Below are 144,179 nucleotides of genomic sequence, written 5' to 3'. Positions count from 1 at the left end.
TCACCTCCTCTAACACAGATTGATCAGACTTCCTGTCTAGTTATTTTCTGTTGAGTGGGCATTTCTTTGGAATGACAGGTCAGCTGCTTTCAGGCAAAGCTGTGTTTTTTTTTCCTTCTCGCTGCAGCAAAATATAAATCAAGTACAAGTCATTCTCACTCCATGTTCTCCTCTCGCCTACGGCCATCCAGAAGAACGAACAAAGAGTCCATCTAAGATCAAATCTAACGCTGGCGAATATAAACAAACATCTCCTCAGTCAACACATCACTAAAAGTAGGTTCCAGAGATGTACATAAATATTTGGAGAACTGTGGTGTTGCCCACCATTTTCTCCGAAAATTAGATATAACGAGACAAACAATGCACTTCAGGAATAAGTGAGAATAGTGAGAATCTGATTGGGCAAAGAAAATCAATGATGAGAATGCAGCAGGCACTCTCCAAGGACTAGCCCAGCCTCCCCAAAGACACAGAATCCGGCTTCAATTAACTGACGGGCAGGCCGTATTAGAATTTCTATCACGAGCTTTGGCGGCATCGTGAAATGCGGCACGACAATGCTTTGAAAACTGCTGTGGTTTCCCCATCAAAAACGTCCTCCGGGTCCCTTGATCTGATGGGTGGTATGTGTCCTTGGAGATACATGTCTACTTCCTCAAAGCTCTTTGTCGCCTCCATCTCATTTTGCCGGTTTTTACTTTTACTGTTACAGCAGGTGCTGCATTCACAGTGTATACAAACAATCAGCTCGCATAAACAATGTAGCAGACCTACTTGGCTTGCCATGAGTGTACTGGGGCCAACTCGCTTTAATGCGAGGTGGTCAGTTTTTCATGACTAAATTGGACTTAGCCATTATAGGAAACTGATCGAGCGCGGTATTTTAAAAGAATACTGAAAAAGTCACAGAACACAAATATTTGGGCATTTGGATAGACCAACATCTAAACCCTGTGTAGATGCTCTACACTTAAGTAAACTAAAGCGGAAAAAAAAAGACATTTATGCACGTCAGATTTTTTTTTCCCCATTTGGGATCTGGATATTTAAAGGTATCTTTGTTTTAGTTTTGGAAGATAGTGGCAGTATCGATAGACATGCCCCATACTTTACACCAAAACCACTAGCCTCTGCTTTTCACTTCATTAATAGCAAGAGCTACTACATCCACCATTGTACTGTACATAGATATAAAACTATACATACACACACACACATTTGGAACTATGTGGTAAAGTACTGATCTAATTATAATGTAAAGAATGGGCGACTTCTATTTTACCTATTTTTTTCAAGTTTATCATGATTTGGGATTGACAAAAAGATACAGTAAATATAAAAGTCAGTCAGTTTTGATTCCACCACTTTGACTGATGTTTAGAATTTTGCCATGGTATCGTTTTTAGTACCAGTTTTGAGGTACTTTAATGCAGGGATATTTTGGTGCAGGGAATTTTGGTGTCATGACATCAGTACACCATACGTCAGCAATTTGTTTCATGGTTTATTAATGACTCAAGATGTTCAAGAGACCGTTTGCTGCTCAAAGCTTTCTGGACTTGGTAATACCACCTTCGTTTTTTTTTTTTTTTTTTTTTCTGCACCTTCCTGGAATACTTTGAAAAAGTTAGTCAAATTTAACACAATTGTAGGCTACCATTTCAATACGACAACTATTTTGTTTCTTGTTGTCACTTTATTTGTTTACTCCGTTGTTGTTCTGTATGAGTTCTGTGTCCTCTTGACATAACTAATGACAAAATTTGGGCATGCCCTCATGATCTTTTAAGATTTTTTTTTTAAAGGCTTAAGTGGAATATGCCTAAAAATGCATTAGTTACATAGAAACTATAGCCAATCAGGAAGCAACATCAAACTCATGCTTGTGCTAGGAAAGGTTTGTGTTTGCATAACATATCATATAATTTACCACAAGTAAAATGACAAGAAAAATGTTGATATTAGGAATGTAGTTAGCAGGTATGCAAACCATGAGGCACGCCTCAAAACCTGACCCTGTTATCCAGGTGAGGCGTTTAATAACTAATACTCATCTGCAATGCTGCCCTGGCTACAGACTTTTCTTTGAGGGAGGGAGATTTATTACGTATATACAGGTGCATTTCAATACATTTGAATATTTTTCCATTTTATTTAGCTGACATACCCAAATCGATTGTGCAACAGAAGTTTACAGATGAATATAGATGTCATTTATCAGATGGAAAATTTAGTTGGCCCAAGAGCCTGAAGTGCCCATCAGCCAGGCTCACACAAGTGTTTGTTTTCTCAGGCGTACCAGAGGAAGACGCACGCGGCAGCTTAGTTTCGGTTCACCATTCCTTAGGGGGACTGAGTTGGGTAGTGATGGACCTTGATGCCAGGGTGGCGGCTGTTCTCAGAGCTTGTGGCAGCGGTGGACCCCGAGGCGGTGAACTTGGGACTTGAGCCGAAGCCAGATCGGCGAGCACTGGGTTTGCTCAGCCTTCTCTTTGTCCACCAAGTATGGCTTGAGGGGAAAATGAAAATCTCAGTGTTTGAAAGTTTTGCTTTTTAATGTGTTTTAAACCTCTTGTTTCTAGCCTTGCGTAACACTGCATAATGGGAGCTAAGTGGATTTCGTTCCATGGTAATTTTTTACGTTGGGGACACAGGGAGAACTCGAGCTACCATGGAGGTTAGGGAAGCTCCTGCAAAGGGTCCTGCAGTGTGAAAGGCCCTTGCTACAGGTTAGGTCCTGCCACTATACGCAAAAATGGTCCATGTTGGCGCTAAGCTTCTTCATAAAGTTTTGTTCAAGTTACATTCCTCCTAGCTAAAACCTATTGACCCCACTATACACAGCAGATCTGTAAACTATTTACACTTCACTTTCCATGCCTGGAAATGAGCCAAGGCAAATCTTGAAAAGGGAACCGACAGATAAGACCTTAGGCATTTGTGTCTTGGAATGGAATATTGGCTCACCAGGACCACTGCCCACATTTTGAATTCTCTGACACTACAAGAGCTTTGATCTGGACCTATCCTAAAATTTCAGAGAACTTGGCTGCACCACAAAACTAAGAGCAGTCTCAGTAGTCCATCCATCCATCTATTTTCCATGTCATTTATCTTTACTAGTGTTGCAGGTGAGCTGGAACCTATCCCATGGCCCAGAGGCACATAAAGACAACCCTTCATACTCACATTTGCAGCTAAGGCCAATTTAGAGTCTTTAATGAACCTAACAGGCATATTTTTGGAATGTGGGCGGAAGTCCAAGTGTTCAGAGACAACCCAGACAAGGACTGGGGGGCACATGAAAACTCCACACACAATTTCAACCCCTGAACTGTATGGCAAATCAGCCAACCACTCAGTCATCCCATCTCATTTATCATGTCTCCTTAACATGAAGTCTTCTCAGAAACCGATCAAAGATGACTCATCAAATGCCCCAAACCTTTACAATTTGGTGTTCTTAATAAGCTTATTTGATGCTGTATTTACCCCCCCCCCTCCTCATTGAGAAAAGGGATTCCTTGTCCAGATAAAGTCCCGATAACACCGCAGATGTTCATTCATACAACAGTTTCAGAGTCCGACCAAGAACATCACAGTATACTTGGGCAATGTATACTAATTTTCGTAGTGCATGCCGCACCTACTCTATGGAAAGAAACCTGAAAGGTTGAGGCAGAACACACTTGTGTTTTCCGTATGAAATAAATGTAACATCCACCAATTCTGATGAAAAGGAACAGGGGATTTCAGAGAAAGCAAAGAAAACCACATTTGTTTTTTTTTTGTGTATTTCAGACAAGGTTTCTCAATGTGCTTTTCATGATTAAAAGGATTTGAAAAAGAAAAAAAATAACATGAAAAAATCAAGGGCAAATACAATAAATACAAGTAGAAATACAAAATGAAATAAAGTCAAATCAAAACAGTGCACAGCATAACAGCATATAGTACAAGAAATTTCTAAAGATGGAAATTCTCTAAAAAGCACGAGTAAAGAGGAGTTTTTAACCTAGATTTAAAAACATTCACACTTGGGGCTGACGTCACCTCTGAAGGTAACTTATTCCATTTGTGTGCAGCATAAAAGCTAACTGCTGCTTCACCATGTTTGCTTTGAACTCTGCGCTCCACTATTTGACCTTCTGTTGATTTCAGAGCCCTACTGGGTTTGGATTCCATAAGCATTTCTTTCATGTATTGAAGACCTAAACATTTTAGTGATTTATAGACCAGTAGGAGAACTTTAAAATCTATTTTAAAGATAACTGGGAGCCAGGGTAATGACTTAAGAATTGGAATTATATGCTCTGATATCTTTGTTTTTGTCAGAACCTAAACTCAAGCATTCTGAATTACTGTACCTGCAGCACTTTCATGCTCTTTTTAGGGAGTCCAGTCAGAAGACCATTACAATAGTCAAGTCTACCTGAGATAAAACCATGGATGAGCTTCTCCTGGTCTGTTTGGCACATGGAAACATTCACTCTGGATATGTTCTTCAAATAGGAAAAGCCAGTTTTAGTAATTGATGTGACGTGACTGCAAGGACCATTCCATTTAGTCCGAGCCATGATTCCAATGTGTTCAGCAATATTTTATGATCTAAAGTATCAAAAGTCACACAGATTCAACAAGACCAGAATTAACACCGTTCCTAAATCAGGATTCAACCATATACCATTTACTACTTTGAGAAGAGCAGAGAGGACACCCATGCACACGATAATCTGAAAAGATGATGAGCACATATACACGTAATATTTGATGCAATCGAGATCTACTTCGGTGTTTTTGTAATAAGGTCATCCTTAATCAAATTAATGATCTTTAAAGAAATATCACATTTTCAACTGCTTGACCCCCAAAATAGTGTCAACACACTTTTAGTGTAGCCCCTGCTGATTAATTTCCAGAGAGTCCAATTTACTGCTTTCGCTGTGTGTTATACTCTCAAAGAAAGACATTTCCTAAGGCTGAAATAAGGGGAGAGCTTGCGAGAGAGCAACAAATAGAGACATAGTAAAACTTTAGTCCCAAACAAGCATGTCCTGCAGTGACATGTATATTGAATACCAATCAGAGGCATGGGGTTTGCCAGCCCCAGTGCAGCACTCATTTCCAATGCACATGCTGTAACTCAATCAGAAGGGCCCTGGTGGATAAAAAGAGATCACTTGCCTGGCTCTCTGAATTTTAGCTAATACCACATTTGCAAGTCTTCAAGTGCAAAGGGGGGTTTGGCGAAGGGGGTGAGGGGCAAAGAGATGAAGGCGATAGAAAGGCACCAAGAAACAGAAGAATGTCAGAAGGGGCTGGATAAAGATAGAAACAGAAAGTAAGTGGATGAGGAGCGAAACATCGAAATTGGGCTCTGCTTGGGAGAGTGCAAAATGGGATTATTTATTGCAATAAATAAAACTGAATGGCTTTGTAGGGCACAAATGATGGCAGTGATGCCTGGATGGGGATTATGCTCTTTTCATCATAAAGCCCCATCTGGTATACTAGCAAGACCACGTCTGTCCAGGCCTCTTGCCTTTTAAAGTGCTGGTTTGGGTTACACATCAATCCAGTCTCTGTGCAGCTGTGCCGGGGAAAATAAAGCACACCAATCCCGCAATTGCATGGAAAAGCGTGCACTGACGTGTGCTCAGAAATATACACGGCGATGCTCATCAGTTACAAAACTATGCGCGCGTTTGAACAATTTCACATTGAACCTCCACGCACATGCGGCCCCTCCCCGATGTGCAAAGGACCACAGAAACAATGGTCAAACACAAAACAGTTTGAAGTATATTTGATTTTAAGTTGAACGAGCCAGCCATAATTAAAACCAATCGGCAGTCATGCGAGATAAATGAATTGCAGTGTTCCTCATCTTTCAAGTAAACCACTGGCCTGCTGTCTGACACATGTTCTAGATCCAATTAGTGTGTCTGTAGATGTATATGTGTTTGTGTGTGTGTGTTAGAAATTGCCATTTCCTATTATCTGATCTTTAGTATTTTTTTTTATTGAAAGCAATACAACGGATTTTTAAAGAGGCCGCATATATCGTGCTGTAGAGCGCAAAGTGACATAAGCTCCATAAAAAAGTTTATCTGACCATTGAACATTTTTGTTTACATTCACAGCAAACACTGTCCTTTTACATTTACTTCACTTACTTTATTCAATGGGTACCAGTAAATATAAAATCCCCAATGAAACAATAAATTACGCTAAATTTGATGTGATTATGTGGTTTGTAAAAAAAAAAAAAATACTTTGCTTTATATTGAGTTGTTCTCAGCTTAAAAGTATCAACTGGAAGCCATTCATGTATTGGACAAAACCCACTCAACAAATATATTACAGTACTCCACTTGCCGTAAATATTATCCAGCATCAGAAACTGGACACTTCAGGCTTAATTCACATTTTATACTGCCTCACCTGACTTTTATCTGAGAAGACAGACATTAGCAAAGCTTAACTTTCAACCAGAGAAACATGTTAATTGATTGACCATGACAGAAAGACTGTCTGGTGGTGGGCTATATAAACCGAATAGACACAAACATTCCCAGATAAGTGACAAGTTCACTTTCAAAATATGTAAATGTGATAACACAGTGAATTTAGATGGACAAACTGACTGTAATATCATAAGACATTTGGCCAAAACTCGGGCAGTGGGTGGTAAATTTCTCTCACCGAAACAACAGAGTGTGGAAGTCAACTAAATAGTAATTTTTGGATGAAAATAAAGTTGCACTCGTTAACGTCTTTCTCCATTACTTTCTAACATATTTAAATTCTTCAAGGCACAAGAGATTTCCTCTCCTGCAAAGTATAATTACCTTTCACTGAGGAAACTGCCTTTAAGCCACAAATGATATTTGATGTCTCACATTAACTTCAAGGACACAATTCACTTTGGAGCTATGTTAGACCTTTAATTCTCCTGTCTAAATTAGCTGGGGAGGATGCCTCTTCATCTTTGGACCGTGTCATCCTCACTCTGGGCCTCATCATAGGAAGAAAGACCCACAATCATTATCTCATGATCTGCCTGCAGTTGTTCCAAGACCAGTAGGATAAAGAACACAGAGGATAATAATTACAGTTTCACAAAGAACTCAATCTTACCGGAATGACAACAGCTTTTGAATAATTTGAAAACCAAATTATATCAAGGAATTTAATTTCATTAGTTTGGCATTAGAACGAGAGTCCGCTGCTTCCATCAAACATTTTAAAGACGAAAATAATGCTGCTTATCCTTTGTGCCTGGATGGCATGGAGGGGAAATGTTATGACTCTATTGGAAATTGTGCTGTTAACAAATTGGTGGGTCTCAGCTGTTTCTCGAGTCTTCAGCCTCTAGCTGCATTTGTCTGCCAGTCTCTTTATCATTGTACTTCTGTCAAAGCAAGACCTTCACTTGAATCTGGACAGCTCAAATGACAACGCTGCTGGCGATAGAAAGGTAGCTGATGGGAGACGTGTGAATAAAAGGAGCCCAAATCATTGCTTCCCCCATCCCCCACCAGTCAGTCTGGACAGCCCCGAGGAGATCAAACCTGTTTGTAATCCTGCGCTTTTATTTCATGTCTGTGTTTACAACCTGACCACACCGCTGCTGTGTACTTTCTTACGGGGCTGTCTGGGCTCCTCGTCTCTCTTTATTAAATCAGACGGAAGATGGGGATGAAATGGGAATCCATTCGTTGTCCTTGGCTGACAGTCTCTCAGACAACAGTGCTACTTTTGATGCACTTCTCTGACAAGTGAGGGGCAACTCATAGTGCCAACCCCAAGATATATCATCATACTAGCCATTTCCTGCCAGGGTTTGGATGGATACTCAAGTTGGTGGTAATGACGATTGTTTAGATGGTTTCTTCTATGTGGTTCTTTCATTTTAGAGGAATGTCTTAGAATATCTTCTGGAGTCATCTTAGAGCTTTGTTTCTCATTGTCCATGTTTGGTTTCTGTTCAAATACAATAATTTATCAAAGGCAAACCCACTTATAGACCACAAACTCTAAAAGGTCCCATGCCATTGTTTTTTTTTAATTTGATTTATTTTTAATAAACTGATGTCCTTGTACAGATTTTGCAAGATAATTTCGGTTAACAATGCCCAGCCGGAGCTTTTTTCATGTTCTTCTAGTTGGATTGCTGATCTTCTTAATTGAAATACGGAAAATAGCTTCCCTCTGGTTGGCTTTTGGCAGGCAAGATCTCAGCGTAAAGCAGGAATTCACCAAGCATTCAATTGTTCACTCACTAATAGGGAGGGTGAGTGGAAATGACATTTGAGACTCACAACCCAATAGAAGAGGGGAACCGGGTAGAAATAAAAGACGATATTTTAAGTGGCTAGACCGCTTTCATCCAATCACCTCAATGTAACCGCTACATGGCATAAATACAGTTAAGAATTGTTCAATACCACAACACAGTTATGCCTTTACTGTATATACTTTATTTGCATGGCTTGTGGCAAACCCTCCAGCTGTGCATGTGAAAGCTTGTGATTACAAACTCATCCTCCACAAAATGGGCTTGAACACAACGGGCGAAAGACCAAATCACCAGCCAAAGGGTCAAATACGATTTGATCATTTTGCATTCAATCAACAAACGGCGTAGATGTCAAACCTAAATCAGGTTACAGAATAATTTGGATGCATCTTATGCATAAAACAGGGGGAAAAGTTTGATCTAGGTGGAAGGCAGTGACAGATCGAGTGTGTGTGAGACTAAAGAGTGCACTCATGATGGGCCAGGACTTTAGTAGCATCCGTATAAATGATTATGTCTCTTACTGGTTCCCACTAACTCATCCTTCAGGACATTTAAGTGCATCATCACTTCATAATACAACACTCCTGGTTTTTTTTTTTTTTTTTTTTTACTTCAGAGATTCTTTTGAGTAGTTTTGGTTACAAATTGTCAATTGCATTTTATTGTGCCATTTGTGGCCAGAGCCGTGGCTTCACAGTTGTGAGGAATAGGGTTCAAATTCCGGTCCTACATGTGTGGAGTTTGCATGTTCTCCCCGTGCTTGTGTGGGTTTTCCCTGGGAACTCCAGTTTCCTCCCACATCCCAAAGACATGCATTAATTGGGAACTCTAAATTGCCCTTAGGTGTGATTGCGAGTACAACTGTTGTCTGTCTCCATGTGCCCTTCAACTGGCTGACAATCAGTTCAGGGTGTACCCCGGCTCTTGCACAATGATAACTGGGATAGGCTCCAGCACTCCCCCGACCCTTGTAAAGATAAGTGGCTTGGAAAATGAATGGATGGATGGATGGATCTGCCAGGTAGATGTGTAATAATTATAGAAGACGTCTAGGTTGTTCCCACATGCATCTTTCTGAACAATTACGCTGTACTCAATCCCACTTCGACCAACAGTGCTGGGTCTATGAAAGTCTATCAAGACATACAAATCTCACATGAGTGAAACAAACTGGGCTGTAGGTGTCAAGTAAACCCAGGCAAGAAACAAATTGCTCCAAGAATGCATCATTTCCTACAATACATAAAGCAGGCCCACGATCAAAACAAGAGCAAACAAAAACAAATTGAGTCAAAGCTTTGCTCCATGTGGTATAGCCATCTGCTTTCACTATTGTTGTGCAAGATGAAAGGGCATTAAGCATTGGTAGTTTACCCAATTACGCCAGGATTGATCAGATTATGACACTAAATGCTGAATAATTTATTTAGCATCCATATACATCGTGCTGAGCTGTCCTGTTTCTGAAAGTTATCATTAATGGTCACCATCTCAATTTTCAGTGTCGTGATATTTCAACTCACAAAGTTGGTTGTGATGGGTGTTTTCCTCTTACTGCTTTGATGATTAAAATATTACTGAATGAATCAGATAATACACATACCCCAATTTCTTTCTGGCATACGTGATTTTCATTTTTCATTTATTAAAAAATATGTAGCTTAATATTGTAACAATAAGCCTGTGATGAGTATTTTTGTTATCCTGTCCCAAATCCATTTTATCTATACAAAGCAATGAAATAGGTGTCACAGTTTGGGCTTGATGATACAAAAGGCAAGGCAGAAAACATGGACCCAAGTACAGTGAAGCAGGGAGGCAAGGTAGGAGTCTGGGAATCGCAAAAAAAAAAAAAAAAAAAAAACCAAAACATCTTATTTGAAAAAAAAAAAAGGCAAACTACACAAAGTCCATCAACTAATAACCAAAGTAAAAAAAGACAACCTCAAATCTGAAAAAAAAAAAATAAAGTGACAACTTTGACAGGACATGGACAATAGCAGGGGCAGAGAGACAACAACAAATAACGACATCTCCAAACAATGGCCCAAACAGAAGTGAAACAAACAAGGGAGTTAAATACACACACATTGATGAGACAATGAGGAAAACTTGGACAAGACATGATTGGTTGGAGGGAGCTGATTGGGCTCTTACTAATACTGTCCATTATGAACTACATTGTGTTGGTTATTTTGAACATTAGTCTAAATGTGTTTTGCTTTAAATCCCGCCTAATGTATTTCTCTTCAGATCCAGCTAAAGAGTAAACTGCCATATCTCCCCAGTAAATTTTGAAACTTGACATGGACACATCAGCCAAACAACCGCTGAATGCTAACATAATGTGAAACAGAGGTGAGGAATACAATTCACTTGTGGTTTACCATTCCTTTCCCAGTACAAGACCCAAACCAGCCACAAAACTAGTGATTGTTTCTTTCCAGAGAACATATATTTTTGAAGTTTTGAGTCTCCCACAGAGAACCAGTGATGGAGTTCAGCAAGGAAGGGGTTAAAAGACTCAAACGTGAAGTGCACAATGAAAAGCTAGAAATTACTTGACAACAAAATTTGTTTAGTTTAGTTTTTAAATATATTATTCCAATGGAGCATTATTTGTAAAGACATTCAGTTTGACGGAACGCAATAATAAGCTTAAGAGGACGATGACCGTAACTGCTACCTGCAGTGTACTGGGGGGAAGAAAAAAAAGAATGCACCCCCACCAAGCTCTCCATCTTTCACATAGCAAAGACTTCTCCTCTGGTCAGCTTCGGGAAAATGAATAGAAAAATCCTCCCCGCAGTTTGCGATAAAAGGCCTGACTCATAATAACACCAGGAGAGTTTTTAGCTCACTTTGCACTTTTGGAACAGTCGCCTTTCTTACTCTGGCTCGATATCCGGCAAAGAAGTGAATGCCATATGACATTACATTCAATTACATGACTTAGATTTGACTTCAGATTCATGACACTTGCACACTTTGGGTGTATTGTTGCTGATGGCAATTTGCAAAAACCACCTGCAGGAGTGTTTTAGTATTTTAGCAAAGTGCTCAAAGAAGATGGATCGCTTCAATTCCTGTATGCTAACGCGATATAAGCCACGTTAACACAAATGTTTATATTTTTCCCCACTATAATCACAATAAATATCGGGCTAACACTAATAACAGGAAAGAAATACGACTTTAACTGCATAATAATGGAGACCCCCTACCTGGCAGCCCCTTGATCCAAGACCCCCGCTGATTTCGTTTTGTCGTACCATGGCATTCCATTGACAACATCCCATAAATTGCCAGTTTTCCGTTGGTGGTCACGGATTTCGTCAGTCCTTTCTTGGAATTGTGCAACCGGAATAGGTGCGTCCTGAGCTCTTCACGCTGCAGTGGTAGTTTCACGATGTGATTGGACAACGTTAAGCGAGACTTCATCAGCAGAACATCCCTGTCGTCATGACAACTTGCCAATATCCCAACAGGGGTGTGTTTGTGGGAGGCTGGACTGGCGAGCCGTGGTTGCTTTCTTGCCTCCGACTGGATTACGAATTGTTTTGTATCACGGTTACCTCACCGCTTGCTTCCCCCCTCTCGGTCGTAGCAAGCTATGCTAATCTTTTTAAGAGTGTCTTAGCGGGGAATAGATGGACTACGATCCAAGTGTACGACCAGCTGTCCCATCCCGGTTTAATAGCTCAGTGTCTTGCACCACAGGATGCCAAATCAGCTTAAAACTATTCAGGATTGTGATAGAAGTCCACGGAGCAACGGTAAAAACTGAATGCTTTGTCCAGCACACAAGAAAATGTAGAGCGTTTCTTTTGGGACCGTGAAAGATATTTCACTTCGTTTGCCCATAATGCCCTCGTAATAATTCCCCATCATCTCACAACCGTATCCCGCACAAGAATATCTGAAAACAACTTAGGTATAATGAAAGGAAAATGAAAAAAGAACCAGTTTTTCCATCTATTGTATAACTTGGCATACATTTTACTTCAAACAACAAACTAATCTGACAGACTGGAACAGAGGAAAAAGTGCGAGGCTGGCAAAAGCCATTATTATCATGGTGTCAGCCATGCTAACTCTGGTACAAACAAATGAATGTTTTTGGGCTGAGATGCCTGCTGTGCTGCTAGCCTACTAGCACACAATTAGCAAGGCACAGACGGCCAGTTCCCAGAGTCTTTCCCAATTACCTCCTGCCGAGCAGCAGACTGTGACCTTGGCCGCCGCTGGAGCGCTTCTCACCAGCTAGAAGAGAATGGCCGGATGAGGCACAAGGCCCTAGCCTCCGCACTCCTTTGATTGTTAATCCCCTAAACATTGTGCACCACTCGGCTCCCTACCTGGCCTTCAAGCCAGAGGCAGCTTGGCGGTGGCCATTGAAAGCAGGTAATGAATGGAGCGGAGCTGCTGGAAGCCAGACTCCCTGGGTAGCAGATGAGCTCTGTTGGGCCTCAAAGCTGTTTACAACAGTCCAGTGTGGTTATCATCAGTTTTGGTGGATTTTAAAAGAAGTCTGTCATGGCAATTTAGGTAATTTGCAGCTACGATCATATTAAATGTGCCATCACGCTGAGTGAGTGCCATAATAAAAGCGCCACACACTAAAAATGTCAACGAAGCCTATCAGGACATGGACATTTAAATATATATACAGCATACGATTACACAAAAAAATGTATTCTTTGGTTTAAGAATGACCAGGTGAAATATATATGGAGTGAGGCACTGTGCAAAAATGATGATGGGACGCAATCTGGTCGATTCAGAGTTTTGGCTGGTGACAAGGAATACCAAAATGTTTCCATATACATTTATGTGATGGTTGCGGTACAAAAAAGAGGGGAAATAAGTGGATGAAGTATATCATTGAGTCTGGAAGGAAGAAAAAAAAAGAAACATAAAACCTTTGGTAACGTTAGCAGCATGTTCAGAAATGGCAGCTGCATGCCAAGTTCTTAAGGAGACCGGAGCGGAATTCAATGCCTCTTGTCAGGGGAGCTTGATGTGATTATTGCCCCCTGCTAGGCCAGGGATAGTGAAGTTGTCTGGCGCTGCCAAGGACGCTCCAGCAGCACTGCGGGATGCCCCTTTCACTGTCCCAACTCAAGGAAGATCGCTCTGGAAGCAACAGGGGGTGGGACGCATCCACCATCTTTACCGGGGAAGTCTGGGTATGTGCATGCACGCTTGTGTGAGGCGCTTGCAAGCTCCTCAGCATCCATTCTGCTGATGCTACAGAAAAAAAAAATCGGGAGGGGGCGCTTGTCAAGAAAAGATGAGACTTAGCTCACCGGCCTGAGATTTGGTCGAAGGTTAATATGACGATGATTAACGCCAGTCCTTATATTCCAGATTATTATATATCACAAAAAGAAGCTGTTTTAAGGTGCAGTAGTCGTGTGTGTACAAATATTTGTCTTTGCCTCTAAGTGAATAGAAAGCACTGTTTGATCTGGTTAAAGAATATCCCCATCCCTCCTGTGAGGAGTCCTTTGCTCAAGGCTCATATTGACAGACTCTCTGCTGACTATTGATTGTACAATATGAGAATAACAATGCCCTTTTCACTGGCATTGCGATGACCCGATTCTTCTTTTCCCCTTTTGGTTTATCTTTGTTTTACCTCCTTAACACAGTTCTTAAGTGAACAATTTTGCCGTCACCAAATAAGAAACACACAAAATGTCACAACATTTTGGGGTAATTATGCATACAGAATGAAATAATTCATTCCAACAACAGTTACTCCTAGAACCCTATTGGGCTCATCCAATGTGCTGCAAACTCACATACATATCAAATTCAATTGGAACTACATTTCTACTCTGACCACCCAAGAACAAGATTAGGAGAGCAGAGATCAGTGCCTTTTGGGATATGAGGGCAGATTTCCCCAAATCGTACCGCACAACCACTCCAACGGCCCCCTACTTTCGGCACCACCCCCCAGAAGGCAAACGGGGTAAAATAAGACTTCAAAGCATCTCCAAAATAGTCCTGACACAAACTCATTTCCTCGTGATACATGAAGGGGGCTGGCAAGCTTACCAAACAGCTCCGAATGTGACGGGCTTCAGTCAGATTCCCAGTGTTGCTGAACCTTGCGGCATACGGTGGTGACGTGATGCCATCTTGACAGATCCATTATTTACATTCTGACAAAGATGTAAAAGAAGCCCAAAGGGGAGAGTTTTTATGAGGAAATCAGATCAGATTTAAGAGGCTCCTATTAGGAACGAGGAAACACAAATGACTGAAAATTGTACCATGACGAGGTAGTAAAGATTGGGTTAGTCTGTACATTCAGTGGATAAAACTGTTCTTTTGGTGTGTTTAAAAAAAAAAAAAAAAAAAAAAACTATGAAAGGAATCAACATCACATTGCTTTTGAGGCCTATTAAATAAAATATATCCCAAAACCAAATGGTTCCCCTCATTGGCATGCAGATTCACAAAATGGTTTACTTTTTACAATGCTTGCCAATGTTTGATTTTTCCCAACTAAATGCCAGCAGATGGGATTTTATTTGTGTTTGGAGAGGTGGTTTCAATACTGTGCGACTTCTTGATTTGCAAGAATTCACTGGAACAGATTTTATCTTTGCACAAAACAGCACAAAGGATCAAGAAAGTAGCACACAATACTATACATACCATGCTACTATTTGGATGTTTTTACAGCTTCATTTCCACAAAAGGGAGTCTCATTAAAATAGTTTGCGTTTACACAAAATAGGGCCAGGAAGTTGTTTGAAGTGAGAAGCGACGATTTGAATGTGGTGAAATGCAGACAAATGTCTCATACATATCTGAGATATAATTAGGATTTGAGTTTTGAGAGTAATGGCATGGCACCGAAGTACTTGGTGATACTGAACAAAGGTTCTGGCACACCCTGAAGGCTTAAGGAATTACAAGAACATTACTTGATGATAGGTGACCTGAACTTTCTCCAAAGATTTAGTCGAGTTCTAAATTCTTTGACCTTTGGGGAATTCAAATATTAACACTTTTCTGTAATTACATGAAAGCAGATGCCAAATTAAAATGAACACAACATGTGAAATAATTTGGAAAATGTAACTTTGTTTACTTCATTACAGACGTTGTATTTCAGCCTTGTGCTTGTTTTATAGATTTAATGTCCAACGCAGCTATTGAACATTGGCCTCACAGTTCTGAAGACCGGGGTTAGAATCCCAACCCTGTGTGGATTTTGCTTGTTCTCCCCGTGCCTGCGTTGGGTTTCTCCAGGCAGTCTGGTTTCCTCGCACATTTCCAAAACATGCAATAATGGAGAATCTAAATTGCTCCTAGGTGTGATTGTGAGTGCGACTGTTGTCCGTCTCGCTTGTCTCGATGTGCCCTGCGATTGGCTGGAACCAGTTTCTAGCCTTCAATTAAACTACCAGACATGTTTTGGAGCTGTAGGAGGAAACGGGAATTCCTGGGGAAAACCAACACAAGCAGGGGGAAAACATGCCAACTCCACACAGACGAGACTGGATTTGAGCCCACGTCATCCACTGTGCCACTCTATGTTCAAAACTGTATTTTAAAAAAAAAGCAAAAAAAGAATGCAAGATGTGTCTGCAAAAATGGGCCAAAATCTGCACTGAATTACACGACTCCAAATTGAAACTGGATTAAGTTCAAACATTTAATTTGACTCACCTCTCATTGGAAAGATTATAAACTGGCTTTTGATCACAGAATTTATTTGGAAGCAACCAACAATGTGTGAACTCTTTCCCTTCTAGGATGTACCTAATTTGACTTATTCATTTTCACAAGTCTATTGGTATATTTTGATAAACTGAAATGAATAATGTTTCATTTGAAGGATACAGATTATTGCAAAAGATTGTAAATGTACCCTGTAGCAAACAGGTATATTGTTGTTGCTGGAGGACAGGGGGGTCGCTCCAGCTACATAAAAAAAAAGATAGTGATTGCTTAATACAGTTTATTCAGTCAGGGTGGGGGTGGTGTTTTGAATACATGTTCACCCACACTGGCTCTGAGCTTGTGCTTCATATAGAATTTTAAAAAGGAGCCTCTACCTAAGAAACCATTTACCAGAAAGCAATGTAGTTCTTCCTGCATAATGTTACTTTTTTTTTTGGGGGGGGGGGGGGTCATCTGCGCATCATCTATTCAATCAATGGGAAATAGGGTAAGATTTATAATCACGATTGGGTGAAACTACCACTGGGCAAGTCCAGGATGTAATATGTCTTGGATAATGAAAATAGGGAGCAGCCTGATTACATTTATATATTTGTAATTGATACAAGCTTTCAGTCTACGTAAAAATTGGTCCCTTCACATTACTGCCAGCACCCACCCCGACCTCTGCATAAAGAAGTCTGTATTGCTTCACGTACAATACATGCTTGTGGAAAGGAAAATAGTAAATACAGTAGCGTCCAGTGAGTTATGAAGTTTCAGTTCAACAAATAATTAACAAGCTATTGCTAAGACAATTTATGGATTGGGAGCAACTTAAAACCAGCCATTGCGTCTTCTGCACCACTATGAATAGCTTCTAAGAAAGCTATTGACTTTTTCTTTGCTTGAGGACACAGTGCATTGATTTTTATTTTTTTTTTTTGTTCTTCCTGATTGTTCTTTATACATACGATGTACAACAGAAGGTAGCTTCAGTATGAGGTTGAGAACATAAAAATAATCCACATTATATCACATACCTGAAAGTGCCCTTGACACAACTGTTTCAGGCCAGAAATAATGTGTTGTCCCCTTCTCGGCTGTAAACTGTGTAAAGATGAAGTTGGTAACACCGCAGCTTATTTAAAATATTGTGGATGAACAATTGTAACATTTGTTAAAAAAAAAAAATAAATCAACCCTAACTGCGAACACCAGTTAGGAATTTGTTGCAAACATCAAATTCTAAATCGGGAGAATATTTCCCCTCAAAATTATGTAAATCAGTTTGAATGTGAAACATCTTGTCTTTGTAGGGTATTCAAATTTTGAAATCATTGTATTCTGTTTTTATTTGTTTTACACAACGTCCTAACTTCACTGGAATTGGGGTCGAACGAGAAAGTAAACAGACAAATGGTATTTTCAAATTAAATTAATTAGAAAAAAATCCATTTTTACATTGGCATTGAGGAAACAGGAAAAGCGGAGTTTTATTGCGTCATTTTTGCACAGTTCACATGCTTTGTGAAGGGTGAGCAGAACACAGATTCTCAAACTGCTTCTCAAACAAGATTCCCCAGAGAAAGTGTTGGTCAGGAAAGAGAACATCTCTTCACCCATAAAAAAAGAACCTGGCATGAGAAAAAACCCTTTATTGAAATGCAAAATTTACACACACACCACACACACACACACACACACAACACACACACACACACACACACACACACACACACACACACACACGTATATGTATATATTTACTTTATATTCTTAGCTTTTTTGCATGGTCGTCTTGAGAATTCTCTGTGCTGTGCACGGATTTAAATGTAGCAAAGCAACCCAGAGCAGAGTTCTGACTCCTGGTGTATTTTTCATTTTTTTCCCCCTCTGTAAACATAGACCTGATGTGACTTGTCAAAAATCTCTACTTTTGATTTATCTTTTCAAAGGACATTGTACCAGAAGCTTTGTGGCTTGTTGATATTTGTCTTGGCAATTTTGACTCTTATTGGTTTCTAGCTAGCTTAGGGACTGTTGTGGGTTTTTATTTCTATAAATGGAAGGGGTGCGAACAATTTTGCCCGTGCCATGTTTACAAAGAAAAGAACACTGTACATATTATATTATACATAGGTCTTTTTTTGTCCGGCCCAGTTTCATTCACTTTTTCAAATTTATTTTCTAATTAATAATAATAATAATTGTCAAACAACAAAAATAAAGCAATGCCTGGTTTTTGAAGTACATTTCAGGCATATATAATTTTTCCCAGTTTCTCACTGTGTACCAGCACATGTGTACGAGCAATCAACCATTTACACTCACATTCACACTTCAGGGAAAATTTGTCTTCTGTGTATTTTTTTGAATAGGGCAAGCTGGAGAGGTCTTGATGCATAATAACGGATAAAAACCACTACTCAATTGAACAAATGTTTACTTTTCAGTTTAATAACACATTTTCCCCCAACTAACAAGATTACTTTGGATCATTATCATTTTAATGAACTTGAACTACAATTGCTTGCTATAATAACATCAAATATATTGTCTATCAATTATCCATATAGTAAAAGGGGAATATTTAGTAAAAAATTAAAAACATTAAGCGACGGCTGAAGAGCTGCCACTTCCCATCATGCTTGATGGTGCCCTCTGTAAATAGTAGTTGTTAATCAAGCTAAATTGCGCTTTTCTTGCCTTTGTTACTCACGAATTCTGATGAGTGTGGGTGTTACTGACATGTCGGGCTTGAAGGTGTGCGGGCAGTTTTATTTTATGAAACCCCGACTGTGTGTTGTGTGGTGAACAATCACCTTACGGTCATATTTGAGCTATTCCAAAGAGTTTCCTGGCAACTATGTTGCTCAATAAAGCTTCTTGTTCCTGTTTTTCTTCCTCCTCTTCTTTAAATCACAATATGTTCTGGTTCATCATCTTTATCCAGATTATCAATAAAATGTAGTGACTTCTTCATTATGTCCTCTGTTTCATTGAGATTTGAATTTTTCAGTGACTTGACAAAAAAAAAAAAAACCTGACTAACCAACAAAACAGTATGTCATGTCTTCACAAAAATATAATAGCACACCATTAGAACTCTGGAGCACGAGTTTTACAATTTTGGCTGATAGTACCGAACGACCATTTCAATCACAAAGTTATAAAGCTCCTTTGTTTTGACTGTTGATTTTATCCTCCATCCACAACCAACTCCTTACCTTGACGAATGTGAAGTGAAAGCACTGCTTTGATGTAAGAATGTAAGACGGGAGACTGCAGAGAGTTCAAAGTGCATGTCAAGCAACAGAAAAACAGAGGGAATGAGCAGAAGGTTCGATGGGGGGTGGGATGACACGGGAGGGCTCTTAGCGGGCACCTCCGGGGAATAGCAGAGGCTCTTCATCAGGATACAAGCTAATGAGGTCCAGGGACATTTAGTACACTGCAATTGCATATTTTATGATAACCTGTCCACCTAAGTAAAAGTTATAAATGAAGTATTTTCTTGTGATAACCAGATTAGGAGGGAGAAACAACCCCATGTATGAAACAAGATACCACCTATATACAGTAGCACTTTTTAAAGGTCTAGTGTCATCCTATAAACATTCTAAAATAGATATTGAAATGAAAAATACATATAAGATTATTCACTTCAATGTCTACGCGAAAAAATTAATATGAGCGGAGAGCGCGTCATCCATGCGCAAAGTTGCGGAAGTCTCATTTGACTATCCAAGTGGTCGCCATATTGGCTGCGTTTACTGTCCGTGACTTCACCCCAGACATTCGCCATAGAAAACATGCTGTGGCCCCTCCTGTAGAACACCCCTTCAGACACGGAAGCTCTTTTCAAAGAAAACATCTCACAACCGAGTGAAGTGTCTGGGGCAATATTACCCTATTGTTTCGAGCCATATTTAAATGAAATGTGGATCACAGCCAAACCACCTCCCCGCCCTATCCACCTCCGTGCGGCGATGATAAGCGCCCACTTCCGCGGCAGACATGAGCGACTGCAGCGACGAGCCACCCTGGCTGACAAGGCGGAGTCGCCGCCGGCTCGGCCTTGTCGACAAAGGCCAGTTAGCGATCCACAAGGCCTGCGGAGGCTGTCCTTCGGCGGCTTCCACGCAGGAAGCCTTTCGATACGCACATCGACACATTTAGCGACCCTGATTTATGGATTATGCCCCCCCTCCAACTATTATTTTATTTAGTAGCTGTATACACACCTAACTGTCATGTGGAACCCACGAAGCGCTCGTCCTTTGCACCCGTGCAATCCATTTTTCATGACAAGCCGGGTCTCTTGCAAACATATGCAGGGTAAATCCATCCTCTCAAGTGTTCAAGCAATGTCCACCAATGCAGCGAGCCGGCATTTTGGCTAACACGAAGGAACAACGAGCAACCTTCCCGGAGGTAAAACTAATAGAAACAAACGAGTCCACTTGAGGACGGTCCTGCCATGTACATCACTTCCAGCTTCTTCTCGAAAACAAATCCCTTGAGAGGATTTTCATGGCGGGAGTTACAAAAAGCTATATACGTCAAAATCATGTTTTGTGGTGAAAAAACGCATGTGTCCATGTCAGCTGCCGTTTTTTCATTAATAACATACTAAAAATCATGCATTTCATGACAGTGGCACTTTAAAGCAGGCTGAAAAACAACTGTGCCTACATTGCAAAGGAACACCATTTGACGGGCAACTCATTGAGAAAGGTTGAGATGTCAGGAAATTTGTTTTTGTAAACAACTACAAGCTTTGGCTGTGAAATAGAAGAGTAGATTTTTTAAAAACTTGGTCATTCTATTAGTGATAAATATCACATGACTAAATATGTTCCAGATTCTACATTTGGCACACCTCACAAATGAAATGATCACATTTATTTCTTATTATCATTCTAAAATGAAAAGTATGTAGTCTGAGAACTGACATACCAACATTTGGTCCATATGTACGCTAAGTGCAGAGGGAAAACTGGTTTCAATTCATGAACATTCCCATACTGGGCTCTCTCGGTGCATCTCGAAAGACCTTGTGATAGAAGCAGCATGCAACAGGAAATTGAATGCAGCTGCATCCCTCTTGCTTGTTTCAAAGCATTTTCTTCCCTGTTTGTGCTTTCTGCTCCCACACACTTTAAATTGAGGCAAGGTCAAAGCATCAAGACTTGACTCTATAGCCGGAAACATCACAAGCATCATGTAAAGATTGTCTGCCTTTACAGTAACTCTCGTGACATTTTGATGGCTTTGATTCCGTGGCGTCATTTCCCCCCACCTTGAGGAATGTCTTGGTCAGCCATTGCTGGGAAAGTGGGAATTTCACAAGCATAGCCGCTGCCTGTGGAAGTGGACAGTGGTTCCTGGAAGTCAGTCGGTGGTTTCTCAGAGTGACGTTCTGAGGCAGTTTGCAGGGGTGTATTTCATTATTTCTGTCATTACATTCTCACGTGGCGTTTGCCTCGGTATTACTTACGGAACTATTACACTCAGTCTGTGGTTTGGCAGTACGATTAGACAGAGAAATTATAAAGCAAGCAACTAAACAATATAAAGTATTTGTGCGTACATCGTAATGTAGTTAGTCTTTTTATGTTTACATCATAAAACTGTGTGGGTTTTTTTTTTATATATATATATCTCCTGTGATGTATGACATTCAGTTCAGCATGGTGGCTCAGCTGAAAAGCCTTGGCCCCACAGTTCTGAGGTCCAGAGTTCAATCTCGGCCCCCGCCTGTGTGGAGTTTCCATGCTCTCCCCGTGCCTGCGTTGGTTTTCACTGGGCACTCTTGTTTCCTCCCACATCCTAAAAACATGCAACATTAATTGCACACTCCCATTCCCCCCTATGTGCGATTATGAGTGTGGCTGTTTGTCCGTATGTGCCCTGCGATTGGCTGGGGTATGCTTTAGCACTACCCGCAACCCTCGTGAGGATAAGCGGCTAAGAAATGGATGGATGGATATAACATTCAAAATGTGATATTAAGTTCATTTGTAGAGTATTATTTTTACACAGTTTTATAAGAGGTTAAAGCCCAAGCATTTATGACTATTACTGTAGACGCCCTGAAATTAAAGATTTCACATTTATTGAGGCACCATAGAGCCAATATTACACCTCAAATACTAGACAAAGTAGGCTTAGCAATATACAGGACTGTTTGACATCTTCTTATGGGGACCTGATTTTCAGTCCCTGCTCAACAAGAGCTCCCCATGAGTAATAGTCGAAAATGATAATTGTCAACAAGATGTCATGATTACAAATGCACACACACGTGGACGCAACCATGTGCACAGATGCACACACACACACTACTACTCTGTGTGGCCTCACTGCTGAACCTACCTGCTGAGTTAAAAGCTGCCTACACCACCTACAGTAGTGTTCAAAATAATAGCAGTCCAATGTGAATAACCAGATTAATGCACATTTTCAGTATATTGTTTTATTGGTACATGTCGAACTTTTTGTTACCAGTAGGTTCAGTAGTTCCTCAGAAAACCAACAAGACCCAACATTCATGATATACACACACTGTTAAGGCTGTGGAATCAGGCAATTTGCTGATAGGGATGCGTTAAAAAAATTGCAGTGTGGCATTCAATAAGTGAGGTCATCAATTTCGTGAAAAACAGATGTGAAATCAGGTGGCCCCTATTTAAGGATGAAGCCTGCACCTGTTGAATATGCATTTCTCCTTGAAAGCCTGAGGAAAGTGTGTTATTAAAGACATTGTTCAGAAGAACAGCATACTTTGACAAAAGTTTGATTGGCTAGGGGTAACCTTACAAAAAAGTGCAAATTACCGCTGAAATGATCAGAAAATGCCTTAAAATGGAGAGCAAAACCAAAAAGACGTGGCAGAAAATGGAAGAAAACCATCAGAATGGATTGCAGATTAACCAGAACGGCAAAGGCTCAGCCAATGATCAAGTCCAGGATGATTACACACAGTCTAGAATTACCTGTAAGCACTGTGGCAGTGAAAGGACATCTGTGTAGATCTAATCAATTTATAACAATCCCCCGCAAAGTCCCTCTATTAAAAAAAGCATGTGCAGAAGAGGCTATAATTCGCCAAATAACCCATCAACTGACCCAATGAGAGATGGAGGAACATTTTCTGGACTGATGAGAGTGAAATTGCTCTTTTTGGGTCCAGGGGCCGCAGACAGTTTGTGAGATGACCCACAAATACTGAATTCAAGCCACAGTACACAGTGAAGTATGGTGGTGCAAGCATCGTGATATGGGCATGTTTCTCCTACTGTGGTGTTGGGCCTATTTATCGCATACCCTTGATCATTAATGGATTTGTTCGTGTCAAAATACTTGAAGAGGTCATGTTGCCTTCTGATGAAGAGGGCATGCCCTTGAAATGGGTGTTTCAACAAGACAATGACCCCATTCATGCACACTCGTAAACATGCAAAGTCTTGGTTCCAAACCGACAAAGTTAATTTCATGGAATGCCAGGCCAATCCCCAGACATTAATCCAATCGAAAACTTGTGGGGTGACATCCAAAATGCTGTTTCTGAAGCAAAACCAAGAAATGTAAATGAATTGTGGAATGTCGTTAAGGAACCTTGGAGTTTAATAACAGCTGAAAGGTGCCAAAAGTCAGTTGACTCCATGCCACACAGATATGAAGCAGTTAAAAACTGTGGTCATACAACTAAATATTAGTTCAGGGTATCAAAGGTAGGCAGCATCGTAAAGCGACATGTTGGCCTCACAGTTCTGAGGAACGGGGTTCAAATCCCAGCCCCGCCTGTGTGGACTTTGCATGTTCTCCCCACCACGTGGGTATTCTCCAGGCACTCCGGTTTCCTCGCACATTCCAAAAACATGCATTAACTGGCGACTCTAAATTGCCCCTAGGTGATTGTGAGTGCGACTGTTGTCCGTCTCTATGTACTCTACGATAGGCTGGCAACCAGTTCAAGGTGTACCCTGCCTCCTGCCCAATGAGAGCTGGGATAGGCTCCAGCTCAGAAAATGGGTGGATGGATTCAAACGATCTGTAAATCCTACAAAGAAAAAAAGTTTGTACAAAATAGTTTGGAGTTTGTACAGTCCACGACAGACTGCTATTTTTGAACACACCCCCTTCAACATATTGCTCAATTCCACAGCCTTAAGAGTATGTTTATATCATGAATGTTGAGTCTTGTTGGTTTTCTGAGAAACTGCTCCACCTACTAGTAACTTGTTTGACATGTGGCAATAAAAAATATACTGAAAAAGTGGATTAATCTGGTTAGTCACATTGGACTGCTATTATTTACCAGTCACTTTTTCTACCTCATGTCAGCTTGAGACAGAGGGTCTCATCATACCAAGACTGCCTTCCATCATTTATTTGAATGAGGATCCACGTGACTTATTTTGACTTCAGAATGGAAATAGGTACTTTTTTTTTTTTTTTACAATTGTTTTGCTGAATAATGTGAATAATGCAAATAACACGTAGCTTACGTGAATGTGCAAGGCCGGTGTACCACGGTGGAACGCTAATACTCTGGCGTGGATTTGCAGGATCTGGCAGGCTTTTATCTTGGCAGAGATGATGACGGCTGATTGAAAACAGGTGCATGGTCAAGGTGGTGCTGATTACAGGGAAGGGAGTGGGGGTGCGTGGGGTTGGGGGAGACGGGGGGGGGGGGGGGGGGGAGAGAGAGCGAGAGAGGAGAACATGGTGCCACCCAATCTCCAAAATAGGAACCACAAGGATGGCTCATATAGCAATGTTGGAAGATGTTTGTCAGCTTTTGAAATGGTATTTGTAATTAAGTGTTTGGGTATAGCCACTATATCATTTTGGCAGAACATGTATATTGTTTTCGAAATAACTCCTTTCAGGTTCAGATGATCAGTAAAAACCCCTTCTACGTGGCCTGGTACCAGCTAGGACATAAAAGCTTCCATTTAATGATTCCCACATTTCTCCTTTTGCTGATTTGAGCACCTTTTCGTGTTTGCCTCAAAGTCAGATGGGTTTACATAACTCCACTGACATAAGAGTCAGATGAGTTGCTGCTTAACTCTTCCAACCAGGCAGTGGCGGATTCTCTGTTGGCGCTGTATCGCCACTGCCTGTGAATCGCTGTAACGAAAGCAGCATTATGATGCGGTGAATGCGTTGTGCCATTCACAGTCAATTTGTCGGCATGCAAAATGAGCAGTTTCACCTTGCTTGACTGTGCTGAGTGAGACGGAGGAGGGTGAGCTGACATGGTCGCTACACTGAAATCCTGATAGTGAAATCCCATTAGCTGCTCTCCCACGAATGCCATGTGAACACAAACGAGAACAGCCAGAGCGGGTGGGTGGTCTGTCACTTTCACTGTGCTCACTGGTAGGTGCAGCCTTCCTGTCTACCCACACGTGTACACACACTGAGCTGTGGAAGCACTGGCGAATCCCTACAATATGTGATTGTGTGCGTATCTGTCTGTGTGCATGCATGCGTGTGTGTGAGAAGTCTGATTTTGGTCATTTATTGTATGATTATGCGCAGCCAAAAAAATTCAAATTGCATCATGCAGAGAACAGTTGCATTGGCCAACTATCTTTAGCGGAAAATGACGTGGAAAGACAGAGAGGAAGAAAAAAATGGCAAGATGGCAACAAATCATTAAAAAGGATAAAAGAGCATTGCCTGCTCCGATGTGGTCATAAATTTGAAATGGTTTTTGGTTCGAGGAAGTGGCACAAGCATATGCCCAAATTAGAGAGCTCTCAGTTAGGTTTTAGGAAGCAGCTATCCTCACTGTACCAGCATTCCCAAGAGCAAGGACCATGGAACAGAAACCACCCAGACAATTTTTGGTTCAGACAAGATGGGAGGACCCGGCTTCGTGGTGGATTTGCAGAACCCCAGAAGCCGCAGGACATTTGGAAAGATGGTGGCTAGGAAGGTATTGATCACAGTCTGGACCGCATGTTGTCAAACATGACAAGGCTAACAACAATGAAACATTACTACGATTCCCAGACATGAACGCATCCTGCACATTTACAATGTGACAGTCAAGTAATCAGATTTAGATTTAAAATGTTTAATTTCATAATTGAACAGGCACTTCAGAAGGAAGTTCGCAAAAAGAATTACTTCTGTCTGGGGAGACTAAATCAAATCACACACACTGATTTACCACATTTATCAAGTATATAAGGTTAAATTACCACTCAGACAAAAAAAAAAAAAAAATCCGTTAAAAGGTTTGTCATTGATAGACATTCATTGGATTGTAACAAACTACCTCAACCGAAAGTATAAATGATCAAATAGATGCATTTCTTGTGTACATTATTTTACTTTTCCAAATAAAAAAATCTGCAATACCTAGATGTAACTATGCATACTGTATGTACTGTAAATAAGTGTCTCTTTAATAATTGCAAGCTTATGTTTGAGCTCAATGCTGCTAATTGTTACGTGCTTTATATTCCTTGTTTCTTCAACAGTGATAGTTATTTTCCATTTGATTCTGTTTGAGATATACTTTTATCGCTGTATTTTAAATTAAAAGTGTTGAACATATTACATGTATTATTATTATCATTCTTCTTCTTCTTTTCCTTTCGCCTTGTCCCGATTCGGGCTCGCCACAGCGTGTCATCACCACCCACTGTCCTCACATCTTCCCTCACAACATCCATCAACCTTCTCTTTGGTCTTCCTCTCACTCTTTTGCATGGCAGCTCCATCCTCAGCACCCTTCCACCATGTGCCCAAAACATCCAACCTTGGCTGTCCCTCTAATGAACTCATTTCTAATCCTATTCAACCTGGTCACTCCAAGTGAGAACCTCAACATCTTCATTTCTGCTACCTCCAGTTCTGCTTCCTGTTGTTTCTTCAGTGCCACCGTCTCTAATCTGCACATCATGGCCCACCTCACCATTGTTTTATAAACTTTGCCCTTCATCCTCGCGGAGACTCTTCTGTCACACAGAACACCAGACACCTTCCGCCAACTGTTCCATCCCGCTTGTACCCGTTTCTTCACTTCCATACCACACTCCCCATCGCTCTGTATTGTTGACCCCAAGTATTTGAAGTCATCCTCCCTCGCTATCTCTTCTCCTTGAAGCTTCACTCTTCCTCCTCCGTCACTCTCATTCACACACACGTATTCTGTTTTACTTTGGCTAATCTTCATCCCTCTCCTTTCCAGTGTGTGCCTCCATCTTTCTAATTGTTCCTCTGCCTGGTCCCTGCTTTCACTGCAGATCACAATATCATCTACGAACATTATGGTCCAAGGGGATTCCAGTCTAACCTCATCTGTCAGCCTATCCATTACTACCGCAAACGGGAAGGAGTTCAGAGCGGATCCCTGATGCAGTCCCACCTCCACCTTAAATTCCTCTGTCACACCTAAGGCACACCTCACCATTGTTCTGCTGCCCTCATACATGTTCTGTACTATTCTAACATATTTCTCCGCCACACCGGACTTGCGCATACCCTAGTTCCTCTCTTGGTACTCCGTAATAGGCTTTCTCTAGATCTACAAAGACACAATGTAGCTCCTACCTACCATCATCATCATTATTAGTATTAATTCATCCATTCTGCGTACTGCTTACAAGGCCTACATTAAATCAGTGGGAAATGAACACACACTGGGTGCCTGGAAGACAGAAAAGTGAACCAAATAACTGGGAACTCAAATAATCCCCTCCCCTAAAAAAACCCACCAACTTGTAATCATTTTGTTTTATGCAGTTACAAATGTGTATAAGTATACTGTTATTGTCATTACTATGCTGCAGTGAAATGACGGGGTTTAGCACACGCACATGCTGTGTATATTAGTGAAAAATGCCTTTATTTGTGCAGCGAGAGTGAGCTCATCCAGATGGGATGAGATTTAAAGCAAAGCCAGATCAAAGGAACAATAGAATGTGAGAAAAGGCGGACAACTCTTGAAAAAGAAAACACAAAAAAATTATATATTCATCACAATCAAAACAGGCTTCTTTCTTTCACCCCAAGAGACTCGAGACTACTGTCAGCTTCGCATAGGTTTCCCGTCAAGGTTCATGTGTATAGACGCATACGTATACATTTGCCAAATGACGATCGCAGCTTTAAAAAAGGAGATGAGAGCAAAAGCCAACACAACTGCCTCTCATGATGGGTCTGACAATGAAGGTCATTGGAGTCAAGCATGAAACAATGAGACAAACTCGCCACAGATATTACATCTAGCTAGCCACAGAAAACAGCTCCCCCCATAATCAACCAAACTGTCTTCTTGTTTACAGAAGGGAATGGGGGTGGGGGGTGGTCTTCAGGAGGGAGGGGCATGCTCATGTTATCTGTTGGCTTTGCCTGTCCAGCGTATTACAAGTCTCACATCACTCATTTCATGGCAAGCGTGCTGGAACAGATTATAGATGGCCGCTGAAAAAGAAAATGGACAAGAAGTGGCAGTGGCTCGGTTGGAATTTGCAGCCAGAAGATGAGCAGCCAAGTGAGCACATTGCAAATCCCCAATTTTGCACACCCTGACAATTGCCCAACATTATCCAGACATGTATTTACTAATTTATTTAGCCTGGTGTTTATGTTTCACATCCTTGCCAAAACTTTCTCCTATTCCCCAAAAAATCAATCAATCAATCAATCAATCAACAGACTTTCTTTTTACAGCCTTTTTCATATATAAAATGCAACTCAAAGTGCTTCACATTGAATGAAATCAACACCACCTGCCGCGACACCTGCCACAAGGAGACAGACACATGCACGCACACACACACACACACACACTCAAATTAAAAAAATCTAACATGATGACCTAATGACCTGAGGCAAGGTGAAGAGCATGCAGGTGATGAAACACAACTCAAGGAGCCATCTGGAGCAGGAACAGATCACAGGCCACCGCCACAGGGCAGCAGTGCAGTGGTGAAACATGTGACACACGCGCCGTGTGAGGACCCCATGAGGCAAGGCCATGGCCCATCACAGCTCCCAGTGCAGAGCGCTCCATCCGAGGATAATGAACCGATACCGAAAATATTCAACGGAAAATCAATGCGAACTGCTACGACTTTTCTAAAAACGTACAGTAACCGAGATTAAACTAGGGTATATAGACTACCGTATTTTCCGCACTATAAGGCGCGCCGCATTTTCAGGTGCATCTTCAATGAATGGTCTATTTAAAAACTTTTTCCATATATAAGGCGCACCGCATCATAAGGCGCATAGAATAGATGCTACAATAGAGGCTACAATAGAGGCTTGGGTTACATTATGCATCCATTAGATGGAGCTGCACTAAGGACTCAATATTGATCCATATATAAGGCGCACCAGATTATAAGGCGCACCGTCGGCTTTTGAGAAAATTAAAGGCTTTTGGGCACGCTGTACAGTGCGGAAAATATGGTAATTTAAAATTTAAAAACTTCAATGTCAGATCTAAAAATACAGCAACAGCGTAGAGATATAATCAAATAAGAATGAAAAGACAGACGAGCCAACATGGTGGGCGAGTGGTCAGCACATCCATCTCACTGATCTGAGGTCCCTGGTTCCGATCAATGTTTTTCCTGTGCCTGTGTGGGATTTCTTCCGGTACTCCAGTTTCCACACAGAGTCCAAAAACATGCATGGTAAGTTAATTGAAAACTCTAATTTGAATGTAGTTATGAATCTGAGTGCAAATGGTTCTGTGCCCTGCGATTCGCTGACGACCAGTTCAGCGTGTACCATGTCTCTGACCCAAAGGCAACTGGGATCGGTGCCGGCACATCCATTACCCAAGTGAGGATAAGTGATTCATAGAACGGATGGATGGCTGGTTGGATCTAAAATAATAATAGCAAATTAAATAGTGATATGGTAGTGGTAAAATTTGTTAAAAGGCTACATTCAGCAGGTGGAAATAATGATTTGTATCTATCTTGGTGATGACTGTTTTAGGTCATCAAAATGTAAAAGTTCCCCTTTTTGTTCATGTCAGTGGAGCAACCTTCAAAACTCAGTAATATTCTGCTGTGTTTTAGAATCACAAGGACACATGACTAGCTCGGGGGGAAGCCATTTTGCGGTTTTGCCCTGCATCTGTTGATGCCTGTGGACACTTCCTGTCTCTTATGTTCTTGGAAAGACGAGATGAGAGCAGACCACCCGGGTGAGAACGGAATGCTAGTACCCCAGGGGAAGCAACAACTGAAGTTATCTGGTGGCTTTAACTTGGCCCAGAGAGTGACACAGTTTCAACATGTCTTTTACTATTAAGTAAGCAGGAAAATATAAAAATATACAGAAAATATTCCATTCATACAGAACATGACTTCCAGAAGTTGAGTTGCGAGTGACCCGACTTTGGCTGTTTTTTTTTTTTTGTTGTTGTTTTTTTTTTTTTTATTTTGACTTCCAAGTGGAAATTTAAGATACATTATGGGCGCTGTAGGATGGCAGCGGGCTCAGTTCAAATCACTTAATTAGCAGCAGTTTGGCAAATAGTTAATAATTACTAAAAAAGAACACTTCAAGATGTTTAATTCCACTTCCTGTTGATGTTTACTGTCAAAAAAAAAAACCAAGAAAAACATTACAAGATGTTAATTTCAAACTACAAAACAACATTGCCTGAAGAATGGCCCCTAACTTCATGCTAACATACAATGGAAACTGCCACTGACATACCAATGGATAGCACCGATAGCTGCGGTTTGAGAACCCTTTTACGGATCTTTGAACACAACACATTTAGACAGAGAAGACAGATTTCTGAGCTATTTCAGAACGTAGCACTTTCAGACAGTCATAAATCATCAATATTCCAACTTCGTTCATTTAAACTCATGTAACTTATCAATTTAGTCACGTAGTCCGTCGGCAATATGAGTTCCCGGTAACCCAGACGAATGGACCTTTCCAACCTGTCAATCACTCATGCCTAATAGCCAATCAGATGGTCTTAACCCCTGGTTTGAAACGCCCCTCTCGCGGTATTGTCCCAGAACCAATGCTGGTTGTCAGTAGCGTGCGCTTGGAAAAGTTAATTTTTCTGAAGAAAATGGCCCTCAGATGCGCTTGGGGAACGCGCAGTTCTGATGAAAGATATCCTGCTAGGTTATAAGAGGCATGGTTGATTCATTTTCCAAAGCCTAAAATACAGTTGACGAAGTGTCTACGATGTATTAAGGCTCTCGGAAGATCCCACATACAACTAAATGTGGACAATATCAACAAACACAAGGCTGTATGTTCGAAGGTAAGTGAGGGAGAAGTATCTTCTCTGATTTTGATTTAACTATTATCAGTGCTTTATATATTGCAGAACAACTTTCACTTTGTTAGTGTATCACTGACCTGCTGAATGAAGTGTGTCATGTTTTATGCCGAAGAATCGGGTTAGTGATACGTAAATGCGCCAATGCGTGCAAGAGAAATGACCATATGCGGCATGTCATGCAAGAGAAACGTCTATTTGCCCATTTGTATCACATCAGACTTTTAATACAGAGCACTGGGTTCCATTACGAGCCAAGTCAAATGAATACACCCACTCACTTCTAAAGACTACAATGATATTACTCGTGATTTTTCCAAGTAAAAAGTACACCCCGCTTTACATGTGTAGTACGATTCCACTATTTTATCCAGTTTGATTTCAATATGAACTTTGTGAGGCATCAAACGTTTTTGCATTGATTGCCAACGTTTCGCTGTAACTCTGACATTGCGTCCTGCTCCGTCCAAAATCTTAATTCCGTGCACGTATCCTTGTGTGAAATAGTTGAGACCTCTCTGTAGAACTCTCTTGGACAAGTCTGACGCATTTGGCAAAAAACGTACCCCAATATTATCTGGAATACACAATAAAGAGTCCACTTCAAACATGTTCTGTTCAATCGTCATTTTGTAAGCTTGTGGGACACGGCTAAGGGGTGGAGCTTAAGATGGCCATCGGAAAGGTCCATTATACAGTCGTAGGGAGTCCCACGGTCACCTCTACTGTCGTGGTTTATTGTGCTTTGTTATGCCCTTTACATTTCCGTAGTGGATTAATGTCATTGTGATGTGGTGTTTGAATTTATTGCGGCGTTTGCAATTATTGTGACCTGTCTTGGCCACTCTCTGTCTAGCGTAACAGTTATTTCTCTCTTTGTCTCTGCTACTATTACAATGAAGCACAGGATGTGATTTGTCTTCTTCGTTTGTTTCCGTTTTGTTTTGGTCAGAAGACAAAGCTAAGAAGACTAAAGGTTCTTGGATCCAGGCCCAGGGAGCTTTGAGGTTACTCAGGCTGCCAGCTCCCTTCTCGGACTTGGCCTCTTCCTCCTTTTAGTGTTCCTGAGGGGAATGCACAGTGGGCAACATATTTGTGTTGCCATGTGCCCACTTTATACTGTACACCCATGCTGAGAGAGGCTACAGCACAAAGTGAAAGGCCACGCTGGAATGCCTATAATGCGATGTGGAAACTGTGACTGCTTTTGATTTAAATGGTTTCAGATGCGCATTTTAGAGGTTCACGGTGAGAAACAGCTGGCTGCTGTGCCTATTGATGTGAATGTTCAGGCTGCATGGTGAACAGAGGATAATGCAAAAGCGTGCTTGATAGCAGGCATTCAAATTAAAAGTTTTGGAACACGTGAAAAGTTTGTCAGTGGGGTGCTTAAACCGTGTTTGTGAATTGAGGGATTTTTGTGAATCACTGAACTTCAGTGTAATTCCCCTAAATCTCTATTTATTCAGTGTGTATTCAGCCCAATGCTCTGATAGTACTTTGTTCACAGTTTTGTTTTGTTCACACCTTTTTACCTCAGATTATGCACTCTGCTTGCAAAACAGCAGTCTTTTAAAGAAGCCATGCGTGCTGGAAATTTTTCAGATGCAGAGTCAATTTTGGATCAATTAGTGATGGGCTTCAAAAGCGAAAGGCTGCAACAACACAATATACTGTGTGTGTGTTTGGGGGGGTTTAGAGCAAAAGTATTCATTGTAGATAAATGCCTGTGCAATATCCTTATTGTTGGGCCAACAACAAAAAGCTAGATGTGTGTGAAAAGCGGACATGATTTATCCTAAATTATCCAGTCTGCTCAGACTCATTTCTGACTCTGTTACATGCTTTTTTTCGTCTTATTTTCTCCGATTGTTTAAATTTACGTGGCAAATCCAAGTCATTTCCACATGAAGAGGTTCTATTGCTATGAAATCACACCAGACAAATGTTGAATATATACAGGCACGCATACACCGACAAATGCACATACAAAACTCCCTTCCCTCCACCTGCTGCCTGTGTTGAGAAGAGATAAGGCTGCATCAAATGTACAACGCGGTATTGATTTCCATGCCAACCAATCTCACCCAATCAAAAAAGGTCACACTGTGTAGAAATCAAAAGCAAGTCTCTTTGTTTTGGAATTGCATACAGGGTAGCTTTAGGCACATCGACTCAGTTTGAAGTGTAGCGTTTTTCATCTGCGGCTAACCACCTTTTGAGGCAGACAAAATTGGAAAACAATATTGCTATATGACCAATATAATGGTGCAGATACCACTGTGAGAAAAGATATCTTTTTTATCTCATTTGAGAAAAGTTGTCCAGGCTATCGTTCTTGTGCACAAAATATGCCAAGTGCACTCATTACATGGTGGCATTGGAGAGAATCTTATTTTGATAGCCCAGTGTCATGGTTCCCGAACTCAATCTGCAGGTTTTCTCTATCTCTGCAGCTCAGTGAAACAATTCAAATCATTGGATTAGTGGGAGGATTTCACAGCCAAATAATGTTATGACGGTCAAGATGCCGATTTTGATGTGTTGGCGTTGTTCGTGCAGCGTCCGAGTTACCCCCGCATTCATTAATGAACCGATGCGGCATTTGATGCGGGCCTTCAACTATCCCTTCGAGCTTGACGCCTCACCCCCTCTCAAACAAATACTCTCTTTCCAGACATTATCAGCTTTTGCAACCAGATAGTCATTTACATCAAAAGTGGGAAACATCTTGAATAACTTTTGCTGTTGCAATGGATTTGGATGAGGTTTTCCTTCCAGCTATTATTTGTTGACAGCCAACCCCTCCCCCCCCTCTCCTCCTCAGTTCAGCACCCCTGCATACCTGTATATAATGACTGCGTTGCTCAACAGCGTACTTGTGCAGTGCCAAGAGCAGTGTGAAAATACCTTAAAAGTGTGATGTAGAGCAGTACAGGTCTACACCACTACAAACTAACACCACATTGACATGGATAAAATTATATTGTCCAAGTAATCACAATGCTTGCTAGTCTGTGTCTCTACGGGCTTTTTACATGTGTAATCTTTTTTAAACCTTTGGTCAAGATGTTTGTTCACCCTCTGATGTCAAACAGCTTTTATTCTATTCTAATTGAAGATCACAAATCTTGACAGAGAAAAGCGTGCACAGTTTCTACAGTGCTTATCGGGTTCGGGGTTACAAGAAGCTGGAGTCTATCCCAGCTGAACCTGACAAGGTAGACTCGGCACTGGATGTTCGCCAGTCCATCACAGGGTAAACATAGAGAAAGAGGACCTTCTTATCCTCACATTCAAACCCTCACTGAGTAAGAAATGAAATGGGGGAGTGAACTGGTGCAGGAGACGTGTATCTTCTCAAAAGTTTCTTCATGCAATTCGTCCAAACAGTGAAAATAAAACTGCAATTAATCTTCACAAAATGTTGTCAAGCTTAAACTTTGAGCTCTCGAAGCAGGTTTTATATTTCGTTTGATTTCTTCAGTGTGGCCAGTTGAGTTCAACGTACGCATCGAATTGCCCAATATTACTCTTGGACATTGTCACAGAGACAGGAATATCGATTGTGGCCACCCCTGACATGGATCAGTCCCATTTATCATTCTAAAATCCTTTTAGCGGGCAGGGCATAGCCACTACTTCTACTACTACTATTGTAGGTTGAGGAATAGTATCCTTCTCTCTGATATAGATATATATTTTTTTCAGCCATTCTGACTTTACCGGCAACAGTGTATAAACTGTTAAGGATAGTAACAAGGGATGACATCATGTCACTAGTTGTCTTATGGATGCCGAGATATGTAGGCAGAAAAACCACATCAACAACAATAAGAAACCCAAAATGAGATGCAATCAAATCAACAAATCTTAAAAGCTGTTTTCTCTGTTCTTTTTCTTAGTTTTTCCTGTCCATTGCCAAGTTTCCCCAACCCCCAACCTCCACTTTCTTCAGGCAGCCAGCGCAGCCTTCCAAACGCACAATTGCTTTCCTCTGTGTGTTCTCCTGTTTCCTGGTATGCTAATTCCTTGTGTTCATCAGAGGGGCACTGGGATAAAAGTGTTGCGCTTGAAGCACTGTGTCGTTTTTTTTATGTTGTTGCCATAGTAACATAAAACTATGGTTTCTCTTATTTGCACGGGGAAATAGAAGCCTAAAACATAGCCAAAGGAAAAGAGAAAGAGGAAAAAGGAAAACAATGAAAACTGCTCAAATGGCTTTGTTAACCCTTCTTCTCCAACCAGCCAATAAATTATTGAAGTGTCAACTCTTTTACCTTATTTAGAATGTGTAGCTGGTCTCTAACACCCCCATGTTGACCTTCCATTCTGCACCATTCACTTGAAATGCACTGAGCATACTGATGACTCTACTTTGAAGTTTACATGGTTATGGAAGCAAGATTCTGCTATTCAAGTTACCTGCAGAGGTGTTAGCGCTCCAGCGCAACACGTTTCCCACTAATCAGACTCACAGCCCCATTTGCCCCATTTGTTTCTAATTACCCTCAGCAGCGAAGTAGGACATGGTACTGCCTTTTCCTTTGAGGGTGCCCCGGTCAATGCCAGTAGTACCAAGATACGGCCTGTCCTGAAAATGGGTAGGGAGGGTATTGGGTTTAAACCCTGCCGCAAATAAATCATGTGTGAATCGCTGTGGGGACCCCTAACAGGACAAATAGAAGGTCACACACAGTTGCCTTGGCACCCTCATATTCATCTCCATCAGGCTTTCAAGATAGGCCACCGGTGAAAGGATGATCCTATTTATTTAGCTCTGTCTTTTTGTCCTCACAATGCAGCCCTGAGTACACATAAGATATCCATCCATTCATTTTACAGAATGCTTATCGTCACTAGGGGCGCGGGTGTGCTGGAGCCTAGCCCATCCTACACCCATCCCATGCCTACACGTTGAACTGGTCCCCAGCCAATCGCAGGCCACACATACACCAACAACCATTCACACTCACATTCATATAATAATTTATAGTAGAGTAATATAGTAATTTAGAGTCTACAATTAACATGCATGTTTTTGGGATGAGGGACGAAACCGGAGTAGCCAGAGAAAACCCACTGAGCCACGTGGAGAACATGCAAATTCCACACAGGCGAGGCTGGATTTTAACCCTGTGAGGCTGATGTAGCCAGTCGGTCACCGTGCCACCCTCATCAGAAATTATGAATAAACTAATTTTGTGGTATCAAAGTATCATACACATCCCTGTAGATGTCAGGCGATGCTAGGTTTGGACAAGAGGTGGAGACAGGTGAAATATTTTGAACAAGAGGGTTTTTTTTTTAGCTGATGAGAACACAGGCAAGCCAATAAGTCACATGATGTGATATGATAATAACCACGAGATCATGCAATTCAGAAATTGAACAAGATTCTCAGAAAATAAACAGCTTTACAATTTTTGGTATGTGAAGATCTTAAAGTTAGAAAAATAATGTGGACTACAAGTATGATGATTTCACAGAATATTCCAGCGTTGCCATTTACGTGGTCCCTGCTCTCCAATTCATGTGTTTTGTGATGATATTTTGCAGTGATCAACTTCTTTTGACACTTGTGAGACAAGGAAGGTTGTTAAAAAGTAAACTACCCAAAAGGTGATTGCGCCACTCAGGTCATCTTTGCAGCATTGAATTGACTTGTATTTAACAGTGGTTACTTATTTTTACATGTTCAGTAGAGGAGCGTGACCATGAGTGAGTTTTAATATTCAAACAATTGTCAACATAGGTTAATCAGACAGTTCGACAGTATTATTTTCATTTGCAACATTTCATAACAAAAATTGTTTGTGTTCGAACAAATCTGTGGCCCATCAACTTTTATTGTCTTAGAAATTCCCTCTTGAGGCCCAACCACATGTGATAGATTGGTGTGATATCTATTAGGCAGAGGTTGAGCAAATAAAGTAAACCCTGACCTCCTTCTGGGAACTGATTGAATGTTATGTCACCAAGGAGCATTCAAGAACTGCCTCATTTCAAATGGAACATGTGGTAAATTCCGGAACTGGAGCCAATTTGATTGAGAATTTTATTTCAAAAACGTTCTCAGAAATTATCTGTAAACATTGGGAATTCCTGGTACACATCAAAGTGAAAGCAAGTTGTTTAAACTTTCCCTTGTTGCAATGACATTCAGTAAGTCGTTTGACGTTTGGTGTAATCAAGAGTTCAGCTGGTTTAGTGTCTGCTCAAAATTAGCTCGCTCATTAACAGCTACATATTTCTCCATCCATCCCTTTATCGAAACCACTTGTCTGCAAGCTCCCGCAGCCTTCACTACAAACAATGGGCTCCATTCACTAATAAATACTTAGAAATGTATATTCAGCGTATATGCAAAATCATGACAGGTGTGCACCAGCTAATTTTCTTCTTTCCACAGTGTCTATGCTAGTGAATTAGAATGCATGCTAATTGGCCGGCTTGTGGCTGTGAGGTACAATTTACATAAACCATGCCCCTATTTCCTATGAAAAGAAACGTGAAGGGAATGAGTGTGAAAGTGATGACATTCATTTGTCACTTACAGGTTATTAATTATTTGCTCCGATTGGTAATTCTGAATATCTTGCAAAGAACAAGCGACAATGAGTATGTTGTTTCACCAAAGTGTTTGTATTTTGTAATGTACATCAAGTGTTAAATTGAACGTTCAAGGCAGAGATGTGGCTGTTATATAGACATTTGATTAACTCGATAGCAAATTCCTCGCTTCATTTGTTATCGTCAAGGTATTTATTCATTACTCACTTTCAATACGATATGCATATTGGGTTAAAGATGTAGTTCAAGTATTTTCAAAAACTGATCATTATTCGTACATATGAATGGTCTGAGGAGGTTCTAAATTTATCCCCAGAGTAATGACAAATTCAAACTGAGAATATATTGATGACTCACAAATGTGTTTGTTCATATGATTTAAGCACAAATGTGTGCGTACAGACAGTTTGTGAATGAGCCAAAAAGAGTTAATGCTGCAACAACCGAAAGAAATGTCATATTCTTCAATTTCCAAATTAGGGAATCGATCTCAATTCAATTGAGCAAGCGTTTCAATCACTGCGGACAAAAGTTAAGGTAATAAAGTGATAATTCAGTTCTGGTAAAGCATTTTCATTGACATTCATGCCTGCCACACTTCAAGCAGTTGTTGACTGGAAAACAAAAAGAGCTACATTTGTTTGTAGGCTGATAGCACTGACAGGCTGCTGACCGGGCACTTCTGAATGCTTAATCAAACATTCATAAATCTACCAAGAAGTTTAGTTCCCCGGTTGTTACCAATTCAGATTGCCTTTTCTTCCAATCCAATAAAGACCCAACCCAGAGTCCCGAGCGAGAAAAAAACAAAATTGCATACAAGTGGGTCTTGGCAAATATCATATCATTCATATAATATCATCGCATAGAATTGCTCTAATTATGAGCTCAAGTTGCTGTGCTGGTGTTTTCTTTGCGGGCAAGCAAACACACTTCCACACAAACTTTTTAGTTACAGCATAATTGACACTGCATCCCTGGTCATTGACCAGGTGTTACCTTTATACTGTTCACATACCTGTCTCCTCGAAGCTACCTGACTGCAGAGAAAGAGGTCCAATTAATATGGGCTGTAGCTTCTTTTCTTTTTTTTTTTTTCTCCCCCAAACCAGTTCGGTGCCTACTTTGATCCTTTTCACTGTATTTGATCTTTAGTGAAGCTGTTAACAGCACCTTTGAATTAGACCATTGGCCTCAGATGAAGTGTGTCTAATTATCGTTCCCTCTACCTGAAATAAGGCCCCAGGCCTACATAGTTGGCAGTCACAAAAGGACACACACACATGCACACACACACACACATTACAAATAAATCCTCCAAAGATGTAGAAACAAAAACGTGTGGTCAGAAATGTATCTTATCACGCATCAGTAATGATTCTTTTGTCCATGCGCATCACTGAAAGTGCCCAAACCGATGCCATCATATGCTGACCTATCTATATGTGCTCTCGCTACATGCTCCTTCCGTTTTTCATGGTGTATTGTCTATGTGCGTGTTTAAAGATACCCACCTTGGCACAACAGAAGAAACAGCGTAGAACTCGCCTGTGCAATTCACTGATATGTTATACTGCAGTCTCACATACACCTGACTTTGGTGCAGCGTGGGTTCCGTTCCCACTCAGTGATGCTGTAAACTCTTAAGAGGGATGCAAATCCTCCATTCTGCTCAATCTAAGAGACGAACGGGACACACACACAAAAGTGATGGCGTAAATGTTCGAGTGAATGGTTGTCTATCTCAATATTTGCACAGTTGCGACCGACTAGCAACCATTCCAGGTTGTAATCCGCCTTTTCGTCCATAGTCAGTTGGGATAGGCGCCAGCTCATCCGTGACCATGAAGAGGACAAGAGGGATGCATACAAAATAAATGGATGAGCCAAGCACCAAGTGCTGTTGTCAGTGATCCCTTCTTGAAACTGTATTTGACAATCATGCACGTACTGTAGTTCGTTCATGCTGCAAGAGACCTGAATGTTATTAGTTGAACTCAGGGTGCCAGATTCCCCACCGCCAAAAGTCGCAATAATTTAACTGCAGAAGACTACAAACCACACCACTTAAAATAATCACATCTAGTTAGGATAATATAAGACATTAGAGGCATGACAGCACAGTCAAACATGATAAGTATGACTACAGCAAAGCATGCGAGGAAATTCTTGCTCTTCTCATTCTCTTTCATGCCACAATATCTTCTCAAACCGTGCAATATGTACATTTTCTACCCATGAGGCTTCCATAGCTTTATTTACAAACATTCAAATGCAGTGAGTCTCTCTCTTTGTCCCCTCACGGATCAACACTTGCAGTCCATCTTGAGAATGTCGACAACACAGAGCTTTCCCACAAACACAAACAAACTTGTTGCCCAATAGCAAGCAGAGTATCCAGCTCTGCCAAAATCCAGTAAAAGTACAGAAATATGAAAGTTTGGATTTATTTATGTATTATTTATTTTTTTGGATATTATTTTACTGAAAAGCCCATATATATATTTTTTTTGTAAGCATGTCAATATTTTCAACTTATATCATTTTGACAGATGTTTTAAGCAAACATTTCTTTAATCAGTAGTATTATGTATTGTTATGATTGCATCCTGTATGTTGGAGTAGAATGCTTATTATTGTAATTTGATATTTTCAGGGGCTTTCAAACTTTATCCTTTGAGAGCCACAATTCTAAAAAAAAAAAAAAAAATCCAAAACATTTTCCAACTTTAATTGAATAAAGATATTACTATATACAAAGGAAGACTGACAGAGATATGTCACAATAATAAATAATACATTCATATAAATGAAGTACTTTACCAATGACTAAAAGCAAATACAGGTACAGTTGATGAAAGGTAAAAATATTTTTAAAAAATTGTAAACAAAAAGCAATCTATTGGGAGCTGACATTCTTTAAATAAGTATTTACTTAACAGGGATCATTAGCGTGATATGTTTCACAAATCAGACCTCAGCAGGGAGCACACAGTGAAATAAACTATTGCAATTCACTGAATTATCTTTAATCACAGAGGCTTTACATTGTTACTTCAGTTGTCAATGGATTCTTTGCATCATAAAATTTCTTACAATGTTCTATATCAAAATTATTAGCAATATTAGCAGTAGACACAGAAGGACAATCCAACCAATTGACACGAGCTACATAAAAAAAGGGAATTTATTGTGTGGAGGTGTGAGCTAACTGAACAGCGTGATATGAAGTTCTGTCAGAACAGCAATAGTAACCATTATGTTGCATACAAACGTGGAAGAGAGATGAAAAACGCTTTAGTGGTGGTAATTACCAGTGCATTATGTCTTATTTGTCTCCTGTGATGTGTGCTTTTAATGGTTTTAAGCAATTATATCATTCAGACGTATGTTACATACATTGCTGGGATGATATATTATTTATGTATATGCACCTATGTATACAACTCATACTATTATTCCATTGAAATGTAAATTTCCACTGGGCTGCCCAGAGTGAATCCATTTGGGACTTTTCATATGGAAAACGTACCATTTTACCCAGAGGTGCATTTTTTTCTCTCCATTTGTTGATGTAAGCAAAAGGATTATTCAGACATGAACCATAAAATAACTAAATGTAGAATGAACATGGTGGGATATATTTGTAAAAAAAATTATTTACATGTATGCATGGTACTTAAAGTATCAAAATGCTGACCTGATTTACTTATTTGGAGCTCTGCAAGTCAAATGAAATGTGTTGTGTTTTATGAGTTGTCAGGTAAGGGGATCAAAATATTTTCTAAAGCCTTAAGATTTGGGCCACCTTCAATGTAAAAGAATATTATTTGACTTTTCATGACATTCATTCCTGTTTTCACAAGTCACTTTCAAGTGAATGGCAAACAGGGCGTCAGGTCACAATGAAAGGGTGCACGATTAGACCTTCTTGTAAATTTTAGTTATTTACCACATTACTAGACATAACAATACTTTAAAGTGATGATACAGTAATTAACTACATTTTACACACAGTCACGCGATTTTTGTTGACGTCACAAAGAGAGTTACTGTATTTTTTAAACAGCGTGGTTCCCAGCATGCATTGCCCCATGAAATGTAGAACTCTTCTCGGTAATAAAGACGTTAACTTAAACGGTCAGGATGAATGTAACACTGATCATGTGATGTGTGTTTTTGTGACCCGTAGTCCGCTGAATGCATGTCTTGTTTAACTCTTCCCTTGCGTTTATTTTATGGGCACTTTTTTTGTTCATGAAACCGTTTGCGCAATGAGTGACTCGCTTCAGCTGTATGCTAAGTGAAACTAAGATAATAATTCTCTGGTGATTTACCAGCTGCAATAAAAAAAAAAAAATGTAAGCAAGTCGTTCTACATTAGCATAAAACTTCAATTTTGCATCAGGAGTCTGTACATTTTGTCTAGGAGCAATTAAATTCTGTATAAATTCCATGTACTGCTCTCCTTTTTTTTTTTCCACTGTGAAGCTTCTATAGATGCGCTTTTAAGTCTTCATCAGCCATGTGACAGATATCATTGGTATACACATGCATACTTTTGTTGTGTTTCCCCTCCCACTCTTTAATTCACAGCCGCACGAGATAAGAGGAGCTGATGGCATAGCAGCCCGCCAGAAGAATGCCGGATTAAAGTGCAACGCAAATGCAAAATAAACAGATTTCAAAGCAATTTTATATCAAGACATCAAATGTTCCAAGTGATGAAACAACATGGAGCAGCTCACATTAATTGACACACTGACAACCTCAAACTTATGCTAAGAAGAGTCAGACAGCCTCACTGTGATAGAAGACAAGGGGGAGGGGGACTGAGATAAGAAACATAGATCAGCCTAAACTAACAATAATATTGTCGTGACAGAAGAGCTTAATTTGGGCTGACAGACGGCGCTCTCATCAAATTGTGTGCCTTGAACTACACCTTGATTAATTATTTAATGAGGCGGCCTGTTCTTCAGCTCTGGCCGTCATCTGATGCATTTGGAAATGTGGTTCTGCTGACAGATGGATGAAGACGACTGGCCCGTGTTTATATGGACCAAAAGCAGGGCGAAATTTGTTTTACAGCTTTCCTTTTAGTGAGTAATTTTCAAATTCAGTCAAGATGTATTACATTTTAGAGTAGGCTTTATATTTGTATTTTTTGGAATGTATAGTTTCCCTGAGTATTTATATTCTTTTTAAAATAAAGGTTAGATCAGTCAGATTTTTTTTCATTATTTATTTTTTCAACACTTTTATATACAAACAGAAAAAGAAAAAAAAGAGAAAAGATGCAAGATTAAAAAAGAACCCCAAGACAAGATGCTATTTTAAAGATGTATGAACTCACTAAAAACATCCACAACCCCCGACAGTCCATACAACATGAAGTGCAAAAAGAGCAGTGCATAATTTTTCAGTTTCAACAAAATAAAAGGATTGTATCTCCTGTAACTCTCATGAACCATCCATCCATCCATCCATTTTCTTTGCCGCTTATCCTCACGAGGGTCACCGGAGTGCTGAAGCCTATCCCAGCTGTCAACGGGCAGGAGGCGGGGTACACCTTGAACTGGTTGGCAGCCAATCGCAGGGCACATTGAGACCAACAGCCGCACTCACGATCACACCAAGGGCCAATTTAAAGTGTCCAATTAATGTTGCATGTTTTGGGGATGTGGGAGGAAACCGGAGTGCCTGGAGGAAACCCACGCAGGCATGAGGAGAACATGCAAACTCAACACAGGCTGGTCGGGGATTGGACCCGGGAACTCAGAACTGTGAGGCCAATGCTTTACCAGCTGAGCCGCCCTCTCATGAAACATTACCACTAAATAAAGTGATGATAATTAGGCTTGTGAAGTAACATAACACAGTACATGTGTTACGTAATCAGGATGCAAAATAGCCAACCATCCGCCAGATGCAAAATAATAATAATTATAGGACTGGCTGCAGCAATCGGTACATGATATCGTGACTGTGCATAAATCAGACTATTGATTAGAATCTGTCTGGTTTTCTCCTCACCTTCTTTTGAGCAGTGAGTCCTCCGTCGATAGAAAAAAAAAGCAGGGATGGATGGATGGTTAATTAATGAGACAATATTAATGTGGTCAATGCATCAACTCCACCTCCACACAATATACACGTTACACTGTAGACTTTATCCTCGGCCAAACTGTCTTCCTTTTTTAGGTTACATGTATTTAAAATGACGTCCCCTTCCCATTAACTTCACTTTACTTGTGCCACAAAATGAGATAAAATACAAGTGAGACAAACTAGTCATCTCTCGTGCAATAAAAGACGATGCAACCAACTAGACTTTTTTTTTTTTTTCGTGGGGGGATTCCAATTTAAGGCTGCCTCTCAAAATAATAGTTCATTGTGAAGAGAACTGGAGATGATCTAATCAGTGCTCTCTCAGAAGACTGACTGAGATGATGAAGCAGAAACATAGCAGGAAAAATCCGTCACTTTTGATGTCAAAACGCGTGCAGGCTGTGGCTTATCTGATTCATTGTCCAAATTAGTCCGACCAAATGAAATGAAGCAGATCAAACAAGATGACTATAATTTTTTTTAATTGCATTACACACACCCCACTCCACTTTGTTCTAGAAGCGGACCGCTAACGTTTGTTCAAATAGACATTTTGAGGAATACAGAAGACAAGAAGACTGAGCCTCAGTTCCCAACAACCTTGAGTACCCACTTTTCAAGAAAAATACAGTATTCATCGATCTAGTTTTGTTATTCTTGCCGAAAATCAGTTGGCTCCAGCTGAACTATGATTTAAACGAGGACTAGTGATACAGAAAATGTATTATTTTTATGTATTATTTAAATTTTGGGGCAAACAATCAAGACCAGTCCAGTCATGTGCTGTCCATTATACACAATTGTGTAGAGAGACTTTTAACATTAAACTTAGCCGGGTAAGGAAGAAATTCAGCGGTTTTTTTTCCATCAGCAATTCTGCAAAACGTGCTGTGCTCTGGTAAGAGTTCAGATGGCAGCTGTGCGGTTAAAGACAATGCCGTGTGCAAATACCGACTCATGACATCTTTCTACAGTATCTATGACATTATAAAAAAGGGAAGCTTCTCAAATGTTACTCTGTGACTTTTTGAAACGAACTAATCTATTCTATTTAATGTAGTTCAGAGGGGCCCCAGCTGCACAGTTGAAGACGCGAGGCCGGATTAGTCCTCATATAGCGGTGGAAAGATGAAAGCAGATAAACCACTTAGCTTGGTTCTTGGATGACTTTATATATTTATTTCGCACGTCTTTTCCCAATTGTTGAAAAGGGATTTAACAGAAAAGACACTTAAGACTCTGGAAGTTAATCTTTTTTTCCCTCTTTTAAATCATTGTTTTCTTTGTGGACTTTTATAAACTTTTAACATTAGCTTGGGAAGGGAAAAAAAATGAACTACCAATGCTAAAGTACATTTTATTTCATTTGTTGATTTTTTTTGTGTGTTTTTTGTCTTTGCATTTTTAAAAACCTTTACATAGAGTGAACATTGTCAAGGATAACGCCGCTTTCATACAGAGCTCTACAAATGACTGCTAACAATTTCAGGGCACAAAAAAAACAACATAAAACAAATAACAAAAAACACTTGCAGTCTAAGTCACACCTCATGACAATTTAGACACTAGAACAAAACTAAGAGCTGTTCTGACCATTTTTCAAAGAGTCACGTTGTTCGCTGTTTAAACAGGAACAATAGCATGATTGTGTTTAAAAAATCATCAACTTGAGAAGATTTTTCCAAACTTAACATGTAAATGAAGTTTTGTTTTTTTTTTTTTTTATCAGTTATTGGTTAAAACTGTGCTGAGTAAACTGCTTCCGTGTCACATAACCTTCAAGTGAGTCTGAGAATCTGACCCGTCTCCTCTGGAGTATCTTCCGACTCCTCTATTGACTCAGTAGACCGTGTGCTCCCAGCCAAGTCCACTGAGGGGGGGTGACCCTGGGCTTTGCCCTCTGCACTTCAAAGACTCCTTACGGAGGATGTTAATATTTGCTCAGGTGCATCTTGTGGGTTTCCCTCTAGGAGCAGAGGCTGCTGCAGCATATAAATATATCAGAGGCCAATGGGGTGTCTGGTCCTGCTGTCCTTGTGCATGTGCGTGCATATGTTTCCAAGTGAGAGGGTGAGAGAGAATCTGGGAAGGAAGGGGCAGGACAGTGTTTTCAGTCGTAAGACACATTCACACACAGACTCCACCCATTTTCAATTCTCTCGCCTGAATTTGAACCTCCTCAACTTCTTCTTCCCTTTCTTCTATGTGGTTGTGGTTGACCTGGTGCTAACCTTGGTCAGTGGGTGGGGATGACAAGCAGAGGACAGCTGGGGACAACAGGACCGCTATCCTTGGCAAGTCGTCCCCTGACTCCTCACTTTTCTATCCCATGACCCCGCTATCGCCTTTGAACTTCTGCTGCTTGACATTAAGGGACGAGATCGCTCCTGAGATGCAGACTGTTTACTCAAAGAACGAGTAACAACACAGTGGCAACACTGGATACAACTTTCTCCAATCCTTTGTGTACAGCCAAAGACCTGCATACCTTGTCTCTGTTGATTCCATCTTGGTATCACTGATTACAAAAGCTTATAGAGCCTTGGATTCAACCCTTGTATGTTTCATACCCTCTTGTTGCTCGGATGTCAGGTTGACTTGGCTCACCGCGACTGGCTTGTTTACGCCGAGCTCTGCAAATGAGGTCTAACCCTCAGCAGTCTCTGTTGTCAGCCAACGCAGATAGACAGACATGGAATCTTGAAATTCCAGCATCACATCAAAGAGAAAGCAAGGCAGTCAACCACACATCTTTAGAACAATCTGACTGAGATGGATAGGTTTCAAAACAGGCTCACTGACAACACATAGATAGATGAGTCTGCAGAACTGCTCCTGCTGCTGATGGAACACCATCTAAAATATCATGCAGCTGGGTATTTGGACGATTTGCCACAGACGTCTGGCTGCAGTCTTCTGCGTGAACTGCACTACTGTAGTTAAAGCCACAAATATTTGGAGGGTAGATTTTATTGAATTTGCCTTGATACAGTATCACACTGCATTTGAAATCAAATGAACAGGTTGTGCCTGAAGTTCAGAACATTTTCCTTGATGAAGAAAAATTTCACATCACGGCAAGGCAAGAGTTGCTTCAGCAAGCCAAGCATTTCATTGTCAAAATGTGCAATCATAAAAAATAATAAGATCTGATTTCAATTTAATCTAATTGCAACTTGTTTTTAACTTGCTGATATTACCCAGTCATAATGATGTAGGCAATAATGTCTTCAATTTTATTTTTATTGTTTTTCACTTCCCAGGGCACTTACACAATCTCTCCAGCATGTCACGCATCTTCCCAGGGCCCTCCTCCTGGTGGGACATGCCTGGAACACCTCACTGGGGAGGTGTCCATGAGGCATCCTAATCAGTTGCCTGAGCTACCTCATCTGGTTCCCCGCAATCTAAAGGTGCACCGGCTCGACTCTGATCCCCTCCTGCATGACAGAGCCTGGACACGTTGTGAAGGAAACTCATTTCGGGGTATCCGGGATCTTCTTCTCTCGGTCACGATCCACAGTTTAAGACCCACCATTGACAGCTACGCCGTTCAGCTTAGCTCCATTTTTACCATGACGCAACGGTATAAAATCTGCATCACTGCACACACCACCAATTGATCTCCCACTCCATTCTTCCTTCATTTTATGAACAAGACCATGCGATAGTTGAACTCCTCCGCTTGGGGCAGCAGAACATCCTCGAAGCAGAGAGGACACTTCACACTATTTCGGCTAAGGACCATGGTCTCAGATATGGAGGTGCTGATTTTCATCCCAACTGCTTCACACTCGGCTGCGAAATGCTCCCACCAGAATTGAAGATCGCAGCTTGATGAAACCATCAGAACCATGTAATGTAGGTTTCATTGCTGCTTGTTTGAGTATAGATTGGTAATCTTCCTACTTGTTGATAGGGTTTTGTTTGTTAGTCTTTTCTTTTACACATTTTATTAATTTTTCCTTGTCAGTAGAACTTTTTGCTTGTCTTCAGATTTTGTGCTTTGATTTCCCATCACTGATGGTGTAGTGGTATACACACCTGACTTTAGTGCGGTGCAGCGTGGTATCAATTCCTGCTCAGTGATGGTGTTGACATCTGACCTGTGAGTGACTGGTGACCAGTTCAAGTTGCATTTCCATTACCCTAAAAATTGAGGTACTTTACATATTGGTGAAGTATATTATAATAGTGGGTAAATATATTTTAGATTATATAGATATATATATATTATATATAATGTGCATATTATTTTACAGTATTATCTTTGTTGTTTTTGTTTCTATTATGAGCGTTCGATCTAATATTTTGCCAATACCAGCCCCCCCCAAAAAAAAAAAATCAGATGCTGTGACTCTCCCTTCATTATCAATGAGAAAATGCTGAAAAAAATCTATTTCAATTACTTTGTCTATCAATCGAAACCCAGCCTAAGCCCAAAGACGTGTGTAAAAGGAAATGGCATTCTTCGATACGAGACTACTCTGCTCCCTGTAAACAATGACAACATTGCCAAACCAAATCAAACCAGGAATGTTAAACGGTTACTATTGAGCGTCTGTTCTTATCAGTACATCCTGAATCATATTTCAATCTTGTCATAAATGCAGATAAGTGAAGATAAGTGATGAATCAATAGTGGCTCTTGAATAGGGAAGTTGAATCTGTTTTATGTTCACCTTCCTTGTTCATTAGAAAATGTCAACCGGGGTGTGCTTTCCATCTTGAGCCACTGAAATGTGGTTAATTGTTGATGACGAATGTGAAGCTCACATTTCTTCCTGTAAATTATATCACACAAAACTGACAACATGGGCAGCATGAAGGTTTTTATCTGTTCTATTTATTTCATATATATGTATATAGAAATTCCCATTGTGTTAAACGTACAGTAAGTAAAAGAGTACAATGATTTGAAAATCTTTTTCTAACTAGATTCATTTGAATACTCTACAAACACAAAACGTTTAATGTTCAAACTGATAAACATTGTTTTTTTTGGTAAGTATTCTCTCATTTTGAATTTGATGCCTCCCAACGTGTTCCCCCAAAAATCTGGTACAGGTTCAACAAAAGACCGGGAAAGTTGAGGAATGCTCAAAATCCACCTGTATGGAACATTCCAGGGGTTAACAGGTGAAGTGAAAACAGAGAAGTGTCATGATTGGTTATAAAAGTAGCACTGTCAAAATTCTCCATTTTTTAACAAGCAACAATGGGGTTAGGTTCATCAATTCGTGAACAACTGTGCGATGAAATCGTCTAATATCTTCAGAACAAAATTTCTCAATGTTCAATTGCAATGGATTTAGGGATTGCTTCATCTATGGTCCATAATATAATCAAAAGATATTGAGAATCTGTATAAATCCCAAGCGGCAACGCAGAAAACTAATATTGCTTGCCCGTAACCTCTGATCCCTCAGGTGGCACTGCATTAAAAAAAAAAACACCATCTTTGTGTCTAGGACATTGCCGCATTGGCTCAGGAACACTTCAGAAACCGGTTTTCAATTATCACAGTGTGTAGTTACTGTAAATCTACAAATACAAGGTAACATTCAAGCATATAAAGCGAAAGTCATTGATCACGAACACCAAGAGCAGCCACTGGCTTCTGCACTACTGCCAAGTAGAAAAGTGTGCTGTGATCTGACAAGTTCATATTTCAAATTGATTTGGGAAATCATGGATGTTGTGTTGTCACCATCAAATAGTAAAAGGACCATGTGGACTGTGAATTAGCACAATGTTCAAAAGCCAGCATCTGTGATGGTATAGGGATGTGTTAGTGCCCACGTTACCCTCATGGGTAACTTGCATATTTGTAAAGGCACTATTAACGGACCATCATGTGGTGCCATTCAAGCAATGGCTTTGTTTGGGACATCGCTGTTTATTTCCGCAAGACAATAGGAAGCCACATTCTGCATGTTACAACAGCGTGGCTTTGTTGTAAGAGTGCAAGGACTGGCCTGCCAGCATTCCAGACCTGTCACCTCACTGAAAAAAACACGGTGCATTATAAAGCACAAAATATGACAGCAAGGACTCTGGACTGTTGAGCAACTGAAGTAAGAGCAAGCAAGAATGGAAAAGAATTCCGCCTACAAATCTTCAGCAATTAGTCTGCTCAGTCGCCAACACTTAATGTGTTATTTTAAGGAAAGGTGATGTAGCACAGTGGTTAACGTGCTCCTGTCCCAGCTTTGCAGGCATCAAATTCAAAATGAATGAATATCTGCAACAAAAATAAAAAATCAATTATCAGTTTGAATATTAAATATTTATATTGTATTCAACTGAATTTACTGTAAGTTGAAAATAATTTGTAAAACATTAGATTCTGTATTTATGTTTTGCACAACACCCCATCTGGCATTAGGGTTTGTACAAACAGTATGAGTATAAGAGTATAATCATGTATGAAATAGTGATGGACATGTCAGTTCTTTTGAGTGTACTAAATCACTAGAATCAAATGTTCACCGATTAGTTCAGATCTTTTTCACAGATTCATTCAAGTGCTTAGTCTTTCAGTTCATGATTCAGCCTTGGGGTTCACGTTCACTCAAAACATTCACCGAAGGACGGGTGCGTTGTTGTTGTCACGTATTGTAAACTAGAAAAGGCGGGGAGGGGGGAGGGGGGGGAACTCAAGCTAAATTATCGCATACCTATCTAAGCAAGCTGTCGAACACCCGGCCTCAGTTGTGACTCGTGAACAAGTGAGCTCACCTACTGCACATATCCTTTCGTGAACCCTCTACATCCGCACAGGGTCCCGCAGGCCGGCGAGACTTGTCTGCATTCCACAGCCGTGGATAGCGTCATTGACACCAGCACGCGGGTTTCCTGCTCACTCACCTTGCTGTTATTGTCATCTGATTAGTGTAAAGGGTCTTTGAGTGTTTTGAGATGTGCTCTATACAAATAAATTTAGTATCCATCCTTCCATTCATTTTCTTTACTGCTTATCCTGACGAGGGTCGCGGGGAGTGCTGGAGCCTATCCCAGCTGTCATTACAGCCTGAATCAGTTGCCAGCCAATTGCAGGGTACATGGAGACAGACAACAGTCACACTCGCAATCACACCTAGGGGCAATTTAGAGTCTCCAATTAAAGCATTTTTTGGAATGTGTGACGAAACCGGAGTGCCCGGAGAAAACCCACGCAGGCGCGGGGATATCATGCAAACTTCACACAGGCGGGGCCAGGATTCAACCCCAGTCCTCAGAACTGTGAGGCCAATGCTCTAACCAGTTCTGCCACAGTCTCACCGCTGGAATAACCCCTAATGATAAAGTAGGGAAAGGAAATGCTAACCGTTCATTATTGTGATTGAAGCCAGAGATTAATATATAAATAATTAAAAAAAATACCTTACTGATATACTACATGTGATAAAACATCAAATAATGATCACTTCCCCCTTTTCCTCCGTGTTTAATTCAAGATTCCAGAGCAATAAATACATTAGTGAATAAAAGGAAAATCCAACAGGCTCCTGGGGATGTATGTATGTAAAAGCTTGGCAAACTTCGTGCGTTTGAACTTGGAAAGAATCAATTAAAATATGCAGCTGTCATATTTATTATTTAAATACATATCTTTTTAAATTCCTCAATGGAATCTGTCAGGTAGGTTACTACTTTAGGAAAGAGGGAGGAGAGATATCCCTTCTTGCCTGCAGCATTTTTAAACCATTACAGTTCACTAAAGTTGGAATCAGTTTATGTAAGTGGTTCCCAAACTTTTTTAGCACCGGTGCTAGCTCATGGTAGCTACGCACCCCCAACCACCGTGCAACAAAGTTTGGGACAAAAAAAAAAATCTTTGTTTTGTGGGTGAATCCGTCTTATTTAAGTCCAGAGTATGGCTTTCATGAAGATAACTCCAGGGCCAATGAACCAAAGGCTATTTGGGAGCTGCCAACTGACTTGGTCGCAATATTTAGCGACTTTTCCACCCCCTCGAGCGACTACTGATTTTGCTTGTATTTTGTTTAGAGGGGCCACGAGTAGACCTACACAGATGCAACTGAAGCGAGTCAAGTCAATCTGAGATCACTGAGTGTTGCTCAGTAATTCACACGTGGGTGTTTCGTCTTCTTACATACAAGAATGTTCAGAAGTGCTTTTAAAAGTTTCTTGCCAAGCACATTGCTAAAGGCAGACTTATACGAAGACCTGCCAAGTAACACAAACCCTTTATGTTTCACCTGCATGAAAATGCTCTCCTTTCGTCTTCCACAACTTATCACAATTGTTATTAAAACATCAATCTGCGCGTCATTTTTCAGACATCTGTTCGAGGGAAAATTGTGGAGCCTTATAGGAGATCAGTCGAAGGTTATTACTCATACGCCGTCAGAGGGGTGAAAAGTATAGTCGAGCAGATGTTTCATTCAAAGAGTATATTTGTGTGAAGCAACGTTTCTGGATGTGTGTGTGGTGATGCAGTATATTACGGATTCCAGATGGAACACTCTTCCCTCAGTTCCTTCAGGCAGAAAGTTTCGAAGGAATTGCTGTTCCATCGAACCTTTATAATTACAAGTTTTAAAACACCATTGACTGATAGACAGCAGTGTTAAGTCCTTAGAGGTTGGATTGCTATCAAGTCTTTGACGAGTCCATATCACAGCCCATCTGCAATACTGTATGAATGTGACTTTTATCTGTGAGATGTGTTTTAATGATCCCAAACCAAGAGTGAAGGGTGAAGAATATCAAAAATCTTATGCATTCATCCTCTTCAACTGTGGTAGCAGCTGCTAATGTTTAGACTTTATACCCTTAGAGGGCGTAGGCTCAAAAAAAGGCTCTTTTTTTTTGTGGCTGACTTACTTACCTTCACAACTCAGGATTATCAGTTTTCACTGTAGCAGAATAGAAAAGGTAAAGAATATATTTTTTCTTTTTTATTCATCAATAGGAAGAAAATGGTACAAAAGATGATCCGAAATCTCAGCAGCAGTAACATGATGGCGACATGGCTGCAGGAAAAACCAAACACCTGACCTGCTGAAGCATCTTTCTGACAATTCGTTCTGGCTCTTTGCCACACATTTCTTGCTTCTTTTCACTTTTATTTATTTCGGTTCTGGCAGTAGAACACAGAAGTTTTTTGAAGGCTGGTGATACGAAGGGTTACTGTAAACACACACACACACACACACACACACACACACATAATAAGAAGAGCTTTATCTGGTATGTTAAAAGCACATCCCAGACACAGGTGGGATAACTTCAATGTTTCTAAAGGCAGTGTTTTACAGAGATAGCAGGAAAGGTATGAGAAGGAAAAAAAAACACGTGGCCTTCGACCTTGAAAGGATTGATTTATGCGAGTTACCCGGGAGGATTAGGAAACCAGCATTGAAAATTAAGGCCCTATACAGTGATCAGAAGGATTATTTCTATAACTCAAATTACTGTATCTACACAAACATGCCAAAAGTCATCCAATTAGAAGTTAAACCAACAATGTGTGGAACTAAATATTCCTCAAAAAACTCATGAAAAATGGATGAACAGTGAGATGTAATCCAATCTTGTGAGACTTAAGCAAAGTAAGCATCATTCTAAAAGATTGACTTTTACCATCTGTGTTCTGAATTTTGTTTGGCTGCTTTGTGTTTTATTTCACCACAGAACTGTAAGATCAAATCGATCCATCAGTCATACATGATCCATCCATTTTCTACTGTGTGCTTTGTTCATTGCAGATGAGCTGGAGCCTATCCCAGCTGACTACGGATGAGCGGCCGATACACTAGACCTCTCATTCATTAATCACCGGGCACATTTAGACAACCATATACACTCGCATCGGTGGGCAATTTAGTCTCTAATTAACCTAATGTGCGTGTTTTTTGGAACGTGGGAGGCAAATCGTCGACACAAGTACTCCCACACTCACACGAGAGCACGCGCGCACCCACGCATCCCAAAGCCATTACACTAGTATTTAGGAAATTGTGCCCTCTTTGCCTTGTTTTCTTTTAATAGTATCACTCAAAGACAGTAAAGCTGAGAAAGGCCAACTTTCTCTCTCATTTTGCCGTCCGTATCATTCTGTGTGTCCTGCCCTTGACAAAGACAAGGACGGCTCAGACAGCCTGGGAACGGCTAACTACTAAAGGATCCGAGCAACAGAACTTCAAAGGCCAACCCTTTTGCACAGCAGCTTAAACACACCCACACATACACAAACAGCGGCTTACATATTTGGGGTTACTTCCTCTGAAGTTCATTACGAGTGACAGAACTATTAATCTCTTTGACGGCATGCATTTGAGTCAACTACAAAGGGGAGAGATCCGTTCCATAAACAGTTACCCAACAAGTTAAAAAAAAAAAAAAAAAGAGTATTTCCTTTTCTGCATTATCAGTAGTTGAGTTCTAATTGGAGGACATGAACATGTTTGAAGACTTTGAACACAAAAAGGGGGGAATTTTTTTTTTTTGGACTAGTGATTTTGTGGTTGGTGGAACAAAATAGTAAGACGGGATGGATTAGTAGACGTTTTCTCCCACTTCCTCTGATCTTTCACAGCAGTCTCATGAGAAGAACGCCTTCCTCCACCGTCATCCAGTACGCTTAATCTTAAGTGGCAATATTAGAAGCCTGACCTGGTGCCAAAACAAATGTGCCTTGCACACACACAACTGGCTGTTCTCAAAGGGTTAGAAAGTAATGACACAGATCTCACGAGCAAATGGTGAGAAGAGACTGCAAACGAGTGAGGCCAAACTGGAAGATTAACGTGAGAACAGAGGAGGAGAGTATCATGTGTGGGAGGGACAAATGATGGATACAAGATGTGTGAAGATCCTGCCACATGATGAAAGCGTTAGAGAAGTCATATTTTGAGTTATTGGAGCAAGACCTGGAGCAACGTGATAATCACAGCTTTAGTAAGACAGCGTAGGTCAGTGTGACATTATAAAAATGGGGATACATGTGACATTAAACCTTAAATGTGATGGTAGAAAATGGACTTTAAGATTCCTGTGGCACTTACGATGATGAGTCCAGTTTTGGTTTGAAACGCAATATTTTAGTACTGATTGGTCAGCATCCCGGCTGTGATGGTTTAACTGTGGAGTTGTATTCCTCGATCCACTGGTCACTGATCATCGTAAAAACACTTTGGAATTGTTAGAAGATTTCATGGTGGGTTGGCCCCCCTCACCATCTCCATGCTATGGCTTGAGTTGAGTCTCAATGATGTTTTTTCTGATAAAACCAAGAAAGGTACTTTGTTAAAATACAAACTCAAGACTCAATCAAGATTTCAATGTCGCAGTTGTAATCATTTCTGTACGCACTTAATCACATGTGCTTTGTGTTACTTTGGTTAACTATTGATGTTTGATTTGACTGGCCCTCTATACAGCTGTCTTTGTAGGATATCCTATTATATATATTTTTTTATCTTACCTACACACATCCATCCATCCATTTACTTAGCCACTTATCCTCACAAGGGTCACGGGAGTGCTGGAGCCTATCCCAGCTGTCATCAGCCACGAGGCAGGATACACCCTGAACTGGTTGCCAGCCAATCGCGTGGCACATGAAGACATACAACAGTCACACTCGCAATCACATCGAGGGGCAATTTAGAGTCCCCAAATAATGCATGTTTTGGGGATTTGTGAGGAAACTGGAATGCCCGGAGAATACCAACGCAGGCACGGGGAGAACATGGAAAATCCACAGAGATGGGGGGCGAGACTGAACCCGCGTCCTCAGAACTGTGAGGCCAACACTTTACAGCTGAAATATGTGCAAAAATAATGTAAACTGGTCCAAAGTACGCATTGAGTGCAATGAGAAAATTTTGGCACTCTAAATGCATCCATACCAGACCAACTAATTCAAACAACAGAATACGGTTATTCAGCTGCCCACAGGTTTTTCAGTGAAATAGTACTTGGGAACTGTAATGACATACTCTTGGAACTAGTAATAACATTTAGGGATGTGCATGATAACGTACATGATGTTTAAGACCCTTTAAAGTCAGAGGTTTGTTGCGCAATACAATATATATATGTTTGAAAAGAATTGCTGAAAATGTGCAAAGACTGGCAACGATGTACTAGTGAATAGTGGCGATAGAACATAGACAATGTTTTATTTTTTTGATTTATGTTTTTATTTTGTGTGGAAAGCATGCAAAATGGACACAGTCAGATTCTCCACTGACTGATTCTGATTCTTCACTGCCTCCACTGATGTTTTTCCCCTTTGTTTTTCAGAGTTTGGCATTGGAAGATGTTTTCTTCATAGTATGGAAATATTATGAAACACATATCCTGACTATGTGTAAAGTACACAGTGAGAGATACTCAATTTCTCATTTTAGAAAGGGTAGAAATTAAGTGAAGGGTGGATGTGAATTATTTCGCAAAGAAAATGAAGAGGTGAAGTCAAAACAACCACCCATGTTTGTTTGGGTTATTTTTTGTTGTTGTTGTTTTTATCCCGTGCGGCACTGGAATTTCTACTGAGAGATGTGAAGTGGGGGCCCGGTGTGTCAACCCGTGTCCTGTGACTCCCCTGTGACATAAAACTATTCAAGTACAGAGAGCACTTGTCATGAGCCATCATGCAGTTCTACAGTGGAAGTCCTGGTGGCGATTTCCAACTTTCTGCTTTCTCTCTCCTCTTTCCAGCACATTCTTTACCCATGGACCTGTCACCACTCAGCACCTGCATTTAAATCTGTCTGATCCTCAAAAACCTTGCCAGATTATTACAGCTTCTCCAGCGGTACAAACGGCTTTTCATTCTCCACGTAAACTACTCAATCCCTCGTCTCCTTCACCAACATGTCCATTTAAACTCTGCACCAATCATGACTCTCCCTCTGCTCGGGATGCTCAGAACTACTTCGTCCAGCTCCTTTCAGAATTTCTCTTTCACCTTGAGGTCACATCCTCCCTTTCGGGCATAGCCACTAATTACATTCATTTCAGGTTTCGGTCTAATCACTTGATCTGATACACTTTTCACCTCCAAAACATTCTTAGCTAACTTCCTTTAAAATCACCCCTACTCAATTTCTCTTCTCAGCTACACCATAATAAAATAAATGCTCCTAAACTTACTTACTCCCTTTCCACGTGGTCTCCTGGACAAACATTATATCAACTTTTCTCCAAGTCATAATATCAACCAACTCCTGAGCTTTTCCCTTCATTGTTCCAACAATCAAAGTCCCCACACTCAATTCTAGGATCTGTGTTTTCCGCTTTCTTTCTTCTGAAGAACTAGATCAGTGATTCCCAAACAGTGTGCCGGGGTACATTAGTGTGCCGTGAGCGCTCTTCAGGTGTGCCGTGGGAAGTTATCCAATTTTATGTAATTGCGAAAAAAAAAAAAAAAAAAAACATTTATTCCAAGAAATAATGTATCTTTATTCATCTATTTATGCCAGAGAGGCACAATGACAGACAGAACAAAAAAATCCTCTTCTATTAGATGGCAGGAAGTACATACAGTAATCAATCGATCCATTTTTGGTGACATTTGCCTTTGTTGGTGTGCCGTGGGATTTTTCAATTGTAAAATATGTGCCTTGGCTCTATAAAGGTTGGAAATCACTGTTCTAGATATCCTTTGTGTAGTGATTTCATTTGATGATCGTTATTAATTACTTTGAAGTTCACTTACTTGTCTTCATTTGGTTCTTATTTCTGAAATGCTCTACATATTTCCTTCTTTATTGTAGTTCTTTGTCTTTAAAAAGAAAATTGTTCTTTTTTGTATTTAAGTACTCCTTTTGGACTGGCACAGCATCACCACAACATGCCAGAATGATGACACCATCACAGGAGAAGCGACCAATCTGGCTAGCTAACACGCTTGGCATGTTCCATCCCTCATACACAAACAAGAAATAAATGTTACATTGACAGTTCTTTATATGAAAGTCATGATACAATTAATCAAGCATCGGGGAACAGGTGCCAACTCCAGTGGAGAGTGACGCTTTTACAATTTGTCTCCGTCCTGAACTGTCATTGGTTGTTTACATGACAAAATGAAACAATACATTGTGAATAATGAAAGCTATGCGGCAGTTGTTGGGGACAGGTGTGAAAGTATCTCAATGCTTGAGCACAATATGTCAAAGAACAGAAAGAGCAGTACATACACTATGTCATGGAAAGATTATCAAGACATACTACGAGGGCAAGAAGGAGCAGGGTGGCACTACATGAACAACCACTCCCAGCAAAAGTCCTGTCACAGGTTTTTTAGTAACCCAAGTTCTTATTCAGGGTACAGTATGCCTGGTCATAGAGCCCCGCGCACAGATTAAAAGCCTAGCAACATTAAAGGATTTGACCACCTGTCTCAGGCCTCTCTCAGGCCCGAATGGGACCACAGGGAGATCCTCTTCCTCATGTACACCACCTGCTCCAAGTACTTCCTCTTTAATGTTGCACAACTCTTTAAGGGTCCAACAATGGCACTTTGGAAGACTAGCCAATTTGCAGTAAAAGCTATGAGTAAAATCACAAACAATGAGCTCACGCGTTCATTTCAGTTATGAGTTAATTTATATAAAAAGCAGACAAAGAAAATCTAAGCATCCAATGAAATAAAGTTCCCCCTGATTTTCTCAAATATTAAAGTTTAATAGGTAGGGGTGTCACTAGGTTCTATGAGGCGTATGTGGGGTCGGTGGGGGGAACTGCAGCATGTGAGCACAAGATATCACAAATAGCCAACAAAGACTGAGCAATTGCTTATATCTGTCGGGGGGGGGGGGAGAAAGAGGAGAAAAAGGGGCCACCCAATGTCAGCATCCCCTACACCGACAGAATGATTCTAGTCAGTGTTGGGCAAGCTACTTGGAAAATTTAGTGAGCTAAGCTGCAAGCTATTCTACATTAAGTGTGGCTTAACAATGTTGTTCAGCATTCCATCCTCAATTGATTAGGTGAGGTCCTTCGCCTCCGAGTTGCGGACACAGCAATTATAGGACATTTCTGTCTGTCTTTTTGCATGCACAATGGTGTGAATTCATTTGCATGTGTCCGTAGGCAAACACCCTTGGGATTCTTTCAATGGGTGTGGGGCTACTTATTGCAAGAAAAAAACTCATGTGCACACGAAGTGCTTGTACATCACCTCACTTATATTCTCGTTCTATAGACTTCTTAATTTACTTATTCAGTCCCACCACATTCCAGTTGTATAACCGGGTTCACCATCCGTGTCTTGCATGCCTTGTCTCCTGTCCTTGTCCAGTCCTATCTTGTCCTGTTCTTGCTTCACAGGGTGTATAACACTATAGTCTCATGCAACATCCATTTTGAAAGGTCTACTAGGTATCCCTATATACATTGTAAAATTGATATTGTTATGAAAATTACATATAATAATATTGACTTCAGGCGGCACGGTAGCTCAGCTGGTAAAAGCGCTGGCCTCACAGTTCTGAGGTCCCGGGTTCTGTCCTAGACCTGCCTGTGTGGAGTTTGCATGGTCTCCCCGTGCTCGCGTGGGTTTTTTCCAGGCACTCCGGTTCCTCCCACATTCCAAAAATATGAAACATTAATTGGACACTCTAAATTGCCCCGAGGTGTGATTGTGAGTGCAGCTGTTTGTCTCGATGTGCCCTTCAATTGACTGGTAACCAGTTGAGCGTGTACCCTGCCTCCAGCCCGTTGACAGCTGGGATAGGCTCCAAGCACTCCCTGCGACTCTTGTGAGGATAAGATATATTTTATATTATTTTATTTATTATTTATACTATATTATATTATATAATGTTTTTTCAATTGGCAAATAAGAATTACAAGGGGGTCCTTGCACAATGCATGCGCAAAGTTGTGGAAGTCTCACTCGACATCCCAGTGGCAACCATATTACCTGCAACGTCATTTACAGCTGTCATACTGGGACAGTCGCCATTGAGAAGACGCTGTGCTGCCTGCTATGGGATACGAACAACAGAGATTTTCAGATTTTTCCGACGCCCTTTCTGACACGGAAGATCTTTTCGAAGAAAAGAACATCTCACAATCAAGTGACCAGGGCAATATTACCGTTTCAAGCCATATTTAGATGAAAAGTGGATGACTTCTAACCAACAACAGACTCTCCGACAGTATGTAGCGTCTCAAGAGGACCCATACCGGGCAAAATAACTGGCCGGTGGGGGGGCTCCTTTTTCCTCCCGCACACGGCCAAACCATCTCCCCGCCCGATCTACATCCGCGGCGGCGATGAACTACGCCTCCGGTGACAAGAGATGACAATGCCGTGGCTGCGCATATACACATTAAGCATCCCTGACTGATGACTATGATTTGTATTTTATTACAATAAGTTATTATGATGCGGCTCTTTTGTTACTTCTGAGAGGATTACGTCGTCCCCCCAAACTATTACTTTTTTTTAAATAGCTCTATAAACAGCTACCTGTCTTTTGGAACCCATGAAGCTCTCGTACTTTGCACCAGTGAAATCCATTTTTCACGACGAACCGGGTCTTTTGGAAACGTGTGAAGATCCTCCCAAGTGTTCGAGCAATATCCAGCAATACGACGAGAAGGCATTTTGGCTGACAAACGGGAAAAAACAGCTACTTTCCTGCCGGTAAAACAGGTATAAATACACGAATCTTCCAGTGTGGGCGTCTGGAAAAAAACGTTACTTCCTGCTTTTTCTTCAAAGGCTGGAGAGGGTTTACATGGCGGGAGATACAAAAATCCATATATGACAACACCATGACATGTGGTGAAAAAAGAAGATGGCTCCATTGTGGCTGCCTTTTTTTAATTAGACATACTAAAAATCATGCCATACATGTCAGTAGACCTTTAATGTTTATTAGTTGTAGATATGGAATGATTTGCTTTTCTCATTCTGTTTACATTTAGCGCATTGTGTTTGTCTTTTTTTCTCTTACCCCTCGAAAAATTCTGTTCTGTATGACTGATCGACTCTGATCTTCAATAAAACTTCAATTAAAATACAAAGAGATCATAGAGGAAGCTCAAAAGCTCCACTGTGACACAGTATAACTGTTCCAGCAAATAGGGGATGCAGATTCTCCATTCTGCTTGATCAAATAGCCAAACAGGATACAAAAAAAAAAAAAAAAAATGGTATAATACAGTACATGGCAAAGCAGAATTTGCCCATTGAAACCACCACACAGTGTTAATAAGAAACAGAGGGGAAAACAGTTTTATGCCAAGTTGTACTCTTTGTTGAATTTCAAAATACAAATCAGAAGCCTTGACAACATTAAAGGCCACTTTTTGACACTCTATCAAACGACAAACTGCCAACATTATCATCAAAGTTGGTCATATAGTCTTTTGTCTGATTTGTATAAATGTAAAAATATTCCAGACTGCTCTCTGGCATGTTTGTCAGTGTCAGTGAATCAGATGTAACATATAGTAAGGTGAACAAATACAAAGCTGTAGCCAGACAGAGACTGGCCATCTGGCTCCTCTGGCAGACAATTGGAGACCCAGTCTATTTTATAAAAGACACTGATGAAAAGTATTTGTCAAACAGTCCAGAAAGACCATGAGCATCACATACTGTACTTGTGCCAACCTTCTGCCAAAGTTAGAAACAAAGCCCAGAAAGAGTTTTCTTCCACTTCAGTTAGATTGTTCATTGGCTCTTAGTACTGTATATAGTCTTCAAACAGTGGCCTCTCCTCTAAACAGGGGACAGTTGGGCTTGGTATTGACTCTTCAATCTGGTTTGGTTAGCAGTGATTTGTAGTTGATGTCGGATCAGCAGAGCAACAAGAGCTCTGTAGATACTGCTTGACCGTCTATCCTGTTTAGGGTTGTGTTTAGCTGTTTGGCAAAGTACATACATCCTAGACTGGTCGATACTCGATAAAAGGCCGTAGGCTGTAGACAGAGATACAGCTATTCAGATTCACACCATCATTTGTAACTTGAACTTAACTCACCTGCTCAGAAGTCAGGCGAGTTAACCACTATACCGTCAGTCGCTTAATTGAAATATGGTATGTGATGGTTATAACTGTAAATGCAACTTGATGACAATGTATGGGAACCACAGTGCCAATCAAAACTCTGACCTATTAGAGGTCTCCCATATTGTACATTTGTCAGTCCACACAAGCTTGCATCAATCATTTTGCCAGCCACCCAGAGGGGCATTCAGCTTGCTAGCTCATCAGCTACAAATTTAAATCTGTCCATATCATCTTGTAATTTAAAAACCTCAACCAGATAACCTATAACATATGTTGCAATTTAACACTAATGTGGTGTGACTTTTACCCATTTTTTATTTTTAAATTGTGAAAAAATATATTGGGCGGCACAGTTAAACATACCTTGTTCTTTTTGTCAAAGTCACGAGCGCAACCAAAAGCTATTCCTGATTCTCAAGGACTTGGGCCCACAAATTCCGTATTTTAAACACCATGCTCATACTTAAAGGAGACAGAGGACACTTCAAACATTAGAGTCCATGTGTCATGCGAAATATTACCTGTGCTGAACATAAAACTTAGTTTGTTCTCTGATGTTCTGTTCAAATTATCAAAGGTTATTTGATCGTTTTTAGACTCTCTGCTGCTGAGATTAATCACTGACATGAACGCTAATGACTAAGACGTGCAAAACCATTGATCCAGTGCTGCCAGAAATTTGACACAAACAACGTGACTGGCGTTTTCAAATTTCACTCTCCTTTTAATGTGGTTGATGTGTCCAGCCAGCTTCTCTCGGAAGACGCCAGCTTGACACCATGGCCTGATTAGAGCTGCAAGCAAACTATTCCAGGGCCGAGTTCCAACTCCAGCTGCTCCCTCTCCTTCATGACCCTCATCAAAATGGATTGTGCTGGGTTTGAGAATGTCACTTTATGTATTCTTATGATCACTTTTATGAAAAGAAAATAAATTGTCTCACTTTGGGTAGAAAGGTGTTATGTTGATTTGCTGCTCAGGTCAGTGTGCAACCATAAGGATGTGTGGGCGTTTTCGCAGAAGTACGAACGAGTTTAAGGTTAAACTAGAAAAACTGGATGACATCTAAAGACACACGGAGCCCTCTATACCCTATTTATCTCAATCCTATTGTTAAATGCAACTGTGTCTGCATTTCCTCCAAAACATGGCCATATCCCATGCAAAGCCCTGCGGGGAATGGCAAAGCCTCACGTCTGCAGCCGATTAGAGAGCGAGATAAATGCCTGCCAGGAGAAACCGGGCCATGGTGGAGGTGTGGGTACTGGGAAGTGATGGAATGAATAAAAGACAAGTTCAAACCAAATTAGAGCTGCTGAGCTTATCCACCATCTACTGCACAGTAGATGGAGTTCCCTGAAAGAGACACAAGGAACCATGTCAAGTTAAAATCGGTTTTAATGCCCACCTGGTATCCAAATATCATCCAAGAGTTTCCCTGCCCCTTTTAATTCTCATCTTCAATGTGACGGGCCCAATGATTCTAAAATCATGTGGCTCCTTTTTAAACAGTGAACACTCAAATCAGATTTGTACCTTTCTTCCTTTACTCAATTGGGGAAACTGAAATTGCTGTACACGAGTCCATAAGTGCTTTATGCATTTTGGGTGGGATTGTGACAGCAGAGTGATTGACATTTTCTTTCTTCTTCTTCCCTTGCTAGACCAACCACAGTTTCAGCAGTGAGACTAGTACTAGTACTCCAAGAGGTACTCACAGGGATGTATGTTTTATTGCACTGACTGCCCGCCACTCACAGAGTAGGTAATATCAATCTTTTGCTGGCAGATTGCGAGACTTTATAAAAACTTCCCACTGTCTCGATGCAGTTTAACGGACCGGGATTCCAGGATTTCTTATGTACCTGTTCCTATTGAAATCCATGGGCTGTATAAGCCGTATGACAATGTTTAATGTACTGCTGGATGATTACATTGAAACCATGTTTTGATTAAAAAAAAAAATAGCATTGACTGTGTTTGAATATACATTTTAGAGCTATAGGATATGTTAATAAAAACCCAATTACACACATATTCTTTTTAAATATTTTGCTTCCATTCCCTCTGACACTTTCTTGAGTGTCCATACCATCTAGTGGCGAGAAATGCAAAGTATTGACTGTCTTCAATTCAACCACTTTCATTCTCAGTTCAACCGTCTCCAACACAGAACATGAAAAAGTACTCATGTTGCTTCTATGGTAACGCAAATAACTGGAGGCCAATCATTTGAAGTTCATCCATACTGCACTAATGAAGCTAATAAGGCTAATGACAGAAGATCTTCTGCTCTCCTTTTATGTCAGCCATGAAACAAAAACAACTCCCCTCCTTAGGACGGCATTGAAAGAGGAATTTTAGCTTCTCGGGGTTGATCGGCTCGCTTTGAAAATCAAGAGGTTTTCATCATAAGAAAGGAAGCATATTGGGCAGGCCAAACAAAGCAGGAATGGGGTTGTTTGGAGTCAGAAACACAAATGAAATGCTGCCCCAAAAGACTCTGCAAAATTTGAAATTGATCCACCAATTAAAGTATCACATGGTAATAAATGCAATTTTAAAAAGTAAATACAGTAATATGAAAATATTTTTTTAAATCTAAGTATGGAAAAAAGAAGGAAACCAGAAAAGAACATGTACGGGGTACCAAAATTGTACTGTCAATTTGTTGGTTTAATTTGTCAACGGAAGTTAAACATTAAATTTTTAGCACTAATTGCTCGATGAATGTGAATGGAGATCAAGTTATAAAACGCTGCATAAGAACAATTCCATGCCAAAGAAAATACTGTATTTTTCGAGATAATTAGCTGAACAATAGATAAACGTGATTCCTCTCATGTACCTTGAGTAATTTGGCATCCATCCACTTGTTTTCATCTGGGTCAAGTCAGATGAAACCTATCCCAGCTGTTCTTGAGTGAGAGGGGGAAACAACCTCGCAGAGATGGGGGACTCGAATCACATGACTCAACTCGAGTCCGACTCGAGTTGTCAGTTTTAGGACTTGTGACTTGCTCGGATAAAACTTATGAAAGACTCGACTTGGCATTCGTGAGACTTTGACTTGAACAACATGACCTGACAACTGTTGACACTGCAATGTTCAAACAAAAGAGGTAGTCCATCCATCCATTTTCTGAGCCGCTTATCCTCACGAGGGTCACGGGTGTCCAGGAGCCAATCCCAGCTGCCATCGGGCAAGAGCCAAGGTACACCCTGAACTGGTAGCCAGCCAATCGCTGGGCAAAAGAGGTCATTTGAAATTAAAATTGCTTTAAACTTGCTTTAAAAATTAAAGTTTGAGATTGGCTTGTGACTTCCACTGATGTGCTTTACTCCCACCTTTGCAGACTGAAATGGTCGCCAGCCTATCACTGGGCACATATAGCCAAATAATCAGTCATAATAACATTTACACATATATAATGTACAGTAAATTCAAGAATGAACCTAATTTGTATCTTATTGGAATGTGCGAGGAAGGCCATAGCCAAGATTTGAACCCCGAGTCACCAGAACTGTGAGGCAGACATTAACCACTGTTCCGATGTTTGTGTAATCTTTTTTTTTTTTTTTGGGGGGGGGTGCTTGTGTTTGTATGATAGAAGGTTCTTGTTTAGTTGTTTGGTATGAGGGTGGTCGTTTCCACAACCGGATAAAATGTGATTACTACTTGCATCTCAGGACAACAAAATGTTTCCAATCAGACAAACTTTTTGAACACAAAACACTCAACAAGCCAAAACTAATAAATCCTGAATACTAAATTCTGTCCACTTGCTGATAGCTAAGTTTAGAGATAAGGAAAATACCACAAAGTGGATGGGGGGTGGGGGGTTTCCACGACCAAAACAATCAATTAATTAGACGTGCATTTTATGAAGGCTTCCCGGAAAGGGTAAATGGGTTTGACTGGAAGTTGATGTGTGATAATGTCATTATGAATAATGGCGAGATTGAGGGTGAAGACATTGTATAAAGCTCCATGTGACCAAGCATCCCGCATCAGATGAGAAACGAGGACATAAAAGGAACCAGCAAAAGTGAATGACGGCAATAGTATCTTTGTTCAACATTGACATCTTGTGGCCAATCACTACATCACAATGGTGATTTACAATTACAGTACCTGGACCAAAGTGCATTTGTAATAGCACATTAGCAAAATGTAGGGGTTTAATACATTTACCATCAAATAATCAAGGAGTAAGATTTAATTCATGGCAGTATTAGTTATGTAGGCAGGTTTTCCAAGACTATGTTTAGTAAGATGTCAAAAGATTGAGCAGAGGATGAGAGCGAGAAAGAGAGAGAGAGAGAGAGAGAGAGAGAGAGAGAGAGAGAGAGAGAGGATTACGGTCTAGCGTGCACGCGCCTCACCTTTCAGCATCGTCCCCGCTCTACATTGTGGATAACACGCATCACTTGCATGAACATGGGAGGCTTCTGCCACAGACCGTAAAACCCATATTTTTCTTTATGTAATTGTACTTGTCTTTATTTTGCGGATGCTCTAATTCTACGTCCTGGACTGTGTGAACCCCCGCACCACCTCCAACCCCGACGCTCTGGAGGGGATTAGAAACGCAAACCCGCTCGGTAAGATCTTTAACTCTCATTAGGGTTGAATAACAACTAGACATTAGCAAACTGCAATAGATTTTGCAGTAAAAATGTCAATAATAATAATAATTGTGTGTTTCTTCTGAAGTCCTGCATCTGTCAGAAATTCAGTCTCACTTGCAGAGCACATAGTCATCACACCAACCTAATTGCTGGAGATTTTACATGAACAATTGGTAAAAAAATAAATAAATAAATAAATAAAGCAGTATGTTTCTTGTAGGATATTTCCAAAACGGTAAAAGTGCCAGGGCAAGACGAGCAGTTTCCTTTGAGGGAATGGACCTCGGCAACAACTCACTGACAAGTCATGAAGGTCTTAAACACAAATATACTTTGGTATGGATACTGCACAGTATATAACTGCCTTTATCACTGGTCACACTCGAGTCTACCACTAATCTAGCACAGGCTGTCCACAATTATGAAATACAGTAGCACTCAAGTTTTACACAGTGATGAAGTAAAACACAACTCAGGGAGGGACTGAAGATGTGCCACTGCTCCACTGCTCAACTTTACATGTTGCGAGACTCTGAGTGATAGGATGAAAGCGATGCACATAAATAGGGAGTCTGGCAGGTTTATTTGGGGATTTCTAAGCTTAGAGACACTCTGAATGGTGAAATAACTCGAGGGTTATCAGGAAGGTGATGCTAATGCCGATGTTTTTGTTTCATGGCGAATTGCTGAGTGGAGAAAGCTTGAGAAAAAGACAGGAAAAAAACATTCTCTAAAAGTAAGCAGCTTCTTTATTCATCAGCTATAGAGGAATTGAGGACCACAAATAAATCACAGTCAGTGACAGATCAATCGTTTTATTCAATGACCAACAGAATCCTCACATGTATTTTTATAGGACAATGTTGCTCTGAATATTTTGCTGCATCACGCCTCTCTGAAGCAGAGAACATTTATTATCAGTACTGCATGTGCATGCTCACAGGGGTGTGTACATTTTTATGCTGCAAGCGGCGTGGATGTGTCTCTCTGGCGTCTACGTGTCATGGCCAGATTTGGAATCAAAATGAGCACTGAGACTTGCACATGAGATGAAATGAGACCTGCCAAGTTCTGAAGGCCTTACTGAGTTTTATTAATTTATGATGTTATTTTTAGGCTCGGATACATTTTTGATGGAATCGCATTTATCATGTTTAACACCCGATGAAGGCTGTGGTCTTGTGTTGTCACTGCTTGCATAAAATTGCATCACCACGCAGTTCGAAGAGCAGCAGCATTGGTATCGATTGGCAAAATTACCTCAGCCAAGTGCAAAATGTGATGGAGTTGGGTATCTTGAGTCCTGCTGATGTTGGTATAAAAAAAAAAAAAATATATATATATATATATATATTATATATATATATACACACACAGTATACAGTGTATATATGGATATATATTGACTGTAGTGTGAGGGAGCGTTCGGGACATAATTTCGGATCAGCTCCCACAATTGTTGAAAAGCTCTCATTCACATGACTCAAAGGCTCTCATACATCATACTGAAATATGATGTACTGAATTACTGAAATGGTGAAATGCTGTCATGAACATCCGGTGAAAAGCTGTCATACATGATTGAATTTCTTGCTGCCATATGGACTTCTTAAATGCTCTGAAATGCTCTCATTCACTGTTACGCACGCTACTGAAAATCTCTCATATCCACCATTAATACTCTTAGATACACTTTACTGATACACTGTTATGCACATTACAGGAATGCTGTCAAACACACCACTGAAACTCTCACTACTGAAACGCTGTCATACTATTGAAATGTTGTCACAATCACTACTAAAATGCTCTCACACACACCACTGAAAGGCTGTGATACACGATTGAGACTCTCTAATACACTAGTGAAATGCTCTCATACACATCACTGATATTTTGTCATTCACTTCACTCAAACTCTGTCATACACACTACTGGGATGTTCTCATACACACTACTGAAATGCTCTCATGAACACTACTGAAATATTGTCATACACACTTTTGAAACTCTCTGACACACATCACTGAAACTCTCTCATGTACACTTGTGAAATGGTGTGATAGGCACTGTTGAAACACTCATAGTTGCCACTGAAACTCTCTTATGTGAACTACTTATACTGTATTCTCCCATTGACACTTCTGAAGCACTCTCATAAATTATAGTAAAACTTTCATCCACAAATTTGACATGCTGGTTGTAATAATGGCATCCCTCTGCCATTTCCCTTCAGACATGTCATGGAACACATTGTAACCAGATACATGTGGAATGATATGCATAGATACACATATAAATTAATCCATCTATTAATTTTCTAGACTTCTAGAATTGCTCTTAGATGTGATTGTGGCTGTGTGCCCTGCGCCTGGCCAGCAACCAGTTCAGGGTGTACCCTGCTTCTTGCCCTAAGATAGTTGGGATAGGCTCCAGCACTCCCGCGACCCTTGTGAGGATAAGCGGCTCAGAAAATGGATGGATATTCGTTCTCTTTACTGCTTATTGTCAGTAGTGTTGTCAGTGTGCTGGAGCGAGTGGCAGAGTAAACCGTGAACGGGTCGCCAGCCAATGATAATCTTTTTAAGATCACATTCCCACCGACTGACATTTTGTCTTCAGAGATCCTACAATTCATGTCGGAATGTGGGACAAAACTGGCGAATCCAGAAAAAATATACGCAGGCACAGATAGATTATATATACTCCACACAGCAAAGCCAGACCAAGGATTTGCAACTATGACCTTCATCAGACGTGCAAACCAGTCATCCACTGACCACTGTGCTGTTGTATAAATTCGCTGGCATCTAAATTAGGTGCACCTGCACAATTGCCATCGTGTGTTGGCGGAAATGATATGCGATTGCAACATGTAACATTGTTAAGCGGATGTGTTGAAACGCTCTTCTACATCTTTCATGGGAATGAACACACAACCATTTGCATTTCCCCAAAACATATTTATGCAGCAACTTGGAACATAAAAAAAAAAAAAAAATCACATTCTGGCCATGGCCTCCATCTTTGTAGTCTTACCAGTGCATCAGACACAACACTCATTGGCCGACGAGTTAGTGGTATGCTACTCGTTCATTCATTCTTCTTCCAGACCACTTATCCTCACAAGGGTCACAGGGGCGCTGGAGTGTTTCGCAGCTATCTTTGGGTGAGCGGCGGCGTACACTCTTCCTGATTCTGATTCTATTTCTGAATCTGGTTGCCAGCCAATCGGAGGGCACTCACATTCACACCTATGAGCAAATGAAAGTATTCACTCAACCTACCTGCATCTTTTTGGGACGTGGGAGGAAACCGGAGAAAACAGACATCAGAGAAAACTCACCCAGGCACAGGGAGAACACTCAAAATCAACACAGGAGGGGCTGGGATTTGAGACCAAGTTCTCAGAACTGTGAGGGAGACGTGCCAACCAGTTGTTCACCGTGCCGACGTTATGCAACTCACAAATTAAAAGTATATACATACTATCCAATCCATTCCAATGTACTTCGAAAGCACATTTAGAAACAACAAGACTTGATCAAAGACTTGTACATCAAAGACATAGAATCTAAAAAGTATTTCAAGAAAATACTGCCAATACACAGATGCTGACATAATGTTGAATACTCAGCATTTGGTATCTATTAGTGTAGGATGAATGTAAAACAAAATCCTCAAAACAGAAGGAATACAGACAAAGATGCAGGTACGGAGCAGGAGAGACAAAAGAAGGCACAGAGGAAGAGAAAGTTGTCTTAATAACAAATATCAATACAAAGACAAATCCACCTGAGCCCTGAAGTTTTGCAAGAACAAAGACTGGCCAATGACATTGCCCAAATTAATAGAAGATACTTAGAAGTATCTCTGGCTGAATATTAGTACAGTATGGGTATTGATGGCGCTCTGTGTTTTCACTGCTCTAAATACTTGCACAGTAAGACGGAAATATGCACATGCATAAGATTCTTGCTTTGATCAACACAAAATTTAGAAACAGCACTTGAGAATTCTTCCATACTTAAGATAACCAGAGGATCACAAAGTGGATGTTCTAATTGCTGAAAATAATTAAAAAAAAAAAAGGCCAAGTGTCACATAAAAACTACAATTACACAAAAATTAACTCACAGAGTTGAAATTCTTTGCTCTGACCCCTCCGTTCACAAATCCTCTCTCCTCACCTTCTTCAGGGTGACCCCAGACACCCTGAAGAAGGCATTTCTGACACGATGATGGCCTTTTAGTCACTACTCGAAACTTGTGAGCGTAAGTAAAGGTGCTAAACAAATGAGGAGGTATCCCTGGACCCTTTAATTCTTGAACACTCCCAAAGCGATGAAATGGCTGGCAAAAGTTCGAGCTGCGCATCGAGACTGGTTGAGCTAACTGCAAATCCGGAGACCAGGACAAAAACCAAAATGTAAGCGCTAAATCAATCCCGGACCCACCTGTGTGGAGTTTTCATGCTCTCCCCATGCCTGCATGGGTTTTCTCCGGGCACTGTGGTTTCCTTCCACTAATTCCTTTCTTTCCATGAACTGGACACTCTAAATTGCGCCTAAGTGTGATTGTGTGCGCGGCTCTTTGTCTCGACGCGTCTTCCGATTGGATGGCAACCAGTTCAGGGTGTACCCCGCCTCCTGCCCGTTCACAGCTGGGATAGGCTCTAGCACTCCCCGCGACCCTTGTGAGGATAAGTGGCTAAGGAAATGGATGGATGATGGATGGATAGTTTTAATGATGGATTTGTAAAATTTCATAGTATTGAAGACATTGAATTTTAATTTCTTAGTAATTGCAACGTATCCTTTTCTTTCTTTCTTTCTATGCTTCATTATGTTTCTTGTAATGTCATCTATTATGTCGCACTCCTTCCGCTCTCAATCTCTGTCCTAGTCTGTGTGCTGACACGCTTGGAAATTGTTGGCAAAGGGAAGCGGGCACATTATCCCAATACATTATTGATGCGCGCAGTCCTTTGACTAAGACACACCCACATACAAACACACTCAAAAGACAAACACGATTAAACCCATATAAATTTGCATTTACCAGAAACATTTGGTGACAAAATGCATGCAAATATTAATGGGGTGCATTATGGGTTTACTGCATGGATGAGAGTATGCTATGTATTGTGTTTCTTTCTTGGACTTGCTAGAGTGGACTCAAGCAACACTAAAATGTTGTCTGTTGAATATTTTCTGGTACTTTGGAGGAGCCTTGAAATCCTAAGAAAAGCGAGAAACTCATCAGCAAACTGCAAAAGGGCCAATAACTGTAGTGAGGAAACTGTTAAAAAAATATAAATGTCATTGGGCAGGAGGCGGGGTACACCCTGAACTGGTTGCCAGCCAGTCGCAGACCACATAAAGACAGACAATAGCTGCATTCACCACACCTTGGGGCAATTTAGAGTCTCCAATTACCATTCAGTTTCATTAATTACAATAATTTCCAATCCATTTTGCTCGTCCTTCAAAGGAAAACCTTCAAGTCATTTACAAACAGGTTGTTTTTTGGTGAATATTATCACTGTATTTAGCACATTTTCTACGACTCAGACCAGTTCCGCAGTGACTTCTGTTGGAAACAACCCCACAGTTTGTTCTTGTGCTGATGACGTGCTTTTTCACACATGCTTAAATTTGCAAACTCAAAAAGCCTCTGCATGAAGGGCAGCTCTACGGAATGAATGACTCATTTTGGTCCAGTTAAAAAATACTCCACCCTGGAACTCTGTAGCTCCTCTAGTGGTACCTCTGAGTGCTGCACTGCCTCACTTAGCAAGGCCCATCTCGCCTGGTCTGAGTTTCGCTGGACAGCCCTATCCTGAAAGGTTCGTTGTGGCACTTCTGTATATGATTTCAATTTTTACGATGGTGGATTTTTTGTTTAGCCCTACTCTGAGTTGTAGTTTTCAAAACCAATGTCCCTGAGTTGTTTCGGTTAGAGGGGCCTCTTCCTTCGTTGCTAGAGCATCGAAGGGCCTTTCTGTACATACTGAAAGATCATGTAATCCTTAGATTACATACATATGTACTTCATTTCACTTCATATTTGAAGGTAATACACTGTCTTACAGAATTTTATAAAATGTCTTTCATATATATATTTTTTTACTTCATTCATTCATCCTCCGCATCGCTTATCCTCACCAGGGTCTCGAGCATGCTGGAGCCCATCTAAACAAACTCTGGGCGAGAGGTAGGATACACCCTGAATTGGTTGTCAGACAATCGCAGGGCACATAAAAACAAACAATTATTTGCACTCACATTCACACCAACGGGCAGTGTAGAGTCTTCAATTAACCTAACGTGCATCCTTTTGGGACGTCGAAGGAAACCGGATTACCCGGAGAAAACCCATGCAAGCACATGGAAAACATGCAAACTCCACACAAGTGAGACAAGATTTGAAGCCCGGTTCTCAGAACGATGAGGCAGACGTGTTAACCAGACGTCCACCGTGTCGTGTATTATTTGTTTCATGTCATTATTTTGAGCGGAACCGTTAAAACCAAATGTAAAAAAATCATTTAAATTACTGGTTCTAAAGTAACAAAATGGGCACAAAATAATCCTTGGAATGAACACTTTATCAATGCACTGTAAGAATTATTAAGAAAGCAATAAGAGACACCAAAAAGATTGACTAGCAGGAGGGTTACGGCCAAGAAACATCTCGGGTCAGTATCTGACAGTTGGGCTGATGGGACTTTTCCCGGGGCTTTGCGAGGTCCTCATTAAATATGGATGGTGTTTGGAGCTGGGGCAAGTGGGACTCAACAAACGGCACAAAGAGCCCAGCCTGGCAGGACCATCACATGTTTTTTTTTTTTTTCTGTCTCCCTAGCTGTCTCCTGTTCTTTCTCCAACTTCCTGATTTTTTTCCCTCCCTGTCTCCCTTCCTCTTTGATTTGCTTGATCATCCCATTCCTCTTGCTTTTCTCTCTGCTGAGCTTTTTGTCTTTTCATTTGCATTCGCTTTTCTGTTTTGCCAAATGCTGCTTCTTCAAGCTGTTTTTGTGGCCCTGCTCTACTCATCTCTCTCTCTCACTCTCTCTCACTCTCTCATACTTGCCCTCTTTTTCTCTCTCCCTCCTTGTAAGCATAAAACATTTCAGAGCTTTGCGGGGAAGTGGTCCTGTTTTGCAGCAGCATGCAGTGGTAAGTGGTGTAATTACAAAGGGAGACAGCTTTCAAAGTGGTGGTCGTAGGTTTGTGATTGAGTATGTTAAGATCCTAAATTGCCTACCCTAAATTGGACCACATTTAGAATTACTGTAGATGCACACACAAAGTATTGAATTCTTAATCAGTTTTAGAGACACAATACAGTATATATAAGAATGAAATGCTTGAAGTCTGATCTGGATTACTGCTAAATGAGAAATTTAAAAAAAGGAAGATAATCCTAACATACTTATTTACTGTATTTGGACTGTTGCCGAAATTGGGTTAATACTGTAATGGTCACGGTATCTGGTCACAGAATGAAGGACTTGAGCACGAGATCGTCTTGTCCTGTTTGTTTTTGTATGCACCATAACTGAGATTCCTTACTTTGCGTTTCTTACTAGGTAATGAAGACTGGCCCTCCACAGCAGAATGATGGATGGAGAAAAAGCAGGATGGGACTTTAAGTGGCGCCCACATGAAGCCCTGACAGAAAGGGCTGCGAGCAGGTGTGTGCTGGTCTGTGAGTCTCAAAGCAGTTGTTGGTGTGTTTACAATGACAAATGATAAGATCAGACTATTAGCAGAATGTGTAATAAATGCGGAGTGGGGCAGACGTGAGAGGGAAGTGTGTAGTGAACCACAGACACTGTCTGTGATCATGTTTAGCTAAGTCCGTTGACCTAACCAGACCTCTGAGGTTAAGGAGAAGCTCACTCTAATCTGGCTCAGCGCAGGTGACGCACAAAGTCGCTGTCATGGCCTGCAGACATACAGTACAGTACTTTGTAAACTCATTTGCCTGCACTGTGTGACCTTTATGTCCTCAGAAAGCTTGGTAAAATATTAATTATGCTTGTTTTAACAAATAGTACCATATCTGTCGATAGTAAAGTATTGGTAACATTATTCACTGCTGTTAGGAATCAATACTGTCTAGCTCAAGTTGTATTATGATTTTTGTGAACACGTTTCTGACCAGACATTCAGTGACCGAATGAAAAGGACGTTGTTTTCAGTGGGTGAATTCAGATGATTGGTTACACAAACACAGATAAGCTCCAGTAAAAGAAAAGACAGATCGGTACCTCCTCTGCTTTTTCCACATTGCCTACAAAATTTTTTAAAAGCAAAAATAAGGTGTGAGGAAGAGGATGTCACTTTTGTGTCATATTTATTCGAGCTATTATTACTGTGACCGCATGGAAAGAATTGCACTTATAACACCTTGAAATACACACAAGTGATAGCCAGCATAACCTGTTCACAGTCATAGCATAATCATGTTGCTCCAGTTTCTCCAGTTCTGGACTTCGACATCCTTGCAGTATTGTTGATGTAATGAGTAATCATAATAATCGGGCATTTTGCAAGTTTAAATTCAAGACAATCCTTTCTTTCCGTAGCAACAAAGCCACCATTCTTAAAGTCTGATGAAATAACACTAGTTGCAGCGTGTCTGCATCACAGGGTCTAGGGTCCAGTTTCCCACAAATCTAATGGGAATAAATGGTGTAGAAAATGGATGCATCTGAAAGTCACATCAAAGGATTTCGACGACATTATCCTAGTAATAGTCATAAAAACTGTGAAGTCCAGAAATTGTGCTGTTGTGGTGTTAATACAACAGCCAAGAAAACGTGAGACTATTTTCCTTCTCTGTTTCCATTTCTTTTAATCAATTGTTGGTAATCCACATGTATTATGATTAGAAACTCATCATGGCATTGTGAAAGTGTTAAATAGTGTAATAGTGTGTAACCTTAGTACACACATTTTAAAACCTATGAAGGGAATGAGTGGGAGTCAAGAAATGTCAGAGTATGTCATGGCGAAGAAAAAAAAAGTCTTCAAGACAAAAGAGGATATTTAAAACAGATGGATGTATAATGTGCTTATTTATGACACTTAAAATTCCACTGAAGACATTATCAACTGTGTCACTTAGCACACCCCCAAAGCCTTTGCCTCCTCAAGCTGTTATCATAATATTTTCATTTTCTGTCCTCCTTTTTTCTCTCTTTTGGTGTCTGTAAATTGGCAACTCATCCTATCCTTTCCCTCTAATGGATGGTGCTAATGTCTGTCATCAGCAAAGCACATCTGCTACAGATTGCTTCCTGCAGCTGCGGGATACACCACAGCCTAGCGTATCCCTAGTCGGGTCATTCATCAATTCAATCGTATCAAAAAGCAGCCATTATAAAGTGCTATCATGGCAATAGCATGTAATGAAGCAATCCAGCATAAAATTACCGCAAATGTGCATTTACAATTTAAGCGTGATTATGAAGGGATATTTTATGCAAATTAGGTCTCATGGAAACTCAGATCATCATAATACTGCTAGACATGTACATCTGTGGTTAAATGTTAATGAGGATAGATCTCTAGGTGTGTGTGTGTGTGTGTGTGTGTGTGTGTGGTGTGTGTGTGTGTGTGTGTGTGTGTGTGTGTAAAGCAAAGGAATATCATTAAAAAGTGGAACTACTCTGAGAAGGATGAGAAAAAAGAAGTTTTCAACCTGGATTTAGAAACATTCACACTTGGGGGTGAGGTCACCTCTGTTGGCAACTTATTCCATTTGTGCGCAGTATAATACCTAAATGTTTGCCTTGGACTCAGACGGTAAATGGTTTTATGATTGACTGGATATGACTGTTGAAAGTCAGGTCAGAATCTAACAGAACACCAAGGCTGCGGACTTGGTCTTTAGTTTTTAAAGATAGTGAGTCCCGGTATCTACTAACCGCAATTGTCTTTTCTTTACTGCCAAAAACAATTGTGTCAGTTTAGTTGTGGTTTTGTTCAAGAACATTTTTTTATTTGTTTTAGACAGTGACACAATACCTCAATTGAACTGTAGTCATCTGGAGACACTGCTAAATATAACTGTGTGGTATCCTCATAGCGATGATAGTCAAAATTAAAGTTTTGAACAATTTGACCCAAGGGTAGCATACACAGGTTAAACAGGAGGGATCCAAGAACAGACCCTTGAGGGACCCCATTCATCTATGACTTTATGTGATCAGACAGGAACAGTGTCAGTATTTTGACCAATAAATGTTTATGTTGCTTTGTGTAATTTCTTCTATTTGTGAAGGATTGCTTAGTCTGAGTTGAGGTTGGCAGCTTCCTGACAGACTTTCTGCTCCCACTTGACTTTTTTTCTGGATGTCTTGAATAAAAAAAAAATTGTCTCATTGATCTGATTTTAATTAAATACAAAAGAGTGTATTGTATTGGTTAGCCTATCAAACTTTGCCTCTTCTCAGGTAAATGGAACTGCAGGGGAGGAGTCGCTCCCCATCCCGCAGGACCAGCAGAGTTGAGCAGGTGGTGGGAAGATGGCTGAGACGGTCCCGAGAGTTGGGCAGCAGGTCTCACTCTTTGAGCAGGTAAACCTCTGTATGTCTAATTTGATGTCCTAAGCATGTTTCCAACCAGTTCTTCCAGTAATACAAATATTAGAGCTACATGACAGCTTGAGTCAAAGCAGTAAGAAATCCTATTGTCGTTTTGTGTGTGTATAAATATACTTCATCTACATCCGATCAAACGGTCACGCAGCCTCACTGTTTTTCCAGCTGTTGGTAATCAGCCAAGGAAATGCTATGTGCTAAGCTAACTTGTTTCCCACAGTCTACAAAGGCTGGCTCGCTATCTTGGTAAAGGTCTTTCATTCAATAGAGTGGTGTCACTCTTCTTAACTACTAATCGTGTCCTCCATAATGACGAGTAAACTACATTACAGACTACTGAGAAAGGAAGTCAAGGAGTAACTAAACATTTAACACATCAAGCAAGGGAGTGTGAATCAACATGTTATTCTGAGAGGAGAGAAAATGTTTTTCAGACCGTGTAGATCAGTTGCAAATGACTTTTAGGAAAATAGGACATGGGATATGGACTGAGGAGGGCAAAGAATAAGGATGTGGTGTGAAGCCAGTCGTGACTGAAGACTAAGCTATCGAAATGCAGATTTTCAAATTCGAAATTGGAAAGATATTTCAGTTCATGTTAGTAGATGCGTCCTCAAACACGGCATGTGTGAGATCCTTAATGTCATTGTTTGTTGAACGTAAAACGTTCGCGTCAACATTACGGAATAATGAACTTATTAAAAAGCAGATTTTTTTTGTTCTTTTACAATGCTCCAGCACTGTCTCTACAACAGGTGTGTATTTGTTGATGTCACCTAAAGATACTGTTACAGGAAATGTTTACAGTTGATGTGAGGGAACCGATTTTGACCACGTGCTATTTACCAGCTTGAAATCCAGCTGTGCTTTCTTCTGCCCACTTTCAGAGACAGAGTTGCAGTAGATGGGACATCAGCAGAGTCCATTGGTACAGATCAGAGGAATTTTCCCTTCCGCTTGAATGTTTCAATCCAGCAGGACGCAAAGCTCAAATCTCATGGCCTCACGCTTTCCTCACAGACCCCTATCTTGGTACAAGAGGTCACACACGGTATGACTACTAAAGTGAAATGTTTCTCTTTTGCCCTTTTGTTCACAGATACAGTTGCGTTCAAAAGTATGCATTTACCGATATTGGTCATGTCATAGTACTGCTGGACTTTCATTCATTTGAACCATTTTCCATGGTGGAATGACTAGACAACATACATCACCCAGGTTTTCTTCAAATACAATGAATTAAGTGCGTGCATTTTAAAATGTTTAGAATGGTATAAGTTTTCATGAAAATTACAATTTAAAACAGGTTCTGTTTCCTAATATTTCCTAGTTTAAAATGTTTATCAGTGAGATGATAGAGCATCTTTTTTTTTTTTGATAATAGGTCATATTTTGATAGTTGAGTAAGGTAAAGGTAAAGATAGGGAAGAAGTTAAGTTAAGGTAAAATATAAAGCCAAACATGACTGCACAAGGACATTTCATGCATCCAGGTGGTCCCGCAGACGGCCGGCTCGTTCCTGGCGACCAGCTTGTAAAGATCAATAACGTCGCTGTCGAAGACCTGACCCCTGAGCAAGCTACTGAAATAATCAGGTCTCCACCAACACTAGCAACTTTATACAACCATTAAACACAATGCATGCACAAGTCGCAATGTAAACACCAAATACAAAGTAAGTTATGTCTTTTTTTAAATGGATTTTACCAGCTCCTCTCCATTTTTTCATAGAGAGTGTCAAGATTCGTTGTCTGTGACCATACTCAGAACAATGCTGGTAAGTCTCAGTATCTTGCCAATGTCATCCACACGTCTTTGTGAAAACAGGAACAGTACTGACGAGTTTTACTCTCACGTTCGCTGCCATTGACGGCTTTCGAAGTGAAATCTCCATATTAACCGGAAAGGCGAGCAGTGAATGAGAGACTGCTATTTTACAACTTATGCACAATTATCATCTTAAAATGATTCTGGTTTTAAACTGAGTGTTTAGAACAAGACTTTCAAACATACTGATACGAGGAAAGCTTATCATACAAAACTGATTAGTGTCAATGTGATGTAGAAGTTGCAATCATCAAACTACATTATCATTCTAATTTTTATGATCATGATGATTTTGTTTATATGATTATATAAGGATTGTATTTGAGCTCCAACTTCCTTCAAATGCGAGAAAGGTGTTGAAAATGCATGGTTGTCAGACTTATTTTATGAATAATCTTTTGTTTAAAAAAACGGAATGGACACTCTTTAGGAAAATCAGTTTGTTTGTTTTTAAATCTGGAGGTAGGCAATGTATTGGTGGAAAAATTAGTATGCATTGAATAATTTTCCATGAATTTGTTAAACAAAACAGGGCATAAATTACCAAAAAAAACTATAATTCAAATTTCAAATGGACAACTGTACACATTTCTATAAATCACTGGTGTCGAACTCAAGGCCCGGGGTCCAGATCTGGCCCATCGCATGATTTTATGTGGCCTGCGAAGGCAAATAATGCGTATCATCTTCCATGATTTTTCTTAAAATCTGTAGCAAAATTTAAAATTGTCATACCATAAATGATAACGTTGAGATATTCCAAGCATTTTCGTGACCAGACAACAATACTGTAGTTGAAAAAGCCATTACCCTTAACTTCTGATACAAAATATAAATTTCATTCTGATGGTTTCACAGTCATAACAGCCCTCTGAGGGAAACCGTAACTCTAATGTGGCCTATGACAAAATCGAGTTCGACACCCCGGATATATATGTTCAGGTTTATATTATAGGACATATGACAGAATATTTCCAGGACTGTTGTCAGTAAAAATATAATACCTGAGTAGTAGCACGGCTATGTCTACTTGACCAGGAACTGTCGGATGCCAGGGCACGTTGTCGTGGTGAAGCAGCCGACGGTAGCCGTACAACAACTTTCACCACTTCTCGCACATTGAACAATGCGAACAGTACAGGATCTGTTGGATGATGGTCTGACCCACTTCGAAGAGGAAAATTGGAAAAAAATAGTTTGGGTTTGAAATTCATCCTTCATGACACCAGTCCTTGAACGTTTCTGACATACCATGTATACGCTGTATGTGTGTGTGTGTGAGTGTGTGTGTGTATCCCATAATACTGTGGATGCAATGTAAAATGTTAAGATGTATGTTCTGACAAGCAACAATCTATGAATCAATGTGTCATCAAGGCTTGGAGTCGTGCATCATACCGCGCAACTCTCCGGTCACCAAGGTCCAAGCACAATATCCTTAATAATTGTGGTGACATGGCCACTTTGCCTGCGTGCATGTGGAGTGTACCTGTTTATGTATTAGTGCGCAAGTGTCCAAGCCCTGCACTTCAATCAGTAAGCCAGAAGCAAATTTATGTTCTCACTTATGTGAAGGAGATGGGAGATAAATATGAATGAACCTCAGTAATTCCCTTTGCCTCTGCTGATGGAAGCAACTTTAATCTCTTTTTAGTCATGGCTCTCGGGCATTCACGTGTATGTTGCTAAAAATATTCATCCATCCATCCATTCTCACGACTGTTTGTCATGTTCAGGATAGCAAATCTCAAAATTTGGGGCTTCACCACGCCAGTATGTATGTGTGGCATGGTCATATTGCCTATTGACTTAGTTTACCTAATGTAATCAACTGCTGCATACCCACAGTGAAAAAAAAATTGGCATCTAAATTTTACACTGTTACTCAAAGTACACAGGGGGTTTACTGATGACATGCATTATAAAGAATGCTGATTAAATTGTGAAAGTATTCTGAAAACATTTCATTCCCTTGCATTTGTTTCAGGGCCCAAAGTCATCATTTATCACACCTGAGAAGAGGGCCAAACTCAAGTCCAACCCTGTCAAAGTTCGCTTTGCTGAAGAGGTGGAGGTCAATGGGCACTCTCAGGTTAGTGCTAAAACAATACCTTGTTACAGCACTTCTGGCCTCGCCCTCTTCTCCGTTAACTCTTTTTTTTTTCACAGATCCACTTGACATACTGCTTACATTTGGTCATTTTTATCTTGGGAGCAAAGAAATATACTCGAAATTTCTTACAGTACAGTACTGAAACACCTAGCTGTTAAATAGGACAGTTTGGGGTCATAAGGGCAGACACCTAGTGGCTCCGTAAGTAATTGTATTACCATACAGTATACTGTATTCTTAGCATGAGTGTTGCAGTTCAGTTTAACATATGGATTATGTCATGGTGCTGTGTGTAGAAGATGGTTGCAAAAGTCCGGTAAATGTTCTTATGTGTGCAAAATTACAATCGCTATGGCTTATACATGGTGTATGCTGTCAGATAAATTATGTCTTCTTTTCACACAAGCCTGGCTCTAGCTGCTTCCATTCTGTTACCGGATGTGAAATTAGCTGCATGGGGGGAAAATAAAAAAAAATCACTAAGGCTCGAGTGCCCATTACTAATCCCAGAGAAAATGGGGGTCGATATTTGCCACATCTCCAGATATTGACTGTGATTAAGATGAAGGACCAGAAGATCAATGTTAGGGAGGGAGATTTGGAGGGATCAGAGTAGGTTTTCAATTGAGCTGCACAAGTTAGACGGGAGGTTGATGGTGGACAAAAGTTTTGAATTTATCACAAAACGAGAACATTTGATTTGTAGACTTCTTATACCCACCGTAATAAGGAAAATTGACCAGGTGAAAACTATTTGTGGTAAAATATTATCCTCTGTGTGTGTATGTGTGTATATATATATATAAATTTTAAATGTATTATTTATTCCTGGCCTCACAGTTCTGAGGTCCAGGTTCATACCCAGACCCACCTGTGGGGAGTTTGCATGTTCTGCTGGTGCCTACGTGGGTTTTCTCCGGGCACTCCGGTTTCCTCCCACATCCCAAAAATATGCAGCATTAATTGGATATTCTAAATTGCCCCAAGGTGTGATTGTGACTGCGACTGTTTGTCTCGATGTGCCCTGCGATTGGCTGGCAACCAGTTGAGGGTGTACCCTGCCGCTTACCCGTTGACAGCTGCGATAGGCTAGGATATATATTCCTGAAGTACCGTACTCTGTTTTCTAATGGACTATGAAATAGATTTCTAAAAGTTTATTGTATTGCTTTGCCATAAAACAAAGGCGGAAACAACAACTTAGTGATTTATATTATTTTGCTATGGATTTACTTTTTGTGCCCAATTTTTCCTCGAAAATATTTTTATAATTGGCAAATGAGAATTACAAGGGGGTCCTTGGAAAAATATCTTCACTGTAAGGAGTCCCTGCCTGGACCCAAATGGAAAATGAAGTGCAAAATGAAGCACTCATGAGGAAAACCATACATCAATAGTGTTAATAATACATAGAGCTAAAGAAATGAACAAACCTGCACTTTGGAGCACAAAGATGGGCCTGAAGCAGCTTCAAATCATTGTCATTGTCGCTGGTTCTCCTGTTCACTCCAGGTTCCCCTGGAGTGTACTCTGCTATCCTCGATAGTGGCTAGCGGGCTATGCTAACCAGCTTGAAAGGCTCCAAGGAGTCACACCAGCATCCTTCATGAGACTTTCTTGCTCGCCTCCTCCTCCTCTGCCGTCCAGAAGACAGGCGGACATCTCAAACATCGATAAAAGTGCTTTTAAAACCACACATATACATACCCCACACATACTGTGGTGCCTAGTTCAACCACTTGGGGCAGTACAGATAAAAAATTATTAGATGTTGGCTGTAGAAAGGTAAACAAAGAAGAAAAGAGATAGATTGATTGATTGATGATGATTATGATGATGATCTAAATTATATATTTACATACAATTCCAGAAATTTTACTTGCACAGCACAGATCTATCATAGGAATAAATAAATAAATAAATATCCATCCATTTTCTTAGCCGCTTATCCTCAGAAGGGTGGCAGGGGGTGCAGGAGCTTCTCCCAGCTGTCAACGGGCAGAAAGTGGGGTACACTCTTAACTGGTTGGCAGCCAATCGGAGGGCACAACTGCTACACTCACAATCACTCCTAGGGGCAATTTATAGTGTCCAATAAAAGTTGCATGTTTTGGGGATGTGGGAAGAAACCAGAGTGCCTGGAGAAAACCCACGCAGGTAGGGGGAGAACATGCAAACTCCACACGGGTGGGTCCGGGATTGAACCCGGGATCTCAGAACTGTGATGCCAACGCTTTTCAGCTGAGCCATTGTGTGCCGCCCTTGATATAGATAGATAGATAGATAGATAGATAGATAGATAGATAGATAGATAGATAGATAGATAGATAGATAGATAGATAGATAGATAGATAGATAGATAGATAGATAGATAGATAGATAGATAGATAGATAGATAGATAGATAGATAGATAGATAGATAGATAGATAGATAGTGGTACATACAGTCTGCTTTTTGCTCAGGGTAGTCACTGTCTGATAAATGGCCAATCTGGTGATCATTAAGAGGCAAAAATTTGAGTCAAGTAGGTGAAAAACATGGAAAATGTTCCCATAGAGGAATAAAAGTAAAATGGATTATTATCATGCACCCAAGCAGCAGGGGAGGGTTTTGCAGAAGAGGAATGAAGGAAATATTTTTCTCTTTTGAGGTTTTTTCTTTTTAGTTTGAAGAAACTGAATACTATCTATCTATCTATCTATCTATCTATCTATCTATCATCTATCTATCTATCTATCTATCTATCTATCTATCTATCTATCTATCTATCTATATCTATCTATCTATCTATCTATCTATCTATCTATCTATCTATCTATCTATCTATCTATCTATCTATCTATCTATGGCCCATCTGAAATCTGCCATTTTTCTTCATTATGGGGGTCTGGGAAGTCAGAAAACCAGTCAGTATCTGGTGTGACCACCATTTGCCTCACGCAATGCAGCACATCTTCACATAGAGTTGATCAGAATGTTGAGTGTGGCTGTTACATGACAGTTGCTATTTGTTAGGGTTTTTATTCTCGTTTCTATTCCAGTTTTGTTTGTGATTTCCTCATTATTATTATATTTTATTTTATTTCCTCATCTGTTAAACTTTTATTTGCAAGTGTTTAAGATGCTAATATTTTTGTCAAACTCTTCTTTGATCCTGATTATTGTTTGAATTGCAGGGTAACTCGCTCCTATTCCTGCCTAATGTTCTGAAGGTGTACCTGGAAAATGGGCAGACCAAGGCCTTTAAATTTGAACCCTGCACGACAGTGAAGGTATAAGACATACATTCACCTCATTATCCATCCATCCATTTTCTTTGCCGCTTATCCTCACGAGGGTTACTGGGAGTGCTGGAGCCTAACCTAGCTGTCAACAGGCAGGAGGCAGGGTACACCCTGAACTGGTAGCCAGTGAATCACAGGGCACATAGAGACAAACAGCTGCACTCACAATCACACCTTGGGGCAATTTAGAGTGTCCAATTAATGTTCCATGTTTTTGGAATTTGGGAGGAAACCGGAGTGCCATGCAAACCCTAAACAGGTGGGGCCGGGATTGAACCCGGGACCTCAGAACTATGAGACCAACACTTTACCAACTGATCCTCCGTGCCGCCTCACCTGATTATTACGCTCACAAAATACATACAGTCCACTCAAAGTCAACAAAAGAAATCTCATGGAATACTTACATTATATGGCAGCATTGTGATCGACTGGTTATCACATCTGCTTCACAGTTCTGTAGATTTGGATTTGAATCTGGCCTCGCCTTTGCAAAGTTTGCATGCTCTCCCCGTGCTTGTGTGGGTTTTTTCCGGGTTGTCCGGTTTCTTTCAACATCCCAAAAACACGTATGCTGGGTTAATTGAAGACTCTGAATTGCCCCTAGGTTGCCTTGATGTGCCTTGCGATTGGCTGGCGACCAGATCAGGGTGTACCCCGCCTCTCGCTCAGCTGGGATAGGCTCCAGCACGCACAGTACCCCATGAGGATAAACGGTACAGAAAACGGATGACTCGATTGACATATAGTAAGCATATTTTATATGAAAATTAACCACTCCCAATGGAAGACTGCTATAACATGATATGAAATAGAATATTAATTTAGCTTTGGCGTTCTTGGTCCTGCGTAAAGAAAGACCAGCTGACTTTCCCAAAGCAAGTATTTTTCAGGAATTTGTTTCTTTGCTTTCGAATCAATGTTTAGACACTAAACTAAAATTCAACTCAACCAGTCGATCCCCACTTCTTTTTTTTCTGGCAACAGCACCATCTACAAATTTGCTTCTCGATTTGACTGTGTCCGAAATCACGCAGATGATCGAAATCGTAACATCTCTTGTGACAAAGACAAAGCATGACATCAGCGCTGCACTCATGGCAGGCCGATCATATACAGTATTAATGAATGCCAAATGGCTTCGACACCATTAGGATCAATCAACACACTTTGTTGTCTGGATCATAAAGTAACCGCAAAAACCCTGCTGGTTTCCCAACTTCACTCAACTGTCACATGCGAGGTTGAGCTTCACTTTTCCAACATCCAAGTTTACTATCAAATATTTGTGCCCAAAGCTCTGTTTTAAAAAAGATATATACATATTTGTTTTGTTTTTTCCCCATTAGGACATTGTAATGACACTGAAAGAAAAACTTTCTCTGCGAAATATCGAACATTTCTCCCTGGTTCTTGAGCAGCAATACAGTGTCACTAAACTACTGCTCCTACATGAGGAGGAGAGGATACAACAGGTATTCAAACAACACGACATGAGTCGAGATACAAGCGATATAACTTTAACCTCAGGGCAGCGAAAATGGAAATCTGACATTTTGTTTGAGCTCAGGTGGTCCAGAAGAAGGAGTCCCGTGACTACAGATGTCTATTCCGTGTTTGTTTCATCCCAAAGCTACCAGAGACTTTGCTACAAGATGATCCCACTGCCTTTGAGTACTTTTACCTGCAGGTATAATGTAGAACTAGTAATCTTGTAATCTCGCGTTTTTCCATCCTTTTGGCAAAACTGACGTTTCTGATAAACGTGGATTTTCCAATACAACAGATGGGAAATCAATGAAATAAAACCTTCCCGGGTTCCAGCACTCATAAGGACTGAGCTACAGACTTGCGTGGAGCCTATCACAAAACTATAATAGTGCATAAGAATTCATCGATTTGAAAATTAGTTGAATAACTAATTATGAAATTAAATTTGTGGTAGAGCAACATGAGGAGGCTGTGGCCGTCCTGTACTAGCTGGAACTGTGGCAGCTTTCTTAAACTAAACAGCAGAGCCTGGCAAGGGTCCAGCCTCTTTAGGATAAAAGCAAATGGGAGTAAATCAAGAAATATGAGGCTGACTGCTGCGCTTGTGTTTGTGTTAGGGAGTGAATGATGTCCTGCAAGAGCGCTTTGCAGTGGAAATGAGGTGTAACACCGCTCTGCGACTTGCCGCACTGCACATCCAGGAGAGGTTGGCGAGCTGTGGACTCTCCCCAAAGACCAACCTGAAGATAGTCACGTAAAGATACACGCATTGCATCTTTATTTTATAAAGTTTACCACACTCTACAACAATAGGTTGTTTTCACGTGACGTCACCCGCCGTGCTGCCTCGAACGGTGGCCATTTTTGATCCCTGACCTCCGTTACTCATACATAGGCATGGTGGACGACATTATGTTTCTAACGGCATTTATTGATGATGCGACCGACAGCACATCAAGCCCAGACGGACGACTAGGCTACCTGCCATACAGACATCATGGGACTCAGGACGCGTCACAAAGGCGCAGTATTTTGCCCTTGATTTTTCACTCTGTTTGATAGAAATCACGAAGGAGGAGCACTTACCTGTACGCTAACACAGAAAACGAAAGACAATGGAATATGCTTTTATATCAACGGGGAATGGTGCACGGACAATACAAAGCTCAGCACACACTGCAGTATTTTTGTGTGCTACAACAAACCAACTATAAAAAATATAAAATAAATAAAAAATATATATGGGCACTTACCTGTATGCTAACACGGAAAACAAAAGGCGGTGGAATATTAGTTTTTTAATATCTAGGCATTTATTTAATTTTTCCCAAAAGTAAAACCTGTATATTACTTCACCACAAGCAAAGTGAAATGTTTATTATTTGTTTAAAATTTGATGACAATGGCAGAAAGACAAAAGAATAAACATATCTAGTATTTCACAAAATTCTCGAATCTTTCAAGTGATGAACAAAAAAGGATCTTAATTATTATGTTTGCCTTCTGAAAAGAGTACCAATTAAGCTTGCCGAGCTTATCTCGGCGACACATCAGCAGTGGCGGGCAAATTGTCCACAAATCCAAGTCTCCGTGAACCACAGAGCCGCAGGAGGTCCAAAGTTTTTCATCAGAAGCATTAGACGATGTCCGCAGCTGGACTTGTGTACCGGATCGCGAGCCTCTTCGTCACGAGGCTTTGAAGAGCGCCCCGACTAGCAACTCAGAAAAGGAGCAACATTGTAAACCAAGAGCAGTGAGGTTTTCTGTGGTGTATTTCTGCGACTTTCATTCTCTTTAACGATCCAAATTGTGTGTTTGTGTGCTTGCTCCAGTAAGACGTGGGGCATTGAGAACTTTGTTTCATCCACACTGCTGAGAAACATGCGAGAGAAAGATTTGATGAAGGCCATTAGCTTCCAGCTGAAGAAGAGCCAATCACAATCTGATCCCAAGCAGGGGGGGCTGACAGTCAACCAAGCGCGCATAAATTACCTGGAAGAACTGAGTGAGCTCAAGTCTTACGGCGGCAAATCGTTCAGCGCAACGATGATGGTAAGGACTTCATATTTTTTGGGCTCCGGTATTTTCTGTGCGGCGTTTGGATGGTTACTCCATCTGTGTTTGCTTTTTCTATGGGTACAAAGTGGTGTAGAAAATTGATATATGTGTCTATTTGTCTGACAAACCATCTCCCTTCTCTTCAGCTACAGGACCGAGAGTCCACAGTTACGCTGTTGGTGGGTGCACGTTATGGCGTGAGTCAGGTGATCAACCACAAACTTAGCATCCTGTCCACCCTCACAGAGTTTAACAGCATCACACGCCTCGAGCTTGTTCCCGAGTCTGACAAGGTCGGCTTGGTTAAAATATACCTGCAGGACATAATGGTAAGACTCGCGTAGTATGTGCACTATGTGTAAACGTGTGTCTGCGTACTTTTAAAAAATAACTAAAAAAATATTTCGAGGTTTCCAGCACTATTTTTTAAGTCTTTTTTTTTCATGAATGATATACATGATAGTCTGAAAGATTACACAACCAATAAAAATGCAATTTGGAGGGATTCCTCATGGGCGAGGAAGAACCCATGAGATTTTGGTGAAAATCTGGAGACTTTATATATGTGTGGATCCAGGATTTATTAAATTAGAAATATATGTAGATTGCCACTACCTTCTGCTTATCGACCTCATGAATCAGGAAGCAGCCTGTTCGCTTACAAACAGAAGGACACATGCTAATACGGCACAAACTTTTAACAAGGTGGTGTGTTATCTACTCAATGATAAATCGAAGGACATGTTGCCCAAGATTTTTTTATGCTTTTAATGCATATCCACCCTGTTTTTATTTCTATTTTAGTTAGAAAATAAGATTGTTACTCCTGTCTTTGTATTAATTTTCATTAGCACTTGTTTAATCTTCATGGCATTTTCGCTGCAGCAACTGAAAAAAGTGATCCCATGCAGTGCACAATAGCTTACATGTGTATATTTATATTTTTAATTTTGAATTATCATTCGAATCTTCCTGACATTATATTTACTTATATTTGAATGCACTTCTTTATTATGTGTGTTTGGTCTCATCCTCAGCCAATTACACTCCTACTGGAGACAGTTGCAGCGAAGGATATGTCATGCCTGATAGCAGGATACTGTCGAGTTTTTATTGATGCCAATATAAATATCTTTCCCTGGATGGATGTCCCCAAAAAGCACAGAATCTCTGCTGAAGAAGGTACACGGACAGCTCATACACACAAATCACAAAATGTATATTTCCAATAGGTCATGCGATGATTATTTTAATTATTGTTAAAACAGACTACAGTATTGCCACGCATTCCAGTTTTGAATATTATTTTGTAATTGGGTCTGCAGGTTATGTGTCACGTTGTGGTAGCGATTCTGACCACTCGTCTGACTTAGACATGGAGCCTCTTGTCACCCATGTGTCTTGCAACGCCAAACGCCGCCCACGCGTCAGAGCCCCTTCAGACCCAGACGCGAGGAAAAGACGAGAAGGGCACTATAGGAGAAACAAGCATGACGGCGAATGTAGGAACAGCAAGGCATCAGACAAGAGGAAAAAAGAAGACAATGACGCTGAGAGACAAAAAGCAGATCATTTATTTGGAAGTGATCATGGGGGCAAAGTACTTGAGGAGAAAGAAGCTCATAATGTTGGACAAACAGACAACGATGATGTGAAACTTGAAAATGAGAAACAGGAATGGAAATTGAGATGTGTACTAGCGGAGGACCATCCGTCACAATCAGATTCATGTCATAGTGACTCTCGTGTTGTCACCAGCCCTTCCAGTGACTCTCTTGACCTCCTGGAGGAAGACGACCTGATTTCATGCTCCTCTTCCTCATTGCGCCCACTCGTTTCAACGCAAAGCCAAGCTGAAATTTATTCAACACTTGAGCTTTGCCCTTACACTCACACACACTCCGAGGCCAACTTACTTATTCCGCCACCTGCTCATTCCCATCCTCTTCTTCACCTCACATCCTATAATAGTGATGAAGAGGGCAACAGAAAGTCTGGCGACATCATTGATTCCCAGCCCTTCGAAGCCGTCCCCGCCTCACTTGACACCAACAGCTCTTACACGGAAGACGACGCCGCATGTTTCGCTGAGCTCTCTTTCTCTGACCTCCTCCCGAGCCCCCCGGAGGCCAGTGAGGATGAAGAGGATGTAGAAAAGGACTTGAGGAAAATGAGAAATGAGCTGAGTGACAAAAAGGAGGACACTTTAAGGAGAATATGTGAAGTGACCAAAACAGGCAGAAAGAGCACTTTCCAGGGACGCCCGCAGTCTCCGTCTTTGTCCTCAGCCTCTTCCCACTCTGATGTTGTCTTCAACTTTGACCAGAGAGATGCCAGCTGCTACTACAAACTCTGCTCCAACATCACCCCTGACAGTGCTCGCAGCCTTTCCAAGCCTGTGAATGATACTGAGAGAGAAGCTAGAGAGAAGATGGAGGAAGAGCAGCCTCAAGCTAATGAACTGGCGTCAGCGCCCATCCTCCAGCCGCCACCTGGCTTTGGAGACAGCAGCTCCGATGAGGAGTTCTTTGACGCCAGAGATGGCTTCACATCGCCTGATGACCAAACCTCAGGCATGGAGCTAAAAGGTGATATTATTTCTGTAGCTAGGTTTCTATGAGTGCCTTCCTGATATTCCCATTATATAATTGTGTTCAGAATCACTTAATTTGTGTTTGCAATTCAACAATTTAGATCTCGTACATGACGGGTTGTCGTAACGTTTTCAAGTTTGCATGTCTAACATAAATACCGCAATAGGTGTTCAATTTCTTTGTAGGAGAGGACACACCCTGTGCTAGTCTCCTGTCAGTTGCAGGGCATATAAAGACCAACAACCACCCGTACTCACATGAACAACTTTGGATAACTTAGAGTCCGTCATTAACCCAACATGTATGTGTTTGGAAAAAGTCAGACTACCCAGAGAAAAAACACACTAACATAAAGAGAACATGCAAACTCCGGCCTGAAAGGCCAAAGCTGTGATTTGAACCACAAACCTCAGAATTGTGAGGTAGATGTGCTCAGCACTCTTCACTGTGCAATAATTTCCAATTTCAAGTCATGTGAATGAAGAATACCATAGATATTGGATATGGTCTCACAGATTTTGGGTTTATAGTTTGGATTCAGCCTTTATTGTAGGCAGATTCTCCCTTGCTTGCGTGGGTTTTTTTTCCGCCCTCACTGACGAAAACATGCAAGTTAGGTTAAGTGCAAATGTCCATGTGTGTGAGTGTGTTTGTTTGTATGTGCCCTGTCTCTGTGGTTCAGGGATGACCAGTCCAGTTAATCTAGTCCGGGCTACAGCTCACCTGTGACCATGTTGAGTTGAAGATTAATGGCTATCAAGACCTCATACATGCTACAATGAAAAAACAAACAAAAACATGCTGATGTATATTCAAATGTAAATTATCCAGCATCCCAATTATCATATGATGTGTATATTTTGTACTCGATTACAAGTGTGTGGTTTTGTGATGATTCTACTCAGTACTAGCGTACTCCACCTTAGCTAACCAAGCAGACTGTTAATGTCTTTCTGCCATCTAGTGGTTGAAGTATGCTGTACAATCATTACATGGTTGTTAACATCACAGCCCACACACACAAACACACACACCTGTTGAGTGTGTTAAGGACAAAGGTTTGAAGTTGTTTCTGTTTTTTTATGTTGCAGATAATTGCACTGAGAAGAAAGTGGATTTTGTAAGCGCACTCAAACTTAGCGATATCCGAGTTTCTGTGGGGGATGCAAACAAAGCTGGAAAATCCGGAGAGGAGAGACTACAACAGGAAAAGAAAGGAGGTGGCAAAATTGGACTGTATGAGCTGAGAAAAACATCTCGCAAGCGTCGTTCCTTCATGGAAACAGATTATACCTCCAGGGTATCATATCCAGAACCCAAAACAACATCGATGCCGGACCGGGTCCATTCCGTTTTTGATTACAACTTTTTGGCAGAAGGTAGTGATGACCACACATTGAGTTCTGAGCCTGAACCTTTAGAACAAACAGATAATCCAAGTCTTACTGTCTCCTCTTTGACTTACTCTGAAGGGGAACCAGCACAGCTTGAGTCAAAACCCATTCCATTTGATATTGGATCCATTGAGCAAAGTGCAGACTCTCTGGCATCAGGTACCAGAAACAGGAAACAAGAAATGGAGATGGAACCTGATACAATGGAATTAAAATCTGTCACAGATCACATGACGACACGAGCACCCTCGATCACTGTTGTGCGATGTCGGGTAGATCCGGATGGGAAGGAGAGTGCTGATTGCAGAGGTGACAGACCAGAGACAGGAAGGGACCAGGAGGGAATACAGCTAGCAGAGGGAAAACTAGAGGAAAATCAGGAGCCAAATATGGCAGAGAATGGACCATTCACTTCACATATGTTCTTGCCGAGGGTGACTGAGAAAAAAGTACCAATTCCTTGCTGTGAAGATGAACTCAAAGCTATCACATTGACTTCATGGCTGACAGAGTTGAATAACAAGGGTGTCCACCAAATTGCTCCCGTTCAAAACTCACATGCAGAGGATATGCCTCAAGATAACTCAGGACTTTCATCATATTCCCCCCCACCCCCACCCCCACCACCCTCTTCCCCTCTGCCACCAATGCCGTTTGCTCTTTGTGACAAATCCCAAAGTGACTGTTTACACAGAGATTGCTCAGAAACTTCAACCAAACTATCCCCACCTAACTCTGAGGAGAAACAAAACGAAGTTCACAATCCTGGATTAAATTTAGAAAGTGGGAAAAAAGAAGATGAAACTACTGATGTGATTACATTGGCTAGTGATGAGGTTACTGACAGTATGAATTCAGATGTTTTTGATGATGATGATGACGACGTTTTAATTTATGATGATGTTGGAAAAAATGTTGACGGACATGATTGGACAACAGCTGTACCTCTGAATGTGGGTGCTAAATCACCCACAGGAAATTATCAATCTGAGATAAGAATTAACTGTCCCAACAATTCAGCTCCAGAAGTCGATCTACAAAGTAACGCTCATTGTGACTACGCTAACACTTCAAATTCCATCACAGCTAAGCTTGCTGTTGCAACAAGTGTCATAAATCATACATTTAATTCAGGAGCTGGAATGAAAACTGAAGAAACTATACATACACTAAGAGAAGAATGCTCTTCCCCAGGCGGTGATTCTCACTCACTTCAAGGAAACACTCCCATGCCCCATGATCTTGCCAAAGAGCCTCCTCTGCCATCTTATTTCATCTTCCAGTCCTGTTCCCCCAACATCATGGGCCGTTTGTCTGCCTCCACACTTAGAGGAAAGATTCAAAAGTTACCTCTTTATTTATCACGTTCCCAAGAGACCCTTAACCAAATCGGGGGGGAGAATGTAGCCCAAAGTCCTGTGAGTCACAGCGAGCCCAACACTGATATCTTGCACATAGTAAAAAACATCCATGATGCCGCAGAAATCACAGAAACAATTACAGACGTGGTGGAGTCAGATGATTCCGATACAACTCTTACTGGATCAGAGGTGGAATGTGAGTTCTTTGTCGAAACATCCTCGGCTAAGAACTCGAGTTCAGTATCAGAAGTAAAGAAAACACCAGAGAGGATCTTAGTAGACCATGAAACTACATCATTACCTGTCCAGGATGAACCCCAACCCCAACAAACAAATGGGTCTTTCCCAGAACCTAACAAGAATACACTGGAACCAATAACAGAGCCCCCAGTATCCATGCTGAGTAGCCTCCAAAGAAATTCTACAGGCCTTACGATGAACACTCCTGGTCCAATAATAGTACCTCCAGAACCAAAGATGAGAGATACAATGCTTGTTGAAAACATTCCAGGTTTTAAAGTAAGCAGTCAGTCATCCCTTAGCCCTCCTCCAATTGTGGTGACTACACAAAATTTAAATGGACCAGGTCTAAATTATTACAGTCAGTCACAAATTGCACAAAGGACCAGCAGTGACAGGCCCCTGATGGGTCTTTGTAGGCCAGCGGAACAGAAAATTGATTCATCACAGCCACCTTACTCAGGCTGCGGGTTGTTTCCCTTCTGGGAAGAACCATCCGAGGTATCTTCAAAGATAGGTACTACCCTGAACTTAAAATCTGAAATTGGATGCACTTCTGTGCTGACATCCAAGTGTGAGTCAGTAGTCGAGGGATTAAATATGGATGCTTGTGGTTGCCCAGCAGTCTACACTAACTGCTTCAGCAGAGAGGGCAGCTTTGATGAGGACTTAACCGTCTATGAGTTCTCCTGCCAAGGCACTGGTGAAACACCAAGTTCCAGGTTACCTCTTCCGCTCATGACTGATCCTCCATCATCATCCATTCTTTCCACATCTTCCACACACTCTCCATCCTATCCACACATTCTCCTCTCCTCCCAAACATCTGAGCTCAGTCCGCTCCTCTCACCACTCTCTGATGGACAATATCTCCACAATCAAACACAAAAGGACACCATTAATCGCCTTGGAACTCAACGCTACCCAGAACCACCAGCTGGGTTCCAAGTTCTACGAGCGGATGTAGACCAGCTCCTTTCTGTCCTAGAAAATATCAGTGCTGACCGTTCTGTAGCTGATCGGGGAGGTTGCCATCCAAGGGAAACGTGTGCATCCCACTTTACAGAGAACAAGCAAGTCCTCCAAACTGAGACAAGGCGGTTGACGGCATGCTGCCAAAAAATGGTGGCCGTTGACCAGAATCCAGAGGAAATGCTCAAGTCTTTAGCTGATAGTTTCCGGACCTTAGTGGAGCTGGCCGGTGCATGCATATGGTTTTCCAGTTGTGACAGGTGCGAGCGGAGGAATGCAGAAGCAGTTGCCGGTCTGCAAGATGTGGCACGCTCATTCAGGGACTTCTGTCTGGCAGCAGAGCGAGCCGGCAGAAAGCACAGCTGCCGTGACCTGAGCACCAAACTGCTAGCCAAACAGTGCACTGCACTCACCGCTTCGGTCTTCTGCCTCACTCAGATCTTCCGTACTCTCACTGCACTGTGATGTGGCAACAACCTTTCGTGAAAAAAACTTCAGCGGGCATGAAGAATGGTGACGTGCATGTGTTTACCGACTACATGATGTGCACAAACACAAAACTGCCAGTAACCCACCTGCAATCTGCCTAAACAAATCTGCTTGCTTTCCACTGTAGATTTGTACTTGAATGTATGCTGTATTATGTTTATCGAATAATTCAGCTGATGAACGTTACTGTGGTGTTTTATTGAATAAGTAAGGAATGTATAAGAACGTATTTGTAATTGTTTACATACTTAGCTTTACTCTCAGGAGTTTCGGCTTGTGACATTGGTGGAGCATTTGCTTCTGTTGCCCTGAGGTGCAAAATAGACAATTAGACAAATCATAAAAATTCACAAACATGTTACACACTATGGGATGCTTTTAGGTTTGCCATAGTTTTTGGTTTAACGTTCCTGTTTTGTACATTAGGGCCAAAATATGTATTAAAAGTTGCGTACTGCAACATATATACAATATTTTTTTCCATTTAAGCCTTTCCGTGAGAAAGTCCTTGAATGTTTGTTTACAAAAATAACAGTTGGAAGTATGATTCAGTGAAAGTATATGAATCAAGATTATAGCCATTTCCAATTTTATAATCCATTATACAGAATGATTGCATTAGTGACTAAGCTACTGGTAAGGTTGGTGTTTTCATTATCTATCCATTCAAATATTTTTCTCTAATTTATTTGGAATGATCTTTGAAAAACTGATGTCATCTGTTCAATACTTCTTACTTTTGCTACCTCCAAAAAAAAGATCTTGACTGCACATTCAGGCCAGTCAACCAGTTGTTTATTTGAATTGACAGCACTTTGTTAGGAGCCGAAGGACTTTATTCTCATTTTGACAACATTGTCATTAACACTAAGTGCATTTTTAGGAGCAATTTCCTCAGTACGGCAACAAATCTAGGAAAATGTTAATGATCAAATTCGGAGCCCCGCCAGAGGAGACAAGCAGTGGGTAGCTTCGTTGGCGTTGTGCTTTCTCACCATTGACTTGCCAAAGCACTTCAGGGGTTCCGACAACCCCAGTCAACACTGATCGGTCACTAAGTGAAGATCCTTTGTGGACATTTGTGAGCCCATTTATTTGTTACTCAGTTGTATGCACTTGCGACTGGAGCATGCCTAAAGATTATGTTTCACCGCAGAAACACTGGGAACACAATATTCAATTGTAGTCTACAATGGGTATTGTACCTGAACACTGTATTTCTTTAATTTCATTGGAATACAATAGCTACAGACCGGAACTGTTACTTTCCTATAAATAATGTTTTATCACTATTATACAGTTTGTCCTCAAGAAGCATGCAGTTAAGCCATACAATGCATTGTTGTATCAGGGATTGCGTCAGTATGGCAGTGATGATGACTCGTCGCCCTTGCTTTGTACTGCCCTAGTCTACTATTAAAAATTACATTCTGATTTTTTTTTCAAAGTTTTGTGACTGTGATTCAATTCAACCCACCAGACATAGTTGAAAATGTCATGCAAAATTGTTGGGGGGGGGGGGGGTTCTTAGCAGCATCAGGTCAGTAGAAACCAATCTGGATGCAGTTGGGAATATTTTGGAACATTGTTACATTTGTTACAAAACCATACTTTATGAAGTTTCATTCATCAATGCAGAGTCTAAACTGGCCAAAATTCATGAAGGAAGCAAAGGAAATTGCTTGATCTGGATTAAAATACCTGAAAGGGAAGGAGGCTATTAATTTCTCATGCTTAAGTGTTGGGCAAAGTTTCATTTGGGATGTCACATATAAATAAATGTTTTGTAATTTTTAAGGTCAACATCTTACGCCATTTTCTTCAAGACATCCTGTGAGAGAGACCACTATCTTTCCTACTCCTCGGATTTGTCGGGGGGGCATGGAGCATTTGTCCCTTCTGAAGTCCAGCACCATCATCTAGGTCTTCGTCACATTGATGCAGAGATTGTTATCTTCGGACCAGTCCACCTGAGGTCCTGCCTCCTCTGAGTACTCTGACTCATCATTGTTTGTGATATGTGCCACTGTTGCATCATCTGCAATCTTTATTATATGACAGTATGACAGCCTGGGGAATTCACTGAGCAGTCGTAGGTCAGTAGTGTGATCAGCAGATGGCTCAGTCTGCAGACCTTCAGTGCTGAGGGTGATGGAGGACGAGACAGTGTTGTGGATCCTGACAGTCTATGGCTCTGTTCGTCAGGAAGTCCAGGACGTCGTTCCCCAGTGATGGACTCAGCCTTCGAAAGTCCAGTTTTTCCATCAGAATTTATGGGATGATGGTGTTGAAACCCGTGGTGAAATCCAGGAAGAGTAAGCGGACGTAGGAGTTCGTGCTTTTCAGGTGGGTGCCTGCTATGTGGACCACATCAGTGCAGCATTTCTTCATGTATCAATATTGGTGAAGGTCCACACTGATGTCAATAGAATTTTGAATCTGTGCCCTAATGAGTTTCTTCTAGCTGATACCTGGTACTCAATCAAGCCTGTCACTGTGGATATACTTACAGTGAAGAAAATAAGTATTTGAACACCCTGCTATATTGCAAGTTCTCCCACTTAGAAATCATGGAGGGGTCTGAAATGTTCATCGTAGGTGTATGTCCACAGTGAAAGAGATAATCTAAAAAGAAAAATTCGGAAATCACAATGTATGATTTTTTAAATTATATATTTGTGTGATACAGCTGCAAATAAGTATTTGAACACCTGAGAAAACCAATGTCAATATATGGTACAGTAGCCTTTGTTTGCAATCACAGAGGTCGAACGTTTCCTGTAGTTGTTCACCAGGTTTGCACACACAGCAGGAGGGATTTTGGCCCACTCCTCCACAGAGATCTTCTCTAGATCAAACAGGTTTCTGGGCTGTCGCTGAGAAACACGGAGTTTCAGCTACCTCCAAAGTTTTTCTATTGGGTTTAGGTCTGGAGACTAGCTAGGCCATGCCAGAACCTTGATAAGCTTAATACAGAGCCACTCCTTGGTTTTCCTGGCTGTGTGCTTTGGGTCATTGTCATGTTGAAAGACCCAACCACAACCCATCTTCAATGCTCTGACTGAGATAAAGAGGTTGTTCCCCAAAATCTCACATTATATGACCGTGTTTATCCTCTCCTCAATACAGTGCAGTCATCCTGTCCCATCTGAAGAAAAACACCCCCAAAGCATGATGCTACCACCCCCATGCTTCACAGTAGGAATGGTGTTCTTGGGATGGAACTCATCATTCGTCTTCCTCCAAACACCGTTAGTGGAATTATGATCAAAAAGTTCCATTTTGGTCTCATCTGACCACAAAACTTTGTCCCATGACACCTCTGTATCATCCATATGGTCATTTGCAAACTTAAGATGGGCCTTGACATGTACAGTTTTAGCAGGGGAACCTTCTGTGCCATGCATGATTTCAAACCATGGCGTCTTAGTGTGTTACCAACAGTCATCTTGGAAACGGTGGTCCCAGGTCTTTTCAGGTCATTGACCAAGTCCTGTCATGTAGTCCTAGGCAAATTTCCTTACCTTTCTAAGGATCATTGAGACCCCACGAGGTGATATTTTGATATGATATCTCCTATCTTTGATATCTCCACTCCGATTGAGATTGACCGTCATGTTTAACTTCTTCCATTTTCTAATGATTACTCCAACAGTGGACCTTTTTTCACCAAGCTGCTTGGCAATTTCTCCGTAGCCCTTTCCAGCTGTGTGGACAATTTTGTCTCTGGTGTCTTTGGACAGCTCTTTGGTCTTCGCTATGTTACAAGTTTGAGTCTTACTGATTGCATGGGATGGACAGGTGTCTTTATGCAGCTAATGACCTCATACAGCTGCATCTGATTCAGGATAATACATGGCGTGGAAGTGGACTTTTAAAGGCGGACTAACAGGTCTTTGAGGGTCAGAATTCTAGCTGATAGCTGTTCAAATACTTATTTGCAGCTGTATCACATAAATAAATTGTTAAAAAAAAATCATACATTGTGATTTCTGGATTTTTCTTTTTAGATGATCTCTCTCAGAGTGGACATGCACCTACGATGAACATTTCAGACCCCTCCATGATTTCTAAGTGGGAGAAGTTGCAATATGTTGCGGGTGTTCAAATACTTATTTACTTCAATGTATATCTTTAGGACAACTTTAGTTGAACTCCAAATTGAATGGCATAAGTGTTTTGACTTTGCTTCATACACGTCCTTGTAGTAACGAAATTCAATATAATCTGGATTTTTAGTCTTAAAATAACCCTTGGAAAAACTTCCGCCTCAGTCGATGATAAGCTTTCCCATCATTCGGCAAAGATCCGGGATACCTGTTTACTTTCCCGTGGGGCGTCTTGATAGCCTCTATTTGTTTGCATAAATCATTCACAGCTCGCTCACACAAAAGCAAGGTAGGTGAGCTAACAAAATGAAAAAGTCTTTAACCATACACTATCGTTTTACAGCTGTTATGTCTCCAGTTGCATTTCCTCGTTTCAACAAGGACTTTGCACTTGACTGCACTGTTTACTCCTGTCAGCTGTCTGGTATGCGTTTAATTGGCTTTTTTAATTACAAATTACCAAGGCAAACCTGCGTGACATATAATTTTACAGCGATGGAGAATCTTTATCCATGCAGAGCTTTGCACATAATTTGCGGGGTCACTCCATTCACAAACATAAACGATACCGAAGCATCTTTTATTATGTTTTATGAGGTAATACTAAAACAGGTCAATCAAAGTGTGAAGGACATGCAGTAGCCTACATGTATGCTTTTTGGAATACCATAATAAGTGTTTTTGTTTAACTAGTACCATTATGATGTGGGTTCACTGTAACCCTGTTACATTGACAAAACACCACTTCTCTGTATTGCAATTATTATTAATTGGGACTCGTAGTGGTGAGGAAGTTGATAAAAATATTTCAATATTAAAAACTGGTCTGCTTTGTGGTTTAGTAGGATTATGAAATTTGCGGAATAAAAACAACTGTATTTTATCTGTCCCTTGAAGTATTCTGCCTCATTGTGTTACAGGTTTTCCCACACACCCGCACATGAACACACATACACCCGTGCACACAAAGATTTGGTACAGGTGATTTGACACAGACACCTACTGGGTGTGGAAAGACTGGCTTTTATATCGTCGGTCTGCCCCTTCCAGTCTCAGTGCCGTTCTTGTCATGCTCCAGTCATGAGTAATTGAGCAGTGGCAGCAGCAGCGGCAGGTAACCATTATTATTGATTTACAACACACTCAAGATGGCAGGGGAGAGTGTACCCGAGGGTCCTGACCTGAAGGAGTTGGGCGAGGAGGAACTGTGGGAACTGATTAATGATAATCGTCATCGGCTTTCCTTGGGGGTGCGGCCTTGCGTCGTGATCCCGTACCTCAGGCAAGCTCGGGTCCTCACTGAGATGGATGAGGATGAGATTCTCTCCAGCCACAACCTCACCAACCGCTCAATGAGAACAAGTAAGATGTTGCTGGGGTTTTGTTGTTTTTTGCATGTAAAATCAACACAAAGTGTCATTTCCAGTCTTCTCTAGAATGCAAAACTCATCTCCATCCTACTGACTGCCGAGTGCAAAGATAGACTCATCGGCGAATAATTCTGGCATGTAATTGTAGTTACTGCATAATTCTATTGTTATAGACATAATACTGAGATATTCTTAATGTGCTTTTCCTTTAAGATTGTCAGCCTGTGATTGCGTTGACTCTGAACTCTAAGCAAAACACTTTTTTTATTTTGCTCTCTGCTGCTACATTTTGAATTAGAAATGAGAATTTACAAAACACAGAAACAAAAGGTGGGCCCTGCATATAATCATTTGGCATACACATGCTCACCTATTTGCAGATCTAAAAATTTAAAATATATTTAATCATTTTCTATTTTTGTTTGACTTTGTTGTGGGAACCCACATCCATTTTTTGTTAAAACTGCTTACTGGCAGAATTTTCCTGCTTATTTGTGTTTTTTTTAAAATATATTTTAAATAGCAATTATAATGGGAATGATCTATTGGCAGATTTTTACGGTCAGGCTGGTGCCTTTCTTGGCCCAGTAAGGATGCCCCACTCCCATGTTTACAGGCCATATGATGGATCTGCTGCGGACCCAAGGCAGGAACGGTGCTGTGGCTTTGCTGGAAAGCCTGATGATCCACTACCCAACCCTCTACACCCAAGTTACTGGACACAAGCCCAGCACAGAACCCTCAAGATTCAGTGGTTTGTTACCAAATGTCTTGTAGTGCAAAATAAGTCTGATTGACTATCCACCATCTCTGACTCGCCATATGTCTGGACTCTCCTCACAGGCCTGATAAAGTATTCAGAACTGACCGAGTACCTTATTAGAGCAGTGACTGGAATGCAGAATGAGCTTCAGGAGGCTCGTTGCGAGGCCGGAAAAATGAGTTCACGCTGCACTTCTCTGGAGTCTGAGATCCAGCAGATTATGGAGCACGAGGAAAAGTCCAGGTGCCTTCAGTTGGAATATGAGCGCATACATAGACATTTGTCTTCACTGCAGCGCGAAGTCACCCAGTTGAAGGACGAGAAGTGCGATCTGTATGTTCGCTACACTGCAGCCATAGAGGAAAAATCTGCTATGAGCATGCGCCTTCATGAGCTCAATTTACAGGTCGGTACTCATCGGTAACATTTTTGTTTCCAAAAATAGATCAATTACATGGATCAGTGATTAGCACATTTTTGTCACTTAAAAAAAATACGTCACTACCAGTAACCAATTTAATGACCAACATTAAAATACCATAGTGTCGGCAGTCAATAATAGGTACTGTCAATCAAAAACAATACACAAGAAAGGTATTGGAGCTAAAAAGTATATCTAATATTATAAAACATTAAACGTAAATGCAGTACAATTGAAACCATGTGTTGAAATACAGTATATTATTTAAAAAACACAGGCCTGGGCTTTTTTTCGTTCTGACATAAAACGACAATTTTTTCATCAAGTAGGATTATAAAAATTGGTTCTACATGTAAATGCCAGAATAAAGCGATAAAGATTTTTTTTTCCACCATTATTCATTACATTCCTTAAAGTCAGAAGTTTACATAGAGCAAGATTATGACGCCTTTAAAATATTTGGGAAAATACAGATGATGATCTCATTTCTTTGGAAACTTCTGATTACAGTTTAATTGACAACATTTGATTGAGTTACACATCCCTGTGAATATAGTTGAAGGCACAACCAGTTCTATCTGGAACATCATGGCAAAGTAAAGTCAACAAGTGCTGAAGAGAACTGTGCATTTACACATGTATGGTTCATCCTGTGAGCAATTTCCAGCTACCTAAAGGTGCCACGTTCAATTATACATACCTGTATACAGTGCCTTGTGAAAGTATTTGGCCCCCTTGAACTTTTCAACCTTTCACCACATTTCAGGCATCAAACAAAGATATATAATATTTTTTCTTGTCAAGAACCAACAACAAGTGGGATACAATCGTGAAGTGGAATGATATTTATTGGATATTTTAAACTTTTTTAACAGATAAAAACCTGAGAAGTGGGGCGTGCAATATTATTTGGCCCCTTTACTTTCAGTGCAGCAAACTCACTCCAGAAGTTCAGTGAAGATCTCTGAATGATCCAATGTTGACTGATGATGTTAAATAGAAGCCACCTGTGTGTAATCAAGTCTCCGGATACAGTAAATGCACCTGCTCTGTGATAGTCTCAGGGTCAAGTGCAGAGAGCATCATAAAGACCAAGGAACACACCAGGTAGGTCCGAGATACTGTTGTGGAGAAGTTTAAAGCCGGATTTGGATACAAAAACATTTCCCAAGGTTTAAACATCTCAAGGAGCACCGTGCAAGCAATCATATTGAAATGGAACGAGTATCAGACCACTGCAAATTTACCAAGACCCGGCCGTCCTTCTAAACTTTCACCTTGCACAAGGAGAAGACTGATCAGTGATGGAGCCAAGAGGCCCATCATCACTCTGGATGAACAGCAAAGATCTACAGCTGAGGTAGGAGAGTCTGTCCATAGGACAACTATCAGTCGTATACTGCACAAATCCGGCCTTAATGGAAGAGTGGCAAGAAGAAAGCCATTTCTCAAAATTATCCTTAAAAAGTCTCATTTAAAGTTTGCCACAACCTACCTGGGAGACACACCAAACGTGGAAGAAGGTGCTCTGGTCAGATGAAACCAAAATCCAACTTTTTAGCCACAATGCAAAACGATATGTCTTGCACAAAAGCAACACAGCTCATCACCCTGAACACACTGTCCCCACTGTCAAACATGGTGGTGGCAGCCTCATGGTTTGGGCCTGCTTTTCTTCAGCAGGGAGAGGGAAGATGTTGAAAATTGATAGGAAGATGAATGCAGCCAAATACAGGACCATTCTGGAAGAAAACCTGCGCGACTCTGCAAAAGACCTGAGACTGGGACGGAGATTTTTTTTTCCAACAGGACAATGATCCAAAACATAAAGCCAAATCTAGAATGGAATGGTTCACAAACAAACGTATCCAGGTGTTAGAATGACCAAGTCAAAGTCCAGACTTGAATCCAATCGAGAATCTGTGGAGAGAACTGAAGATTGCTATTCATAAGCGCTCTCCATCCAACCTCACTGAGCTCGAGCTGTTTTGCACGCAAGAATGAGCAAAAATGTCAGTCTCTCGATGTGCAAAACTGATAGAGACATACCCCAAGCGACTTGGAGCGCTACAAAGTATTCATGCAAGGGGGGGCGAATAATATTGCACGCCCCACTTTTCAGGTTTTTATTTGTTTAAAAAGTTTAAAATATCCAATAAATTTCATTCCACTTCACGATTGTGTCCCACTTGTTGTTGATTCTTGACCAAAAAACTAATTTTAGATCTTTACGGTTGAAGCACGAAATGTGGTGAAAGGGTGAAAGGTTCAAGGGGGCTGAATACTTTCACAAGGCACTGCATATAAAGACAATGGGAAGCGGTCATACCACTCAGGAAGAAGATAGGTTCTGAGCCAGATACACGGTTTGGTCCGAAATTTGCATAGCAACCCAAGAGAAGAAAAGCAAAAACACCTAGCGAAGAAAATGGCTGAAGTAGCCAAGAGTATGTCATTATCCACGGGGAAATGTGTACTGTACTGACATGCTCCGATGGGCCGCTCTGCCAGGAAGACAACATTACTCCAAAAGAAACATCAAAAAGCCAGATTACAGTTTGCAAATACAATGACAAACACCTTAATATTTTGAGGCATGTCCTGTGGTCTCACATAACTAAAATTGAACTGTTCAATCGTAATGAATATCATTACGTTTGTATGAAAAAAAATGTGAAAGCTTGCAAGCCTGAGAACACTATCACAGCTTTTAAACAACGGCATGGCAATGGCCCAAAACATTCTGCCAAACAAGTAGCTTAACGATATGAAAGTGAATGTTGTGGAGTAGCCATCGCAAAGCCCTGACATATTTATTCATTGACACATTATTTTGTGATTTTGTTTTTTTTCAAAAACATTTGTCCATTCTGCCCCACACTATATAAACCACTGGTTTAAAGGCTTATATACTAGTGAAGTATAGGCAAGCATCTGACTTTGAAGAAAGAACAGGAAGAAAATCTTCAAACATTCATTTATTTTCAAGCCGCAAATCCTCACAGGGGTCGGAGGGAACGCTGGAGACTATCCCTGCTAACTTCAGGCGAAAGGCCGACTACAGCCTGAACTGGTTGCCAGTCAGTTGAATGACAAAAAAATTCCTCTCATTATTCTTGCATTCATAAAATAGAAGTAAATTTAGCATCCTAATTTACCATTCATTCATCCATTCATATTTGAAAGAGAAAACAAATTTAACATAATGCAGTTTAAACATCAGCCCAAGTTTAAAATCAGAAAAATAAAAGATGATTTGTTAAATTATCATGCAAAAAAAGTTAGATAGCATTGTACCGAAATAAATATTTGAAAACAAACAGCTCTTATTAATGTAATGCAAAGTGTCTTGTACTTAAATGGAAAATACAAATGTACTGTACACAAAATGGACAACAACTCAATGGAAAAAAAGTAATGTTAACTTTCTCCAGTTTGAACATTGATTTTAGAACGTTTTGTTTTTGTGTGTGTGGATGGGTTTGGGGAATCACTACCAACCTGTCCAGGCAGATTGTCAATCATCAGTTAACACATGACATTCATTATCCAAGGATGACAACACTTGGTTTGTTGAAGTCATGATGACAGGCTTCATTCTTAATACGGCTGAGAATCTTTGCTTAAACAAATGAACGGATTGTGAGGTGGCGGAGCAGCTGAGAATTGAAAACCTAAACAAAAGTTCTTTTTTGTAGTTGCAGTGTTGACAGTACGTGTCTTGTTCACCATTCTGACACATCACATTTGTCAGATTCGCAACAAGCATTGAAACTCTTTACTGTTAATGTATTGATACTGTGCCATGAGATAAAACTATGTGATGTATTGCAATATCAGTAGTGTGTCTCGCTCCTAGTTACAGCACCTTCCAATTATCATTTACGATTCCTGTGTCTTGCACGATGGCAGATATATCAGCTCCAAACAGAACTGCAGACGGCCCAAACCGAGAGTGACTTCCAGAAACGGCGCTCTCTCCGATGCGTCCCCTTCACTGAAGCGTCTCAACTCCAAGAGGAAGTCAGGAGTCTACGTTGCCAGTTAGTGAAGATAGAAAAACTGAACCCCGTGAGAAGAACTACTTCATCATTCTATGAGAAGGCCCACAGCATTTTAGCAGCCACATTTATATTCATTGATTCTGACTCTTTATCAGGCTCATCAGGATATCCTGGCCCAGGACCTGGCTGAAGCTTTAGATAGCCAGGTGGAGCTAGGAAGTCAGCTCAGGTGTTACAGAGAAGAGAATGAACAAATGCACATGGAGAAGCAAGAGGTGAGTTTTAGGATTGCGCACTGTGGAACTGTTTAATGATCTCAGAGGTTTAATACCAATGTGGCTTGGCAGGTGGAATACTGCACGTCATTGTGCATTCTTAGTGTCTTTAACTAGCATGTGAAAGTGCCTTTGAGCCAGACAGTGAACACCAGAAACGCAATTTGGGAAACTCGCAGTCTTCACACCTTTGTTAGCAGTTTTAAAATTGATGTTGTTTATATGTAGTTGAGCATAATCTTGACTTTGTCATCAATTTTTTCATGTGTATCTATACACCGTTCATAATTCACACAACCATATTATGTGTGTCATTGTTCAGCTTCTGGATCAGAATGAGTGTCTATCCCTTCAAGTGCAGCAGCTGACCCTTGACTGTAACATGCACCAACAGAAGAGCACTGTGATCCAAAACCAGATGAGAGAGCTGCAGACAGAGAGAGACCAAGTAAGAAAGAAACAACAATGTAGCCATTCACATGGTACAGCGAGTTCAGTTGAATTAGATGCCACACCCCTAACCAGAAGTCATCTCAGTTTTTCTCCTCTCTTCTTCTTTTCCCTTTCAGCTTGTCCCATTAAGGGTCGCCACAGTGTGTCATCTTTTTCCATCTAAGCCAGTCGTGCATCTTTCTAACACCCACTGTCTCTCTCTAACCTAGTCTCCAAATCATCCAACTTTGGCTGTCGACTCTAATGAGCTCATTTCTAATCCTATCCAACATGTTCACTCCAAGCGAGAACCTTAGCATCTTCATCTCTGCTTCCGGTTATTTCTTCAGTGCCACCCTCTCTAATCCGTACATCATGGCCAACCTCACCACTGTTTTATAAACTTTGCCCTTCATCCTGCAAGAGACTCTTCTGTCACATAGAACACCAGACACCTTGTCAACTGTTCCATCCCGCTTGTACCCGTTTCTTCACTTCTTTAACAGACTCACCATTGCTCAGTATTGTTGACCCCAAGTATGTGAAGTCATCCACCCTTGCTATCTCTTCTCCTTGAAGCTTCACGCTTCTTCCTCCGCCACTCTCATTCACGCACATATATTCTGTTTTACTTCGGCTAATCTTGATTCCTCTCCTTTCCAGTTTGTGCCTCCATCTTTCTAATTGTTCCTCAGCCTGCTCCCTAATTTCACTGCAGATCACAATATCATCTGCGAACATCATAGTCCAAGGGGATTCCAGTCTAACCTCAAGTGTCAGCCTATCCATCACTGTCGCAAACAGGCTCCTTTCAATCATTTATTAAAAGATGACCAAAGTCTGGGAACAGCCTCTACCTTATTCTCAACACAAACGAGCTATTAATCCACCCATCCATGCAGTTTCCTTGCCACTTATCCTCACAAGGGTCGCAGGAGTGATGGAGTCTATCCTAGCTGTCAACGGGCAGAGGGAGGGTACACCCTGAACTGGTTGCCAGCCAATCGCAGGGCATATCAAGACAGACAAGACACACCCACAATCACACCTGGGGAAATTTAGAGTGTCCAATTAATGTTTTTGGGATGTGGGAGGAAACCGGAGTGCCCGGAGAAAACCCACACAGGTACAGGGAGAACATCCAAACTCCACACAAAGAGGGCTGGGGTTGAACGCGGGTCCTCAGAACTGTCAGGCCAAGGCTTTTCCAGCTGCCCGTCCGTGTCGCCTGAGCAATTAATATTATAATTAGTGATTACACATAATATAATGAACATTTCTTTTAATAGTATTGACTTTCTACCTTGAAAACAGCCCACTTATTTCTGAAAATGTGTCTGTGAGCAAGACAAATTAATTTTGCCAGATTGTGTCACAAGCCGGTTTATTGAAACAATACCGCACCCCCACATGAACCCGTGCTGAGCCAAAAGTTAAGACAAGCTTGGCCGAAAAAGCCTTATCAGTATCAGCTGCTGATAAATATATAGCGATCTGTATTCAGCATGTGGCTCGTACACAGATTGCCACATGAAATTACCAAGAGTAACTTGGTTTGGTGAAGAGTTGAGAATTATGGGAAGAATCTTTATACTGGAGCGATTGTGTTGACAAGGGTGAAACTTCCTGTTCTGGCTCTAGCTGGGAGGTTGTCTTGAGACTAAACACTCTCCAAGTTTATTAGGGTTCACTTTTGGGAAGCTGTCACTGTAGGGGTGTCAATGCTTGAGACAGGACTGGTTCCTTAAAACAGGATGATTTTTAGTTAAGAGTCTAAAAACAAGGTGAAATCTTTGCTATAATTAGTGTATTAGTATTTTGAAATAAAAGTCATTTACACATCTGGGAACAGTTTTTAATTATACATATAAAAAAGCATATTGGGCGGCATGGTGGAACAGCTGAAAAGCAGTTTTGAGGACGTGGGTTCAATCCCAGCCCTCGTTGTGTGGAGTTTGTATGTTCTCTCCGTGCCTGCATGGGTTTCCTCCCGGCACTCCGGTTTCCTCCCACATCCCCAAAACATGCAACATTAATTGGACACTCTAAATTGCCCCAAGGTGTGATAGTGAGTGCGGCTATTTGTCTTGATGTGCCCTGCGATTGGCTGGCAACCAGTTAAGGGTGTACCCCACCTCCTGCCCGTTGCCAGCTGGGATAGGCTCCAGCACTCCCCGCAACCCTTGTGAGGATAAGTGGCTAAGAAAACGGATGGTTGGGTGGATTAATTGCTCATTTGTGTAGACAATGAGGTAGAGGCTGTTCCCAGACTAGGGTCCCCTTTGAATAAATGATTGAAAGGAGGCTGTTTGCGGAACTTTATCATTGCCTCATCAACGATCTCCATGAACGTCAAACAAGGTGTGTTTGTGGGCGACTTGTTGTGTCGAGTCATACCAGATTCTTCCAACAAATCAAAAATATACCTTAAGTCAACTGAGGATTAAATTGCCCAGAAGTGTGATTGCTCAATGATTCGCTGGGGTAGCCTCCAGCACACCCATGACGCTAAAGTGGCCACATGATCTAGAAAATGGACAGGTGGTGTGTTTATGAATTTAACGTTGGCTAAAGTTATGAACCTGAACTGCATTGGTTTTTCGTAGGCATACCTTTCCAGAAACGAAGCCCAGACGCAGATCGCCCGCATCCTTGCTGAGAAGGACATCCTGAGGTCTAAAATGATGGAGCTCCAGGAGAGAGCTTTTAGCGCTAATGCCCAACACAACAAAGAATGGCAGACCTCGAATGTAATTTTGGACCAGAAATACATTGGCACCCAGAGCAACACGATTGCTAATGTAATTGCTTTTATTTATTTATTTTTTTCCAAAGGAGAAGGGGATTTCCTGGGAGTTTACTATATCCAAATCTGAAAATTCATCCTTCCCAAATAGACGCAGACTTTCCCGGATGGATGCAATTTGTCCTTTATCGGTGAATTCCTTTACATCGGAGGTGTGTAAATGAATGATTTTTAAGATCCTGAAAAGATTGGCATACCATAGTTAAGGGGAGTGTTTGAAACCTGAGTGAAAAATATTTCCTCATTCATAACGTAATGGACATTCACTTGACAAAAGTGAGCAGTCTTTTGTTTTTAATTGTCTGGTTTCCGCCCTTTAAAAACAATTATGACTGATTTTAAAACCACATTATAATGGGCGAATTCAGCCAGTATGATAATATATACAGGACACACCAACAGTCTAAGATTATCTTCACAAAGAGAATAATACAAAGTTGTAACTGACTCTCTGAGAAGTGTTACTTTAATGTATTTAGAATTGTTTTGGTAGGACTCAGTGGTGTCGAACTGTCCAGCGTGATATGTTAAATAATCTCCCTTTTGTCTGTGTGTTTACCTAACCTCTAGCTAAGTATAAAAATTGGCATTTTTATTTGCGTCTATGCTTTTTTTTCCCCATTTATCTTGAAGTGCGAAGATCTGGCAAGTAGTGTCCGATCCAGAAATGTGGAGCCTCCCAGTCCCCAGTCCCTCCGCAGAAGAGAGGGAACTCTTTATGAAAGCAGCAGGTGAGTCCCATTCTTGTAGGTAATATTTTACAGAGTTTCTGTTATCCAAGAGTAAACTATAAACTCAAATGCCCTCCACAAAGTGTTACGAACGGTTAACAGACGGCATAACTTCAGCATGCCTTGTTTATGTACTGAATGAGGAACCGTTCAGTGACGTTGTGAGGGAATCATTTATTTAACTCTCCAAAGAATGTGATCACCTTGGCTTGTTAAACCTGTCTGAGGTGATGCAGTTGTCTCAGTCTCCGCACGTGTTTACCAAACTAAACATTGTTGTATGCTGTGTTGCCACAGATACCACAAAAAAGTGATTTGAATTCAAAGGCAAGTTATTTTAAAAATATGTACATTTTAGGTACTTCCAACAGCTGCCAAGTGGCAGAAACATCATATATCCACAGTACAAAAAAGCATTAACATAACTGTCCCCACTACTTGGAAATGTATGCCAAGTTATCAAGTCATCAACATGAACCCAAAACTTAAATATTAGTGTCGATGAAGCTACATTAAATCGGCAGTCTTGTGCAGACTTGACCTCTCAATATACTGTAACACAGTACCAAAGTACATAAATGTAAACGAGCACAACGTTCTTAGTACACTTCTCTAAAGACTTTTGACTCACAGAAAGATGAAAGGCGATTGTGGTCAATGACTGCAACTGTGTGTGAGAGATTCACGAATCTGATACAACTGTTTTTGGTTTTGTAGCATGGAATTAGCGAAGACTGATGATTCTTCATTGGACGACTTTGAGATCCTCCCCAGTGGTATGTTTTGCATGTCTACATTAGCGTGTGCTTGTGCGTGGAGGATCTCAGTCCCATTTGGAAAGTCTTTCATCTTGTTAAGATTTTTAGGTTTTGCTAGGGGTCTTTTAATTTCCATGTAAGAGCCATAATTTGGTAACTCAAACCCAACTAGGCAGCACTGTGAGAATAAATGGTTAGCACAACTGTCTCACAGTTCTGAGCACTTGGGTTCAAATCCAGCCTTGCTTGTATGGCGTTTGCATGTTCTGCCTGTGGATGCGGGGGTTTTCTCTGGGTTCTTTGGTTTCCTCACAGATCCCAAAAACAGACATGGTAGGTCAGTTGAAGTATCTAAATTGTCCATGTGTGTGAATGTGAGTGAGAATGGTTGTTTGTTTACATGTGCCCTGTGATTACCTGGCAACTAATTCAGGGTGTACCCCGCCTCTTGCCTGGAGTCAGCTGGAATAACCACTTGTACCCCCGCAGCACAAGTGACAGTGATTGTTTGCATGTGCCCTAGTGAATGGTGACCAGTCCAAAGTGTAACCCACCAATCGTCAAGAGAACAATAACCACATACTAGATAGTTTTGTAATGTACTACAGTTATTCTCAAGGGTTGAAATATTAAAGTTTCATTAAATGTTTCCTTTCCATCCCTGATGGCAAATCATTACATATCACCTTGTCTGTTTAGTGCTAAGCGAAGACCATACCCCATCAAAAAAATATGCTCCTGATGGAACCAAAATCGCATACAGGTGAGTCCTAAAATCCTAAAAATAATATTGAAATTATGATTATTTATGTGACCTTTTATTATGAGTGAATTTAGGCATACCTATTAATCATTCACTTTCATGATAAATTAGCGAACGTTGTACAGAGCATATGGTAAGAAGTGGTCTGAGGTTTGAATACTGCTACTGTTTTCCACAAGGCAGATCATTAAAGAATAGACAAACAATGCAGCATTTGTCAAAAAACAAAATCCCCACTTGAAAGGTTATCTGGCTTTCACAGGGATGATTAAAATGATATTGTATTCCTTCCACTTCCATAAGTGAGTATACAAATGTGGGACATTTGGGCCTTCCTTTAGAGAGCACAGTTGCAGGCTGTTGCTAAACTGATGCATGGGGAAGGGAAGTGAACTCCTGTCGGGTAGAATTTATGCAGCAGGAGTGTCAACCATACCTCCATTGCACCGACATGAAAAAAATGACAAATAAAATGTGCTTTCTCATTTATCTTCTCTTATCTCTCATCAGCCTGGATAAAAATTCTGCACCTCCATTCCTCGTGCGTTCACGTCCTAAAGCAGTGCGCATCAGTGGGCGTGTGGTCACCATTGCCTTCCAGGGGGAGATGCTGCTGAGTCAGATTGCAGTTATAGGGGGGAATAAGACAGGGGTCTTTGTGCATGAAGTAACAGAAGGGAGTGCGGCACATACTGTGGGCATCACCCATGGAGCGCAAATAGTGGAGGTGAGAGAAAAGTCTATTTGGTGACACTTACTACAGTGGGCTACATGAAGATGTCTGATTGCAAACTGATGATCTGCAGGTGAGGTACCAGCAGGACCAGAAATCTCTAAGGATGGTGCTGGAGGACTCCACTTCCGAGGAAGCTCTGTGGGCACTTGGCCAGGTTATCGGTCTCTGCCATCTCTCTCTGCGTCCCCGGCAAGATGGTACGTCCCACAGCATGTACTTTCATTTCTATACTATTTCCCATACAGAGATTTCTCCAAAATTGGAAGTGTCGCCATAATCAGGATTGTCAGTCGACTGTATAAATCAGCGTAAAGCACATTTTATACTATGTGCAAACAAAAAATACAGATGGGGTAATGAAGGGTAGTCAATATACTTAAAGTGAAAACACGCAATTGTTTTAAGTTCTGTCAACTCCATTAGTGCATTCAAAGTAATGATTTCCCATTTTAATAAATGCAAAGTTGCAATAGTGCCACTCCTAGATTTTATGGTGGGCCAACATAAACAACCTTTGCCTGTTTCGTTAATGTATCACCCAAATGTATTCCGGTATAAATATTAATGAATTTTAGGTGGAATCATTCATCCATTTTTAAGAACAAAGGCAATGTTCAGAACTGTAGAAACTACAGAGGAGTAAAGATGATGAGCCACACAATGAAGTTATGGGAAAGAGTAGTGGAGGCTAGACTCAGGTCAGAAGTAAGTGTGTGCGAGCAACAGTATGGTTTTATGCTAAGAAAGAGTACCACAGATGCATTATTTGCCTTGAGGATGCTCGTGGAAAAGTGCAGAGAAGGAGTTACATTGTGTCTTTGTAGACCTAGAGAAAGTCTATGACAGAGTATCAAGAGAGGAATTGTGGTACTGCATGCGCAAGTCCGGTGTGGCGGAGAAATATGTTAGAATAGTACAGGACAAGTATGAGGACAGCAGAACAGCGGTGAGATGTGCCATAGGTGTGTCAGAACAATTTAAGTGGAGGTGGGACTGCATCAGGGATCTGGCCTGAGAAGATTAGCTGAAGTAAAACAATATATGTACATGAATGTGAGGGGCGGAGGAGGAAGAGTGAAGCTCCAGGGAGAAGAGATAGAGAGGGTGGACGACTTCACATACTTGGGGTCAACAATCCAGGGCAATGGAGAGTGTGGTAAGGAAGTGAAGAAACGGATCTAAGCGGGGTGGAACAGTTGGCGGAAGGTGTCTGGTGTTCTACGTGACAGAAGAGTCTCCGCTAGGATGAAGCGCAAAGTCTATAAAACAGTGGTGAGGCTGACCATGATGTACGAATTAAAGACGGTGGCACTGAAGAAACAACAGGAAGCAGAATTTGAGGTAGCAGAAATGAACATGCTGAGGTTCTCGATCGGAGTGAGCAGGTTGGATAGGATGAGAAATGAGCTCATTTAGAGGGACAGGCAAAGTTGGACTTTTTGGAGACAAGGTTAGAGAGAGCAGACTTAGATGGTTTGGACATGTTCAGAGGTGAGAGCATGAGTATATTGGTAGAAGGGTGCTGATGATGGAGCTACCAGGCAAAAGAGCGAGAGGGAGACCAAAGAAAGGGTTGATGGATGTTGTGAGGGAGGATATGAAGACTGTGGGTGTTAGTGAGGAAGATGCACGAAATTGGTTTCGATGGAAAAAGATGACACGCTGTGGCGACCCCAAACGGGAAAGCCAAAAGGAAAAGAAGAAGAGAAAGGACAAAAACTGTGAGATGACTTCTGGTGAGGGGTGTGGCATCTATTTAAACTGAACTAGCTGTGCCATGTGAATGACTACATTGATGTCTCTTTCTTACTTGGTCTCTCTAATCGGGACAAGACGAAAGGAAAAGAAGAAGCGGTGGAATCATTCATGGCAGAGAGCAAAGTATCTGTACAATGCTTTCGCTATTATCTTATTTTTTGCTACTTGTGGATGACATCCACTGTGATGTAGTTATACTAAAAGCCTCTGAAAGTTATTACGAGAAATTGCACCATAACACTTGATTTAGTGCCAATCAGAATGCCAACAATTGATGTGGACTCACTCATTTTACAGGATTGTCTTGTTCTCTGCCTATTTTACAGACTATGAGGTACTGCTGCAGCAACTGCAGGAGAATCACATGTCATCAGGTGACTCCTTCTATGTGCGTGTCAACGTGACCATCCCAGCGAGTTCCAAAGGGACACTGACTGTGTCCTGCAATGACATTTTACACGTGACCAACACACGCCCTACGGGCACTGAAGACTCGTGGTATGCCAGTCAGGTTCATCCTTGCCAGCTCCTAGCCCTTCAGAGTGGAATAGTACCCAACTACTACAGGTATTTATGAGCAATATGCACAGGTTGAGGACATGAAACCTCAGTATCGCTCACCACCTCTTGATTTGCTGAAATCGCAGAGCGCAGCGACTTCTTATTCACGCTATCGAAGAAATGAACTTTCAAACGTCAAACTGTCAAAAGGTAAGAATGACTGCATATGAAGTACAAGTACACAGTTCACAGGTGAATACTTCCCTCTTCAGGAAGGGCATATGGTGGCTCAAAACACACACAAAGCAGTGAGGATTGTCAGCACAGGTCGCAAGGGCCGAAATCCTCTCTGGGTCAGCGTGGAGAACGAAAAGAGCAAGAGCACAGATTCGGGTACAAAAACACGTTAATCAATAATGAAGGCAAATTTGTGCACACAAATTTCGGAGTAATTTCTGGCCTAACATGATTTATGTATATTCCCTCACACCTAGATGAAACATCGGAACCCAGAAGCTGTCTAACCCTCATGCCGTATACACCGGTCACACCACATTTCCCGCCCATCTGCCGACCAGTCCTGTTACTTCCATCCATCCTGGGACGCATCCTCGATAAGAAGGTTGCGGGATGGCAAGGTTTTGAGCTCTGTGAACCTGGTAAGAGAAATTCTACAAGTTTTTTTTTTTTTTTTTTTTTTTAAGTGAGGGGGGACTTTATAAAACAATGCTACTTCAGGAATGATATGAAAGATGGTGGCAACGGACCATTTCCCTTTCCTCATCCTTTCTGGGTGATTCCAGGCTAGCCGTTCCATTCTTTAGTTCCCCCACATTAATAGTGGTAGAATCTGTTGCTCAGGTGATCCAGCTCCTCCGGGGTAGCATATCCATAAGTTGTTGTGACGACAGCAGGAAACGGGAGAGCACGCCAAGAGAGGTTGAGGGAGGTCTTGGAAGGCAACAACGCAGAAGCAGCTCTATTTCCTCCTCCTTTGTGCAAGGAGCACCAAGACCAGTGTCCAGATAAGGGCAAACTGTCTGAAACAGATTCCATACTTGCCATTTGCCAGAGTCAAAATTGCCAGCGCAAATGTTAGCACCCTGTTCGCTTAATAACTGAAACAAGTTCACATCTGAGATTCATGATGAATGACAAAAAAATGTAGAACTGAAATATTTCATTACTCAAGATCCAGGATCTGTTTGTTACCTTTTATGGTCATAAATATGTACTTGAGTCTTCTCTCATCTACTATGATGACATCACTCTCTGTTTAGGTTTAATTTGATATTTCATACCTCACGCTGCTGTTTGCAGAGATGTTGAGCTCCAGTGACCACGCAGCCCGGCTGCAGAAGTCCGAGCTCCTGGAGGAGTGCGAACAGGGAAGAAACTGCTACTACACCCTCCAGAGTGTAGAAAAAGTCATGAAGAAGGTTAGTGTGTGTCTATGTATGCAGACAGCAATTTTTAAGTTGACTGAACTGCAAGCATGTACTTTATCCTCTTTAAGTTGTCTCTGCTAGCTTTGGATACCAGACATATTTAGGATTAGTGAACAAACTAACAATCCTGGGAAGAGCATAAACAGGACAACACGTCGAGTTGGCTTTTGTTACTCGCACTGTATGCTTTACATCGGCGGTGAGCAAAAACAGCCAACAACTAGGTCCCATCGGCCCATATTAAGCAAGCACGTTTCGCCTCGCCACACTTGTCCACACTCGCTGAAGTCCAAAGCACCCCCCCAGCAATGCCTGTTCATTGACAAAGGATTTCTTCTTAAAATACCCAAAGCCAACAAGAAATAGTGAGAGCACACATGGCTGCCCGGAGTACAGCTCGTCCCGTTAGGGGTCTCTCACAACATCCATCAACCTTTTCTTTGGTCTTCCTCTCGCTCTTTTCCCTGGCAGCTCCATCCTCAGCACCCTTCTACCAATACACTTTCTCGCCTCTGGACATGTCCAAACCATCGAAGTCTGCTCTCTCTAACCTTTGTCTCCAAAAATTCCAACTTTGGTTGTCCCTCTAATGAGCTAATTTCTAATCCTATTCAACCTGCTCACTTCAAGCAAGAACCTCAGCATCTTCATTTCTGCTTCCTCCAGTTCTGCTTCCTATTGTCTCTTCAGTGCCACCGTCTCTAATCTGTACATCACGGCCGGCCTCACCACTGTTTTATAAACTTTGCCCTTCATCCTAGCAAAAACTCTTCTGTCACATACAAACACCTCCGAAGTACAAATAGTACTTTTTTTTTAAAGCAAGAGAATTTCCAAATCCCTGTTGCCCATTCTTGTCGCCAACAACGAGTTATCAAAGATCCAGACAGTATTATTATCCTGGGCTTGCTCTGGGCACATGGGTGAAATGTTTTACTTAAGATGGGTTTTCAGAGAGCCTTAGCAGGTCACCTTTTGGGGGGGATTTGTGACATTATTTTGCAGAAGTTGGAAATATACTGTATGTTAGCACAGTCAAGACAAATACTCTATAGAGTCCAAGAAAGATACAGATCCTGACAGCAATTTCTATCAAATACATTTCTGTCTCCTCATCCTGCAGGGTATTCACTGTATATTGCCTCTTGGGCTGGATTGTGTACGTCGCCTACACAGGGCAGAGATCTTCCCTATTATTATCTTCATCAGCCAGTCAGCACGCAGCGCACGTAAACTCAAGTAAATTTCTTCCTCTTTTAACTACAAGATGACACAGTAGCGTGCAGGGGCGGGCCGCTACAAATAATATTGTACCACTCACCTTCTAGGTCAAAGCTTCACCGTCTGAACTGGTCAGAGGAGCATCTGCTGGTGTGTTCCAGAAGCGAGGAGACGCTTTTGGACAAACTGCCGTGTTTGTATCATCACGTGGCTCCTGACTCGTGGTGTGACCAGACCTCACTGCTGACCAGGTTGCGCACCGTTATCTGGGAGGAGCAGAGGAAGATTGTGTGGGTGGAGCCTGACCTGTGGTGAAAGTAGAAAGAAAATTTAAATCAGAATTTTTTTTTTTTTGCTGAAGACAATTACAAAATATTTGTAAGCACAAGTATGTATCTGTGATACGTCAAGATACGTGTGTGAAACAGGTGCTCTGGTAATTTGATTTATATTCAGCAATACAATTGCACTGAGCAAAATATAGAAATTGCACATCAGGCCAACCTGGTGAGAGCCACCAAAAAGAAAATAATGATGAATGATCCAATGTTAACGTGGATATCGATCTGGGTGAACCAGCTTGTTTTTTAACATTCAAGAACAGTATAATTTTTCCAGTGGGTTAATATGGCATTTTGGAATATATTGTGGTTCAAATTTGCAGGGCACGATAGACAACTGGTTAGCACATGAGCCTCACGAGTTCTGAGGAATGGGGTTCAAATCCGGCATCGCTTTTGTAGGTTGCATGTTGTCTCCGCACCTGCGTTTCCTCCCACATCCTAAAAACATACATGGTAGGTTAATTGAAGACTCTATAAACTTGCTTGTAGGTGTGAATGTCTGGTTGTTTTGTTTACGTGCCCTGCGATTGGTCGATGACCAGCCCAGTCTCCCAAATTCAGCTGGGTTCGGCTCCAGCAAAACTGCGACCCTGGTGAGGATGAGCGGTACACTGAATGGATGGATGGAAATTGGATCCCATCAGGTTGTGCAAGCACACGTAATTAAACGTTTGCTTTAACCTTGTTTAAATATATACTTTATCATATAAATCTTATTAGTTTTGTTTGTAGCCTGCAGACATTTTGCTCAATATCTTCCACCTTTTACTCTCAAATGTTCCTTAGCTCTGTAATGTCTTCCCAAAGGATGTTTTTCTCTACAACCGTCAGGTTAAAATAAACCTGCTCTGTATTTTGAGCATATTTAATGCATTTTACCTTTCTTTTTTAAAAACAGCTGTTACTGGTGACATCTATTTGATAAAATATATATTTGTAACTGTCACATTCAACATCCTTGCACTTTAGGGGGCGGAATCATTATTTTCTAAACAAAGACCAAAAACAAAAAAAAAACACCTGAAAACTGCTTTCCATTTTGATGAATTTTTTTTTTTTAAATTAGCTAAATTTTATTACGTCTGAACACAAAGTTACAGAAACATTTTACTGTATAATGAGTTGAAAGTCATGGTGAAAGTCTGGTACTTTAATCCACCAATGACCAAAAGATTTAACACGGAGAATGTTCTATCATTGTAAATTCAGAATTTTTGTGTAGGAACACTTTCCCTCATGTATCTATTTACATTTGTAAAATATGTATAACCTAAATTAAATGTGAAACATCTCAAAACTTTGTCAATTGATGAAAAAAATTATGCCATGTGTATGTCTTTTTTTTCCCCTCAAAGAACAAATTCATGTCAAATTCTTGCACAAGACACCACAAATGCCATTTTTTTAAGACATTTGCCGCACCATCTAACTTCATAGTCATCTGTGTGCGGTCGGTGTGGCAGTTTAGGTTGGTGGCATTGCATCAGGAATGAGCTCTTAGACCTTTTCCATTTCTATTCCCGTACTGGAGAGACTGAAAGATGAGGTTAGACTGGAATTGACCAAATCCCAAGCTATTCCATAGACTAGCAACCAAAGTGTTGATGACACTTTAATCTTAAAATGCAGGGGGAGCTAATAAACAGATGGACCAACACTAATAACCACACAATGTTTGTTCTTGCTTTTGTTTTTCCAGTTTAATAGTTGGGCCTCTACAAAAAAAAAAGAAAAAAAAATGCTGAAGAATGCACAGAAACAAATCAAACTGTGTACAGAGAACAGCTGGAAAAGCTGGTGGAAAAGCTCCATATGAGAGAAAATGTCCAAATGTGTATTATTTAACCAAATTATCAATATAACCAGTAAAACTTATTTTGTCCCTCAAATGTGCTTACCTTTTTTTCTCCTCTACTTCTGCCACGTACAGTGAAGAAAATAAGTATTTGAACACCCTGCTACGTATATTGTAAGTTCTCCCAGTTAGAAATCATGGAGGGGTCTGAAATTTTCATTGTAGGTGCATGTTCACAGAATCTAAAAAGAAAAATCCAGAAATCACTATTATTTTTTAACGATTTCCTGTAGCTGTTCACCAGGTTTGCACACACTGTAGCAGTGATTTTAACCACTTCTCCACATAGATCTTCTGTATATCAGACAGCTTTCTGGGCTGTCACTGAGAAATACGGAGTTTCAGATCCCTCCAAAGATTTTCTCTTGGGTTTAGGTCTGGAGACTGGTCAGGCCATGCCAGACCCTTGATATGCTTCTTATGGAGCCACTCCTTGGTTTTCCTGCTTTGGGTCATTGCCATGTTGGAAGACCCAGCCACGACACATATTCAATGCTCTGAATGAGGGAAAGAGGTTGTTCCCCAAAATCTCACAATACATAGCCCCGGTCATCCTCTCCTTAATACAGTGCAGTTGTCAAGTCCCATGTGCAGAAAAACACCCCAAAGCATGATGCTACCAGCCCCATGCTTCATAGTCGTGATGGTGTTCTTGGGGCGGAACCCATCATTCGTCTTCTTCCCAACACAGTTAGTGGAATTATGATCAAAAAGTTCCATTTTGGTCTCATCTGACCACAAAACTTTCTCCCATGACTCCTCTGTATCATCCAAATGGTCATTGGCAAACTTAAGACGGGCCTTGACATGTGCTGGTTTCAGCAGGGAAACCTTCCGTGCCATGCATGATTTCAAACCATGACGTCTCAGTGTATTACCAACAGCCACCTTGGAAATGGTGGTCCCAGCTTTTTTCAGGTCATTGACCAAGTCAAGTCCTGTCATGTAGTCCTGGGGTGATTTCCTCACATTTCTAAGGATCATTGAGACCCCACGAGATATCTTGCACAGGGCTCCACTCTGATTGATATTGACAGTCATGTTTAGCTTCTTCCATTTTCTAATGATTGCTCCAACAGTGGACCTTTTTTCACCAAGTTGCTTGGCAATTTTGGCGTAGCCCTTTCCAGCCGCGTGGAGTTGTACAATTTTGTCTCTGGACAGCTCTTTGGTCTTGGCCATGTTATAAGTTTGAGTCTTACTTATTGTATGGGGTAGACGGGTGTCTTTAAGTAGGTAACGACCTCACACAGGTGCATCTGATTCAGGATAAAACATGGAGGGGTTTTAAAGGCAGACTAACACATCTTTGAGGGTTAGAATTCTAGCTGATGGACAGGTGCTCAAATACTTATTTGCAGCTGTATCACACAAATGGTTAAAAAAAAAATCATACATTGTGATTTCTGGATTTTTCTTTTTAGATTATTTCTCTCACAGTGGACATGCACCTATGTTGAAAAATTTTGACCCCTCCATGATTTCTAAGTGGGCGAACTTGCAATATAGCAGGGTTTTCAAATACTTATTTTCTTCACTATAGCTGTCAAATGTATTTTTGTCTGTCATGTACTTTCCTGCTATATTAATTGATATAATATTAGAAAATGCTTGCAGAGCCTGGCCAATTCATCTTTCGGCAGCAGAGAGATGGGGAAAAACGCAAACATTTGGTACCCATGCAGCGAAAATGTGCAGACTGAGAATTAATTGTCAGATTCTGTAAATCAATTTGGTTCTTTTCTGATCAAGGATAAACTTGAGCTCAATGCCAGCCAGGTACAGCATCTCATAAAAGTGAGTACACACCTCACATTCTTGTAAATATTTTATCTTTTCACGCACTTTGCTACAATATAAATTGTACAGCTTTTAAAACAAGAGTAAATTTACTCTCCCATAAAATCAACTCAAAACAGCCAATTTCTAAACCACCTGCAGCAAAAGTGTACAAAACCAAGCAAACGTTTGTGGGTTACCTTAGGTCTTGAGTTTTCATGCCATGGTACCCGTATGAAACCTTTTCTGCTTACACTTTGATGCTGGGGCATGGAAGAAAGATATTATAATTAAATCACTAGAAGCTTGCAGCCTGAGAGACAACAGCTTTTCAACATCTTAAGACTAGTAGAAACTTGTAGATGGCTAATCTTGATCACAAACCAATGGAAGTTTGTTTGTATTGACCTCCTCTTTAATGTCAACTGTATGATTCCCATTTTATCCCACACTGTTGACGCCGCCTTCTTCAGACTCAGCGTGTTCTGCCAGTGACCGCAGCACCTTCCAGAGACCCCCCTGATACTTGGGCATCTCGACCCACACGCGGTGAATGATAGTCCTGATCACATGCACTCGCTCCGCCTCCACCTGCAGAACGGCTTCAAGTGAGGCGGTGGTCGATGGCGTCCCATCGATCATTTCCTGAATCTTCTTGGCCTTGTTCTGAAATTCTTCCTGGGATGGAAAAAAAAAAGTACATAACTGGGAAAGCTGACAGGAAAGAAATTAAATTTTAACTTGCACTTTTGAGAACATTGATTTGAGATAGCACAGTGATAATAAATCCTGACAAATATTTTTTTAAGGTTCTGAATAAGTAATGGGATAAAATTAGTTTTTGAACTTACCTGACCCTCTTGCAGCTCTTTAATCTCCTGGTCATACTCTTTCACAAACTGTAACGTACATATTCTGTTAGGTCGTTGGACAACAGCCCTGAATTCATATACCGTACGCATACATTTACCACCTTGTGTATTTCTTTGATCTTTCGCCGTAAACCGTCATTCATCAGATTTAGCTCACCCTTGGTGGTGGGTTTATTCGTACTACGAGCCATGACCTCATTGCGCTCAATGATGTATCCCCGCCTTTCCACAACTGCTATACTGTCCCTTAGGAGCTGCTCGCGCTGCCTTACCAACAGACTGAGCCAACGCTATAATGAGAAAAAAATATTCAATACATACTCCACCAGCTCTCAATGTTTGTAATCCACAGTCGAAACAGAAGCAAAATTTGAAAAAAAACTGAACAAGAGAAAAAAAAATTCACAAGAAGTTAACCTCTGCATAATTATCGTTCACCTTATTAAGGACCTTTCTGGGCAAATACATTTTAAATGGAATTCAGTACACGCCCGACAGAAGCATTTCTGAAAATACAAGTGTCGCACTTATGTGCAGTCCCATGTGGGAGTTGAGTTCCTCATTCCAGGACACTTCGGCACCTATACAAAATGCAGCTATCAAAAGCCATAATTTATTAGAAGAGAGGGCTCCAAACGTTCATGATGGTAAACAAATAGAGCCCTCTTTAAAATTAAAGAGCCATGGCCATAAAAAACACAAATATGGCGTGTCATAGAGCAATGAAAGCGTGCCACCAGTATGGTGATGCTGATATAGTGGCAATTATGCAAATGATGCAAAGAGTTCTCAAATACTTAAGCAGGCAGTAGTAATCAAAAACTGTGTAAATAGTGCAGCGTGACATAACAGTGACGAGTGAGGAATGTAAAACATATACTTTATGACTGTTACAGATTTTTCAGAAGAAGAGAGTGCCTGTACCTCCATGCGGTGAACATCATCCCTCATTATTTGGATCTCTTCCTCACCCTCTTGCACAACTAAACGCGTCTCTTTCATAACATGGGTCTTCTTTTCCCAGAGCATGATCTGACGCCTGTCACAGCAAATACAAACATTTTTCTATGCATCGGTGAATAAATGAACTATACATACACTATGTCTAAGAAAATTAAGTTTTCGTAGATTAGAGAGAAGTATCCATCCATCCATTATCTAAGCCGATTATCCTCACAGGGTCAAGGGAGTACTGGAGCCTATACCAGCCATCTTCAGGCAGGAGGCGAGGTACACCTTGAACTCATTGTCAGCCAATCGCAGGGCACATAGAGACAGACAACAGTCATACTCAAAATCAAACCTAAGTGGAATTTAGTCTCCAATTGACGCATGTTTTTGGGATCTGGGAGGAAACCGACACGGGGAGAACACGCAAACTCCACACAGGCGGGGCATATTTGAACCCCGGTTCTCAGAACTGTGAGGCAGATGCTCTAACCAGTTGTTGGACCGATGAGAGAGAAATATGAATTCATAATAAGAAAACAACTGACTCTGCCTCCACCAGACTGCTGAGAAGTTTTTCCTTTTCCTCCTGGGTTTTCTCCAGTTTTGCCTCCATCTCTATGGAATCCCGCTCTGCCTCCTGAACACATTACGGCACATTGGTATTCGGCAACGATATGTTGAAAGAGAATGAACAGAAAACCACCTCATACAACAAGAGCATACCTTAAGCTTATGAAGGAATTCAGTCTCCATCACAGCGTTCTCCTGCTCCAAAGCATGGCGCAGCTGGGCGTTCTTGCTCAGAAGAGTGTTGAGCTTTAGCAAGTCCCTTTGAAGCATCTTATTGCTCTTCTCCACGTCACTCTCCTCACGGTGCAAGACTTCCAGCTGTCCTAGAAGAGAGCATTATTAAATCAGGAAGTATGATTGGCGGAGGGTGTCCTGTATATCTGATCATTTGTAAGCGTTTGTTTCATTGACTATATGACGTACGTTCCAGGTAAATCTTCTTCTGACAGATCACTGTGTACTTTGTCTGCAGTTTGTTATATTCCTTGTTGTGTGCCTGTATCTCCAGGGTTAGTCCCATAAGTGTTCCTTGATGCTTCAGCCACAGCTGCTGCTCATTCTTGATTTTTTGTGATAATGCATCAATTTGAGTCTTTATTGCTTCTACTTTGATCTGAAGTGGACTGAGGTCTTCATGCTGAAAACAAACACACACACATATGTTGTAAGGTAAAGATAAATTCGATTATGCAGGTCAGGTCAGGGCGATTGCACCAAATTATTCTGAATCTGTGGGCCTCGTCTCGGCTGTGACGTCCCACCAGATAATCACCCTGCAGAAAGCGTGCTAAAGGTTGTCGTGTCCTCCCTTGCATGGGATTGTGATCAGAGTTTGTGTCTTTGGGCATCCTCAGGAAACTAATTTCTTGACACATACTTGCCCAATCATGACCAAATATTTTATTCCTGAACTTGGTACACAAAGGTATCAGTGGTTAATATCCATGTCTTCCAGCTATGAAGCAACGCCAGGAGCAGCACGATTCCAAAACACTTGGGCCTATGCCCTTGAATGTGATTATCTAGAACGCCACACACTGTCTAAGGAACTTTAATTCCTCTGTTAGGCTGAGCTTGATTTGATAATAGGGAGGTAAAATTATTATAATAGATGAATAAATTTCTTACCCCAGTTCGAGCTGCGATGAGGTCAATTTTCTTGTTGATGTTTGCAATAGTGGTCTGCTTCTGTGCAATGAGTGCGTCGATAGAAGAACTGTTAGTCTGGTTAGATGCCACCACCTTGTTGTACTTTCTAATTTCCTCATCAAGTTCCTTCTGAGTTCGTGACAGGTTTTCCAGTTTCTCGTTGATCACATTGCTCTCCAGGGCAGCCGCCATTACTGAACTCTCCAACTGCCACAGCTGAAAGAACTACATAGAGAAAGGGAATCCTGAACATGATGCTGATATTGCAATTTAAGTACTTTCCCGGATAATTTATTGCAATTCTTAATTACAATCTCATTTTGCATCAGTCAGGGTCGTGCAATAAACTTGGAATGTTTGGTTGTGATGTGTTGCACTGTTTTATAGTATAAAAGAGACTTCATCATGCATGTCTACACCAAATCACATCTCGAGGTTTATCAAAGATAGGTGTTTGCATTTGAAGTTTTATTCTAACTGCAATTGTCTTCTTTTGAATTTGTATGACTTTTTGAAATGTTTCTTGCACGGACAACTAAGGTTTTAATATAATGACAGTTTGGGCCAAAAATTGAATAATTCAATTCTGTGGATTACTATGATAACTACCAAAAAAAGCAGATTAACAACGAATTGTGTTCAAGGTTGCATTTTCCAAATTATCCATCCAAGATTTGTTTTGGGTAAGATGAATCCAAACAAGGTTGACCAGCGATTATCAGCAAATTATTTAAAATTTTACATCTTTAACTGTACTTTGTTAGTGATATACTTGCAGAGACCTCAGTCTATGCTGTTTTTACAAATCTTGAAGGCACAAAATAGCGTGACAGGAATGTAAAATGGAATTATGGTCTTTACCTTCTCTTTCTTGAGTGAGGCTTTCTTGTTGGTAAGTCGCTGATAGTACTGAGCAGCCTTGTTGTCCATGAGCTTCTGCAGCATTTTCGTCGTGATCCGGTTGTCTAACTCCAGGTGCTTATTTTTGTTTTTCTCCAGCTTTCGTCTCTGATCAGTCACCTCAACCTGAAGGCCGCTATCCTCCTGAAGATATAGACGATAAGATATTAAATATTATGATTAATTATCTGGTCAAAAAACTCAAAGGTGCCTTGGTCGAAGTTTTCTGACAACCTTAGTGAGATCTGCGAGTGTGCACTCTGTCTGGCCCAGAGCACGCAGGTAGGTGCTGTACTGGGCTTGCAGAGTTTCATGCTGGGTCTGCTTCTGACTGATCATCTTTTTGACGACTTCACAGTCCATCTGGGCGCAGTTCAACATCATCGTCAAAGTCTCACTTTTCTCTTGCAGCTCAGAAAGGGATTTCTTGTTTCCTTCAATCTCTCTGTCCAGCACGATCACTTGGTGCTCAGCCATGCTACGGGAAACATGGATAGCACAACAGTACTTACCTAATTAATTTACCATTGTAAAAAAAAAAAAAAAATTAAATACTTATTCAACGCACTGCCGTTTCTGTCTTCAAGCAAAGATGCATTGATTTCACTTGACACTAACTAGCAGACTGGGCAAATGAATACTTTGGAATTGAACTACATTTTGCACCGCTGTTTAAACAGGGAGATCTGATGCCAGATCCCATTATTTAGGGGGCCACATGAAATGCATGGGGGGCCCATTTATTATTATTCTATACATTACTCGCACTGGTACAAAGTATATATTTCTGGTAATTCTATATATATATATATATATATATATATATATATATATATGGGTGGCACTAACGCCTCAAATATGACCGGTTGTAGCCTACGACATCAGTTCACGTAATTTAAAGCCATAAATTACTGAAGCAACATTATCAAAAGCCACAAAAGCAGCAGGACCTCTCGAACTTAAAAAGCACCACGGCGGGTGCTTCAAAGTAGCCAGCAAACTGAAATGCATTGCTAACATACTCAAGTGCGCGCGCACGCACACAGACACTTTGAATGTTCTCACTCTCACTGCGTTAATGCTTTCTTGTCCATCATCCATTAGATCAATATGCAAATGATATGAACATACACTGGAAACACTTTGTGCAGCTCAAAACATAAGGCCCCGCTCCTTTTTGTATTTACCTCTATAGACTATAAAAATGTGCATTCAATAACTCGAGCAATTTTCCTAAACATCAAGGGGATAAAATACGGAATAGGCATCCAAAGGGTTTAAGAGGTTTTAGGTCCCTTTCTTAATAAACAGAAACATGTAATCCTGAGATTCTTACCATGCAGCCTCTTGCAACACTCCAAATTCCTCATCTTGCCTCCTCATATTCAGCAGGCTGCTGTTCCACTGCTGCAGCAACTGTTTTTGTGCCATTGCAAGTGACTCCATTTGCATTTCAGCCTGAACAGGCATTTGCATAAAAGTACAAAGGCGTTATTTCACCCTCATTAGGATTACAAAATATATCAATCTATTCATCCATTTTCTTCACAGCTTTTGTTCATTCGGGTCACAAGAGCCTTTTGAGACTGGTCATTGGTCAATAACACACATTCATACACACGCAATTTCGAGTCTTCACCTAACCTAAGAAACATCTTTTGGCATGTGGGTGAATTTGGACATTTTGTGCAGTATACCTCAGAAAGAGCCTCTTTGGTTGCTAGTGTCGTCTCTGCCTGGGCTTTGGTCTGGACCTCATAGAGGTCCATCTGTTCTGTAAGTCTGTCCAATTCCTTAGTCAGGCGCTCCACATACATATCCTATGGTACAACAGATTTTCAGTAATATTTCATTTGAATCCATTGAGTAACTCCCTTAAAAAAAAACACAAAAGAAAAAAGTTCCACCCTCGTATTCAAGGATCAACACTCGCAAATTTGCCTACTCATGTAATTTTGGTGGGGAACCTACTCTCCTTCATTCCCTAAAATAATCCACCTATTTTCTGTTTTCATGCTCGGGTCAATGCCATGTCAAATCTGAAAATATATCTATGGATTTTAGAGACTAAAATTGTCACACCAACAGGTTTGCACATGATGTGGCACAAAATGTGAGACCTGATGTTCTTTCTCAACCCATCAGCACTCACGACTTGTGCAATGTAAATAGAATAGGAAATAGGACTAAATAAGACAGATAAAATATAATAACTTATTTGCAGTTGCAAACGTGCAAATGCTACAAGCATTTTGATGCAGTAAAATAGGCACACAGTATATACTGGAGTATTTGGCACCATCTTGTGGATCTTTGGGCCAAAGGACTAGGTTTAATTGAGGATAAGAGTTTCATTGGCTTTGTCCAAAAGAAAAAAAACATTTGCTGCCATCTTGCAGCACCTGTAGGAAATGACACGTTTTTGAGTGAGCATAAAATACTCGATAAACCTGGTACTTGCAGGTTAACACTGTAAACTGAAACATACTTCATCATTGATTCAAGATAAAAAAAATATTCATTCATTAATCAATATGTAGAGTACATTACACAGTTTTGAATTGGATTACATTTTTTCCCCAATACATGTGCATGTATGTAAATAAAACCTGTTCAGGAGCTTGACTATTTTAAAACACAATGCTTTTATTCTGAACATACAGTAATTCTTTTTTTTTTTTTTTAAACTCGTATGCCAAAAGATCCCCTGAATGTTCAGTATTTACAGGAGACAAAAATGACATCCTTTGGGTAATTTTTGTTCAACCAATTCTTCCCTCAAGTCCAAGACTTATGTATTCAGAATCTGAATAAACCGAAGATGGACCGGCCTCATGCAACAAAATGTGTCCAACCTTCACGTGTCCCCTGTGCTGTATTTCATTTGAGCATGTTCACCTGCTTGAGTTTCTGGTCTTCAGCCTTTGATTTCCTGGTTGCTACTTTTCGTGTAGCATTACTTGTGGCTTTGACATTAGAATGCAGATTCTCACTGACTTCTTGTGTGAAGTTGACGTGCAACTTCAGTTTGTCTAGCTGGGTCTGTAGCTTGGATGCTATGCAACAAAAACAAAGAAAAAGGCCACCTTAAAATAGCCTTTGAAACTTAGCTTGAGTAAGCAATCATTATTAAGGCAAAAGCGATATTTGGTTTTGATACAGTTCATACAGCATTAAACATGGTGTCTTCAGTCACTTTACTTTTCTTAAAAAGTAAAGTTTTCTTAATAATGTGTTGTCTATGGATATTTTGAGCAACACACACACACACACACACAAACAGAGAGAGAGGCAGGGGGAGGGAGACAGAGAGAGAGAGAGAGAGAGAGAGAGAGAGAGAGAGAGAGAAACTTTATTTTAATCTTACAAGAGCATCACAGCCTTCAATTTAGAATTACATTTTTCAAATTAAACTAATTTAGACTTTAATCAAAAAATGCATTTATCATCCCAAATCACAAAGAGTTACAGCAGAAGAATAAGGAGCCACATGCTGCTCTGGAGCCACAGGTTGCAGACCACTGTGCTAGCTATCGCATTGTCTTTATTGAAATGTAAGCTGTAAGATCTAGTATTTTTGAAGGATTTTAAGAACATAAGAAATATCTGTACCAATCCAACATCAATAAATGCACTAAACTCAATCTCTGTCAGCTACAACGAAGGAGCAAACTGGCATCTATAGAGATGAAAGTGGACTTTTGTGAAAATTCCTGAAAATACAAATGTGAGCACCAGTGAGGTCTGGGGGCATGCCCCCCGGGAAATTTGGCGATATCTGAACAAAATTCAGACAAAAATTGAAAGTAAAATTTCTAAGTCCTGACCAAAAAAAAAAAAAATAAATAAAAAATCGGGCAGAAGTTCCCCAAGGGCCAAGCCCCGATTTTTTTGCCCCACATCCCTCTATCACTGGATAGCACAAAATCACATTTGTCATTAAAATATGCCAGTTTATCTCGAGACAAATGAATTAAGGGAACTATTCAATAAAAAGACATCTAAAAGTGTCCTCTTCCCCACATTATACATATTATATTATAGGTATAGAATATACACGAAAATATATCCTAGAAGTTCTCCACCGTACAGCAAAACATGTTAAAGAAGTTGATCTGTAGTAATTACTATTAACGTTTAAGTCTCACACTTGTTACGTTGTGTTGTACTGATACACTCGACCTAAATTGCGGGTGTGATTAGGGATGGCCTTAAAATAATTTAATGGATTAATATAACATAACTGTAAATTGAAAATAAAATGAACAAATACATTAACAAAATAGAAAATAAAAAATGTAAAACTCACAAATGATTATTTCCAATTTCAACTGATATTAGTAGAACATGATATAAAACGGTATTTAAAAATCTTCATCAATAAAAATTCTTGAAACGTTCTGAACATGCACTTTTGTACATACTCCGTGCATGCTCAGTACCGTTAACTCGCATTTCCTGTTTCTGGGTGAATACCGGTTGTTTTGGAGCAGGCTTGTTTAGTTAACAACGTTTATGAAATAAACACGTAAATTAATGTCAAGACTACACAAAATAAGCGACGTCTTGAGAGAATGCGAGGGGAGGGGCATTACTTTTACTAGTGTTAGTACCTCAAAGTGGCTACACTCATGAAAGCAAAACAACGAACTCAAATGCATCTTCGTTCAATGTTGTCAACTAATATTCGGATTATTTTGGGCAATTTTTCCTCAATTTTCCAGAGCAATTTTCATGAAAATTTAAAAATCTGGAATTCCGGGACAATCCGGAGGACTTTCATCACTGCATCTACAATTGTGCCAATAATTAACAATCCTATTTTACGTAAGCAATGTCAGACTAGGGGGGCTAATCAATCCCCCCCCCCTTTTTTTTTCAATGTGTGTTAAAAAACTGATGAGGAATTGCCAGGTCTACAAAACACATTTAAAAAGTACAAAAAAAGGTGAAGTACTATATTTAAAATAGTACAACACTTGTTGAAGACCCCGAGATATCTGCTATTGAGAAAATTCCATTTCAATCTCCAAAGATGATGTCAGTTTGTTTGGGTTTTGAAGTTTTTCAGATGTTTAGTAAAAGTGCAGTTGTAAAACTGAGGGTGTCTCACCATTGGTTCTGGTCTTGGTGCACTGCTTGGTGGTGTTAGAATGGCAAGACTTCATTGCCTTCAGTTCATCTTGGACCTGTCGATGTTTGGCTTCAGCTAAAGCTTTGGTCTTCTGTTGGCCATCTAGTCTGGTCTGGAGTCTTTTTAGCCTCTCCTGTTCCCTGAACAACTCTACATATAATTCCTTAGTTTGGATTGCCTCTTCTTTCTCAAGCCCCACCTGCACAAGTACCACGAGGAGCAACATCTTTCAACTTTTACTTAACCGTGCGAGCATGTGCAACACAGATTTAAGATCTTAGAATGTGTTTGTAATTGACAAAAAATGAAGATGCAGTATCTCACCTCTTCTTTCAGCTGCCGGGTCAGCCTTTCAAACTCCTTAATGAGTTGATTTTTCAGCGCAGCTTGCGTCTTTGCAACCAGAGGCTGTCAACGGAATAAACATAAATAGTCTGTTTGTGTGCAAAAAAAAAAATAAAATCAAGCGGCAAACTTTATAATGTCTTTTAAGTCCATCTTTACACATCTGCATGAATAGTAAACTGTGTGTGATCAGGTTTTAGCAGCCATGTTAGATTGTTTAATCGACATAAATAAGTGTTAATAGTGAAGGAAGGGATACACACATGTGTAGCATCAAGAACAACAAAATCTTCTTCCTCATTGTCTTTTGTGACTGGGTCCTCAATCTCCTGTTTGTCAACAACGTTCATAAGGGAGGGTGGTGACAGGACTTGGGAAGCATTTTCCTGCTCTGAAACAATAAAAAAAGAATCGCATTGAATCTTTGTTCTTTCGGCTTGTTAATATCTTGAAAACCTGGTGATGTTTCTAAGAAACAGACCGGACTGTATGTGCACATCAAGGTCTTCTTCAGCACCACTACTGTCTGGCTGTGGGCCCACATCCTCTGGCTCTGATCCAGGCTGATCCTAAGACAACGATGACAGTTGTAAACATCAAAGACATTGATTTCGATGCAAAATTTGTTGTCATTATTATTATTATTAGTCATTATTGGTTAAAGCAACATCATAAAACACTGTCAAGGTACATTGATAGCGGCAAACAATTACCGGTACCTGTAGAAATGGAGACATATTTGCCGCTTGGTCATCTCCATCCTGCTGTTCAGCTTCAGTCTGCATTCCCCTGACATCATCCGACTGGTCTTCACCTTGCTCTACTGGGGCTAATGAAACAATTACATGACATTGTGGTTCCATTCTCATGTACACCCAAAAACTGAGATGGCGAAAAACACTTTTGACCTATCTCAACAATATGATACTTGGAATATTTTTCTTCACCATCGTTTGCCACTGGGTCATTTCCATTCTGCTGTTCAGTTTCCTCCTGTCCTGCCTCGATTCCCCCAACATTGTCTAACTGGTCTTCAGCTGTCTCTGTTGGGGCTGATGAAACAATTGTACACCGAAAAACTGAGATGGCAAAAAACACTTTTAACCTATCTCAACAATATGATACTTGGTATATTATTCTTCACCATTGTTTGCCGCTGGTTCATTTCCATCTTGCTGCTCAGGTTCCGCCTGACCTGCCTCACTTCCCCCAACATCGTCTGACTGATCTTCAGCTGTCTCTGTTGGGGCTGATGAAACAATTGTACACCGAAAAACTGAGATGGCAAAAAACACTTTTGATCGATCTCAACAGTATGATACTTGGTATATTTTTCTTCACCATTGTTTGCCGCTGGTTCATTTCCATCTTGCTGCTCAGGTTCCGCCTGACCTGCCTCAATTCCCCCAACATCGTCTGACTGGTCTTCAGCTGTCTCTGTTGGGGCTGATGAAACAATCAGATGACAATGTGATTGGGTCCATTGTCATGTACAATTGGTGGGCCTAATATTGACACCAGTATGGATAAAGAACATTGGAGGTCCCGTAGCTCAGTGGTTAGAGCACTGGTTTGGTAAACCAGGGGTTGAGGGTTCGTATCCCACTGGGGCCTCCACTCCCTGAGAAGGGTTGCGTCAAGATGTAAAAAAAAAAAAAAAAAAAAAAATTGTGCCAAACATATATATATGCGTTGTAGCGACCCGAAAGGGACAAGCCAAAAGAAACACACGCACATGGATAAAAAACATTACTAACTGGAAAAACTGGATGCATCCTACATAAAACAGCTTTGTTAAACTAGATAAATAAATAAACCCAAAGTAAGCCACTGTTTTATTTTTTACACCACCTAGAGTAGCTGACTTTGGGTGAGAGGTGGACTGGTGACAGGGCAATTATAGACAAACAATTCATAATTGTGAAGTGCTAAAATTGGAGGAAGCCAAAATAACTCCAGAAACTCCATGCAGAAAACGAATCACCTTCGAACTGAGAAGCAGACATTCAAACCACTGATTCACTGTTCTGCTTGTGGGTGTATTGAAGAAAAAAAAAAAGAAAAACCTCACGATCCAACTCCTTTTGGACCCAATTGTGTTTTTGGAGCTGAAATCTAGAACACAGCATATATTTAAGCCTCACTGAACTGAGTAATATTCAACTGTCCTCTAAAATATTTTTAAATCTTCAAAATAATTACTTTAGTTGAAAAAAAAATCCCTCACATCCAAGATTAACAAAAAAAATTGCCTTGGAAATTTAACAGACCAGAGAAGATTGGTAACAAGCTGCACTGTGAATAATCTTTTTTTTTTAATCATAAATTTTGAAGAATTTAAACATTCCGTCAGCTTCCAGACAGTGGGGGGCTGTCACCCAATTGCTCTGACAAGCCTGCCTCTGCAGAACATTCAGCTGTCAATCAAGTACACGCCGTCTTTTTCACAGCACACTCGTGGCAGACGCTCTCACGTGATGACCAGCAGCACTACACACAGCGGTGGCTAACTGCACGCAGAACTTGGGAGAACTGGATCAAGTTATTATGAATATGTGGCAATTCTGTCAAATGGCCACCGCATGGAATAAAAGGGCTTGTTGTTTTTACAGGGGGTCCGGGCTGACTCCTGCTTTTTCCTGGTGACTTCAAGGGTAACCCTGTTTCAGTTCCGCCCAAAAACTCTGGACAACTGAAATGGTGATAAACGCTCTTAAGCGATCTCAACAATGTACTACTATATTTTACTTCACCATCGTTTTCCGCCTGGTCATTTCCACCCTGCTGCTCGGTTTCCTCGTGTTCAGCTTCAGTTCCCCCCACATCGCCTGATTGGTCTTCAGCTGTCTCCAATGGGGCTGATGAAACAGTCGACATGCAAAACAATCAGACGTCATTGTGGTTCCATTGTCACGTACAATTGGTTGGGCCAATATTTACACTAACATGAAACATTAACTACAAGCTATAAGAAAGTGGAAATATCCTACATGAACTGGCAAGCATTGACTATTTTAAATCCATTGTGAAACTCTTGATCATTTTTTTGTACCGCTTCTTCTATGGACACAAATGAGCTGGGGCCTATCCCAGTTGAGTGGGTGAGAAATGGGGTCCAGACTGGACTGCTTGTAGGGCACATATGGACAATTGTAAATTATTGGAAGGGTGGTGGAAGACGGAATATCCGCAGAAAACCCACACAAACACAGCCGCCACATGTAAACTTCATAAAGACCATGAGACATGATTGGCCCCCATAAAAGCAAAAAGTATATGCTGTACTTGTACAACTGTGTCAAGTTTTTGTGAATGAGGAAATGGCAGTTATGCCGAATGGCCAGCACATGGAATAAGGCGCTTGGATTTTATATAGTGGGGGCAAGGTGTTCCCTGGTGACATCAGCATGACCATGTTTTAGTCCCTCACCAAAAAAAATCTGGTCAACTGAGACGCTGAAACAGTTTTAAGCTTAAGCTCAACAATTCAGTCCTATAGTTTGCTTCACCATCATTTGCCGCCTGGTCATTTCCATCATGCTGCTCAGTTTCTTCGTGTTCTTCCTCCATTCCTCCCACGTCGTCTGACTGGCCTTCAGCTGTCTCCATTGGGACTGATGAAACAGTAAATATTCAAAACCATCAGATAACAATGTGGTTCCATTCTCATGTGCAATCGGTGCAATATTTACACTAACGTACAGTTTATGGAATGTGAACTACAAACATATGAAAACTGATATGGCCAACATAAAATGGCTGAAATTCATAAATGCATAACTATGATATTATACTATTGTATTTCAAATCCATTGTGGAACGGTCCATAAATCAATGACTTGGTGTTGCAATTGAGCTGGGGGCCTATCAAACTCATTTTGGACTGATCGCGGGGAAAACAATCATTCCTAATTGTCCATTTATATTTAGTCCTCGTGAAAAAAGTGAGTATTATTTGATTTAACTGCAGCCCCCCTAAAATATTAAGCCTCCCCAAAAAATTGGATTTTCTTTCTTAAAAAGAAAATCCTCCAGGGACCTGCAATGAGGTCGAATCCAGAACCCCTGTGCCCAATGCAGTGTCACCGTTTCTGCAACATTTCCCACGTTGACCATCACTTTCTGAGTTGCTTGGTGAATTCTTCCTCTTCAAAATACTTGGCCAATCACTGTGGCTATTTTTTGCTTGACATCTATAATTGACCAATCATGGTGAAACTGTCATGACGTGTTTTGAATGACTTTGTTTTCATGAGCTTTAGTTGGTATTATGTTCTTTCAAGTTTTTTTTATTATATGTTCACAGCTTATCTGGTTGTATTTTTTTTTTTTATTAAATCTTTTTTCTGTCCCCATCTGTTCTCAACAGTCCAGGTGTTCCTCATTGTTTTGTCAGTATTTAGTTCCCCGGTTTCATTCATTGTCTATTGTAGGGTGTTTTTTTTTGTTTCATTTCTCTTGTGATGTTATGATTTATGTCGTGGGGTTTCCCCCGGTATTTTTTTTTTTTGTTACTGTATTTAGATTTTCCAGGTAGTATTTAGATGTTTATGTGAGCCTCGTTTGGTAGGTTTGGGTTTTTTTTTTTGCAAACTGCCCCTTCTTGACTCCCTGTTTCCACTGCGCTGGAGTCCTTGACTGTTTTGTTTTGGCAACAACACCACAATTTCATTTTTTTTTTCCAATACTAATACTGTACACCACAATATTACATCAGATCGGCTGTTATATCACTGATTGCAATTTACGCTGACAAAGACTGGTACTTATTCTTGACAACCAACTCTTTTGCTTGGTTTAGTAATGCAACATTTCTGGTCAAAATACAAATTGTATATTAGAATTGTTCCTTTACCGTATTAGTTCACTATTGTGGGAAAAAAAATCTTTTTCTTCTTCAGAATAGCATTAAATAAAAAGAACGTGCTGGAGGTGTATATTCAAAATATTTGTTAGTATATTTCATTGTTTACTTTTAATATATTCCACTGAAATATTTCATTTACCAGTATACTGAATTTCTGTACTGATTTTACGAATACTTTGATACATGTATTCTTGTCTTTTTTTCTTACACAAACCCGATGTCTAAATGATGGTATGGTAATGGGATAGAACAGCTTTTTTTTTTTTTTTTTTTTTTTTTAATGCATCTCGTGGGGAGACTCCAGAACCTAGTAAAGCTCCTGGCTCACTGTTCAATCAAACCCAAATTCTACACTAAGTTAAAAAAAATATAATAATAAAAAAATAAAACTACATTGAGTTGAAATCACTTCTTTATAGTAGATATTTTAGTCTCTTGAAGTGCTGCGAGATTATCATGTTAAGTATTGTACTTTGGTTCAATAAAGGTTGAAACATACAAAACACCATTTTTCTCTAAGGTGCACGGTCTGTATTTTTTTAAAGTTTATTTTGCAATGTCAAAAATCAGTATATGCCTTACGCTAAGTGTTTAAAACCACTTTAAGTCGGGCACACAGTCGTGCCCCAGTTTCTCTTTCTCTCGCTCTCTACTTTATTTTTTTTTAACTTTAGGCCTACAGTTTTTTTTGTATTGTATGTAGCATTGCTGATTTTTTTTATTTACAACTATTTCAGAGAAACTTAAACCTGCATGCTCTTGTGCTTACCGCTGTATTTTCTGACGGTTCTGTTGAAATCTTGCAATTCCTATACTGTCAACCCTGAGCTACAATGGAACACAATTCTTTAAACGTATATCTTGTTGTTGTTTTTTTCCTCCTTTGGCTTTGATCGAAGACCAACGTGGAGGGTTTACCACGTTCGGACGTGTCTCTATCAATAGTTAAAACGAAACGCACACGGAGCTTCGCCATTGCAAACGTGTGTCGCAAACAGTTTCTCGCACCTGTGTCACATTATGTCTCTACTTCCGGGTAGCAAACAACGATGACGTCACTCGTGAATCAACACAAACAGCTCTTTTATCTTTTAAAGTCTTCCCACATGTGCCAGACCAACTAATAAACTGTTTAGTTTCTCCAATGAATTCGTCGTGTTCGTATATTGCAGAGCACATTTAAAACACAGAGATGTCATCAACACAAGTAAATCCCGACATAAATGTCTGTATTTTATTCAGGGCTTTTTGACATAATCTGGTTAATATTAGAATATCACCTTCCTAAAATATGACATGAAATTGTGTAGTTTACTTTACTTTAAATGTAAGTAAGTTATATAAAGAAAGTATCAATATGTATTGGTCGGAGCTCTGGAGTGAACATTTGCAAGTGATTTTTTTTTTTTTATACGGGTATTTTTTTTTTTTTTTTTTAATTCTCTGATGTTATGACTTCCCTCTGCTTGTATTGTCTTTTCCGTGCAGTACATTTTCCTTTTTATGCTTCTGTTGTCACACCTATTTCCCTTTAATGGACAATAAAGAGATTCATACTGGCGTTGTTCTTTTTTTGGGGGGTGAGGGGGGGTCATCCTTGGGTAAATTGAATGTCGTGGCATTCGATTGCCACATCGGGGCAGCAAAGGGACGTGACAATGTGAGTGAGGTAGAGATGAAATTACAACATGCTTCAAGGTGGGGAATGTCGGAAACGCTGGCCTGCGTTTCTCACATGTGCATCTGAAAACAGCGAAGGCTATGCCCCCCTCATGAAAGATTTTCCTGCAGATGTCATCTTCAGGGAAAGATTATACAGTATATTGAATCCCTGCCTCCCATTGACAAATCCCCAGTTTCAGGATAAACCACAGTGTTACACATTCAAGGGCCGTGTGTGCAGCTGAGTGTTTTCATACAATATATTTATCTTTTGATTGCAGTGTAAAATTGGCTATGTCCGCTGTTGGGTGGGCTCTCTGACTTGGCCCCCCTTGCTCAATGTGCCCTCAGTAACTCTGTACACCTGTTGACTGACATGCATGTAACGAATCAGACACAATAAGCAATTATAATAATAACAGAGAATATATTGAGATTTTAGCTCACAGGTTCTTCCTGGTTTTCAGGCAAAAGTATCCCACCCTAGCTCTAATCAGTAGCACTCACTACCTTGCTCTCTGCTGTCCTCCATGTTCCTTCCTTTCTATTCTTTCATTGTGTGGGAGTAAAACTGAAACTGAAATATTATAATACAGGATTCACATGTTGAGAGCATTTTTGGAGCTCGAGCCGGTTAGGACCAGTATGGATTCACACCCTCATGGGAGCTCTGCTCAGCATCAACGTAGTGTCAACAACATACGTCATAGCGCCTCGTTTGTTTAAACCTGAAAAACATGTGCTGAGCCTCATGTCATATAACTGTGTTAATCATTGTCTTTTAACCACAATAACTGTAAACATGATATTTGTGAAATTACATTGACAATGAGACTCAATATGAGATCATTATAGAATTCGAGCACTTAACTGAAATTCAGAATCTTATTTTTGTGTATTTGTGCTTTCATCTGTGCTGCAAGCTAAAACAAAGACTCACAGCACCTCCAATTTAACAATAAATGATGTTTAGTTTTGGTTCATTATTTCTACATTTTTCTTAACGGATTCTCCGTTACTTTCTGAAAAACTCCCCCATTCAATTTTTGTGCTCAAGGCAAAGCACAAAAGTATTACTTTGTTGCCCTATTGTGGCAAAATTGAACATCTTCATTTGTGGATAAAAAGCTTAATTTTGACAAAATAGAGCTTCTGCAGCTATATATGCAATTAAAAATATTTTCAGTGATGTCTGTTATTGACACATATTTGATATTCATGGCAATCACGCGTCTGATATGTTAGCCTGGTTCACATTTTCTTTGCCGACGGAATTCTGAAAGTACTTTCTGCAGTCATTTATGGCGATCAGACTGGATTTGTTGTGTCAACATTGGCGCTCAGCACTACCCTGTCAGCATAGGTTGCTGTGGTAATGATTGCACGGACTGATACATAAAAGGGTGAGTCAAAGTTGTGTTTGAATACATGACGGATGGAAGTGTGTCCAAATATTTTTGTTGAAATAGTATACATGTTTTTGGATTTGTGAAAGGAAACGAGAGACACATACAAGTCCATGGAGGACATTAAAATACACACAGGAAGATTTGTGTAGAAGTTCCGACATAAAAACGTCTTGCCTTTTCTGCAAAATACTTTACCACAGTAGTCCTCTGTCCTGTGGTGGGATATGTCGAAAGTCGCAACAACGAGTCACTCACCTACTCTCTATTTTTTCTGTTGACCCTAACTACCAACTATTCACTGATAAGTGGCGCTTTTCCAGCTCTTTTTGTACACTCTCTGTAACACCCTGAGATGGCACCCAAACACGTTGCTCCTTCTGATGCGCCATGTTAGCAGAGGCATAGTCACCAGCCAGCTTGACAGTGAAGAGTAGCAGGATGGAAAATTCCTGGAGACATCAGACAGGTAAGCGAGGCTTCTAGGGTTGACAGCAGAAGGCAGGGTAGTAAAGCTTCCAGACAAAAGTGTGGATTGCTTTTGGCATGTGATTAGTTGGTAATGGCCAGCAGCTCAACAGCAAGTACCCAACAACAAATAAAGAGTAGTTTGTGGAATACTATGTGTACAGTATTTCAAAAGAATTAAGTACGGTATGTATCACTGAGTCTAAAACATAGCAAATTGGTTGATAGGAAAGTAGCAATTGGGAATTTTTATAGGATGCAAAGAGGAATCCCACATTCTCGAACTTCCACTCGATTTTTTTCTCTCAAAATAAAATAACCTGTAAGCTATTTATTTGAAAGAACAAAGCTGTAAAATTAGAGTAATTATTAAAGAGTTTGCGGATCATCACTTTGATTCATATTTACGGTTTAACTATCTATTTATTTTTAATTATAGAGATTTTTGAGGTTGTTAATTAAAAATGGAACAACATTTTACAGGACAAGACAGGACTTGGTGCCTAACGCCTGTAAGTTAGTGAGTGCTCACCATGTAGTATTTTGGAAAAGAGATCTTCATGTGATGATAAGGCCCTTTGGACCACCTTTGTTTGGGTACAGCACCATTGTGTGTCATTGTTGTTGACATATGAAGCTATGCTAAAAAAAAAATCTTTACAAACTGGTCCATTTCTAAACAAAGTTTGACACAAATAAGAAATATAAAACGAAAGCTCCATTAAATGATCACATCGGTTAGTTAATTGCTCTTCCCTGCTGAAGCTGTGCGGTTCAAAGGCTTTCTTCCATCTCTAAATATGGAAGCATCATCAATTAGCTGACCTGCTTTCACCCAGCCAGAAGACAATCGATACCCCCATGATGTCATTAAGTCATTTAGTGAAACTGACAAGACTGGAGGTCTCTTTTTATGAACCCATTAAATGAGCTTTGCCTCATTGCAAGTATGTACATGATATTACGAAAAGATGTCAATTGTAAGAAAACTCATGTGGGCCGAGCAATGTGACATGTGTTGTTAAATAACCAGGACAAGAAACCAAACTGGAATACTGAATAAAAGGATTGTTTCTAATTGCTCAAACAGCGTTCGCCTGGTCCGGTTGGAGTCGTTGACCACATAGTCCGGTTGGTGTCCAGAACTGAGGCATCCCAAGGACAGTGGTCCTGCTTCATATCACGGGCGATATGGTGGTGATGGTCCGCCATGACCTGTTCGACAGGCGGAGGCAGACAACTTAGCAGCAGATGATGCCTGCATGCGTGCGTGCGTCTGTTGGGAAATCATGTTGAAGTGAGATAGATGTTTGCAGGAAGTTGGTCTCTGGAAAGAAGGATACGGTGTCAGTATCTTCTTTAATCCAACTACTCACTCTCTTTTCTTTTGTACGCACCCACATGCGCGCACGCACACACACCTCTAGCGCCTACCGCCATGTCCTCCCCCTCTTCCCCCTTTCCTCCCTCCAGGATGCAGGTGAAAAAAGACTAGCAGCCTGAAGTGGATGTCACTGGGAATTAGGGCACTAGCAGACAATTTGATTTCTTCGTGTCCTAGACCCCTTTCTGCTCCATACACACAGACAGAGAGTCAAACGGGTCCAAGTCAGAGATGCACTGCCAGGCAGCGAGGATATACAGTGCAGTAAAAAGTATTTGTCACCTTCCTGATGTCTCTTTTTTTTTTTTTTTTTTTTTTATTTATGCACGTTTATCATGTAAATGTTTGAGATGCCCAAACCAACGGTAACATCACACAAACGCCACTGAAATAAAATTCTTCAATGATGATGTTATTCACTTATGGGAGGACTTTCTGGCCCAATGTGTAAATGTAATTGGTTCCAGAACCTAATCGGGAAACTAGTTGAGCCCCCTTTGGACGGAATAACAAAATCAAGCGTTTGCGATAACTGGTGATGCATCTTTTGCGTCGTTCTGGCCCACTTTTCCCTTTTTTTTTATAAACTCAGAAATACTGGAGGCTTTTTGAACATGAAAAGCCCTTTCAAGGTCATACCACAGCATGCTAATTATATTTCGAATCCAGACTTTGATTTGGTCACTCCAAAACATTAATTTAGTGCTTTTTAGCCTTTCAGAGGTGGACTTGTTTGCCTCTTTAGGGTTGTTGTCATGCTCCCTATTGAAAAATGCTTGAAGGCACAAATTAATGGCTGGACATTGACACGCAAGATTTTCTGGTCGACAGCAGAATTCATTGTTTCATTAATCGAGTTTTCCAGGTCCTGAAGTAGGAAAAGCAGCCCCAGATCATCACACTCTCACCACTGTTTGACAGTTGGAATGATTTTCTTTCGTCAAATGCTGTGTAATTTTACACCACATGTAACACACGTTCCAAGAATTTCAGATCAGTATTGTCTCATTTATCCACAGCACTCCCGTAACCCTTGTGAGGATAAGTTGTGCGGACGATGGATGAATGGATGGATGGATGTCCACAGAGTATTTCTCTAAGAGCCTACGAAATCATCAAAATGTACTCTTTTTTTGCCATAAAATTGTGGATGTCATTTTTCTCCAGTGTCTTTCTTGTGCTTGAGCTTTACACTATGATCTTAACTGAGCCCAATGAGTACAATATTTCATTAGATGTCATTCTGGGTTCTTTTGTAACCTCCCAGAAGAGTCGTCATTCTACTCTTGGTATTTTAGTTGACCGACCACCTCTGGGAAGGTTCTCCTCTGTTCCTTGTTTTCAGTATTTGTAGATAATGGCTCTGATTGTGGTTCGTTGGAGTCCCAATGTCATGGAAACGGAATTAAAATTGATTGACCCAAATCACTTTGTGTCTCCTTTGTTCTGGAGTTTATTTTGATCTTGACATAATGGGTTTGTGGGGGTTTTATGTGTGTCTTTTGTAGACCTCGTAGCCAACACTTTGCTTTGTCTCAAAGGTACTATTTAAGTGATTTCTTGATTCAACAAATCTTACAGTAATCAGATCTGACTGTGACAGGGTGAAATTAAACTCAGCTTTCCAACAGCAGTGGTTATTTTCAGTTTTTTTTTTACATAATGCATGAGCGTGCATTTTACATTTGCTTGGAATGTCTGTGAGATAGTAAAACTGGCTTAATGAGCGGAAACAAAATGTTTTACATTTGCAAAAGAAATTAGGAAGAGTACAAATGTTTTTTTCTTAACACTGTAGGTACCGTTTGGAACAAAAATGTGCAGAAATAAAGGAGAAAGCATTTGAAAAGAATGTTGAGTAAGGAAGAAATAGAGCAAGACAATAGGAGAGGCCACCCACTCTCTCCACTTAATCCACCCACTTGCTGCTGTCCAAATGGGCTGATTGATGGTTGTTACCTCCTTTAATAGCTCTTATAATGGACCACAGTCAAGGTGGGCACCATGAGTGGGACACACGCCGTCCAAAGTAACTCAGTGGTCTTTTTCTGCAGATTTTCTGCCTCGTTGAGTTTTCACTCTTGTCATTGTGGCGTGTGTTTGTTTTTGTGTTTGTGCGCGCGCGCGAGTGTGTGTGTGTGTGTGTGTGTGCGTGAATTTCCACAATAGCAAACATATTTTTAATGTGGAAGAATTATCCATCCATCCATTTTATTTGCCGCTTATCCTCACAAGGGTCTCAGGTAGTGCTGGAGCCCATCCCAGCTGTCAACGGGCAGGAGGCAGGGTACACCCTGAACTGGTTGCCAGCCAATCGCACATGGAGACAAGTACTCGCAATCACACCTAGGGGCAGTTTAGAGTGTCCAATTAATGTTGCATGTTTTTGGGATGTGGGAGGAAACTGAAGTGCCAGGAGAAAGGCCACGCAGGCACGGGGAGACCATGCAAACTCCACACAGGTGAGTCTGGGATTGAACCTGGGACCTCAGTACTATGAGGCCAACGCTTTACCAGCTGATCCACTGTGCGACATGGAAGAATTATTATTATCATTATTATTATTATTATTATCACTGTGGGGGGGAAAAAATCAAATAGTTCAGAATGTACCCTGCCTCCTGCCTGATGGCAGCCGAGATAGGCTGCAGAACTCCCCCGACCCTCGTGAGGATAAGCAGCTCAGAGAATGGAAAGGAGCTCACATTACATCACTCTAATTCATACCACGTTCAAAACTATAATTATGACAATGTGGCAAAATTTTGTGTTCTGTGCTGCCTGCAGAATATCTGTTGCATGCATGACTGCTGGAACCGTCTGCGATTGGTTTAAAGCAGGACTTGCCATTGTTTTGGAGTGCTTGGTTGTGCGTGGAGTATGCTTGCTGCATTGAACTTGTCCACATGGTGCTGTAAAAACATAAATGTATGAATATTTATGATAGATTTTGTGCCATGACCCATGAAAAATCATAGTGTTTACCCTAAACCCACTGTATGTGCAATGAACCAATACTTCTGGGTACACAATTTAACATTTGCATACTCAATTTCCCTTTTTGCATATTTTCCAGACTCATGTTAAAGATAATTATCAATTAGTCTAGTGATCAACAGAGAACAATTAAAATCTGGACTAAATGTACATTATTTGACTAATTCTATAATCAAATATGCTCTATTTTCCTGGTGCTCTGTGGAGAGTGAGGTATTACAATACTGTCTGTTGCGCTAACTGCCATATGGATTTGATAGAAAGCTGAAACAAGCTGAGAAAAATTACAGTCCTTATCATACGCACAGACAGAAGGTTGAGTTCTTTTTATTATAA

The 144,179-nt window shown here is 40.7% G+C and overlaps 3 protein-coding genes across 5 annotated transcripts; 2 read left to right on the top strand and 1 right to left on the bottom strand.

The window, feature by feature from the left end:
• Nucleotides 1-77,097: 77,097 nt before the first annotated feature.
• Nucleotides 77,098-96,398, top strand: LOC133505856 (FERM and PDZ domain-containing protein 1). The gene is made up of 15 exons (XM_061829367.1): nucleotides 77,098-77,198; nucleotides 78,128-78,291; nucleotides 78,733-78,835; nucleotides 78,972-79,017; nucleotides 81,055-81,159; nucleotides 84,358-84,453; nucleotides 85,815-85,940; nucleotides 86,036-86,155; nucleotides 86,574-86,710; nucleotides 87,789-88,008; nucleotides 88,161-88,343; nucleotides 89,052-89,196; nucleotides 89,340-90,191; nucleotides 90,276-90,602; nucleotides 91,700-96,398. The coding sequence occupies exons 1-15, from the start codon at nucleotides 77,098-77,100 to the stop codon at nucleotides 95,038-95,040; spliced, it is 6,066 nt and encodes a 2,021-aa protein (XP_061685351.1). The 3' UTR covers nucleotides 95,041-96,398.
• Nucleotides 90,329-136,960, bottom strand: LOC133506284 (coiled-coil domain-containing protein 40-like). 3 transcript variants are annotated; one of them, XR_009796460.1, is made up of 29 exons: nucleotides 136,696-136,960; nucleotides 134,569-134,673; nucleotides 133,813-133,917; nucleotides 132,401-132,505; nucleotides 132,204-132,308; nucleotides 132,007-132,111; nucleotides 131,779-131,888; nucleotides 131,541-131,628; nucleotides 131,323-131,450; nucleotides 131,039-131,122; nucleotides 130,694-130,913; nucleotides 128,479-128,636; nucleotides 127,278-127,400; nucleotides 126,917-127,038; nucleotides 125,815-126,058; nucleotides 125,542-125,724; nucleotides 124,660-124,905; nucleotides 123,955-124,168; nucleotides 123,685-123,854; nucleotides 123,507-123,598; nucleotides 122,935-123,049; nucleotides 122,112-122,300; nucleotides 121,990-122,037; nucleotides 121,547-121,816; nucleotides 121,339-121,401; nucleotides 117,861-118,094; nucleotides 117,261-117,466; nucleotides 95,313-95,372; nucleotides 90,329-90,422 (listed from the first exon to the last, which is right to left on the bottom strand). XR_009796460.1 is itself a non-coding variant. In XM_061830267.1 (24 exons), the coding sequence occupies exons 2-24, from the start codon at nucleotides 134,666-134,668 to the stop codon at nucleotides 121,580-121,582; spliced, it is 3,291 nt and encodes a 1,096-aa protein (XP_061686251.1). In that variant the 5' UTR covers nucleotides 134,669-134,673; nucleotides 136,696-136,960; the 3' UTR covers nucleotides 119,179-121,579. The 3 variants fall into 3 exon arrangements, 2 of the variants coding, with proteins under 2 accessions (XP_061686251.1, XP_061686252.1); XM_061830267.1 differs by lacking the exons at nucleotides 90,329-90,422; nucleotides 95,313-95,372; nucleotides 117,261-117,466; nucleotides 117,861-118,094 and having other exon boundaries at nucleotides 119,179-121,816; XM_061830268.1 differs by lacking the exons at nucleotides 90,329-90,422; nucleotides 95,313-95,372; nucleotides 117,261-117,466; nucleotides 117,861-118,094 and having other exon boundaries at nucleotides 121,372-121,816; nucleotides 132,401-132,496.
• Nucleotides 100,282-117,475, top strand: card14 (caspase recruitment domain family, member 14). The gene is made up of 20 exons (XM_061830269.1): nucleotides 100,282-100,535; nucleotides 101,160-101,297; nucleotides 101,387-101,712; nucleotides 105,640-105,798; nucleotides 105,887-106,006; nucleotides 106,329-106,454; nucleotides 109,045-109,188; nucleotides 109,274-109,396; nucleotides 109,878-109,975; nucleotides 110,693-110,751; nucleotides 111,433-111,496; nucleotides 112,007-112,223; nucleotides 112,303-112,429; nucleotides 114,317-114,557; nucleotides 114,638-114,701; nucleotides 114,764-114,884; nucleotides 114,986-115,150; nucleotides 115,812-115,930; nucleotides 117,063-117,178; nucleotides 117,268-117,475. The coding sequence occupies exons 1-20, from the start codon at nucleotides 100,322-100,324 to the stop codon at nucleotides 117,473-117,475; spliced, it is 2,949 nt and encodes a 982-aa protein (XP_061686253.1). The 5' UTR covers nucleotides 100,282-100,321.
• Nucleotides 136,961-144,179: the final 7,219 nt, after the last annotated feature.

This window comes from Syngnathoides biaculeatus, chromosome 9, assembly GCF_019802595.1.
Source record: "Syngnathoides biaculeatus isolate LvHL_M chromosome 9, ASM1980259v1, whole genome shotgun sequence".
NCBI classification, from domain to species: Eukaryota; Metazoa; Chordata; class Actinopteri; order Syngnathiformes; family Syngnathidae; genus Syngnathoides; species Syngnathoides biaculeatus.
The sequence above is the reverse complement of the archived record's forward strand: the minus strand, read 5'-3'. Positions and strand labels throughout refer to the sequence as shown.

What these genes read in the sequence shown, in the direction of transcription:
- LOC133505856 (XM_061829367.1), top strand. Translation starts at nt 77,098, where the DNA reads ATGGAACTGCAGGGGAGGAGTCGCTCCCCATCCCGCAGGACCAGCAGA. An exon ending in AGGTCAATGGGCACTCTCAG is followed by an intron (nt 81,160 to 84,357) that starts GTTAGTGCTAAA and finishes TTTGAATTGCAG; the next exon opens with GGTAACTCGCTCCTATTCCT. An exon ending in CAGAATCTCTGCTGAAGAAG is followed by an intron (nt 89,197 to 89,339) that starts GTACACGGACAG and finishes TTGGGTCTGCAG; the next exon opens with GTTATGTGTCACGTTGTGGT.
- card14 (XM_061830269.1), top strand. Translation starts at nt 100,322, where the DNA reads ATGGCAGGGGAGAGTGTACCCGAGGGTCCTGACCTGAAGGAGTTGGGC. An exon ending in CAACCGCTCAATGAGAACAA is followed by an intron (nt 100,536 to 101,159) that starts GTAAGATGTTGC and finishes CCATGTTTACAG; the next exon opens with GCCATATGATGGATCTGCTG. An exon ending in TCTGCGTCCCCGGCAAGATG is followed by an intron (nt 112,430 to 114,316) that starts GTACGTCCCACA and finishes CCTATTTTACAG; the next exon opens with ACTATGAGGTACTGCTGCAG.
- LOC133506284 (XM_061830267.1), bottom strand. Translation starts at nt 134,668, where the DNA reads ATGGAGACAGCTGAAGGCCAGTCAGACGACGTGGGAGGAATGGAGGAA. An exon ending in AAGACCAGAAACTCAAGCAG is followed by an intron (nt 127,401 to 128,478) that starts GTGAACATGCTC and finishes GTTGTACCATAG; the next exon opens with GATATGTATGTGGAGCGCCT. An exon ending in GTGTTGCAAGAGGCTGCATG is followed by an intron (nt 126,059 to 126,916) that starts GTAAGAATCTCA and finishes TGTTTCCCGTAG; the next exon opens with CATGGCTGAGCACCAAGTGA.